Raw genomic sequence first — 114,520 nt, 5'->3', positions numbered from 1 at the left:
GATGATCCCTGCTCCACGGCAGCCTGTCAGTGTGACTTTGTGTGTTAGATAATATGAAAAACTAACTCTACATTTGCATGGGATTACGCTCCTCTTCATATACTCATGTATTTGTATACCTGCTTATCTTGTTGTACATATGAAAATGTATTTGACCTGTTGCCAGAATGCCCTCTTTCAACCTATGACAGGCCACGGAAATATACAGCAACATGGTGCACAAAGACCCCATTTAATGCCGAAAATTACTCCACCACTTATTGTAATTGTCACAATTCTGAGTGCATTGACATTGTAATCTCATAATAAGGTAATGGAGGCTGAAACTGTGTACAGGAGTGCGATTAGAAGGGTGTAGCTCAGAAAAAAGAGGTTAAAGTGTCAGGGCATGACATTTTCTCGTCAGACAGAGGGATTGCATATTGCATGTTTGTATTTTTGTGGTTGTATTGATGAAACCAAGGAGACAAACTTAAAACTGGTACGGCAGCTCTGATTTCTACCTTATCTCTGTGGAATTCTGTAACTACAAGTTATTGGAAGTCACTATTTAGAACAAAAATAACAATTTTCACAAAGACCAGCTCCTCTTTTAAGGCAGGAATCCTCATGCTTCAAATATAACACTGTATTTGGATGCCGTGGTGTCAGAGCGAGATGGTGAAACCCTCTTTTAGAAGGAAAAAAGATTACTTCTAAATAGCCCAAGTTATCTTCAAGACACTGTGGAGCCAAATCAATGTGGACAGGCGTCCATAAAAAGCCAACCTGGTTATGAATGCTGCATTTTACTTGTATCATTTTGACTTTGAGGTTTTTAAGAGAGTAGCATTCCCTGCAGTCAAGCCAGATGGTAACAATTCTTAGACATATTACGAGCTGCTCTCTGCCAAATAGCATACCTTTGGGCTATGTTTTCAGTGGGCTATAAAAGCCAATAATGTAATTTTGATCTATTTTATCAGATATCACCCCGGCCCCAGCTAAGTTTATATAAGACAAAGTTTAAAACAGGACAAGAATTCTCTCTGTTTTGCTTTTCACTCTATAAGTGCACCATTTTCAATATCTGACCCGCTGCGTGGCTTTGCTTGTTTGACTTCTGCGCTGGGCTGAAAAGTGGAGCGGGCCAAAATGGTGAGGTTAGCCTCCATGTTGTCAGGCATATGGCACTAGGTACATGTAAAAATACACTTTACCATAGGTGCGTGGTTGTCCACAAAATGACTTGTGCAGATGGGCACGGAGAGAATAGGGGGATTCTTTGTGGAGGCACTTAAAAAGCCCAACCTTGACATCTCTTAATGTAACGATGACACAGTAGCAAACTATCCCGGCACTGCACCACACTCCCCAGTGGTCTGCCATCAGCTCCATGACTCAACGCTGACCTTGCAATAACTTTCCAGCGCTCCTCCAGACCCATTTAGGAAATCTTAAGGGACTGTCACACGTTCCATGTGAGTTGCTGTAACGCTAAACACACCTGAAATTTAGCATAAGCCTGCATTAACATACACACACACACACACACACACACACACACAGACATACACTCCACAGAGCAACAGAGCCGAGGGATTATACCCCATCTGCGGGCATTTCTCTCCCATAATGTCTAAAGAATGTAATTGCCCCAGAAAACAACCACAACAAGGTGGGACGATCAAGGACATTAGCTCAGGTTTTCCATTGTGAAGCTTGTTGTTTTCCTCTGCTCCGATCACATGCACAACTGGAGGCCTGCTGTGTGGAATTACTCGCGCTAATGGTGCTACACACTTTTGTTGCAGGAAATCGGACAGCCGCACTGTAACTGCTAAAACGGTGATTAAAAAACCCAAATTGCATCATGATGTTGGGCAATTTAGCAGAGGGAGAGAGAGAAAGAGAAAAAAAAGCACTCCAAATGAAGCGAATGGGATTATTGACCAGTTATGGGATGTGTAAAACTTGTCTCATGGAGCTTGAGCCTGGTCTATTGGATCTCTTTGGAAAAATAAGACTTTAAAATAACTTTTCCAAATCTGAAGGCAGCTAGTAAAGTCTAATTAAAGATCGCAATATTAACTCTGTAATTTGCTCGTCTGTGGGGTCATTAAGTGTCTCCCTGGCTTGGTTTAATGGGATACAAACTGCAGTTAATGAGACAAATAGTTAGCTGTAGTTCTGCCTGGCTAACTGTTGGCTGTGGACACTGTGAAGACTAAACAACTCAATTTGAGATTTCTTTGTACTCCAAAGGTGAGAATCACCAGCTGAGTGATGTGTATTACCTATGTTTGTTTTAGATTATTGCGTTTAACGATAATTGAAGGTGGATTATGAATACCTGAGTGATGAGGAAAAAGAGATGATATGCTTGATAAATGAAAAGAGAGAGGAGCCAATATTACATCAGTTAGGTGCCACTGCGAAAGCAGTTTGTGATCAAATAGCTGCACAGGGCTTTTAATCATTTCTGACCTTTTTAAAAAACGTGGTCTTAATTTAACATCAGAGGGAGAGAAGTACTGTGTGCATTATTTTGAGGTTTTATCTCCTTACAGTCATATCCCCTTGTTGCTTGGGGTGCTTGTTAAAAGCCATTGTCGATAACAAACACAATTTTCCCGTGATAAACTGAGTAAGACAGGGGAGCCTTATTGAGCAGTCTGCACAAGACTGTCTTTGTCTCTCATCTCCAGCGGCCAGTCACAAAGCCGAGCTTCCTCCCCCCTGACGACTGAAGTCTGAGTTAACTAAACATTTTTTCTCTTTATCCCCTTTTCTCTCTGTGAATTTGTGGTTGTGTGCAATCCTTTAACGAGCTCCATCTTTGACCTGGGTTGTATGTTTCCAGAGATGTCATGTCTTGTAAGTCAAGGAAAGACTTTAATGTCCACATGATTTAACATTAAAGGGAGGGATTCCAAAAACCGGGGCTCGGTGCCAGAGAAGTAATAATATCCCCATAAATGAGAAATTGTAAATGCTAAATACATCCTACAGATCATGGGAATAGACTGGGAGCAGCACTATGAACCCAGATCCAGAAGGCTTCTGTGTTTTTTTTTTTACATACAGTATAAACTTGAGTATCACTGTAATCAGCGTTGACTCTTCACTTCTCAGTCTTTATTTTCTCACTTTCCTACTGTCAAATGATTTCTAAATCAGAGTTTTTTTAATGTGCATCTAAACACAAAAGATGATGTAATTGCTAAACAGGGATTTCACCAACTCTCCCCAAAATTAAAGCCACTATATTCTGCTTTTTTGTGTGTTTATATTACACACAAATCAGGATCCATGTTTTTCCTCCATGCAGCTCAGCTCTTTTTTTACTGTAAATTTGTTCTGCGTGTTTCCTGTTAAGACACATGACTTATGTCTTTATTCTTAACTTAAGATCATAAGGATGAAAAGAAAGAGACGCAAAGGAAAAATACACACACACACACACACACACACACACACACACAGACGGACTTTGGCTTGTGACCGTAAGTGACATGCTTGCCACGGCATTGTTTGAGGTTTTTGCAGACCTGTAATCAAATTTGGGAAGGTTTGGAAACCTATCGTCATGGTGTGCTCTCCAAGACAGAATGATGTCCAGTAAAAAAAAAAAAAAAGAAAAGAAAAAAAAAGAAAAAGAAGTTAGAAATACTCTCGCACACATTCACCACGCTGTGCTAGACTATGAGAAAAGCTCTTTTTTAAAAAAGAAATATGCCCCACAAAAAGCAATTTCCATGCACCATGAAAAACGTTCCTATTACAAATACAGTTGTTATGTCCTTAAATCTGTTTGTTTTGTCATATTGCTCCAGGGTTGTTTCTTTTTCAGGAAACCCTGCTTCAATTAAGTGTGATGGAACACATGTGTCCCTTATCGGGGGCCAACATCTTCTACTGTTGGCCTTTGAAACGACACCGGCTCCACGGGATAATTGGGTTTTAAAGGGGGATTCTCCCAGGGTGCCGCTTCTTGTGCCTGTCGGCGTGGATCAGCTGACGCCCTCAGTGTCTATAGACTTGTTATAAGTGATCATAAGTGGTTGTGCATGTAGCCGTAGCTGCGGGGATGATAGCGATCCCAGGAACCAGCTCTCTTTTATTTGAGGGCCCCCCCCGGCACGCAGACGGACACACAGACAGGCCCCTTGTATAGGTGCGACAGAGTCTGATCAAATTATATGGTTATGACTAAGTGCAAGTTCATCTCTGAAGCATTACACTTTCTGCAGAGTGGATGATTATGATGGTGACGTTTGTATTTTGATGAAAATGTTGACCTCACATCAAAAAATACACAGTTAGATGAGTGTCACGGCTTTTTGGAAGCTTTAATTATGATGATGATTAAAGCAAAAATTACAGAACAAGAGCACAGCTCTTACTTGTACAGTGTACTCTGTCACACACACGTTAGCTTATGACTCAGCTGCCGCTGCTCCTGCCCTTCACAAAGAGCCTGGTGATCTCCAAACCTCTGTCGACATCCCACAATGGACCAGTGTTTACTGTTATGCTCCGTTTGCGTCACGTCACAAAAACAACAATTTGCAGCCGTACGTGAACAAAAGACTTCACAATAAAAGCTTATGACAGCGAGCACTTTTTTTTTTTTTTTTTTTGCTTTTTGACTCAGAGACACGGGGGAAAAAGATACAAGTTTATCCTCCTCATTGCAGAAGATAGGTTTGCTCTTGGAGGCCATTGTGACAAGGCAGGCAGAGCAGAATGGAAAACTGATTCCCTGCAATCATCTCCCATCGTCTTTTGTCTACACTCAGCACCACTTTGGCCTACACCCCAATCATCCCCGTACAGACTGCTCCTTTGAACAGATAAACTCGTTTTAACCCTTTTTGATTTTGTTTATTTCTTTATATGTTGTGTTTATCTGCTTGCATATGCTTTTCAGTGACTTAAAAAGCTCCAAATAAGACACTCAATCACCGCATAGCACCAAAGAACCCATCTGCAGGCCGCTCACAAATGCACACACTTTGACTTTTTTCAAAGTTATTTCAGCTAACTATGGATACCTCCTAAAGCGCTCTCATAATAGCACAGAACTCAGAATAAGGTTTTGCACCGGCAGAACGAGGAGCTGCCGCGGGCCCAGAATAACTGCATGAGCCGTCAACAGGAAGAGCCTGCTTCATGACTACAGGCCAAGAGCTTTAATTGGCTGTCTGCAGGAATTTCTGCTGTGGCAAAGTAATTGACCCACAACTCCCTGGTGCTTTATCAACACGGGGGAAATGCCACTGGGCCGATAACCAGCCAGCCTTGTAAACCAATCTATAACCAATGGCCAATTTGAAACACGTGTTATTGCCTATTTTACGACAGGTCCCCTCATCTACTTGAATGAGATGTTTTGGTGTGTAACGCAGACCTTTTCAGGTTCACACAGCAAAACTCTTTCTGAGTGACAAGCACAGACATGGAGGCAAGAGTTGAGCCAGTGAAGTATGTTTTATTTTCAGTGCGTCAGAATTTTTGCACTGGAAAAAAAACGATTTTTGTTTTTTAACTAATTACTTTACCTGTTTTAAGGGGCAAAGGATATGTAGGATATGTGTATATAGGCACGATTTATTTTCTTCCTCACCGGTAGTACGGTATCTAGTCGTCTAGACAGTTTTGGCTTTATTTCTCAAGGTTTTGGGATATCTGCCTAAATACTATGGAGATGAATAGAACTTCTATAGTGGTGGACACAGCAATGAACAAATATATTACAAATATACTCTTAAAGTAACATTCTTTCCAGAAACAGTGTCTCTATTACTTTGAATAATCAACAGAACATGCTGTCAACTCTTTTCACAGGGACTATTTCCACTGTAGAGCAGAGTTCCGGTTAATCCACATCACAAGTCAGAAAATACCTTACTTTACCTTCTTGAAATCTGAAGCAGTAGCTTCTGCACCTGGGCAGGGTTGCTGACCATTGTTTGACAGTCTTTTTAAAGTTTTTAAAGGTGCTATATGTAAGTTTTTGCTATTGCTATATAGCTAGCGTTAGCATTAACAGTTGTTTACTTACTTACTACTAAGAGTTTCAGCTATCGTTGCATCTACAAGATGAGGTTAGAATATACTCTCAGAACAGCGCTACTTCCTCATCCTCTCAAGTTGGACTGAGGGCAGACAGGACACTACAGTGACTCACGGTCGCAAAGTGGTATTACGACACAGAACAGGCCAGGGCTAGCTGGTTAGCATGCTAATTTCAGTTGAAGAAAACAAGTGACAGAAATACAAGCGAAACGAGTAAACACTGGCGTTACTCTCCACCTCTGGAGACAGCTCTTGGAGAATAAAGGAATGAAGTTTGATGCTGAACTTACAATATTTCTTCTAGACTGGTGAGTAAACAGCTGTTAATGCTAATGTTGACTGCACAGTGATAGCAGCTTTCTTCAGTACACATATGGGGTGGTCTAAGATGATGCATGATAGAATTGATGTAAATAAACTGCAGTGACTATGTTCATCATAATGACATGATGTCACCCAGTACAATGGTGTGAGTTATCACTACGCATTGTCACATGTCTGTCTATAATTAATCCCTACCCCTAAATAAAATGACAAACAGGACTAAACAGCGTTTAAATTATGCATGCATAAACACAATATGCAAAATGTCACTAAGAGTGGTGTGCTATTTGTATGCTATCCCATGATATCATGTAGATATGGCTCATTGATGTGTTTTTAACAGTTCTGGACAACTGTGGAGGTCTGTGGCACAAAGAAATATAAAATATCAAGCTTTGACTATGTGCCGCTCCTTAGTTAGATCAGTTGGTTTGTTTCAAGGTATATCACAAGTTATTAAACAAGTTTAATAACTAAACTAACACACTAAGTTATAAAAAGCTGTAATTGGCCCATACCTGACCCACTGATCCATGCTACCTGTGCATCAGCAGCAACACTTTGGCACAACACATGCTGCTACCATGACGTGATGAAAAGTCACAACTGAAAGGTCTGGTCCGTCCTCACAGACCTGGGATTCGCTGTGAGACTGAGCTTTCCCAGTTGACTGCAAAAATGATGCCATAAAATCTCTGAGTGAGTGTGACAGGTCGTGATCAAAACCAGCTGCCAATTAACTTAATGACTCGATCTATCACATTCAATTAGAGGGAATCTATGAGCTGTCAATCCACCTCGTTAAACAAAAACACAGGCGGAGAATGATCACTTTAGGAGGCATGTCTCTGTCTTTGTGATCCTTATCTGACGGGCCCTGCGTCGTATTTGAAGCAGTCGGCCCTGACAGGTCCCACGGATAAACTGCTGTATGAAAGGGGTCACCTCAACCTCTGGAATCCATCGTCAGCTTTCTGTCTTGCACAACTGACAAATGGTTTCAAACAGCATTCAGGGAGCTTTAGAGAGGTATTCCCTGATGTGTGTCTGCAGAGGGAACAAGAGAAAGAAACAAAGGGAGCGGGAGAGAGAAGGGAGAAAGAGAAAAAAACGAGATAGAAGAGAGAGATCTAAGTGAGATAAATGAACCAAAACAAAACAAAGAATGAGAACCACTTTCCCTCAATTGGCTCCTTACTTTGGCAAAGGGCCTACTGTAATCCCCCAGAGGAGCTGCTATCTGGCAGGAGTTTGCTCCATGGTCAGTGTCTTTAACCCCAGATGATAACACTTAGCCTGGCCATAAAGAATAGGCCCCTTTAACTGATCCATTAGCGTCCGATCCCCGAGAGTGGACCCACTGGTGTCTAGTGAAACTTACCAGGAAGCCTTGAAGGAAAACAGCATGGCAGACATGCACTGAGATCAAAGACAACCCCCCCCCCACGCTTTCCTCCTCCAGCTCTCTGTCTCTCTATCTCTTTTTCTTCCCCTCTGTCTACTTTATCCTCTATGAGTATGTCCACTTTATATTTAAAAATGCATTTTTTTCTCTCTCTCTTTTGGCCCTCTGTCCACAAAGCTGGTGTTTTCGTAAGTTGACAATTAAGCATTTCTTTAAATGAACTCTCCAATGTGCATAAAACACCAGCTTCTCACTTACACTAGTTAGTGCTTACTAAGTGGAGATTCATGCACCACAGGTTGTACCATTCAAACTCTTTCATAGGGATTGCTACAGTAAGTGCCGACTGTAAGTATTATGTAGAAAACTCAACCAACTGACAAAAGTACAGTTTGCTAATACATGACCTCTGTTTGATAATGTAAATGCAACAACAAACTACATGCAGTTATAAATCACAGTGAAAGTGACAGTTAAGTTTAATAGCTTGCTTGGACACTAAAATTGTTATTATTATTGGAAGTTGTGTTACAATTTGTTATTCTACGGTGACTTCCTGTTTACATAGTTGAGTGCTTTTGACTGGACTGTGCTACAGATGTTTCCTTGCAACTGAGTCGCACATGACTAAGGTCTTTATTAACTAGGACATTTCATCAGTTTTAAAGGTGCCATTTGATTGAGTAAATCTGTAGTTTGAAAACATGCATTTAGTTACTAAGAACTTAAGGAAGACTTAATACAAAAACCTAGATTTAAAAATAGCCCACAAACCCCTCTGCACAGGAGCAAGACCCAATGCTATTTGCAGTTTGTCGTTTTGTGTCTCTGCATGTCTTTGCAGTCATTAGTAATAGTAATTTGGATTTACTTTCCAACAAGAAATGTTGACAGTCACTTAAAACATTTTAAGGTTTTGGCACAGCCCCGACCCCTTGGGCCTCTGGGCCCTTGCCTGATGGCCCTGTTTAGTAATCCATCCATGGATTCAACCCAGTCCTGAAGTTTAGGAAAATTATGCTGTCACCAGTATAGCTGATCAGATGACACAGGTGTACACAGCTGTATTTATGTTAATTTTGCAATCAGAAAATAGTGACAAAAAAAGCATATAGAACTTATACTTGTGTGCACACTGACTAGTGGCTGTGTGATATTTTTTTTTGTCTGTCTGTCAGAAACTATGGCAGACATTGTTTTCTTTTTACCATGACAACAGTCCTGTCTTAACATTAACCAAGTCGTTTTTGTGCCTAAACCTAACCAAACCCAACCACAGCGGTGGCAGATCAGAAAACAGTCACATAAATCATTACTGTAAAGGTTTTATATAACAGTTCTGGAAGGTGACGGTATTTTGTCATTTAATTCAGACGACTTGTTGCTTCATTTGGTCTGCATGTCGCATGTATGAGCTACAATGAAGTAACTTTTTCTTGTAGTGGAGATGGAGTTTTTTCCCATTTTGTTTTGGGATTCTTTTGTTGACAGAAATCTTAAAATGACAGCTCAGATGTAGTTTTCACACACAAACGTCATTGGCCATTGTCTAAACCTCCTCCTATCTTTCTGATACCACCCCTCCTCTCCTCCCTCTCTCTCACTCTATCCCTGCACTTCTGCTTGAAATTCCTCCTCAGCAGCCTTTCCTCCCTTTTCTCCTACTGGCATCCTCTTTCCCCTGTCTTGTCCTCTCCTCCTCCTCCTCCTCTTTTTTTCTCTGTCATCAAAACCCCTTCCTCTCCCTCCCTCTGCCTCCTCCCAACACCCCCCCCCCACCCCGTGCTCCGTCTCCCTCCTCAGAGGCCTTTCCTCCCTCTCTTTACTACCAACATCTCCCTGTCTTCCTCCCCCGGTGTTTTCAATTTAGCGCCACTATGAACCAGTTCAGATTGTAACGCTATCAATTAGTCAGTGACTCCAGCACATTTATTTAATGGGGCCAGGAGTGAGCTTTGGTGATTTACAGGCTGCGAGGGAGATGTAAGGGAGAGATGTGCAGACATGGGCTGATATGGGTTTTGTTTTTTTTTTTTTTAAGTGTGTGGGAACGGAGCCTATGTACTGTGTACCTTGAGGATTTGGTCCTGCGGTTTAAGGTCCCTGTAGTAATGCGGTGAAACCTCTATGAGATGAAAAGGTTTGGAGAGGAAGAAAAGAAATGCAAAGGAAAAAGAAAATGTTGAGATTTTCTGGAAGGCTAAATGCCTCTTTTCATATGTATTGGGTTTCAACCACAGCCTTTTTTTGTGCAAGAGTTGCATTCTTGTGATATACTATGGAAATGCTTTAAGAAAAAAAAACAAAACAAAACAAAAAAAAACATAAGGTATAAATGCTGTGTATTGTTTGTGTGCTTTTAAAGGAAAAAATTAACTTCAATCACCATCACTGTTAAACATTGCTACGAATGTTTCTTTTGTGGTTTGTTGTTGTTGTTTATATGAAATGTGTCTGTTTGGTGTATGGAAATATTTCCTGCAGCTACAAGTGTTTAAGCAGAAAGACACTGATTTAAAACTACAGTAATGATTTTGATGATACTTGGCTACAATAAAAGAAATTCATCATCAGGACAAGATGATTTTAATAACTGATTAAACAATGTAGCTACAACACATGCTGTTTTAATTAAGTGGTACAAGTCTTGTTTTTTTTTATCAGGAAATCTCCACATGTCTACAGTATATCACTACATTAGACATATGGTCGGCAACAGAACACACTCAGGAACATTCTCAGAAGAATTCTGGGAACTGTAGGAGGTCACATACTGAAGTAAAATGTTGCACGAAATTTGTGGAAATTCCTAAAGGTTTTGGTGAAAGAAAATGCTAACCACTGTGTGTGTTTTCAACAACTACTTTTATGTGACTATTCTGAAAAGGGTGCAACAACAGTATGTAGTTTTTAAAAAACAAACAAAATGCTGTTTCTCCCAGTGCAGAACAGATTTACTGCATTGTTTTACTTTCATAAATATTTTCTGTCTGGTTGCAAGAAAGTGGGTGGAGGCAACGTGCTGATGTCAGCACTGCTGGAAATAAGTTAGTTAGTTATTCAACATGTCTTCCCTTTATCAACATGCCAACTGTTTTTCCTCATCTGAACAAAACTCCCTTTTTCCTGGCATTTCCAAAACTATCACATTTGGTTCACGGTCATTTTGTACTTTGTGTATAGAAACCTGTGAATGGATACTTACAGACTGATATGTGTTGGCTGCTAGTTTTTCCCTTTAGATCAGATACTGTGTGTGCATGACACTTTTATGTGTTCAGTGTGTTCACATCTCAACATGCATTAACATATACACACATATTTCCAGAGATAGGGTTTCTTCACATTCACAGGTGTTTCTCATTGCCATCTCGCTGACGGTAATTGTTTAACACTGACGGGTGAGCTTCCACACACACGTCACTGTCGTACCTGGAGATGGGAGATTTATTAAAAAGGTGGGAGTGTATTTCGTGTTAGCCTAACAACACAAGGAGCACGTGGCCTCCTATCAGTTGATATGTAACACATCAGTGCCTCCTCTGTCCTTCATTCAGCTCCCTACAAAGGCCTCAGCCTGGTACTGTCCCACCCACAGACAGGGAGAGAGAAGAAAGGGGAGGCAGTGGGTCCCAGTTCAATGCTATTACTATAAAGTAGACAGTGCGCTATGTAAAAAAAAATAAATAATAAAAAAAAATACAGTGCTGTTCAAAACTAACACACAATGACACTTTTTTAAAAGCTACTGACACAAAGAAATTAACAAGAATTTTTTTTAACCTTTTTTTCTTATGTCACCAATAGTAATACTAACTTCTCTCATAAGAACCACCTCTCAGGATAATGCACTGCAAAACCATGACACCTCTCTGAAACAGCTCCAACAACAGGTGAACACTGTAACCTTTGCAGAGGTTGGATAAATTGAAGGGGTGTTTAATTAGTCTGATAGTTTTATCTATGTGGACCTAATAGTGACAGCTAAGTATCTTTAATTTTTTCCAGAAGCAAATAGCTCTTTCTTTCAGTTGCCTGTTGTGTTATGTGAGAGAAATTTGCTCTGTACTGTACTCAACAAGTTAATTTCTAAACTTTCACAGCAGCAACAGCGCTGAGAAAAAGTCAGATGGGATACTGAATGTGCAGTCAGATAAGTAATAAACAAAGCTTGAGGTTAGTCAAACTAATTGAGAAAACAATGCTACACTGTAAAATTAGTGTCCATAGTGACCATCTGTGCTTGCCGTAGTTGAGCAGGCCCAACATTTCATTCTGTGCAATGACTATTATTATTTAAGCATTTCAAGAGCACTCTGTAATTTAGTGTTTTTCTCCAAATCAAGTAGCGTCACCATGATGTGGTTTGTACAATCTTATTAGAACTGATGGAAAATAAAAAGTTGTAATAAACTGGATTTAAGTATCCTTGATTTCACTTTTTCAGAGAAAACACCACACACAGTTAGTATCAGTATGTGGTATGTACTTGGAACAGCAGGTCAGGTGTGTGTGTGTGTGTGTGTGTGTGTGTGTGTGTGTGTGTGTGTGTATGAAACAGTGCGGGGGACCAGCCTGTTATGGGAGAACCAGGGAAGGGTTTGTTGGCTTGTCGGTACACACAGCCAATGACCTGTCGCCTGTCACCGAGCCCCCGTCGTGTCTCTCAGTGTCTTCCTCTTAATTACCCATCATTCCTCTCACGGCAAGGCCCCTCACAAATTACAGCGCATTGTCCCCCACCGATCGGCCTGTCATCACGCGGCTCCATGTTTCAGAGCGCGGCTCATTGTGAACGGAGAGCAGAGCTGGGGGGCCAGGGAAGGACTCACAAACACACACGCACACAAGACCTTTAATGTGTATCTGCGTGCACACTCGCCAATTAATTTGAATAGACATGCATGTAACAAAACCATTAGTGTGTCACATTCAGACACACACACGCACACACACAGAGGCCAGGCCCATTAGCTCTGGTGCCAGCTGACTCTGTGACCCAGACAGTTTTCTGCCATGTCAGCAGGACCAAATGACAGTGCTATGGTAGTAATACCCCCCCCACACACTCTCTCTCTCTCACACACACACACATACACTAACACACAATACTGCAGAGCAGAGAATTAGACATCTTCTCTGTCGATCAGCTGAATGACTACGTCGCCCCTGGAGATGAGCAGAGAAGAAGTGACCCCCTGTTTACACTGTCGCTCAGTGTTTGCAGCAGGACTCTCCTCAAAAGGACAGTACGCGCAGATGTTGTGCTTGAGGTGAAAATACTAAAGTTTTGACTGATGAAAAGCTAAATCAACATGGTACACTGAGTTTACATTTTCTTTGATTAGAAAATATTTTCTCATAATAAGTAAATGGCATGAGACCAAAACCAAGAGCCTCAAACCTGATGTTCTATTGAATATTCAGATATACTCGCATTTAAAAAAAAAAAAGTTTTAAAATTTTCTTAAACAACTGGGCTCTGTAGTTTTTAGCAAATGTTACTCAAACAGTGGTTAATAGTTTATTTGTGGGTGACTATTTTCAGCTGTGGATTAATTAACATTTGGTTAGGGACTAAAGATAAAATACAATGCCCATGTTCATTACAATGAAGGAATATGTCAGCCTATGCAAACATGTGGTTCACCAGAGGTAATCATCCTTAGTATCACTATTTTTCTGAAATTTTAGTTGATTTGAGTCACTGTACTGCCGTTACAAAGAAGGTGCCTTGGTGAATTCATAGTACAACAGGACAGACACATTATACATAAAACCACACCATAAAATGTCTAAAACCCCAGACAACTTGTTTTTTGTTTGTTTGTTTGAGTACTGAATTGGATCAAGAGTTTTTTTATTGTTACATGTTGAGCTCCTTTGTTTTTACTGACATTTTAACTGACATTTCTTTCACAGTCGTTCCCTCCTCCCGCTCACCTTGACCAGTTCCCCCGCACAGTGAGAGAGACATATGTGGAGATGCCATCCTTCAGCTTCACTCTCCTTCGATCAGACTCGCCGCGGCTCTGTTTATCTTGCAGGAGGAACTTTAGCTGCTCCGAGCCTGTGTCTGCCAAGTCGTTGCATCAGTCGAACGTTAAAAACCTATTGAAAAACAAACACATTGTAAACTTTAATTGTAGGCATTTGCCTTGGGTATGAGGGCTCACAATTTTACTGGTTCTCTCTATTATTACCTAAAATGCAGGCAAAACACTAATTAATAATCACTAGCATATGCTGGGTGAAGTGTGGAATTCTTTTACTGTGGCATTAGGTGCAAATGAGATTAAAAGTGCAGTAATGGCTGAGCAGACCCTCCATCCAACATGTTCACTTTAAACAGCGCCTCTGACAGCTTGTTTCTCTTAGAATAAGCAAAAATGTTGGTAACAGTTTGAAATTGATTTAAAGTTGTATTTAGAGACAATATCAGACCTTGCAGTATTTTGGTCGACTCTTAAGCTTAGCTGTCACACTGTATTCGCACCGGAGACTTTGTCCAACAGTGCTGCTAATATGACAAAAAAGTGCCATGTGTATGAAGAATTTAGCACCCCACAGCTCCCAAACAAATACCTCTTAATTATAAGCAATTGGCCCTCCTTCCCCTCCGACCGCTGACTGGGACACATGAAAGCGTTGGTAATTGTAAGAGTTGCTGCGTTTATGTGGGGAGGGGTGGGGGGGGTGGGGGAGGACTGTATGCGACGCAGTTGTAAAAAATAAAAATGGAAGGCTCTCATTGAATACAATGACTTCCTTCCTCTCTCTCTCACCATATTGCCCAAGCTTTGGGAGGGGGGGGGGATTCTCCATTTGGCACTGATTAGGGAAGACGCAAATTTGAAGGAGGGGGCTTGGAGACCACAGGGGTTACACACATGTATCTGAAGCCACGACACTCCGAGCCCCCTCTAATTTAGATGTCTAAGAATTTGCTGTATGTGCTGCCTCATGCCAGTAAGTCTCAGCCTCACTGTAAATAAATGGCACAGGGCAGTGTGCACTCACCCCCATTTGTAAGTCATTAAAATATTTTCTCTGTGACATATTAATTAGGGTGTTGAGTTTGTGTCTTCTCGCTTGTGCATGAAGAGAGCTCTGCATGCTCGCTGACAAATGTGTGTGTTTGCATGTGCTTGTGGCTTAATTCGTGCAATATTATGTAGTGAGCAGGGACACCATAGCTCTACACCTATCTCAACCATCTGTAACTCTCTGGCTTACTGTTTTAAAACAAGGAATCGGATGTGTTAACATGATTTATACTGGAAGTTTAACTGTAACTGTGACAAACCAAACAAACAGGGCAGGATTAGGATTTTAGAAACACTGAGGTCATGATGCATCCCCTCTCAGCATCCTCAGAAAATGCTGATCAAAGAACCTTTGTGATTATTTTGAATTTTAAATTTAAAATTTATTTAGTTCATGTTCTGTAAATTCAGTCTGCTGTTTGGTGCAGAACAGGTTGTGTACAAGCTGAAACAGCTACTTACTGCTCTCAGCTAGAGTGACAAGAGTGATGAGACTGAACCACAACAGTAAAGCTGTGGGTTGTAAAACCAAAACAATGAGCTGAAAGATGCTAAAACACTCTGCAGAGTTCAGGGGAACTGCAGAACAGTGTAAATGACACATTTCAGATTGGACAGTGAAACAAACTAAATACAGCTTTAAAAACACTAAAGGGGGATAAAAAATAGGACATGGTTCTGTTTTTAGAGCAAATTTTGGAAGCTGGATGTTGCAAAGTGAAACTTCTTCTATGCAATCTATTACTGAGGTCACTCTGGGGAAATATACTGCACATATATTTACCTTTCCCACATAGACTTTTTTGCAGAAAAGAAAAATGTGAAACATTAAAGTGTACCACAGTCAGCATGCTAATTAGAATAGCAAGGGCAAATCTATTTGAGCTTTGCTTATTTTAACTGGAACTAATTGAAATTGGATTTTAGATCTCTGAATCTCTCTCTGTCTCAGATACAAACACAGCATTGATTTCCCTCTAGCGTATCTTCCCTCTCTTCATGTTGATTATCTTTGTATCTCTTGGCCCCGCTGGGAGAATTATGGCTCTAATAACTTTCATTCGAGGCCCCTGTAGCATCAGTAAAATGTTTACTACAGGAACGCAGAGAGGTCCTTTGGTGAAGCCATGCGTTCGTTACAGAGCCTTTGACTCAATTCAGTGTGTATAAATATATCCATTTCATTATGGAGGCCAGTCAAATATTTGTTTCAGCGGTTTTCCCCCCATATAATGTAAATTGCTGCAAGCTGTTGCACTTGGAAAATGTTTTCTCATAATGCTTTTCTGCCTTCACATAAATCACAGCTAAATGTTGCATTCAAATGACTACAGACAGGCAATTTATTCTTGGCTTCCCTCGTTCCCCTCGAGAGAGGCTTGCGGCGAGAGGGTCGCTTGGGTTTTTAATAGCGACTGTCATTATTTGTTGACAGTTGTTCATCATCGTTTCCAAATTTATTGTGTTCTCCTGAAAGTATTTCTTTGTTTTCTTCTGCAGTTATGACCACTGTCAAATGAAGTGAGGGGTGAAAACATGTCAAGAATTAGGCCACTGTGAGGCAATGAGCACATGACATGACATCTTTTTTTTTATAGTGAGGTTAAGGGGAATTCTTATAATAAGCATCCTTGTGTGTTGCTGTGAATCTTGCCCAAGAGATATTCTTATAAATAACATTTTAACAAGAATTTCATGTTCCTCTCCCTTGTCTCACATTTGGCTTCCACACTACACTGTGTAACCAGAACCAGAGACCTGGAACACCACCTCAAATCGACAGTGACATTTTCATTCCCTTTATAAATGAGAATAACTTTAATGATATATCATCTACAGGGCAGTAAGAAGATCCAGTGGTGAAACTGTAGTTGCCTAATAACAGAAAACCACGACTGTCCTGTTCAGTGTGAGTTAGTGCTGCTGCTGAGCCGCTCTCTGTCAGCTTTAACCGGATCTCAGTGGGGTTTGCTGACTGTCGGCTCGCTGTATAAGTGGCCCTGAGTTACCCCGCCGAGGGATTTTGAAGAATCTGTCAGCGGTGGCAAGCAGAGTTAATCCTGCAAAAATCTGTGTCTTTAGCTGCCTGTTAACTGAAGTTCTACATGATAATGACAATGTCGATGGTGTGCTGAGGTAGGGCCTGTGCAAAAGCGTAACCACCTCTGACCGGGTGTAGCGAAGTGGACCCACCTGCTAATGTTTTAATATGAGCTGCAGGTGGGGGAAAGACCTTCATGTCAGGCTCCTTGTGGTAATTACATGCAGGATATGTGGGATTTAAACACACTTCCAATAAAGGCTGAAGACAGCGGATTGCCTTTGAGGTCTTTACTGGAAGTAATTGTGGAAATGGGAAATCAGAATTGGAGTCTAGAGATAGTTACAAATCAGGGAAAAAAAACTGTTATTCCAAAGTTAGGCAAAGTAAAGCCTAGCTGTGATATAATTACATTTTACATTAGTTAGGTTCCCATCCAAATGTAATGCAAATTCCAACCGATTTTTGAGACAATCTGCAAAAGAGAGTGTGAATTAATACATGTTTCTATCTGTTACTGTTAGGCGGATGTTTGGAGTTGGTTGGTGGAGATAAACAGCTGGTGGTGCTAGTTCTGCAGTTAGGTGCCAGTAAAAACAGTGTAGAAAACATGGTGTAAATGTAGTATTTATGTTTGTGTCATGCATTAATTGGAAGAATGAGTCCACATGCACCTAATGTTTTCTTCTGGTGCTATTTTCAGTCTCCTCAGAGGTCCTTAAAGTCACATACTTCATGTATGCAATGATTTAATCAGTATTTGTTTCTGTTTCCATTGCACTCTGTCTCATTTTGTTTTTATCGATACACAACTTTTTTTTACTTTTGAAAATGTGGATAGAAACCCACCTAATATATCTCCAGCAAAAGGTCAACATTAAGTCCCCACAGGAAGTAGAGTACAGTAATTAGTGTAAAAGTAAAACAAGTAAAATGTGTACTCCAGACAGCTAGCTAGATCACAGATAAACTAAATTCTACTAAATCACCAATCATAAAACAGCTATAATAACAGACGTATCTGGATAAGAGGTGGCTGTTGGTATTGGTTTGGTCAGAGATGTGACAAAATGGTGGCTGTAACAATGTCAGTTAAACAACAGCTGCTATTAAAACTTGGAATTGTGCTTTTTCTCCCTTTAACATCTCAAAATTTTTAACATTTCTGAGTTTTACTGAAGAGCAGAGATGTCACTTAGTGGCTACTCCAGGATTACCAATGACATACAAAAATGTTAAATAAATAAATGATTGTTTGGTTTTGGTGCATATGTGATGATTTTCAATGGTTCTTGGGTTGTGTTGCCTTTTTTTTTTTTTTTTTTTTTTTTTTTTTTGGGAAGCCCAGATCCTGGACCAGATCCCTGGAACATGTCAAGGATTAGAAACTCGTTGGGGGTTGTGAGATGTTGTCACAGGTCCCAGAATGTGAAGCCGCACCCTGCCCTGCTCATTGGACCTGGCAAACATGTCATATATTTCAAAAGTGGATATCTGGTCATGAAGAAAAAGCAAGAAAAAATAGATTTGATTAATTTGAAAGATTATGTTGAGGAGTCTTAACTCAGCTTTGTCACGAATGACAAAGAACACACAAACACGCTCAGAGTAAGTTCAGAGTCAGTTTGTAAAGTACATTAAGAGCAAACAAGTGGTCAGCTCAATAACTAAGTATGCATGAATATTGGGAGGGAGACAGACTTATTGTCATTACTTAACATGGCATGCTATATGATTGTTGTGTATTTTCAGTCAGAGACAAGTGGTGTAGAGGCGCATGTCAATGAAGCGCGTTGGTAAAGAGAGAGCAGGTGAAGTTTAGCAGAAACAGCTCAACTGAATTTCTTTTCTTTACAAACTAATGATGATGAAGATTAACATAATTTTCTCTAAACAATGTAAAATCAGTACTTAACTCACACACAACTCACAGCTATAGTGTCCCAAAATTATAATTATTTTTGTTAAATCCATCAAAATCTAAACATTTCTTTGTTTCACTTTTAGCCAGAAATAGTGTACATTCAAATAAAATGGCAGAAAGTAAATATGGTGAATTATATAGCACGAAAGGAGAGTTTTCACATATAGTTTCTAATTTCATGGACTGTAAAGGAAAACTAGAAGAGAGTCAACACTGCATGCTCTGGTACAGTGAATTCAATATGAACACTGTGGTCCTTTAATTAAATGATGGAATTTGAAATATGAATTGTGTGTCAACGCTGACACCAGCAGAGAGAGAGAAAGAGATGTGGACACCCACAGGGAAAAGACAGGTCAGTGAGGACATCCTGAAATAAAGAGAAAGACACTCCCAGAGAGAGAGACTCTATCAATAAATGTGTTTCATGTTGATATTTGAATATTTTATCATACTATTTTGATAATCAGTTAATTGCTGAAGTCATTTTTCAAGCAAATTTCCCAAGCATTTCCTTGGTTCCCGCTTCTTAGCTTCTTTTCTTTGTCTTATCAACTGAATATACTTGGGTTTTATTCTGTTTATCAAACAAAATTAGTCATTTGGTGGAATCACCTTGAGTACAGGAAACTGTAACACCAGTTATATATACAGTGATATAAGTTACAAAAAATATACTAATGGCTTCTGTAGTTGTTTTAAAGGGACATACAGTGGTTTGGAAATGCACTCCCATAAAGGTGAGGGACTTTCAAATGCCCTGAATCTTCACCTGTAGTCTGCTCCAAAAGTAATAGATCCTACATTTCCCATAATGCAGCTCAGTGACATCTTTCACCAGCATCATCAGGGTTATTTTTTCAAACTTTGGAAAACTCCCTTCAGAACCACAGAAAACATCATATCACTGTTTTCACAGGCTAGGCAGTATTCCTCATGATGAATAAACTGAAAATCAGATGAGCTCCTCATTAAGTCAAATTTAGAAAACAAAGTTCACAATGTGACCCAACAAGTTAAACACATGAACACTTCAAAGACGTGGAAATGAGATGTCATTATGTTTTTCCACGCGCTCCACTGTGATGTGAACATGGTATAATTACCAGTGATAATTATAATGAGCGGCGCGTTCACAGACAGTATATTCATCTTCATAAAATACTGATACCACAGCTCTGGTATTACATGACACACAGACCAGACCTCTTGTCTGGATACATTCAGAAACCATGCTGATTGAAAAACAAATGTACTGTTTGGTAAACCCACTTTGGTTTGACATTAAGTTTGTTTTACACTCAGAGTTTCCAATCACTCAATCTGCTGCATCATGTTCTGCATATTTCCCGCAGATGTTCATTTGTTGATAACTCATCCCCTGCTACGTCTTAGCCGGTCGAGTCAACAGATTCAACAGATCACCATTAATCACGCTGTGACCTTCCTCTCAACCAGGCCCATCTAAAGCTCATTCATCCCCATTTGCCATGCAGCTCTGCGGGTCGATAATTGGCAAAGCAAAACACAGATTAAACCCAATTTGGAGGGTTTCAACTTGAAGCTTAGCAGACACAGCCGGGCTCAGGCTGAACCAGGAGTTCACTGTGCTCTGGTCCTCTCTGCCTGTCTGAGGCTGCAACGGGAGGGGACCGCAAAACCTAAATCAAACCAGTCTGTTCTCTGTGTTTGTGTTTGCATGTGTGTGTGTGTGTGTGAGAGAGAGAGAGAGGGAGAAGCAGAGAAAGGAAAAATCTGTGTGTGTGTGTGAGGGAGAGAGAGGGAGATGCAGAGAAAGGGAAAAATCTGTGTGTTTGTGTGTGTGTGTGTGCAAAGCATGCAACAGTGCACTTCTCCCTGCAATGCCATCACTAATAGAAACCAACTTCCAGCATTCAAACTCCATTTGTCTCATTAACCTATTAGCTTAAAGTTTAATTGCAGGATGTCGTAAAATGATTTGGTCTATGAGTAATGACAATATTTCGGCTCCATAATGGCCAGAACAAAGCAAACTAAGGCTAAGCTAAGCAAAGCCGGTTGTTTTTCTTCCTCACGGCATGTCTGGGCTGCAGCTTTGGGCCTTTACCTCGCCGTGTCTGTCAGATAATTGTTTACTGGCGAGGTTTTTGTTGCATGAGGGCAACATCACGGCAGGATAACAAACTAATAACTAATTTCATGGCTTTTGAGTCATTTTAAAAAGACCATTCCGAGGATCGACTTTAAAGAGCAACTGTGACTAATCCGACAGCAGGTATTCAAGGCATGGACGGCAAGGTACAGTTCCCTTGTAAAGTGAAAAAAGGTGGGTATTAAGACAATTCCACGGCATGATTTCAAAGGCTTTTAGGAAAACACAGTCCACTTTAATTCTGTTTATCAAACTAATGGTTCAAAATAAGCAGAGGGGACCACATTCCTCTCTGCAACCATGGGAGATGACCCCTAGGTGGCAGCGTACCTCATGAAACCTCCACCACTGTAACAAGAACATCACTTCAATTACAAAACCTCCTCAATTGTCCCAGCTTTTATTTTGCTCCGCATGGCAACAAAACTGGATGACAGTGCGTCAGAGCGCTCGATAAGTTATGATCAGCTGCCCTGGCTCTCGCTCCGGCCCTTTAAACAGCAGCTTGATAGGATCTATGAGGCGCACTGGGCACGTATAGTGTTACTCCCATCAAAGGGGACTGAATGGGGGTGAATGGAGGATGATGTGTGTACTGCCTCTGCTTAGTGGAGGCATTTCCAGCTGGCGCCAGGGCAGAGGAAACCCACTGAGACACACAACAACACACATAGACACTGGGGTCAGCCTGGATTCACCCTCCTTCTCCTCCTCCACCACCACCACCTCCTCCATGCCTCTTGGCCTCCACCGCCTCCTCTTCTCCTACCCAAGCCCTCACCCCCTGCCTTCACTTCCCAGGCCTGGCCGCCTCTCATCTGCTCTTTCTCTCTTGTTCATCCTTTTTCTTCTGTTTCTCCTTCCATCTCGCTGCTGTCTCTTTTTCCCTTCCTCACTCTCTCTTTTCCTATTTATCAAACCCTTTAATAGATGCACTTAAAATAAAGTCTCAAGAACAATTCTTTGCTGGTAGTAAAGAATAAGACACATTTATTGATATACTTACCATTAACTGTGGGAGTCCCTTTCAAGAGCAACTTGTACGTCTACAACTGAAAAAAATAATAACAATAATAATAAATTAGAAGTTATTTTAACTTTTAAAACATTAATTTTATTTGTGTGAAGTTTTCATATCACCACCAGCTCATATTAACTTGTAGACTTAACAACAATTGAATTATATATTCAGAAAACATGTATGCAAATGTATAAAAAGGGATGAAATAATTGGAAATTGGCTTGTATGGAAACATTAGAAAATGTATATGATAAGTTCAGTTTAATACCATCCTGTACATATACAGTGCATATTGCTTGAGCTAACGTATTATTTTTCATAATGATTAACAACATTTTGCACAGTTACTCCAACACACGCTTGTGTTCACTTCTGTTCCCGTACTTCATTTACAATTTACTTAACTAACTTAAGAAACTTCTGGGGCTTACGAGTATTTTTAAGTCACATGAAATTTGACAAAAATAACATTTATTCTTAAGGCACAAGTTTGACGTTTTTAGTAAATACCCCAAATTTGTTTTCTAGCAGAGAGTTATACGATATGATTCACGTCACTCTGTTAAATATTTTGGCAAAGCAAGCAGCCAGTTAGCTTAGCTTAGCACAAAGAGTTGAAACAAGGGGAAACAGCTAGCCTGATCCTGTCCTAAGCTGCCAAACCCACCCACCAGCATCTCTTAACACATTATATCTTGTTTGTTTACACTGTACAGAAATCAGTGTGTAAAAACAACATTCTGACATCCTGGAAACAAATCCCAGTCATGGAACACCCTAGCTAGCTGTTTCCACGTATTTGCAGTCTTTATGCTAAGCTAACTGACTGCTGGCTGTAGCTTCATATCTATCATACAGAAAGAAGAGTGGTGGTAGTCTTCTCAGTGTGTAAAGTGTATTTACATATGTATGTAAACCTTTTTCACTCAAAAACTTTGAGCCGTTTGAGTACAGGCCCTGCTCTCTGTCACACATTCCTCTCTGTTTTCTTCTCTCTCTTGTCCCTCCCTGCACATCTAACCATCTTTTCATTTTTTTGAAACAATGACACTGCTTCAGAGGGAGCTGCATCTTAACACCTCCTGTCTGATCAGCTTCAGATAATCAAGGAAAAGGAAAGAGAGGAAAACAACACTTACATCACCATGAATCTTCCCTCCTCCTCTCCAACTTTTGAGTGACATCAGGGTTCAGAGGAATCTCATTCCAGTGGGATGTTAACGGCTAAATGACTCTTGGCTTGGCCTTCCTTCCCAATCTTCACGGGGGAACTCTGGGGAAGGGTGGGGGGACTCTGAACGGTCAGGACAAATTAAAAAGCCAACCTGCTATTTTACTGTTTAGATCTGTTGATCCTATAAAGCAGGAAAATGGGGCTTGGCGGCCTTTACGTGACTACTCGGGTGATTTTACATGATTTTCCCCCCAGCCCGGAATATAAGCCTTTTTGGCACAACATGCTGTGCCTTGACCAAGCACGGGATCTGTAAATGCCCTAATAAATAGTTTTTAGCACTTTATTTAGTTCCATGCCCTGGGCCAACAGCGTCTAAAGTATGTCACCCAGTAACAGTGGGGAGAAGAAAAAACCCTTAAGGCTAAACAAGGCGTAATGTAGATTTAATTAACAAGCCAAGCATGGGTTCACACACACACACACACACACACACACACACACACACACACACACACATCACAGCATAAATACACACTCTTGACAGACACAGATGCTCAAACACAAAGACACATACACAAACTTCAATGAACACACACATAACTGTAGGTTAATGATTTCATAGTCACACATGCACTTCTGACAAGGAAACACGCACTTGTGCAAAAACTTCAAGCCACACATCCCTGGGTTTAGAGCAATGGTGTGAAAATATGTGAGTGTAAATGAGATGCAGACAGGCTCACAGCAGTGAACCCAGCAGAGAGAGAGGGAGAGAGAGAGGATGTGGCTTGGCTTTGAATTGCTAAACTAAAGTTTGAGGAGATGGAAGGAATCATATTTTGAATTCTATGCATACTGATCATCTCTGAGCAACAGAGTGTAATAGGAGCTGTACATGTTTCTTCTGCTGGTCATATAGGATTAGATCTTAATCCTATTCATAGAAAATGATCCACAAAAACCTATGAATTGGCGTCTTTCTCTTGTGTATCTCAGAGAGCGGGAATGGTATGCAGTACGAGTATATGTATTCACACCCTTTACACAAATAAAAGCAGCAATTAAAGATTGTAAAATTACTCAATTACATGTTAAAAGTCCTCTTTACCTGAGTAAAAGTATCTAAGTTTTATAAGGAAAACATGCTTTAAATATCAACAGTAAAATTATGCACCACGCAGACCCTGTCATTGTTATATGGGTAACACATACGGTACACAAAAGCAGGCTAACTTTAGAATTAGCGAGGTACAAGTCAACGTAATGAATCCTGCTATCTTTGGTTTGTCATGAAGGGACTAATTATAAATTAGCAGTAAAAACACAGTAGCTACGTGTTAGTTTTACATGAGGCGGCAAAAAAAAGTATAGGATAAGACAAAAGTAATGAAGTATTGCTTGTAATTTCTCAGTATGATGTAATACTTTGTGCTAAGGGCAGAAGAAAGTAACTAAGTTAGGTGATTAGTGATTAATTAGTAGATATTAGTTTGTGCCACTCAGCAGCTGATTCAGAGTTAATGACTCATGAACAGGGTTTTTAGTGGGCAGCAAGATACTATCTCCTGGTCTGTTTTTAAGTAACTTATCAATATAAACAATATAGGTCTCAATTCAGGGTCAATCATCAATTCATCAACATTTGTTCTTCACTCATTCTTTGGTAATTACTCAGTATTTTGTGTACCTTATTGCCAAGTGCTGCTGTTGATCATCACTATTGATTCATTAAAGTGCAAACAGCATTTTACTTTTGCAGGTAGTTGAGGTGGCGATAACTCCAACTATGCTGTCAGTGAGGAATATTTTTCATTGCAAGCTCTGTATCTAATATTCAAAGTATCTAGTAAGTACAGCTGTCAAATAAATGTATTTACATTGCAGTTACACTCAATTTCTCCACAGTTTTTACATCTATAGTTACTGGTTACAGTCCAGTACAGTACAGATTAAAAGTGTTCATACACAATCTAATAAAATATCATGTCCAACATCATAAGGTAGTTAAAATGACCTCTAGTTTGACCAGCTGCATTAAAATGCAAATGGGACTTTCTACAGAATGAGTGCTTTTGATACTTAAAGTATATTTTCCTGCCAATACATGTGTACTTTTAGTAAGTCAATTTTACATAACACAGGACTCTTTCTTTTAATGGCATATTTTCAACTTGTGATTTTCTACTTGTATGTAAGTAAAGGATCTTAGTACATAAAAAGTACATATAAATAAATATTTGTGTCTGAAATGTAGTAGTGTACATAAAGAGTAACACAAAAAGGAAAGTACAAGTATCCTAAAATTGTACACAAGTATAGTACTTGAATATTTTCAACCCCTGCATTTATCTGACAGCTATATTTACAAAACATATGATGAGTTGTTGAAGTACTTGGCTAGATTCAACCACTGATGTATTCTGACTTCTAGGGTTAGCTGTAAGGTTTCTGCAGCAGTACAGTTTCAAAACACCTCATGAGTGCATCTTGTTAAATCCAACTACCAATATTTCATCAGTCTTGGTGAATCATTACCTCTGGTCATTAGAGGCAATGAATCTAAATCAACAGGGCTCATTGTGAGTGGGACAACTCAACACTTCAGTCATTTATTTCTGTCCAGTCAGTGACATCAGAGCAGATGGGTCTGATGTAAATGTTTGGCACTCGAACCCAGGGGACAATCTGTGCTGTGATCTCACATTCGTCCTACTCACATGAGGAGTTCTGTTTCAAAATAAGATATCTGCCATTTGAAAAAATGGCAAGAGAAAGGAGAAAAGGTCTCTCAGCCAAGATGAGTAAATTAATACAAACTATAATACCTGACAGGTAGTTGTGGATTATTTCTGGTTGTTTAAAAAAAAAAATCTGTGTATTTTTGAAAGATAAACTTCACATTATTGTTTCCCTCCCTCTAAATTGATTGTATGACAGGCTTAAAAAGAATACTTCATACTTACATAGCTTACAAGATTTGAAACACAAGTTTTCCATTCAAAAGACACCAAATAGTATACACATAAATTGACTGTTAATGAAATAAATAGAAAAATGTAAAGGCTATAGACTTGTTTAGGTAGTACGTTATAAGCACTAATTATACTGTATCTCTTGCACGATTAAAGCAGCTACTTCATACATTCATATAAGGATCATGATGATTTAACCCTGTGGTTATTACTGTGTACATGGGAATTACAGAATACTTACAGCAACATAAACCAAAAACAAAATCAGCAACAAAATGTGAATTAAGTATAATTGGCTAGTTTTACAATCACCTTACACATATGAGCATACAGCATTACTGAAATGTGGAATTTTTGTAAAACACATTAAGTTCTCAAGTTTCATCCATAATTACACTAAGTAGCACACACATAATATCAAATAACAAGATTCCTGTTCAGTGGCTTTGGGAAATACTCAGGTCCTTTTACTTGTTGCACACTTTATTGTGTTATAGATTTCATTTAACATTGATTAAATTTACTTTTTGGTGATTAATTCCATGCTCAATAACCCAAAAGCAAAGACCTTTTTAGAGATTTTTGATATATTGATATTTTCCAAAGCCACCGCGCAAGCCCGTTTTAAAACGGACAGAATGCTTGTGGATCGTGTAACTCAAGTCACTTGGTGTGTAAGAGCAACACACACTTTCAGCTGACTTTAATTTTACAGAATTGTAATTTTGCAGTCTTGAGATAATAAGATGTAGAGTCAACTCATTTCAGCAAATGGACAATTATAGTTCTTTGTCTTAATGGCCGGAGTGTGAGCACATTCACCGCTGATTTCATACGCTCCCCTCTGAGACTAAAATGAATAGACGGTGAGATAACAGGATGGAGTGATGAGGAGAAACTTGCAGTGATCTCATTAAAAACTTGTTATCTTCACCTCTCGCTCCGAGCTCTCGCCTCGCTTCTCCTGTCTCACCTCCAACTTTCTCAGACAAGTGCACAAATCGTACAGTACATGCACACACACACTGCGCATGAATGTGAATATGCATTTACAATGTATTTACATGAGTGTAAATACACACACACACACATGTACACAGAATGCAGATGGCAGAATTTACTTGTGACTCAGTAACACTGTAAAAGTCAGGCACATTCTCCAACACTTCAATAACATTCCTGCCTCTAACCGCAACAACTCACCACACACACACACGCACACACACACACACACACACACACACACACACACACACACACACACAGCTAGAGTTGGGTATTAGCTTATATTAAATATTAACAGAATATAACTGGATTGAAGCTGAGTAAACTTGTGGTTTACGTTGCTGATTCACAATTTTGGCAGATATTCAGACACTGTTAAGGTTTAGGAGCACCAGTATAGTCAGTGGACTGTCTGGGAAAAGAAAAAAAATCCTGAACACACACCCACATTCTTCCACACACACACGAACACAAACAAACATTTATGAATGGCACTGGCCATCATCATTTCCTCCTCTAACACCTGCATTTCCATCAGACCCTTCACTCCTCTCCCTCCAGCATTCCTTTCAGGGGCTCGCTGCCCTGTTTGGCCACTTCAGCCTCCTTCAGAGCGCTGATGACTGGTAACCATGGCGATGGCAGCTCAGGTCCAGTCCTCTTGATCTGGTTGAGGTGGCTGAGAGCAGCGTACAGCCCGGTGTTGGTGCTGCCGTGTACGCTTGGCTCCTGCTGCTGCTGTTCCTGCTGCTGCTGCTCTGTGTAGTACATCTCCAGAGCTGCTGGGGTGCAGTGCTTCTGCTGTTATAACAGAAAGACAAATTTATCTTCAATTTAGGTGACACAGCTCTGACATTAACAGCATAGAAAGTCTCCACCAGAGGTTCGACACAGACTGTAGATTGGTTCCTGATTGTAATTTATGAACATAATTATCAATAAAACAAACTTTCCTTGGATACAGTCTGAGCACACCATGGAGCTGAATGTATTCATCTATTTTTGTTATGAAAATGACACATTCCATCAAAAAATCTGAATAGCTTGTTTAACTTAGATGAAGCCCTAGAGAAGAGAGGTGAAATCATCAGTTTGTTGATAATGCACATTAATAGTGTCCATAGAGGTTTCTGTCTGCAGACAGACTGTCTTGTACTCTGGTGTATGTCAGGGTCAAAACTTTAAAAAGTCTCGGGATAAAAATACCAAAGTAATTAAAAACGATTCCAAGAGCCGGAGCTTTCCTCTGCATGGTTCATCTTGTATTTGCTGACGTGTCAAATAATCATGCATGAGTGTAGCTGTTCTCTAGAGCATTCTGGTTTTCTATGACAAGAAAGCAGGAGAGATGTAATGTAACATGTAGAGATTGTCTTTGCCTTTGTGCGCTTTGCAAGAGAAATTCCATTAAATACATTTCAGACCTGCTCAGGAGGCGACACACAAGAGAGCCCTAACAATTTGAAGCAATTTTATGTCAAGGTTCATTTACTATGTTTTTCCAGGGCTTTCAACTGTATCTCATCAGTCCTCATTAGTGGATGGAGTTTGCTCAGTTGTCATGGGCCTAGCTCATTTTCAAAGGAGAAAGTAAACCTCAAGTTAAGATTATACCTCCAAGGGCAAGAACGAACTCTCAAACTCAAATTAAAAGGTGCTCCAGAGGATAACGCAAGGTCTTAAAAACATGGGAATGCATCACAAAATGTTGTGAAAATCCTGCACAAACCATTAATTCATATCACCAGAAACCTGTGTCATAAATCATGATGACTATTAAGTCAAGGATGCACATTTTTATATGTAAGGCCTGTTACAACTTTATCAGTGGGAAACAAGTGAGAACAAATGGGTAATGCGAGGTACAAAATGAGGTTTTCTCTAATAAGCTGCCCAGCAAATGTTTCTACAAATCAGATCAGAGGAGTGAAAATGCCTCCTGACAAGGGAGTCTCTCTTCATCCTAGAGCACAGATGAAGTTAAAGACTTAAGTACTAATAAGCCACAGTTGCCATGCAGGCTCAGTCCTGTTTTCACTTAGGGAAAAAGCATCCTTCGCAACATATTTAGAAGGGAACATTTGTTTGTTTTTGAAGATAGGAAAGCTGTGCAACATGAGACAACGTGGGTGAATTACATCAAACAAACTGGATGCCCAGCCTGTTAATTTTACGTTTTGGACAGAGCCCACTGAGTTGCGCTGTCCACACAAGTGTCTCCCTTTGGAGGATCCACTACCTGACCTTCCCTCACAGCGAGGGGCCGGACCTCTAAAAAGCACAGCAGTGGACTACTCCATCCTGACATCCTCCATCCTCACTCCTCTTTTTATGTCTCCAACAACACATTAACAGGAAAAAATGCTGAAAGCAACTGTAACCGGCAAAAACTTCAAAAGCCTTGCCGGAAGGTCCCCCCCCTTCCCCCCTTCCCTTCCTTGCTTCCCCCCTCACTGTTAAGCCTTTAATCACAGTTTAGTCACGCTCAGCCCTAATTAAAGACCCCTCCGATTCACAGGCAGGCGTCCCAGTCTCTGCCTGACCAGAAAGTGGGCTCTGTCGCTCCCTTTCCCTCCTTCTCCCTCCCTCTCTCTGCCTCTCCAGATCTCTCATTTTTCTCTGTGAGACAGGATCTTAAACCAACATGCGTGGCAGCGCTGGCTCGGTACACGATGCCTTCAAGGTGTCATTTGGAGATAATGAGTTTGGGTTTCCAGCTCTAGTTTGGAGAGAAGTGACTGATGTGAGGGTGAGCCAAGGAACAAAGCAGAAGATGAGTTGCATTGTAGACTGTGTAAGTACCCTTCAAGTGGGTGTTGCACTCTACCCACTACTTTGGCATAGATAATGTAATAAGAAGTCTGATGTTTGAAGATGAGGCTCTGATATGAGCTGGTTTTGATAGTCCCTGCTTCACTACAGGAAGACAAAGTAGCGGAAAGTTTCCCTTCCTTTCCGTAAATCATGCAGTTTATTCATCTGTGCACACGAAGACACGAGTCTAAGAAACCGTATGTGTGCTTATGTGCACCCGGTTTTAGAGGACTAGTGAAAACATGAAATCAAAAACCTCACAAAAAGTGCAAAGTGACATATGTTATGTGGTGCTTTAACAGGGCTCCTGAGCAAGAATTGCCCAACTGTCAAATTGATACTGCAAACAAACAGGGGGCAGGGAGGTGTTGTTTGCCACAGTCAGACTGGCCTTTGGGCACACTGGGACAAATCCCAGTGAGGAAATCTACAAGTTTTTACCAGTCCTTTCTGTGTATCTGTCTACCATTTGGGGTGTGCATGAGCACGTGCTGGATGCATGTTCTGGGACTGGGCTTACTAGTGCCAATTTAAGGATTACCAGAAGAAGTAGAGGGAGCAGTCTACCAGTCTACATTGCCACTGCACCATCTGGAGTTTTGAATGGGATTGACTGGGACTGCAGATGAGAGACCTGTGGCGACATTGAGGCGAGTGCATGGGAGGAATGGCTACCAGCAGAGATGTGATGGTGTCACATATGAGAAATTCCTGAGCTTGAAGAAACAGTGGAGGAATGTCTCCAAGAGAGGGTAACTGCAACACAGGTTTATAGCCTAAGTGCAGTTACTACTACTTCATCCTCTCATGTTAGACTAAGGGTACAAAACTGTGCAGTAACTCACTATCGCCTCTTTAGGTACAAATAATAATTTTAGCTCATTTTTGAATGATTTAAACAAAAGTATTTATTTATAGCCCCCTTAATGGCTTGACCTGAGTACGTAAGCTTTTCTGTGTGTGTGTGTGTGTGTGTGTGTGTGTGTGTGTGTGTGTGTGTGTGTGTGTGTGTGTGTGTGTGCCTACCTTAAGGATAAAACCCTCTGGGCAGGTAAGTTGGTCGTACCACATGGCTTTATACATGAGCAAGAGCAGCAGGCTGGTCAAGAAGGCCAAAGTGATGAGGATCAGACCTGTGATCTAGGCAACAACACATATATGCACATGAACGTAGTGGTCAACTAAAACCTATACTTTCTGATTTCCCTTGTCTGCAGCTCTCAACCCCAATCCTAGTATCCTCTACTGATGTTGTAAAAACGTGTAATGAATAGAAAATTGCATTTTTAAAAACAGCTGGGCACTTGGCAAATTATTTAGCAAATTACTCAATCAGGAGAATACTCTCCAATTGTTGGGGACTATTTTCAGCTGCAGATTAATTCACATTTGGTGCTATATAGTAGTATAGATAGCATTTAAGGCTCTGGTAATGGTGTTTGTGGGACAGAATTTGTGCAGATTTCCTGTCATCAGGTTGCTCTTGTACCTTGGCTTTCTCTGAAACATCACTGTAGAAGTTGATATTCAGTTTCTTGATGTTTGGCACATAAAGCTTACTCTTCTTCTGCTGCAGCTGGTACTGTGTCGATGTCTTCACAATGATCTGAAGAAGAAATAATGTTCTGTAACTGTGACTGTCTTAGGAAAAAAACTCTGAACTCCTAATTGGCAATTGTACATTATAGTTAATGCATGGCGTTGTCCCCCAGTGTTCAGCACAGGTTGAGCAAGCCTTTATCCACTGAGAACACTGTTCTGCATGTCTAAAAATACATGCACATCATTTGCAAAAGTAGCCAGTTTTAATCGATGCCTTAAAAAGACATTTAGAAGCTACAAAGTGTTTTTTATGTTAATGTTTTAACACCCTCTAATGAGCGTGTGGAACATCCTGTGCTGTTGAGAACATCATCCAGCCAAAATATGACTGTGAGGGCTTTCTTCGTGTATTATGCATTCAAAGAGGTGCTTACATTGTGTGGGCTGATGCCAAGGTTTTAACCTGTGACGGAAAGTAAGGAAAGGTAAATACAGCAGTGTTGGGGGCTTATGCTGGAAAGGTAAGTACACCCACATTAATTTTAATGTTGTTTGTCCAGACGTATTCTGCAGCAAGTTGTAATCTGTTGGCTATTTCTATAATGCTATAATACATGGTTTTGTTGTGGTCCGTTTGCGACTTAGAAAGAACATATTTCAGAGAAAAACAAACATAAGTGGGCAGAGACACAAACACACACCTAACAGGCTGCACTTACCTTGTCTGCGAATGGCTTCTGGAGCTGGTTAACCTCCAAGGGCGTGATGAGAGGGATGTTATCAAAGCCGTCGTCCACAGATGGCTGCTTCTCCAGTTTCTCAGACAGATTGCTGCCCAGCTTCACCATGGCTGCTCTGCTGCCTGAAAATGCCTGGACCGATCTGGAAAGCAGGGATGAACAGCTCAGGTCAGACTGACTCAGACTGTGTGTGTTGTGACCAAATGTGACAGCACTGCTTGTAACTTGAGCCGTGAATTCTGCCAGGACATGGAGAAAATGACAGTATGATGTGTAAAAAGAGCACACAACAGGAGTAATATAGAGAAGAATAGAAGGAGTTTTTAGCCATGCTAGCAAAATGGCTCCACAGATGGTAATATTGGTCAGTACACCACTTTGATCCAGACTAAAATATCTTAACAATTATTACGTATATACATGTAGAATTGTGCGCAAAGGATGAATCCTTTGACTTTTCATCTGTCACCATGAACAATACATTGGTTCAGGGCCAGATACCTGCAAAACTGGTGACATTTCCATTGGGCTCAGCTAATTAGCAAATGCATGCATGCTATCACACTAAAATAAAGATGGTGAACATGGTAAACATTATATCTGCTAAACATCAGTATGCCACTGTGAGCATGTTAGCATGGCGATTTTAACATTTAGCTCAAAGCAACACTGCCTAGCTCAGTGTCTTAGAGCTGCTAGCATGGCCATAAAGCCGTTAGTCTTGTTAGCTTGTTAAATGAAAAACTACATTATATGTACATAATGAGAAAACATAAATTATGAGTTTATTTGTATGTAATTTGTATCTTGTATTAAAAAACTTAAGCGTAAAAATGTCAGTTTCTCGGCTGGGAGCAGTCTTCACTGGTTGCCTGGCAACTGCACCAACCGAGAAATAACCAGACACGTGCTATATCCAAATCGTCAAACCACATTGTATCATTTTTACCCCTCAATTTTTGTATGGATTAAATGAAGGAGATATAGTGTGTCAATTAGTAATCTTTAGAGGTACTGAGAGGTGGATTGTGTGATCTGGTAGCTGTTTTCCCTTATTTTCAGTCTTAATGCTAAGCTAAGCTAACTGGCCGCAAGCTCCTCCTTCATATTGACTGTAGAGAAATGAGAGCATTATCTAACTCTCAATAAGACATTGACAGGCATATTTTGAGCTCTTCCTTTAATAATTGCCTGGTGAATAATTCAATGAGGTTATGGTAAGTAGAACAGTAATAATGTGGGTGAAAGTGGAGGCGCGTTTAAATAACTACAGACTTCTGTGTTTACCAGCTACTCACAGGGAAGCCTTTTGTCTTTCCTGTTTATCAAACCCATCAGTCTAGCGTAAACATGTTTCATAACTACTGTGTATCGATTCAGCTCAGTCCAATCTCTTCCACCAGTCTCTTATCTTTAATGCTTATAATCGACATGTAAATCTAAACGAGCCACCAGCACGGCTCTGAGCACCTCTGTGCCCTGATAAATATTCTATTTTCTCCCCTCGATCAAGTGATCATCTAAAAGTGGAGGGAAGAGGTGAGGAGCCACTTATCTCATTCACACAGTGCAACACAACACCTTCCCCCAGCCAAGGACCCCACAGGCCCACTGACGCCAGTGACTCACAATGATACACACACCAGGAGGCAAAGTGCTACAGTTTTTATGCTGCAGGAGAAATCCCTGGTGCACAGGAAATGTGTTTTTGATAAAGGAGATACTGGATCATTAACAAAGGCCACTGGACACATTTACTGTGGATGAATGATCTACTAAAGAAGGAAGTATACAATACTGTATACAGTCATCAAGCGGAAGCCTTATATGATAATATATTTATGTTTTAATGTCAGGCTTTTTTGTTGGGTTAGAGATTCCACAACATACTTTCATACATTTAAACACTTAATAAGTTAAAAACCCAGATTAATTAACTTAGATTTCATCAAATCTCTATATTGTGTAAAAGACAAAGATATGTCTTCTTTTGCAGTATCTGTTGATATATTTTTTTAAATTCTTTATTTAATTTGAAGCAGTGAGAAGGCAGTTTTTGTCGGGTAAATGAAAAGGATCTTGAATGAGTATGTTACTCAAGACTACAGTATATTGCCCTCCTTGTCCTTGGTGAGTGGGCGGTTTAAGTGGTCATCTGCCCTGACCACCATTTTTCCTCCCCAGAGTTGGAGTGAAGTGTGGGTACGATGAATCATCCTGAATCTGTGACTAACAAATGAGGCGAGTGTTGCTGTCAAACACCCAGTGCTCCCACACTCTGACAGGAAACACGTCCCGCAACTGAAAGAGCTGCAGATGACATCTTTTTAAATGCACGGCCACTACTTTTAAAATGACATTAAAATCCAAAGAATGTAAAAGAATGTCAACATTATTTATAGTTTAATTCATCGTGATAACTTAACACACACATTCCTCAATAAACAGGGCAGTGAAGACACAGCTTTCTAAAGGTGAATACATGCTGTGTTATGAATAGGTAATAGCAGGCTGTTTGCAGCCTGTGCCTCTCAAGTTCTTTAGGGTTCACTGGCCATGCCTATCTGAACTTGCTGCATTGAAGACTGCTGCGACAAGATATACAGGCTGTGTAACCAGAGGAATCAGAGAGCAGAGATACAGCAGCCACACATGAAACAGATAAAAGGCTGATAAAACCAATTTTCTGTGTAATTATGGTTCTGAACGAGGTGTTATGTCAGCCCACGGAGCCCCTTTTTGCATACTTGGATGATCTTCATTCTCACGCTGTACATTTTCTACATGGGGAGGCTTGTTTTTAATGAGTTGTGGACTTCATTAAAGCAGCCTAAAGCCATAAATTAAAGCATACGTATTTAATTGTAGCCTCTTATATAATGTGGAGGAAGCTTCAGTGCGTATTACAACGCTATTCAGTCTCTCACAAACACATAAAGCTCCATAACACCCAGATAAAGGTAGGATGCTCGTCCACTCATTCCCTAAGGCAGATGAGAAATCATGAACTACCTGCACTAAATCACTTAATCGCATCATGTGAATGAACATCTCTCATACTGTAGAGCCAGATATTCCGCAGCTGTTTTTTTTTTGTTTTTTTTAACCCGCAAACACGTCCGTACAGTACACAAAGACAACACTGCAGTCACAGAGACATTAATGTAGAAAAGAGGATATAAACTTACTGTGGTTTTCTGTGCTCTCCGGTCGCCTGTGGATGGGATCGGACCTCACTGATGCTGACGGGGACTCGGTGTGAGCGCCGGTTGCCGTGGTGATGTGTGATTCACGGCAGGACTGCGCATGTAATTCAGCCTGGAGCGGCTCCGTCCTCCGGGGAGAAACTGGCAACTCAGTGTGAATGCGCATCTCAACGCGGCCAGCGCGGGGGATTGTGGCTGACCAGGAAATTGCGTTTCGTCCGTGGATAAATAATCATATCGGTGTTTATCTGAGTGTTTGTCATCAGTGTGGTACAGGATAGACAGGGCCGTCACGGTTCAGGTTTGTGTTTGAATGGAAACACATTATAAACCGGATAGTTTTTTTAACAGCTGCAAAGTACTGAAGGGTTATTCGCGGAAAAACGGGACTGATATGATCAATAAAATGCAAGACAAAGGCGGAATAATAAATAACTGATCACACCAGTATTCAAATGGCATATGTCAACCGTACTGAAAATACCCTGAGACATGCAACAACTTACTCTGTATATTTTGGCACTCTTTTTTCTGATTAGGTTACTTTTTGTCCAAACCCTTCGACCCCTTCAGGTTTCTCAACATTTCCCCCAAATTTCCTCTTAATTTGTCTCCAACTTTAATAAAAACATTTCCACACTACAGCACACGAGTGAGTGTGTCTATTTAGTCACTGGCTACAGTATACTTTAAGTTATGTTATGTATACTGCCTATAAATACTAGGGGTACTTAAAGTATACTTATGTAAGTGTGTGTGTGTGTGTGTGTGTGTATGTATATATATATATATATATATATATATATATCTTATAAGTATGTATCATTAGAACTGTGTTTTACTATAGTGCCATTAATTATCTGTTCATAATATATATTAGCATTATTTGCTGATAATTACATTAGTAAAAACCGATTTCTTCTTACAAATACACTATAGAGTTGCTACTATGCTACTATGACAAATTAAGATTTTACACACAAAACCCACGATTAACATAATGACATCTTTTAGCTAAAACGTTCCAATGCTTAAGTAGTAGTAGTTAGTAGTTAAAATTAACATTACAATTCTCTTACATATTAATGTGCCAGTAATAATAATCCAATAATATTTCTCCCTACAAGGGGCTATTCCGCACAAAACTCTTGATATTTAAAGCACACTTTGCTGTTAATACCTCTGTTCCTTCTCCAGGTAGGATTATGAATTGCAATGGAGTATTTTTACTTTGAGGTATTGCTATGTTTACTCAAGTGAAAGACGTCACTCTTCCACCATTGGCTGACCTGACAATGGAAATATTATGCAATGGAAATATTCTAAATATCTTGGTGTATTATTTTACATACATTTTCTTGTAATTTAGTATTTTCACTAGAATTTAAAATAAAGTTCTGGAGCTTAAAATGAAAGTGTTTCTAACGATGGACAGGAGGTCAAAGGCCAGTGAATGTGTGAATGACTAACAGATATCCTGTGACCTGGATGACCTGAGGAATCTTCTAAGCTTCAAGCGTTTGTGTGTTTCTGGTTTATTTACTCTTGAATCAGAAGTGTTTGCCTGTGAGGAGGGTTTTTGAGACATGGTAATCCAGTTCACCCCCCTAACTGAAGGTTAGGTGATACATGTTCAGAGGTGTACGTTAGAGAAGAAGTGAAAGACAAACATTTTTGAGTATTTTTTCATATGTGTGTGTACGTGAGTGTGAGACAAGCCTGTGTTTGAGAGAGAAAGGAGAGGGCGATGTGTTGGAGAACGAGTGGGAAGACGGAGCCAGGCTTGTCTGCAGATTTAGACCAACCTTTTCATAGAAAGAGGACACATGCTGTTTTCCTCTTTGGCCGTGCCTGACTGTATGAATTCATTACGCCTTTAGGGGAGCACTCGTCCAAAAATCAGCACTGAACCCCCCTCGCCCCCCTGCCAACCCATCAATTGGGCCTACATTTATTATTTTGACCTTTCCCTTTGCGGGGGAGTGACATCAAAGTGGATCCTCAACTTGTTCCCCTGTGAGGAGACGGAGGTGTCATCCTCACAGTGTGAGAGGCAGACTGCCAGCCTGCGCTGGTTTTGTTGTCAGTTAAGAAGAGAGACGGAGTCTGGGTCAACATAATTAAAATGAGAATCAATTAGGCTGCAGTGTATAGAAGAAGAAGTGAGTGAAACCAGGCGTGTTAATGTGTGTGGGCATGCATGTGTTTACTTATGTGTGTTTGTGTGTTTATGAACCTTTCTGACGTCCTGATCATTTGTTATATTTATGATTCATTCTTTCTTTAAATATTACACATTTTCACACCTGTTGACTTAGAAAAACATGATTATTGCAAATTCAACTTTTCATGATCATTAGCAAACACAATGCTTTTATTTATCCATTAGCTTTCCACACTTCCACACAACCTAAATATATTTTTACTTCCTTAAAATTTTGTGATGATAATTTAATTCTTGTTTATGTTCAAAACTGATAAAAGCACTGAATCCCAGGCTCACATGTGCTCAATACAAAGTGCCAATGAACAAATCAGCCTAAAATCTAAAACCACAGTTGCAATAACGGTAATTTAAGGACCTTCTAGCAAATTCCTCAGAATTTCATAAGGCAAAAAAAAGTTTTCCTAGAATGTACTGATGAGAAGATCTCTGTTCCCATAGTTCCCCACAAGCTCCACAGATATTTTGCATTAAACTGGCTCCAACTGGCAAAGTGATTTTTGACATTTGAAGGTCACAGGAGAGTCCAGATTATCAAAGACAAGAAGCAATTATGTCTCTAAAACACAAAAATTTAAGTAGTTCAAATTTTTTCAATCTGAGTAACTGATCACATTACAATTAATTCCTTTTATATAATATCACTATTTTATAGCATAAGAAATTCTATATGTATCAGTTTAAATGGAGTCAAATTTATAAATGCGATATGGTGAGTAGACTTGCTTGCACTCCATTTCGCTCATGCGTAAGAGGTAACACTTAGCTGTGGATTAAAAGCTTTTGTGTTGTTTTATTTGAGGCAGGAGCAGTGATGATGTGGTTAAAAGAAAAAGAAAAACAGACGTTGGTGTTCACCATAAATAATGGAGGCTCAGTGCTTCCTCGTGTCGCCAGTGTTTTTCTCACAGCTGTGCATGAAAACAATTTTTCATATGATACAAAATAAACAGGCCCCTTTTAAAAAATGTAATAACACTTTTTAAAAAGAAATATTTTACTTTAGTTTGATGGCAAGTTATTTTGGTTATGGTGAAGTTCACGTAACAGGAAAAGCTTAGAGGAAAAAAAGGTAAACAAACCTGAATATTATAGTTAAACTCAGATCATATCTGTAAATGTCAGTGAATTATACTGTAAATGAAGATAACCTAAGGTGCCTATTTTAGCAGTCCCTAACCTTGATATAGGGATATACGAGACACTGGAGGATCAGCAGGATGCAGTAAGAGTAAGACAGAGCCCTTTACACTGCAGCCCCTGTACTGTCCGCTCAGCTCTCCTCCGTCATCCACCCTTCAATCTTCTCCTCTCTGGCCCAAGGAACCACTGACCATCCCTGTCTTCCCTCCTTGACTGAAAACTCATCTTCTAAACAACATCGCCCTCTTCCCACTGAACAATTTAACCTCTCCTTGCTCTCTAAAAATATCCCATCTGTCTCTCTGCTCTGGCTTTAATTCTGTTTCCTCCTCAGCATTCACTCCTCGTCCTCTACTCACACCAGTGTTGTAAGGACGGCCTACTGCTTTTCCTATTTTAGGCTGCTTATTATTTTTGGACAAAGGCGACTTTGGGCCTATTTTGTGGCGGGCAACATAATTATGAATGAAATGCCTAAATGCCTGAAATATAAGATGGATGCTAATACAAAGAAAAGCACTGATGATATTGTCAAAATGTCTAAATCCTCATCATGCATAATGTGATTATCAATTACTGATTTAGCCAGGCCACTCAGTAAATTATACTGAGTACACTGCATCAATAAATTGCTTTGGACAGCTTGGATGACACACAAATAGAACTCGGGGAGGGGAAACTGAAATTAAACATAAAATTACACTAAGTATCCAAATTTTACATTATTCAAATTGAGATGTAAAAACTCACTTATTATGTTCATATAGCAAAATTGCCTTTCTATGCACTTCATGCTTATAAATTGAGTGTCTTCCTAAAGAGATTTCTAGGACCAGAGTGCAAGTAGTTGTCAAAGCTAATTAGATCAGTGTCAACTGCTTTACCAACAGGGCCATCTAGTGTCTGATTATCCAAATAACAACTCCAGTGGAGGCGAAGCCAAACTGACAGATTGAGTTTTTGTTGTGAGAGTCTGATCTGGCTTTCAGATTAAACAGTGAGCAGGTCCACAGTGTGATGAATCACTGGGTCAGTTAGTATTCATCATCAGCAGATGGCAACATTACACTAGTGACAAGAATGATCCAACATGGGAGAGTAAGAAACCATTGTTATTACATTTTAGGTTTACTGTTCAACCATCACTAGTTGAGCACAGCATAGTCTTACTGTGGCTTTAGTTTTGAGCCTCCTAAAATCCTGCTGCATCTTCTCACTTGGCTTTAAAACAGTCAAATGAGGGCAGGTGTTTACTCTTTCAGACACCAGGGAAAATCATCTTTTTGTGAACAGGAGACTCACAGCAAAATATCTAAATGTTCAATTCAAAGAACAGTCACAAAGTAGGTTTTTGAAATGTTTTTGGTGATGTTTCAAGTGTATCACGAAACCTGATGGACATTTTTGACACTTAAATTTGACATATAAGATACAATTCAGTCAAACTGTTAAATTAACCTACATTAAACAGTGATCATTTTATATCCCAATTTAGATTGGTTAGATAAAATTCAAGTTTGATGAGCTAGAGATTGATTTTGATGCACAACATTATTCTGCAAAATAAACCAGTAAAAACATGTAAAACTGCCCTCTGAGATGTGGTGAAGTAGAAAGTCATAAAATCTGACGCTTTCTATCTTGTAACTTCTGTAACAACACACACTCTCCAGTACAATAGTCCACTACCTACATCTGTGACTAAAAACTAACAACCTGGAGAAAGACTACTGAAAGAATCTCAGCTGATTGATCTCAACTAAGTTAAACTGGAATGGCTAAACCAACATTTAAATTAATATCCAAAAACACTGTATAGATATTATTTAGGAGCGACACACACACATAAAGCCATCAAACTCATCAGTACCTCAAAGGACACATTAGTTTCAACACAGAAAAACAAACATTAAAGTTGATGGCTGATGTCGTGCACCAGAGGGCCATGTTCACACCTTGTAATGATGTCTGATAACACATTAAACCACGGGTGAGTTCCAGTCAAAGGTGTTAATAAACACATGATGCAACTATTACTCCGTTTTGCAGATGTGACCACAGCTGGGTCAGAAAACCAGAAAACAATAACGTACTTTACTGTATGTGAAAAGTCGAGAGTCACAACTGCGATGAAAATGGGACAATGTCAAGATACATTAGATACAAATAATTAAGAAAAAATGTGACATTCTTTCGTCCAAATTTATACCACTGATTAATAGTTTCAAATGAGTTCATAACAGAACATGAATTAATCTGCTCAGTGACAAGAAGAGGGTGTACCACACTAAATTACATTTACACTGTTTCTCACTAGCACTAAAGTACAAATAAAACAAACTGAAATTTTTTAAGTGATGGTGGGTGTCTCCAAAGAATAGTTACATTTTCAAATGTGCAGTATATACAAATGATTTCAAACCACTGTGGCACTGACAGGAGTGTTTTATCCCAACTCCATTAAATCAACTCATTGCTTTCAGTTGCAGAAGCACACAAACACCAGGCTGATGGAAAAATATCCATAATCATGCATAAAGTATGTTAATGTGAAACATACACAAATCAGAGTTTGTAAGGTGGTAAAAACTGCCTATGGCTCCAACTCAATAAAAGCCACCAGTTCACAACAGAAGTTATCTCAAGGCACTGTACGTAAAGAACAGGTCTAGACCGTACTCTTTATCATATAAAAGCTACAGAAACAACTGACACCATTATGTGTGTCAAGATCCTGAGGCCACAGACAGAAACAGATAAATCTCCACAAACAGATAATTGTCCTGATTACTAATTACTTGCTGTTGTGACTTGGCAGTGACACTGTTACCTCTCCTGCCCCATAGATATACACAGACTGCACTAATACAAGTACAGAAGTTAACCACTGCCTGGCTGACTGCTCACAGGCCCTCTCTGATCTTTGTACATGAGCTGTGGACCATCTTGAAGCCAGTGTCTGTCAGTACAGTGCTGTAACACTGCTGCTGAGATGTGAACATCCATCTGATGTTGACTATTGAGAAGTAAACTCCCACCAACTCTCAGAACAATGTCTCCCTGTGGCCAAAAGGTTAGGGTTTGTGCTGTCTGTCAGTGGCTCATCACAGAGCTGGTGTTCAGAGTCGCAGATGTCTGCTGAGACTTCTTCATATTTTGGACTGCCTGGCCACAACTATAAAAACACCTTGTGCCTGTTTTCATGGACACCGTGGGCCTTTCTTGGCTAAACACATTCCCTCAGCACAAGCCCTGCACCAACCAACCAAAAATACACAGCTTTCCCAGCTTGGCCCTGAGTCCTGTTTAAGCACACACAGTTATCAGTCTTAATTATGATGCAACCAAAGCAGAAGCATAGTCAAGTCCCAGGTTCTAAAAACTGACTATGACTCTGTAACAATCTTAAGGAAAGTGTGGTGAATTGGCTTAAAACATTTCATTGTAGTTTGTGAGGAAAGTGGACTGTGACTAACAGTTGCCTTTAAACAGGCAAAATAGCAAGCAGAGCCTGGAGTTTCAAATGGACATCAACCTGTGAAGTCTGGGGCTGAGACTAATGATTATTTTGTCCATTACCTTGATTAAATTAATTTATTTAAATTAATTAAATCAACGGTTTCATTTATAAAATGCCTGAAAAGTATGAAAAATGTCCATTTCAGTTCCCCAGAGCCAAAACTGACATGTTCAGATTGGTAGTTTTGTCTGACCAGCAATACAAAATCCATTTGAGAGAATGGAACCAGAAAATCTTTGGTATGATTGATGATTGTATAATTTCAATTATTATTCTAAAAAAAATTATTGGTTAATTTTGTGTCAGGTAGTTAATTAAAAAAAAATCAGATTCATATCTATGCAGATTTTCAGAGCAGCATTTTTGATGTTCTTCAGTTTAATGGAAGTTTTGTTTGCAGGTTGTAGCTGAATTAAACGTCATTCTTCCAGCTTTGCTTTGTCCATTCTCTGGTTCTCTCTAAACAACATCACAACATCCATCTAGGCTGTCTGCAAACAACAAAGGATCTGACAACTGATACAAATGATAGTGTTGTAAAACTGCTGACATTAAAACTTGTATCTATCTATAAAACTACAAAAAAGCTGTGAAGTTCAGAGAAAAGTTTTGCATCAAATGTTGCATCATGAGAAAAGTGGTGAGCAAAAAAAGGGAGGAGGGAAGGTGGAAAAAGCAAGGGAGAGGTGAGGAAGAAAAGGAGAGATAAGGAGACATGTAGGAAACAACAAATAGGCTGACGGTGGGGTGGGCCAGGGGGGAAGTAAAGTAGAGAGACGGGAGAGCAGAGGAAGGAGTGTAGCAGACAGTGATGGAGAGGATGACTGGGGAGTTGAGAAGCGGTGCTGTCAGAGATAAATGAGCTGCACTATGTCTGGCATGATCAGAGAGCTGCTCGAGCTCAGTAGGTCCAGGTCACCACCTCTCCTCTGTACTGGATGATGGACGGTGTGGAGGGAGCTGAGCTCTGCTTCCCCCAGCTCCTGAACTCATCTTGCATGGGTTTAATGCGCCCTCGCACTGAGGCCGTCCTCCTCTACACGCTTTTCTCTTCAGTCGCCGTGCTCACTGTCGCTCTCAACCTGCTGGTTATCATCTCCATCTCCCACTTCAGACAGCTCCACACCCCCACCAACCTGCTCCTGCTCTCCCTGGCCATCTCAGACCTCCTCGTGGGGCTGCTGGTGATGCCGGTGGAGGCGGTAAGGTTTCACAGAGACCTGCTGGCTGCTGGGCGATCTCATGTGCGCTCTGTCTTACATTATCGGCTTCACTCTCACCTCAGCCTCTGTGGGAAACATGGTGCTCATATCCATCGACCGATATGTAGCTATTTGTTACCCTCTGCAGTACCCCAGCAGAATCACTCTCAGCAGAGTTGAGGTGTCTGTGTGTCTGTGCTGGGCCTGCTCACTTCTCTACAACGGGTTGATCTTAAAGGACCACCTCAGGCAGCCAGACAGGTACAGCTCCTGCCACGGGGAGTGCGTGGTGGTGATTAACTACGCCTCCGGTGCCGTCGACCTCGTTTTCACTTTCATCGGCCCCTGCTCAGTCATCGTCATTCTGTACATGAGGGTGTTTGTCGTGGCGGTGTCTCAGGCTCGTGCCATGCAGTCTCACGTTACAGCCATTTCAGGCAGTTCAGTTACAGTCACTGCAAAGAAGTCAGAGAAAAAAGCAGCCAGGACCTTGGGTGTTGTCATACTGGTGTTTTTGATGACTTTCTGTCCGTATTACTACCCTTCTCTTGCAGGACAGGCCACCTCAAACAGTGCTTTAGCTTGGCCCATTGTGTCCTGGGTGTTGTATTTTAACTCATGTTTGAACCCGCTCATATATACTTTTTTCTACCCATGGTTTAGAAAAGCTATCAAATTCATTGTCACCCTGAGGATACTACAGCAGGACTCCTCTCAGGCGAGCATACTTTAAAGTCACTAAACCACATTTCATGACCCACATCAAAAAATCAAACTGCTGATGATCTTATGTGAATGTGATTGTGTGTAAGCAATGCAAATGCAGGATGTGACACATGTTGACCTGTTTGATTTCACTGACATTAATATAAGTCTTATTTTATCTGTCCCTCTATCCCCCCTTCTCTCTCTCTAGAATCTCAGCCTGTCAGAATTAGGTCTCATAAATGTAATCCAGAGATGTTAATTTATCAACAGAAAATTAATCAGCAAGTTTTGATAATCAGTTAATTGTTTCATCTTTTTCAAATACAATTATTTGCTGCTTTTCTTCATCTTGCATTATAGTAAAGTCAACATCTTTGGCTTTTGGACGGTTGGATAAACAAACAAAAAAAAAAGAGAGGGGGGATTTGTAGAAGTCATCTGCAGTGTAAGGAAATTGTACATTTTTTCTGACGTGTTATAGGCAGACAAAGAATGAGGAATGAGGGAAAAAAGTCATCTGATCATTCAATAATTAAAATATTTGCTGCTACCCTGATGTAAAAAAAAAAAAAGCTTGTAAATTCACCTTTTGTTTCATGTGGTTTTAACACTCTGTCTAGCTATGGCTGTTATCTATTATTCAGCATTTTAAGTGGTTCTAAACAGACTGGCTGAACTTGATGGTTTATGTCCATGTCAGAATGTTGATGCATTTAATTTTATAACAAATACGGTTTTTATCAGATAATTCAGTCTGGAATTTAGCCACACGAAAACAGTAATATATAAGATAGTTATCGTCTCTGAGTAGTTGAGTCATGAAGAAAAAAATCTCAGTTAAAAACATGACTCTCCCTCTAACTGCCGGCACAGTTGCCTTTCTGCATCGCCTCACACTCGAGTTGAGTCGAGTATTTAGGGAACAGAAAATATTGAGGAGAAGGCAGTGTCTTAGGCTTTGGGGCGATGTATTTCACCATTATGTCAGCAATGCTATTTAACACAGGATTATCAAGGTAAGAAATGTTTAACAGCAGTTAACAGTTGCTGTGTCTCCCCTGGTTTGGTAAAACTATCAATGTTCTTTTGACAATAAAGCCTGATTTCTGTGATCAAGTCTAGTAGTAAGGTAAAGGAAGTGCAGACATAACATTTACAAAATTAGCACCACAATAACCTGTATTGGTATTGTTTTTTAGCAGACTGTTTGCATATATATTTAATAAAGACATTTCAGTAACATCATCAGTGTCATTTATTTTTGCAAAAATAAAAACTTTATATTAACAGCTTAGTTGTTGAAAATACTACATACTAAACAATTTGCTTGAGTCCTCATCTCCTGGACCGTGACTGGGGCCGTCTGACTTCTGTAATGAACAGAACAAATAGTGAGTCAAACATACAAGGAGGGAGTATGTGCTTTTGTTTTAGTCACTGCCATTCATTCTAATTCACAAATACAAAAGACTACACACAAAGGGGGACGCTGATGGGAGACAGTGCTTTTCATTAATTCTTCTTATATAAATAATTCAGAAAATTCAAGCAGAAACAACAAAATTCCAAACATATAATAACTTTACAAATAGGAAAATACAGCAAAAAGGTGAAATGTCCTGGGTTACTCTGTCAGTTCTTTAGCAAATGTATATTAACAACCGGTGGGACTTAAGAGGGACATAAATTACTGTAGGTGTGATATGTGTGTAAACAACATTCAGAAATAAATATAAATATAAATACCAGGGATTTCATGGGGCCAAAAGTCATCACAAGCCGGACACCGTGGCTCTGATCTTCCTTTAAAGTATCTGGCCACACATGGGTTGTGTATCTTTATTCCACATGCAGGATTTTCACAAATTTGGCACTGAAAAAGATACAAATCAGATTATATTAATCCAGTGAGAAAAAAATTCACTACGTAACCACTGTCAATGGAGGATAAACACAGCTGTAAAGACTAAACATGATACAGAAAGTAAAACCTGAACTGAGTTAAAACTGAAAGAAAAAAGCATCAAGCCTCATCAAAATTACATTTAAATTGTCAATCATATAAAATCATATCATTGAACAAGTACATTTTTAATCATTTCTAGCTATGTAATTAATAGAGAGCAAAAATTAGATACTGATAATGTCACTGCCCTCCAATTACAAACCTTTAACTATATGTCAACATAATAGCCTATATTGTGTTAAAGAAAAAAAAAACTGTAGCTTTATAGTGGCAGTACTTTATTGTAGGGATTTAATTTAATTAGTACATGAAAGCTTATAAATGACAGATCTGATTGTAATACAATTCATTCAAAGCTGATGCACAACAAAGAAACAGGAAACATTTACCTGGAAAGCGATGTTGCGACAGATGTGGCACACTTTGACCTGGTCTTGATACATTGCACGGATGTATGGTTCCATCTCTATAATACATCTGGTGGACAGGGTGTACTCACCCCGTTTCTAAATTAATAAAACAGAAACTGATTTCGATTGGAGTTTTTTTTTTTTTTTTTTTTTTTTAAATGGTTGGGTACAACAGCAAAGAGTCAAATTTCATCTGATTAGTGGACGATTTATCACTGAATCATAAAACCTTTTCAGTGACCTGATTTTTAAAAGGGAGGCAGTAGTTTAATCCTCCAATAAATGCACTACCCTTGTGGCCAGCAGCCTTTACTTTTTATTGCACTTAGTTTATTGTACTATCGTACTTAGAGTGACGAGTGTAACTGTTGTCAAGTCGCTGTTGTCTTGAAGTCACCTGGTTCACCACAGCTGTTCCGTGTGTATGTGTGACGAACAAACTGAGAATGCAGCCCCGACCCGGACAGAGAAGCAATGCAAACATAATCTTGCTTTATATAAGTTGCTGCTGCTGAGATGAGATGCTATGAAAGTGCTGGAAAACTTCCTGAAAACTGTAACTTTCTGTCCATGCAAAAAGTACCAACAGTTTGTAGTAAATGGAACAAAGATATTACAACCTAAATATGAAACTTTGGTGGAGACATGGTATGGTATTTTACCTCATTAAGCCATTTGTCATTCACAAATCGGTTCAAGAGGTGCTCGGTCTCGCTCTTCTTCAGCTTTTTGGCGGTCATGGTGTCAGTGCTGTTCAGGATGTCAGTGGAGGAGGCCTTGCCATTCTCAGAGCCCACAATCAGGTCCATCTGAATTGGAACAACTCAAGTTAGTGATGAAAAAAACAGTCTTATAACTGCTGACACACATTCCATTGTCATAAATATATGATTCATAACAAAAATGTAATAGAAAATACTTTTCCTTATAGCAGTGAAGTTATATTTTAGGTATTATGTGACATGTGAGATATGTGATCCGATATTAACACAATGATAGTATTTTCTTATGAGACTGGATTGCATTTCAATTTACAGGCATTTTTTTTCTTTCAGGTCACTCTGTAAATAACAGGACAACCCAACAGGGATGTGACAGTCAGCTTCATGTTTCAGGGTTTTATACCTGTTATGCTGAGTGTGAACAAAATGTTTCTGTGCAGGATTTTCCTTCAGTGAACTCACCGTTTTCCTGAACAGCTCCAACTCGTTGTCGGCATAATCTGATGACATTCTGGTGACATTGGTCTCAGCCATGTTCACCTGGTCAGGATTGGAGTGAACAATGATGCCTCAGTTAGTTGGTCGCACTTGTGACGCAGACAACTTTCTTCTCACATTATAGGCTTATAAATCAGTTTATCAATTTGCAAATATTTGTTGAATTTCAAAACTTCCCACCCAATGTCAGTCTCCATGAGCACATGCAGGCAGTGTGTGGCCTACTAAAGTTGTGCTTCACATCCCTAAATCTGTATACTGTGACTATACAGGTTCTTGTCCTGTGATGCTCATTATCTTTACAAACCAACCAAAATTTGTGTGACATCAAAACATTTGCTAATTAAAAAATATACCCAGTACAGGAATTAAAGAGACTAACCAAGGCATAGTATTGCTGACCGTTGTCCTCAGACATCCCTTTTCTAATCTGCATGAACATGGGCTGCAGCCTTGAGTTGATGGTATCAATGAAATCATCCAATTTGTCAGGGGTGCACTGTGCTGCAAAAAAGATAAAAAAAGGTCTTGTGAGATCATATTTGCAGGGCAAATGTTTATGTAGAGAAATTCAGAGTTTATTTTGTTTATGTAGAAGCAATGAAAATATCCATTTTAACTTAAAATCATTAAAATAATTAAGATAGTTTACTGAGGGAACTTTTGGTATCTCTACTCTAGTCATTCAGGGATCTGTCGCCTGACACTGATGTGCACTCTGAGTTACTCTGGATTCATTGTATTTATGTAAAAGGACTCACTGCTGTGTGTTTCACAGCAATGCTGATAAAGAGCCCTTGCTCCTTGTTCGTCAACGATGCCATTGGCCATCATGGTTTGTAGAAACCTTCGATGGCTGTCTCCCATCTGTTGTGACATGTCTCTGGACTGAAAAAGACAAACATAGAAATGTTATCTGTATGGTCTTAAAATAAATAGGGAAATGGTTCTTAAGTAAGTACAAGTACAAGAGTCAAACACTCTCACACTCAATAATCACTTGTTGTTTTATAAGGCACAGAGAGGTTCCTACAGAAGCTTTAGAGGAACATTTAGGTTAAACACAGTTGAAGGATAATAAAGAAAAGCATGTTTTAACCAGAATCTTCTTGAATCTAAGGACAGAGAGGACATTTTTCCTTTTTACAAGGAAAACATGAACATTAACTGTAATATCAAAATAATTTGAGTATCTTTGCATTTTAGACTGTTGGTCAGACAAAACACTTAGGGCAACACCTAACAATTATTTCCATTATTGATTAATTTGCTGATTATTTTATTAACTGATTAGTTTTCATAATGTTGCCTATTAGACTACCCAGTGCAATTTCCCAGAGACTTTGCATCTTTATTTGTCTCGTTTGTCTGATGAACAATCAAAACCCAAAGATTTTCAGTCCATTGTTATTCATGACAAAGAAAAACATGAGATTCTCTCATTCAAGAAGCTGAAACCAGATAATGCTTGCTATTTTCAAAAATGACAACAACAATTATTTGATTATCAAAATAGTTGCAGATTCATTTAAACTTGTATTGGACTGCATTAGGATAAGCTTGATGAACCTAATAAACCAGCAACATCCAACGGGTCACAGACTTCAGACATCAGGTAATAATTGTAAATTCAACGTTAGCTAGCTAATTTTAGCTAGCTAACAAAACAGGTAGCCATTTCCATGGCCATAAATGCACATTTAGGACCAATGACCAATACTCGAGTGGCTAAATGAAGATAAAAATAATGTAAAGTTAAGTTCTATCAAGTGTTTCAACAGCCCTGAGGTCAGCTAACTGTCAGCTAATCTGCGCCGGCGGAGAGTTAACGTCGGTTAACGCTTCGCCTCGGTTGTTTCCTGTTTAATTTTATGGTAATATGCATTTTGAACACTTTGTAGAAACGAGTTGTTTAAGTTAACAAAAGTCACAAACAAGCTTACCAGCTCGTCTGAAACACTCCGCGCCTTCCTGCTATTTCCCCCTCCTCTTCCTTCTTCTGCTCTTTTTAGACTTCCGGTAGTTTGTAATGTAGGGTGAATTACCGCCACCTGGAGGAGATCTACATGTGGCGCTGCGGAGGGTACACGGTATTTACAGTCTATGGGAGAGTATAGTAAACAACGATATTTCTTTAAAAACTCAAAGCAGTGTATAGTAACTGATGACATCGTTGATGCCGTGTATAATATCAGTCCTGGGGGAACAGTTTACTACAGAATGAGACCTTTTACTTGTGACATTGAAAGTATATTTGGCTGAAAATACCTCTGATGACACACATCAAGTCAGTGTGGACAGATGGTGACTTGACAGTAATAACGTGATTTTTGTATTTAGTTTTGATATGTTTCAAGGCTTGGCTTCTTGTATTGTGTTGGCTTAAATTTCTATACAACAGCAAAAACCTTACCATGAGTATTTTCCCATCAGCTGTGTGTGTGTGTGTGTGTGTGTGTGCTTTCATGCTGCTGCAAAACTATGAATGTAACTTAAAGCAAACAGTAAACATCCTGTATTTGTTATTTAAAAATATCCTGAATTGACGTCTTGTCACAGAGTGATAGTGGTCATTCAAATTTTAGTCCAACTTTACTGTGTCAACTGTTACTTTGCTTCACAAATGTTTCAGTTCTCTATTTTTGGTTGCATGATGTGTTTAAGCTGGAAGTTGTCTTTTAACACCTTTAACTGGAATGCATCTGTGGTTTGACGTGTTAAGGAGGAGTGTGAATACACTCCTTTGGCAGCATGATGCACAATACAACAACTGTAAGACAACTGTAATAACATCCTCTAAGGTTTTTGGCATCACCTTTCATCTGGAAAAATAAAACTGGACTTTAAGGCCCATTATGAACCCTCACCCTAAAACAAAGCACATTTAGAAGACACCAGAAGACACCTTACCAACATTATACAGGAGATGTGTTGATAATACTAGGATGATACTATTTTGTGGGATACAATGAGAAACTTAAGTTTAAAGGTGATGATGTGCATATTGCTTGTTCTGAGATTTATCAAACAGCATGTACAACAACCCCGATTTATTCTAAATGCTTTATTACTCTAACAAATTAAATAAGAACATATAATACAAGGTGTCTGAGTCTTTGATTACAATATAGCCTATTATTAACATTATTTAAATACAGTATCCAATGTCATCGACTTTTACTGCAGCATTTAACCTAATATTCCTCAACGCAATCGCAAAATTTCTGAGGCTCCTCATCAAACATTTCAAGTTCAAAAGGTGTCATAAAATAGTCAGGTTGTCATTATCAGCAAAAAATGGTCACCAGCATGTTTACATACACAAAAATAATTTGACTATTGTAAAAGCATGGAATTAAGGTAATAGTGTGATTAAACCGTTTATATGGTTTACAGGTTTACAGTACTCTGATTTCCGCTTAAGAAGACTTTTATATATAATCTGTTTACTAAACTCCTGAATGTCTGAAATAATCTGTGGTCACCGGTGTTTGTTTCCTGCACTAATATAACCACTGACAGTAACTCAAAAAACATATAACTGTTACATGTTATTTGGTCTGTTACTTGGTTGTGTCGACTTTGAAGCAAATTTGTAACAAAGTAAATAGATCAGTACGGTGCTATCAGAGTATTGCCTTAATGTGTTTAATCAAGTTATTAATGTATATGCAAACACAGTGATATTTAGAAATTGCTCAAGGGGGAAAACGCAACAACTTCATAAAGAATCAACCTCCTTCCGCAGTTGAAATGCACAGTTTAAATTTTGTTAGTCCGAGTCAGTAACACTGCCCTGTCCTTGCTTCTTCTTTTTTTTTTTTTTTTTTTGTTAAATTACAAAGAGGATTGACCTGGACAGATTGAGAGTGACGCACTGTGGCGACTAGAACAACCTTTCCAATGTAAACAGGAGATTTAACGTGCAAAGGTTGAGCCTTGTGTCTGTCCAGCAGGAATGGGGCCTTTCTGGGATAATACAGCAAGGACAGGACAATGATCTCAGAGTCCGGAAGTACAGACACTGACATGTAGTTGATCATTGCGTGGAAAAATGTAAGACTGGGAATAGTGGCCTAAGCAATTTGTACTTTCTGTCAAATGTGTTCACATTACCGATCACTCTGATCAGGTGCACTTAACGTGACATAAATCCTGGACAGAAACAAAACTCATTGTCATCGCTGTCGAGTCAAAACTGGACAAACAGAATGTGCAATAAAAATTATCCACAATGTGATCAATCCTTAGTAATGTGGTTGAACAGCTAGGCATGTGTGTCATTCTTCCAGTTTTGGCCTCTTGTGATGACTTAACAGCTTCTCCATTTTGCTCTCACACGATCCAACTTCGGCTGTTTATTTTTTAGCCCAGATCTGAGAACAACAGGCTTCTCTTTTATTTAGCCCATCTTCCTACTTCTCCAAAGTGGGCAATTGTTGACTCAGTGTGCTTTTCATCCTCTCTAATGTCTTTTTCCTTTTAGTTGGCAGCAGTTGGCTGAGAAAACACCAAACCTGAGGAACCAAATGTAAAAAATAGAATGAATGACAACAACAAATTGATTTTCCACGAAACAAATTGAGGGAAGTTTAGGTGTAAACAAAAACAACAAGGACTGCCTGTTGCCAAACTGCCCGCTGAGTTCCCTCTGACAGTCTTGTGATTTGATTTGCAACTGATCCTGTAAATTGTCTGTTTGTCTGCTTATATGAGTGTATGTTGTACCTCATGTTCTAGTGGCTGGTAGGAAACTGTCCATGTGTGTTGATGGACTGTTGCAACTTCTCCTCTTTGGCCCTTCTGCTGTGGCAAAGCTGTTGAATAACCCAAGAGCCATCAATCCACATTTCTTCTTCTCATGTTATGTGCTGCACTTCTGATAACATTCAGACAATAAAACCAATATACTACAATTATATTCACCGTTCTCTTTTCCATGAAGCTGGTCAGGAATTCGTCTATGTCGGTGCGGCCCTCCAGGAAGTTTTCAGCCGTCTCCTCCGACTCCTCCTCTGCCTGGTGGGCTGCGACTTTTAACCGAGCCTGTAAAGTACTAAGACTGCAACTCTAGCAGAGGACATGAGACACTTCAGTAAGAAAAAAGAGCAACAGAACTTTTCAGTTTAAAGACATGTTCAAGCATGTTTCGGGTTGGTCTCCTAAAACTCTTTGACACTTCCTCCTTTGGTTTCCTCCATTTTACAAGGTAACAACAATGTGATCTTTCCTAAAGTACAACAATTTGTTTGAGCTCCTACAATTCAAGAAACAACATAATTTGGCCACAATCAAAAATTAAGAGTCAAAAATGAAGATAAAAGTCAAAAATAAACTTGAAAGCATGTCTTTTAACAGGCTATCAGAAGCTTCCATCCAATAATGTCTGCTCTAAAAACCTGTTATCAATCGAACATAGTGTGATGAGTTCAGCCTCTTACCTCACTGAGTTCATGCTGTCTCTGCATCTTTGTCTCAAAGGCTGACTTCATCTGAGTCAGCTGTTCGTACTGTCAACAGAGCAAACAACCCCCACCATGATTAATCTCCTGAACAATGGCATGAATGGGTTTGTTTGTTGTCTATGTGTGTGTGCAGTTAAAAAGACATGACACAGGAACTAACCTTGTAGAGCATTTCTTCTCTTTTTCTTTCCAACTGTGGCTCCATCTGAAGGTTCTTCTCTGTAAATGACAAAAAGAAATGTTCAGGTATTTGTAAAGCTCAGCTCAATTAAAGTGACTGGGACATGGGAGGAACTTACTAGCCATGTCCACTATACTGGTGACCAGCTCTTCTTTATCAGTGGTGATCTGCTTGAGCTGTGGTAAACTCACAAAGAACTCCAGTAGCACATCCTCGTTTTCAGACATATCTGACAACTGGGTCAGACTGTGGAGGTGCAATGGGTGACATCAAGAGAAAAAAAAAGACATCAATGATGAGTAGAGAAGAACATTTTCCCTTACCTCAAACATACATTGTAACTTTATTAAACAATGTCATAATAATAACTTATCAAACAGATTGTAAGATGACAATATTTTGGAATACTTTACTTCATGTCACAGAGTTCAGGAAAAGACTCAGGAATCTCAGGCATCTTGTACATATGTCCATTCAGTCCAGCCTATAAGAAACACCAGTAGTGTTAGCGAGTCAAATTCTTCAATGAACCTGGTTTCTACGTTACCACTAGATTTTTCTAAACCCGACTGATGAGTTGCAGGAAAAGATATTTAAATTGAAAGCCAGGCTCCTCCCTTGAACAGGCTCAAAAATCGCAGGTTGTCTGGGTGTCAGAGTGCTGGCTCTACTGCTTACTTTTATCATAGATATTCTTTATCTGAGTCGGTGAACCTGGTGCTTTGCAAACTGTCAAATGCTTGGTGTGGCATTTGCTTTTCAAAACACTAAAGCTAGAGGGTGTGTTCTGTTGTGTTAAGGCATGACAAAAGCGTGTGCGCAGAATGGATGTTACCACCCCACTTGTGTACATTGTCCATTATCAGTGTACCTGTGAGTCTCCAGTAGGTACAGGCAGCGGCAGGTCAGTAATCAGTCCATATGGAGCTGGAGCACGAGGAGGCCCGTGGGCACTATCGACCCCTGGATGAGGCATGGGAGCTGGAGAGGGAGCTGGGCCCGGACCAGGGGGCGGTGTCTGACTGGGACCCATGTGACGAGGACCGTAGTGGAAAGCCTGAGTGGGGTAAGGAGCCATGCCTGAAGGCTTGTACATACTGCTGTGATACAAAGGGGAGGAAACAAGATCATTTTACCTAAGTACAACACATGTAGAAAATCAGAGCAAGGGATATTTTGTTTGCAAGCTTTACTTTATAAATCGTATTCACCAAGATTTTAATTACCAGCTACAATATTTCAATAAAGCCCAGGTTGCAGAACATGAATTTTCTGTTCTAATGAGAGTGTAATGACAAAGTAGTGGGTCACAAATGTCTGATAATCTCCATGACTGATATTCTCCATGAATTCAAGATTAAACTCACTATGGAAAGCCAGCAGGACCAGTAGACATCAAGGCAGGAGGACTTTTCCAGAACTCATCCAGCAGACTCTGAATAACCTTACCCAGATCTGAGTGCATCCCAAACTGCAACATACACAAAAAGTGAGAATAACATCAGCGAAAAGTATGAACTAACAAAAGAACTTACATAAAATAAGAGCATCCTTGATTGAGAAAAAGCGAGAAAAAAAAAAGTTGATATTTTTACAGTTGACCAACACTATATCTGCATGCACAACAAACCAGGTTATTGGGAGGAGTAAGGAAAAAAGCCCTTTCACTTTTGTTCAGATATAAGAAATAGTGGCTGGGATGTTGAGGGGTCAAATGCTTGACAGACATAGATAAGAAATCTGTGTTGGAATCATGAATACAGGAGATGAAACACTGTATGTTCATTGTAAACATCATATCCTGTATACTTTTTCTCCTGGTAAGATAGTGAGAGCATTTGAACTGAGGATGTAGTAAGAGGACAGGCTCTGTGCTGAGAAATCACACTTTCTCACTGTTCACAGGGGTCTGAGTATTGCAAAGGCCCGTTCGGCTGTGGAAACCACCATACTTTTACTTATTCATTTCAGTTTCAGTTTTAGTCAGTTGTGATTTAATCATCTGGGTTACAACTATGAGTAATGATCTTGCCATTCATGACCTTGCTCCATATTAAGCTTCCACAGTGATCATGTACCTGTGCTGAGTTTTCTTTACTGTTTCTCTTAATCCTTTACATGTACAAAATCAAAGCCATGTTCATGAATTTTACTTATAGTTAACAACATTTATGTACAACAAGAGAGGCTGTGTTGCTCAGTGACAGTAGTCATGTTTCACATCATAGATCTGAAAAAAATACACCCACTCATCTCCTTTTCTTCAACGTTCCTGGAAGCTACACAAGAAACCAAGTTTGGGGACCACCAGCGTCAATTAAAAGCCTAGACAACTACTTACATTAGTGATGAGAGGACTAGTGATCATGGTGCCATTATTGCTGTCGACTAAATGATGACCAACGGGGGGATAGACACTAACCACTGGCTTCTCCTGAGGGAACTGAGGAGGTAGCAGACTGAAAGAAAGACAGAAAATGGCACAGTATGCCAACTTTAGCTCTGAGGATTGACAAGATGATATAACAAGATATACAATATGTAATATATATTAATACTGTAATATGGTTTTATGGCAGTGTAATATTTTTTTCATTTTATTTCAAGCACTACACTCTATGAAGCTTCACTGGTGATAAAAATGGAAGCCTTATTTATTTTTCTTGTCCATCTTCTCTAACGGGTGAAAATGTCCATTTTAATCTAGCTTCTAGTGTAATGCCGCTGGTCCTTTAGCTTTAGTTTCATCAACGGAGCACAGGGTTCACCTCCTCTTCTCACACAGCACATTAGTTATAAATAAAGAACAAATTCAATGACCTGTGTGTCCTGTGGTTAATTAGTTTTCCAACCGTAGTCAGTATTCCAACCACATCAGTGGCTGGGGGACAGACTGACTGCGAAACAGGCCCGCTCCCTGCTTCTGATACTCTCACGCTGTACTCACATGTTAACACTAATGGTGGAGTTGTTGACTGTAAAGGGTATTCTGTATTCAACATCCTTCTGGATCTCTGCAAGGCTGTTGAGAAAGAGAAGCACAGGAATGTCACGGTATGTAATCTTGAATCTGTCGTGATGATTGGCACATATTAGAAAACGTATTATATGTCTACCATGAATGTTTATGATCTGCAAGTTTGGAGAGAGATAGATTCGATAAAAGAGACGTTTAAAGTCTGTTGTCACACAGGATCTCTACCTCTTATCAAAACAATGTAACAGTAAGTGTTACAGCACATATATTGTACTTCATATAATTACATTTCCTAAAAAATGTATTACAGTTTATGAAAGCAAATTAATGTTTAAGCACAACAAATTGAGTATTTTTCTGATATTGTAACTAGTTATATCTGCACTTGTAAGAAAACAAGAAATTTAACTTATATACTTTTCATGCAGATTTATGTCTTTTTTCCTAGTTTAAAATCATTCTGAAATTTTTACCAGTATCTGGCAACTCCCATGATCAGTGTGCCCAAGGCTGATCACAGTGTTTATACTGTATGTCTCATTGCATTACCACTGTATGGCTAGATTTCAGCAGTGACAATCATCTACTATTACTATATGCAAGAACTCTAATGCTGCTACAGCTTACTGTAGTCATCACCACAAAAAGTTTATATCAACTTCAAAGAATGTCAGTGGCTAGCAATGTTGATATTGATCCCAAAGTCAACATCAGATTTTAAAATGACCAGGACCTCTCAAAACATGCCTAACAATCAAGCATTTACTCTTACAAAACGCCAGATATAGCCTGTTTAGTTTATTGCAGGACTAAAACCTTTGGTGAGGCAGTTGTTAGCTCCTATGCTCTGAACCGCTGCAACAGTTTGTCTGCGAACCTAAGAGCAACTGGCAGTGTTGTAATCTTTAAATGTCAACTTAAACCCTACCTCTACAGCCTGGCTTTTGATTAAGTATGGTTTATGGACATTGCTTTTATTTATTTATTGTCCTGCTTATCTAACTTACTTTATTGTTAATATCATGATTATTGTATATTACTGTAATTTCATTGTCAGCATTTCTATTTGTTTTATCTTTTTGACATGTTCTGTCTTAGTATTGGCTTACCAGTCATCTGTAAAGCACTTTGAACTGCTCCAACCTGCATGAAAACTGCTATACAAATAAAGTTGTTGATTAATTGTTGAGAGCTGCATTTCAAGAAGCCCTGGCTTTACCCCCTGTCCTGTACACAGTCTTTGAAAAGTTTGAATTCTCTTTCCCCATCCGCCTACTCCATAAAATCACCACCAGGCCATGATCAGCAGTTCCCACAGCACATTAGCCTTATGGTCTGTACAATCCCATGAACTGCACTTCCGTAAGAAACGCACAGTAACAGTGTAATCCACGCTCAGCATACTTTACAGGAGGGTGATAACTGTGATTTAACGCATCTAACAAGAGTTAACAAGACATGAACTAAAAAATACAGTCTGTTCATGCGGACTGTTAATTTCTAACTGAGTAGAAAGATAAAAACAAGTCACTGAGACAGAGCGCCCTAGTAAACAAAGGCTAATACTTTAATCTCCACATCTAATTAGCAAGCTCCTACTAAAACTACATGCGTGACGAGATGGCTTGACAAACACTGGTGTGATCACAGGACTGACCGGCCTGCCACAACTTGTGTCATCAACCCTAAAAATAGACGCAGTAACTGTCACTGTGTGACTTGATTAGCTAGCCAGCTAACACGGCGCCCTGGCAAAACACATCTAGCTGGTTAGCTTTGAGGAACTGTTAGCAATCACTAGCCACTTCACACTCACAATGAAGGATGTCAAAGCAGTGGCTGTGGGCTCACGTAAAATGGTGTGACTCCTGTGGCATTCTGACATATTTACACAACGAAAAATGAGGCTATTTGTTAGCCTAACGTGTTTGCTGACTTAACGGTGAGCCAAGGTGGCTAGCTACACTAGGTAAACATCAGATGTGTGTGTAAACTGGTTCGACATGTTCGACTAATTAACGATGGTTAAGTGGCCAGGAAACGCTGTGGTGGTAGTATTTTCGGTATGAAAAAGTAACGTTAATGTTAACAAGCTAACGGGCAGCAACAGGGTCTGGTTTTAGGTGACCGGTCGCCGTGCGTATTACCTGGGGTGAGCGGCTTTGAGCGACTCGATCTGCCGCTGTCTTTGTTGCTGTAGGCTGTTCAGAGGAGGGAGAGGTCCGGAGCCTTTGGACAGGGGGAAAAGCCAGTTCATCCTCTCCTGGCGAAACCACGGGCTGAACTTGGTGACAGGGGCTAAAGGCCGACAACAGACGGAGACCAAATGGAAGAGAGAGCATGAAGAGCGCACGGTGAGGAGATTTGTGGTGCTAACTGCCGCTAGCTGTCTGACTAACACTCGGTTTGTTATCCACACGAGGCTTACTTTGTAGTTACGTTACAAAGTCAGATGGCATATCCACGTATGTCGGATAAAATGTCAATTCCGTTTTATCTCCGTGGGTTTCTATGTAATTTTAGTACTGTCATTAACATTAGTGAAGCGAGAGATAATTACAGCTAAAGGAAGACAACAACCTTGCGACTAAAAGCTTGATCAACTTATTTACGTATTACGTCACGCAGCAAGTGTACGTCAAACGCAGCTTCCTGTTTTCAGCATTATAAAAAATTATAAATCTAAAAGTATAGATATGAAATGTTGTAAATGATTGATTTAAAACAAAAAGAACACTGTAGAGAACTCCTTAAAAAGTTAAGAAAATTCTCCGATTTTTTTCCCTAGCAAAAGTTGAATTCATATTTAATATACAGAATCAGAATCTGGAATAACCAGATGCAGTTTTTTTTTCCCCAAAATCTTTGTCAAATCTTTGTCAGTTTGTCAAATCAGTGACACTGAGAATAACTTCTGGTAAAGTTCAGTACATTGAGCTGTGGTCTATTTATGCGATACAAGCAGGACCCTGTGGGGACAGTGTTGGATTGAATGGTAGACCACTCAACCCTGGAAACCACAAGGATATGACAGCACAAGGCAGGACTCAAACATGTTACTAATATCAGCAGCTAGTGACTGGATACATCATTCAGAGATCAAACAATGGCTCAATCTGCTTTTGCCAGTGGCTCAGCTTCTACAACTGAATAATATGGAAGAACACCTACATGTCATGGGACAAGGTGTGACCAGTCAGGTGAGAACACCTGTGTGGGTGTAACATAGACATGTAGGGAGGGGCTTTACAACAATACATTCTGATGTCACACACAGGTGTCATTCATTAAACTATTAAGCTTCAGTTTAAGGGTCCTGGTATTGGTTGCTACAAGTATTCATGTTAATATTTAGCATAGAAATATTTCTTTCTTTCTTTTATTAATTTATTTTTTTATTTTATTATTTCCCACCATTTTACATAACACAGGCTAAGGAATAGCACCACTACTCCTTGTGGTTAGCTTCTCTAATTACCTTGAACTGACATAAACATATGACATAAAAATTCCCAGTCAATGTTGCTTGAAAGTTGTTACATAAATCAGGAATTTAACATCACTAATATGATCAGCAGTATTACAGAACGCCCTTATTTTAATTTTACTTTTGAGCTACTACCAGTTCTAATTTCTCCACAGAGAAGAAAATAAAAGTCATCAATGACAGAGAACATCACTGTACAATGAAAATCTTCAGCAGGACTACAACTACCAGCTGCTTTGATAATATATATATATATATTATTATATTTTAAAATCCACTCATTTCACAGCTGAACGATTATCTGATCATCAAAACTGTGGCTGAGTAAACCTTGGCCATTTTATAATTTCTTAGCAGTATCTAAGAAATGGAAAGTTAGTAAGTAGTTTCACATTTTCAGGAATTGTTTCAGTTGCAAGTAGCTAATTCAACATGTTTTTTTTTTTGTTTTTTTTTGTCATATTAGACATCTCAATTTGTACCACTCTGAACATGCTCCCTTCCTCAATACTTCACAGAGAAGCAAAGAGCAATCATCAATGACAGAGAACATATGACCTGAATCATTATTCTCTGCCCAGTTCATGCTCAGAAAGGAACATCATGACTCATCATCGTGGTTAGCGAGACCATACGCTTTAGAAACACATTTCTCAAGTCAGAAACTATAGAAATGATCCCTGAAAGTATAGTCTTAGTTTGAGTGAGGGTGAAAACAGCATGCCATTCACAAGAGAATCATCTTCACTCAGGGTTCAGAGGTAGAGAAGCCAGTCATTACGAGCCTCTGACTGTACAGCTGTGACACTCAAATGTGACACGTGACATAAAAATTTCCAGTCAATGTTGCTTGAAAGTTGTTATGTAAATCAAGAATTTTACATCACTAATATGATCAGCAGTATTACAGAACGCCTTTATTTTGATTTTACTTTTGAGCCACTACCAGTTCTAATTTCTCCACAGAGAAGAAAATAAAGGTCATCAATGACAGAGAACATCACTGTAGTCAGACACTGCACAATGAAAATCTTCAGCAGGACTACAACTACCAGCTGCTTTGATAATATTTTTTTTTTTTTTAAATCCACTCATTTCACAGCTGAACGATTATCTGATCATCAAAACTGTGGCTGAGTAAACCTTGGCCATTTTATAAATTCTTAGCAGTATCTAAGAAATGGAAAGTTAGTAAGTAGTTTCACATTTTCAGGAATTATTTCAGGTTGCAAGTAGCTAATTTAATGTGTTTTTTTTTTTGTTTTTTTTTTTTTGCTCATATTAGACATCTCAATTTGTACCACTCTGAACATGCTCCCTTCCTCAATACTTCACAGAGAAGCAAAGAGCAATCATCAATGACAGAGAACATATGACCTGAATCATTATTCTCTGCCCAGTTCATGCTCAGAAAGGAACATCATGACTCATCATCGTGGTTAGCGAGACCATACACTTTAGAAACACATTTCTCAACTCAAAAACTATAGAAATGATCCCTGAAAGTATAGTCTTAGTTTGACTGAAGGGTGAAAACAGCATGCCATTCACAAGAGAATCATCTTCACTCAGGGTTCAGAGGTAGAGAAGTCAGTCATTACAAGCCTCTGACTGTACAGCTGTGACACACAGACTGAAGGAGAGCCACATTAAGTGATGATAAGAAAGTTACACTGACCCCATTTAGTCAAACTTTAATGGCGAGTCAAAAGCTTCATTTCTATCACTGTTTAGGAAAGGTAAGACAGACTGTGTTATTAAACTGTTTGGTTTTATTTCTTTTTAAATTTATCATTAGACATCAAGCTGTTTTTGAGAAGAATAAATGTATTGTGGAGTCTGATGTTTAGACTCCAATCTGTCCTCTAAACTCTGTTTCATCCTTCTCATTTCCTGCAACAGGAACTACATTAGTCCTTTTTGACCAGTGATAAAATAGAGCCAACCTCATTCAGAAGCACACTAATATTAAAGATCATGCAAATACTAAAACAGTACAGATTTAAAACAGTGCTTCTTTTAGCAATATATTTATGTTTTACAGGAAACTGTGGCCACTCTGATCATATTCCCTTCCTCTTTGCTCTAAGAAGAAGCATAGAACAATCATCAATGACAGAGAACAGATGATTTAAACCATTTTTCTCTGTCAGCTTCTTGCTCAGAAGGAAATATCACAACTCATCATCGTGGTTAGCGAGACTGAACACTTTAGAAACACATTTCTCAAGTCAAGAACTATAGAAATGATCCCTGAAAGTATAGTCTTAGTTTGATGAGGGGGGTAGACACAGCATGCCATTCACAGGAGAATCACTCTCACTCAGGGTTTCCTCAACACACTCCTCCAGTTGTTGCATCTCGTCCAGTCACTTGGGTGTACGTACATCACACAGTGAAGCCTGTCACTGCATGACTCAGCATGGCTGTATTGCAGATAGCTCACAGACAGGAGAAAAAAGCATTATAGAAACAAGGAAAAAAGGTTGTCAAATGTAAATAAGAAAGTTTATTAGTAAGAGCAGAAAAGACACTGACTACATTTAGTCGGAGCTGAAAACACTTCTTTCACAGAGGAAGAAGTAGTAAGAGATTCAGTTACAATTCTCAGCCCAGAACTCACCAACCACAAGCACATTCTCAGCCTCACACTTAGGTGCTTACTTGTAAACTTCTCGGAGGATGATGGGGAGAGCCTGCAGAGGAAGGGCAGCAGGGAGAGGAGGAGGTAGAGGTAGACATAAAGAGGATGTGGACAAAGAAGACAAGGACCAGATTTATCAGATGAGATTTGAGCAACATTGGTTGACCATGTTGTAAACCACAGGTTGACATTGAGATATGCTGGATAGAGAACTCAGCTCAACCTCAGCAGATAAACTGCTGCAACAGTAATTCAGACATTACAAGAGCACGGGTGAGAAACAACTAATTCTCTTCTGTCTGAAGTAAAATCAGCACAATGTAGCCTATTATATGTACTATGTCAAGATTTTTTGGAACCAATTCACTGCCCTCTGTGTTTGAAACAATGCCTTGGGCCCTATCCTGAGACATTTTTCATGCATTTTATTTGGTCTACATAGCATAAAGGAGGAAGGGGCCCCAGAGAACAACAAACATCCTCAGTGATCACAGTTATGAATGATGCCCATCAGATCTCTCTCTCAAAACATCCAAATACATTTTCTAGGCAGTAATTAGTTTAGATCAGTGTGTGAACTTCATCACTTCCTGTAGAAGAAAACAGTATGGAATATGATTAATTATAAACTACCTACAGAGAAAACACACTATGATGTATTATGACAATGCTAGAAGGAGGAAAAGTGATTCAGGATTTTAAATATTTGAAACAAAATCACAATTTCTATATTAAAGGAAGTGGATTGCTTTTCTTTTTGTTGTTTGTTTCATGTCTTTTCATCTCAGGAAGAAAAACTACCATTTACAAAATGGTAACATTGTTTTTGTCTAACCCCATTCATCTGATTGTTCAAACTTCAACTACGGTCACAGTAAAACAAGAATACATATAAATTCATTCATTTATTCAAACAGTGGAAATCACTAAGTATTTTACAAATATACACTCTTATTTACACAGTTTGTATCATTACCTTTAACAACAAAAGGTAAAAGTGAATCTGTAAATCATTCCATTACAATGAGCTAAGCAGTAAAACAATTTACAATTACAAATAAATACATACGTGTACACGTATGTATGTATTTGTGAAACTGTATATGTGTGTGTGTGTGTGTGCACACACACACACACACACACATATGTATGTATGTATATGTATATATATATTTTTTTCTGCTTAAAACAAGAGAATGATCTCTGTGCATGGCGTTACTCTGAGGATCTCTCTGCGTCGACGTTTCTGCAGGAGTTGGACTCGCTGCTCTCCCCTGAAGACAACAGGTCCTGGTCAGCATCCTGTGCGTTTTCCTCCTCCAGGGGGAGACAGAAGTTAGTAGGCTTGTTCTGAAATATTAAAATATTCTTCTGTCATGCTGGTATTTAAATCTCACCAAATTACATAAGTCTTTTAGGAAGCTTTATATGAAACTGTGCTTCACAACTGTTCCTATCAAAAAATGACTACATGTGCATTTGTACTAACTGTACCTCATTGCTGTCCTCCAGAGCTTGCATGATTGCTGCCACCACCAGGTTTACCAGCACAAACTGGGCCATGATCACAAAGCTGGTGAAGTAGATCGGGGAGGCCCATGACAGGTAGCTCAAACAGCCTTCATCGTCAGGACGACACTCCCTCAGTGTGTCCTGGAAAGAGACAGAGCAAGATTCAGAAAGGAAGAGGGACCGGATTAAAACAGACTGGACACAATGTTACAAAATTTGAAATCTCAGCTGTTGAGTAACCACAGTAATTTGAATAATCTAACCATTAGAAACCTATCATGACCTGGAACAATCTGAGTTAGGACACGTTATTGAAACGCTTTATTTCATGGGTCATTTACATGTAATTTCTCAATAATTTCCTGGAATGTTTCCTACAAAGAACTATGCAATCTGGTACAAGAATGCTGTTGAAACAAATGCTTCATGTAAATACATTAATGGTTAAGGGGATATGTGTATGTACAGAGTGTGTGTGTGTGTGTACGCATGTATGAGTGTATGCATACTTTCATAATCCCATTCCAGTTGTCACCGGTGCACACTTGGTAAAGCGTGAGCAGAGCCATCCCAAAATGTCTGAAGTTGGCATGCCGATGTAAACCCAGGCACGGGTGATCAGTGGTGCATTCTGATGAACACAAACGTGCAGAGCACAGACACACAGAGAATCAAGTGCTCACAGTCTATTTTATCCAAAAAAATGTTGCAAACAACATCAGTTTTAGATTCAGCACCTCATTTTTTAAGCAGAGAATTTTTTAGCTAGAAGATTTCTTGTTTTCCTGGTCAACAATGTGAATACAGGCAAACATGGGTTCGGCTCTGGGTCCATGATTCTTTGCAGTAAGCCTGTGTGTGTGTGTGTGTGTGTGTGTGTGTGTGTGTGTGTGTGTGTGTGTGTGTGTGTTGTGTGTGTGTGTGTGTGTGTGAGAGAGACTGACCTAGGTTGCTAAAGAGCTCCACTCCCAGCGCAGCATAGATGAAAAAGAAGAATGTGAAGAGCAGACAAATATTTCCAACCTGAAAACAAAATGCACACACAAGCACCGGCGCCTTTATTTACCTCAACTAACAGGAAACTTTACTTGAAACGGGCTATCATTACAAATGGGCTTTAATTCCTAATTAACACTGTTTTATGAATTAATCTCTTCTCTTCTTTCTCTGGTAATTTGCTGTTGCAGCTGTTGCCTGTTCAAGCAAACGCAATACTTCCTCCATTTGTTGTTTTATGACAGCCAAAAATTAGGCTCTATATGTTGTGTTTGGTGTTTATTAAAATCCAGATTTATTAATAAAACTGACTGGTGTGTACAACACCACTGTAAAGTTTGTAGTGTGCAAACAGGGCACAGACAGAGATACTTTGTAATACTGTAAATAAAGCAAACATTTAAATACTCATCAACTCAAGCATAAAAAACCATTCACACTCACTTTTACATTTACATTACATTTTACATTTATACTGAATTTAGACAAAAATCAACCCCACAGTGTCTGCGTTTACCTGTGATAGCGTCTTGATAAGGGTTTTTAGGAGAACTCGTATCTTTTTGGCCTTCAGCACTGAAGAGAGACACAGGAGTTGCCATGAATAACTTTGTATATGTGCATACATAACGCTCATAAACACATTACTATATATTTGTCACCTAAAGACATCTTTAGAGCTGATACGATTTCACTTTGTCTAGGATGCGTTGGTACCTTGTGCCAGTCTGAGTACTCTACAGACTCTGAGGATGCTGGGATTAAAGGGAATTGCATCTGTCATTTTTATTTCGTTGTAAATGATGCTGATGATGGAAATCAAGACCACAAAGACGTCCAAGATATTCCAGCTAAACACACACACACACACACACACACACAAATGTCAACACTTAACTCTCTTACAGTACCTAACATGCAAAAGCAAATAAAGAAGTTAAATTCTCACCCATTTCAGAGTGTTACCTGATTTGTATGAACCTCACTATGCCAAAAGCTACAAGCTTCAGCAGTACTTCGATGATCAGAATGGCGGTGAACACATAGTAGGAGTACTCTGTGAGCTTCTCTATATACTGAACACACACACACACACACACACACACACACACACACAGCTTTAGTTTCATCTCCTCACACAGTCGATACAAATTCACTTTGCGTGGCAGTTTTAAACTTGCAAATCCTATACACAGTGACTACATTTGTGCTTGGTGTGTGTGTGTGTGTGTGTGTGTGTGTGTGTGTGTGTGTGTGTGTGTGTGTGTGTGAATTACCAGAGGCTGATCATAATGTTCAAAAGCCATCATCAAGACACTGATGAAAATGATGACAGTCATGAAGATGTCCAGGGAGCTTGCTGGTGCTCAGGGTATGGATAGACCGACGGAGGGGGGAGTAATTGGTGTAATATGGCTGCTCAGGCTCTGGAACACACGTGTCCACACAGAGAGCAAAGGGAGACATCTATGTAATTATGTATGTATGTACGCTCGAAAACATTTCAAGCTGCTCTAATCAACATTTTACATCAACAACAAATCACTTACTTGTAAGTGAAAGAAGTCACTTGTAATAATAAATCCTTATTATTCACACAGTTCTGCAGCAGGTTGAGTGAACCAGTTATTTTTAATACCTAAAATGCAATGATCAGAAACACCCTCCTTTCTCCTTACCCCTGCCCTGGTCTTGCAATACCCCTTTTCCCTCTTCTGCTTCATCCCCTTGTTTCTGCTCCTTGCTGACACTGGTGGAAGGTCTCCACCATCACACCAATGAACATGTCGAGGAGAAAGAAGCTCATAATCATGAAGGAAATGAAGAAGATAAGCATCCATTCGTTGTAGTTCCTCATAGGCTAAAAGAAGAGAAGAGACATCCGATTTTATTTTCTTGTCCAGGAGAAAAATAATTATACTGGTGTCTGAAGTGCACACTTTACAGTTGTGAAAATTTAGCTGAATTTTATGTTCAGCTGTTGCAAACAGTAGTTTCAAATTTATTTCTGTACCATAAATTAATTAGCAGACCCATGAAACTTGCCAGAGTTGTGTAATCCATCACTATGAACATCAAGTGTCCATTATCCATTGTTCCCTAACCATGTACAGAACAGTGTAAAAAGATACATCAGGTTAATCACCAGCAAAATATACCTGTTTGTCTACTCCCACTGCATCCAGCCCATCATACATGATGTTAACCCAGCCGTCCTTAGAGTACATCACAAACAAGGCCATCAGAGCCTGAATGGGAAACACAGAAATAACTGTTAAGTCTAATATTATTAGTTCCCAAGTGTTGTTACAGAGTAGAAATCCCTTACAATAACTAAGAGAGTGCATACGGCATCCAGCACCATTCAATTCTTTTAATTTTTTACTGTAATAATAAAACATGCCTGGATATTTTTAATTTACATCTGCATCTTGTAATATACAAAGTGAAAGTAAATGTGCATGTATCTGTATCATGTAAATTTTGTAACTGCTCAAAGTAATTGAAGGTCTTTGTCAAGACTGGTAACCAATTAGGGAAATGGTATGGAATATTACCAAAAAAAAAAAAAAAAAAAACACTTAAAAATATCACACTGGGTGTTGAAACAGTTTTGCCAAAGATTAAAAGTGGAGATGATGGGGGTGGCATCTTAAACTAAGGAATCTTGGAAAAATTTGCCTCTGCACAATCATAGTTCATTATCAAATTTTGCTGCAATCTGTTAAGCAGTTTTTTGGAAATCACACAAACATACAAACTTATGTAACCAAACACACAACCTTTTACAATGTTAGAGAGCATTTTTCAGTAGCAAATGAATAATTCAATACTGGGTCCTACTCCCTTTCTCATCATCAGTGCATTAGGCTGTACCTGAGGCAGGTTGTCAAAGTTGTACTTCTTCCGTACCCATCGATAGTTGGCCGACAGACAGTCAGTCTTACTGGTGATGTTCCTTGTGTTCTGACCCTCACAGTAGTAGAACTTTCCTTTGAACAACTGTGACAATAATAGTGTTTGTGTGAGATGAAGACGGAAAGATCTATAGGACGGAGTATCTATACAGTTACTTCATTTTCAGGAGTATTTAGGAGGTGTTTACTGTGAGTGCGCAGCTAAAAGCAGGTCATGTTTTTAATTTTAATATCTTCATTGTTAATTCGATTAAGAGAAATCTACTGTGTGTGTGTGTACATGCCCATTTACCTGCACCCCGAGGATACCAAAGAAAAAGAAGAAGGCACAACTTATGAGAACAATGTTCCCAATGGGTTTCACTGAGGCGATCAGAGCTTCCACAGCCAGCTTCAGTTTTGGGGCTCGCTTGATCACTCTGGAGAACAAAAATGTAAACAAACAGATATTGTTTTAAACCAGCACATGCACCTACAGACACAACTAACCCAAAAATGAAATATTAAATAAAATGGGATACTTAATAATATCAACCTACACAACTGGAAAACAGAAATGATGATGTACCTCAGTGGGCGAAGTGTGCGTAGCAGACGTAGAACTTTGAGCATGCCCAGTATGTTATCTTTGCCCGTACTGACCAGAGAGACAACGATGTGGACTAAAGACAGAACCACCAAGGAACCATCCATGATGTTCCAGGAGGACCGGCAGTAGGTCTCCTCCCCAAACACCAAACCAAGAGCCAGAACCTGGTGTGAAAGCAAGAACACATCAATACAAACTTAAACATTGTGGATTATTTAAAAAACTCCTGATAATGACATGACAGTCTATTTCTAAGTGGTCCAAAATCAGAACAAAGTTCAAGAATTGTCAAAATGGCCTCTTTATGTACTCCAGTCTAAACTGAAATGACTGTCAATTCTACTCTCTACTGGATAATACCTTTAATTCTAATATCTGATCTCGAGCCAGCAGGGTCAGACAGGTCATTCACAGTTCAGCATGAAGTAACTGTAATTTTCAGCAATAATATAACTTTTTTGTTAATATGAATTCTATTTCATACTAACTATAGACCTCTGTGGACAAGAAAAGACTGACATTTACCTTAAAAAGCATCTCTACCAGGAAGACAGCAGAGAACACATAGCGGGACATAATTCAGGATCCATCTCTCCTAAAGGGCAGAGTGGAATTCATTTTATCATTTTAACCTGTGTGCATTTATCATTTTAACCTGTGTTTTAACCATTTAATATTATATGTAATCAAACTTGTATTTGCCCTGTCTAATCTCATATTGCATATAGTACAATTATACTATTTGTGCATGAGCATCTTTCTATATTTATTGTACTAGATAAGTAAGTGTGTGTCTTGACTCTGTGAGGGTTTGCATAGCCATCTCTAGTGTGAAAGTAAATGTAGGTCATATGTGTGTCTCTCACTGTGCTTTCAGGGTCTATTCCAGGCCTCTCCATAGCAATGGTGACACAGCTCAGGAGAATAAAGAGTAGGACCACATGGTCGAACATCTTGTGAGAGATCACACGTTGACAAAAGATACGGAACCTAAATGCAAACATGCGCAAATAGCAGTGGTCAGCTAAAAGATGAGCTGAAAACCAAGAAAATGTGTGTGTGTGTGTGTGTGTGTGTGTGTGTGTGTGTGTATGTGTATGAGACTTACCTGTTCTGTGGAGACAACATGTAGAACGACCAGTCCTCACGCTGTTTACACCAGTGCAGCACTTTCTGGATCCAGTTCAAATATCTCTACAGAGGTGAATAGTTACACATCAGTCACCTCTCTTTTGTGAACCACCAGCAACCCTTAAGAGGTGTGGTGCACCAGCAAAATGTTGCTAGGAAGAACAGAGGCAAAATGACTTCTTTTTTTTATATATATATCTGAAGTGCGGTTGATCACATCTCTTACTGCTGCATTATTGTGTATAAAACCTTGTGAAATTCACCCAAGTACTGAAAGCTGGAGTCCCAAACTATCACTCTTAGGAACTTACATTGTCCTTGCCTGTGTCTGTAGGTTTAGAGTCCATCGCTGTGGATTGGCTGGACCCACAGGGAGAGAGAGAGGAGTCGTGACTGGGTCCTGAGGAGCCCTAGAAAAATGTCAAATGGAACTACATGAATTGAGTAAAGGTGTGAAGTGGAGCATGGTTATGTTTGAGCAAGTGCAGCACCTTAACTCTCCAAACTAACTATTATCTCAACAAGGCAGAGGTAAACAAATCACTCGCCACAAGTACTATCTCAGACACCCCTCAGTAGATACGAAAACCAGAATATGGAGGTTATGACTCTGAGGAACTTACATTTGTCTTGCCGCTATCTGTCAGTGACCTGTCATTCTCAGAGCTCAGGCTGGTTGAAGTGAAGCTGGTGGACTCATCAGGACTTAAGCAGCGCTAAAATCGAGACGAAATACAGTTTACCACATGTGTGTATACAAGTGTGTGAGTGTGCCATATCTCAATGCCGTGCTGGGTGTGTTATTCAATAAATTATACAACAGTACAATATCTTGAGGAAAACTACAGCAAAGGTCCTTACCCTGGCCTGGAAGCTCTCAACTACTATCCCCACAAGTACATTGAGAATAACATGTTTTCCAATCACAATGATGGCAACAAAGTAGAAAGCAGCCCATGGGGAGGTGGCAGCCATGGCGTTGTATAGCACCAGATTCCAGTCTTCCTGAGTCAGAATCTAGTTTGATGGATTTCATAAAAGAGAAAAACACAGATGGAAATCATGCACAAAATAATTCATGATGATGGAATACAATGTTAACGGACACAAATTAGAAAGTCAAGAACCAACCTGGAACACAGTGACCATGGACCACAGTAGGGAGTCAAAGTTTTTCCGGTCATCGATGGTGTGACCATTGTGCGACTCAAAGGTAAATGTACAACCGAAAAGTTGCATACCCATTAAACTACAAAGAAACAAGGAAACACAGTCAAAATCATTTCAATGTGACCATATCATGGGTGATAATGATTATTAGTGACATCACAGACATCTACAAACAGACATATGGACAGTAAGGATTCGTGTGTGTGTGCCTGTGTGTACATGCCTAAAAATGAAAGTGACGAACAGCAGTAGCACACAGAGCGAGCCTGCTTCCTCTATCGTCCTCTTCAGCACCAGCAGTTGTCTCTTCAGGTAAGGGAGGAAGTGAACAAGCCGCACAAACCGCAGCAGACGAAACGCACGCAGAACTGACAGCCTGCCATCAGCTTTAGCGATTATCTCCCACAAACTGAAAAACACGAAAACAACATTTTAATCTGCTGTTAGCAATTTGTGTCTGACAACTGTGACCATGTATTTAATATACTGCAAGCTGCTGAGATTCTAGGTTATATGGTGCTAATATTACTGAAGTCTAGCCTGATTTTAATTATACTACTGCTGTTAAGTCACACACTGCTGAATCAGTGTCATCCACCTCCAATGTGAAAGAAACAAAGTAATTAGGTTAAAGTCAGACTGTATGGGATCATATTACCTGATGATGACGATGGCAAAATCAAAGATGTTGTTTCGGTCCCTGAAGTATCCCCAAGAGAGGGCCAGCAGCTTTAAGGCCATCTCCACAAGAAATATGAGGGTGAAGATGATGTTACTGATGTGTAACATATGTGTCAACGCCATAGGCTATAGGAAGAGAAGATGAAGGAGGATGCAAAAGAGAGAGATCAAGAAAGGGCAAAGGGAAGAGAGATACAGATTGAGAGAGATGGAGGTAGGGAGCAACCATAAACAAGAGAAATGGGAAATGCAAAGAGAGGATAGGGAGGAGAGATAACACAAGCAATCAAGAAAAAATGATGAGAAGGAATAAAAGAAAAATAAAGTAGTCAATGTTGCATTCTGCTTTCCTCTTTTGGGCTCTTAAACACTCTGCTCCTCACCTGCCCATGGTGTTCGACGGCAATGGTGACAATACTGAGGAAAACAGCAAACATGATCACTTGGTCGAAGCGTTTGCTTTTGACCGTCCTCTCAAGTTTTCTCTTGAATGGCATCCAGGCCTGACCCTGGAAGACAGGGGAGTCAGTTAGTGGGACAAAAATACTGCTGCTGCTGTTGCCCATGGTACTGAGATGATGACTAGTCCTACCAGCGCAGTGTCGCTGTCACTGGGGTGCACCTTGTTACAAAGTCTGTTGGTAAAGACATGACATGAATGACAATAAATAACTGAAGATGGACCACAAGGGTTTTCAAGTTAAATTAGGACATAATGTCTTGCTCTGGTAGTGTGCATATATGTTGATGTGTGTTTGCTTTTAAATACAAACTTAAACCTTTTTCCTGAAACTAAACAGCAATCCCAATAATCATTTTCTCTACCTGAATGCCTCCATTTACATCTACTTTCATCCTGAGAATCAAACTTTTGGAAGATTTATTCAAATGAAGAATACATCTAACATAATCTTACATAGTTATACCACCAGATATCACTGCAAACTATAAATCTGACATGTACATGTTTTAATTGCATACACAGCCTATAAACTATCTGACCTGATCCTCCTCCACCAGCTGATCAACTTGTTACAGATCTGTGCGATAGCACCAACACGCTTCTTTCCTGTCTCCCTGTCCATGTTCTCTGAAAACTGTGTGGCAATGACGACCGCGCACACGTTCATCATGATGAAGGAGCCCATCTGGTTGGAGAAGTAAAGTGTGGCTATTTAGAGCAAGAGTTCAAAAACTTTGCTTCAAGGAAACTGCACCAGCAACATGGGCATAATTTGAAAATAATTTAAGTATTACTGGCCTCAGTGTAATGTAAGAGAAATTTTGATGGGGTTCTTGGCCCTTGACATAACAAAGTAGAAATGTCTGATTTAGTGATGACAAGCCAGGATTACAGTGAAAATTCAGCTCTTTTGCCACTGGGTTGTCACTGTTGTCAGTGTTGTTAATTAAGCAGCTTTCCAGAACAACAAAAGATCTACCACAGTGGTCAGTTTTGTTGACTATTATGCCAACCACAGCAATTACCTGCATGGAAGAAAACTAAAACATAATTTAGATTTGAGGTTGTTTTTATGAGACTTGGTCAAACATGGTCAAATACTTACACAAAAACAAAGACAAGTTTCTACTTACAATGGTGACAAGTATAAAAAACACCAAACTCCAGAAGGAATGAGCATCCATAACATAGAACATGATCTCTGTCCATCCTTCCAGAGTGACAACCTGCAGGAGGAGGACAGAAAATGATGAAAACAAAATATTACTATGTAGCAACATTTTAAAAACAAGGTGGACAAAATACCAAACTATGTCCTAAAGGACAAGACAGGAAAGTGATAAATCATGGATAGATGATAGAGGATGACAGAGTGGGTAAATGAGGCCTGTCAAAGCTTTTGCTTCCATGTGTCCACATCCAAATGTATTTCTGCAAAGCCTGTCTCACCTGGAATATGGCTATCAGGGCATAGCCGATGTTGTCAAAATTAGTAGCTCCCATGTGAGGGTTGTGGTCCCCAGTGCGACAGACATTGTAGTACATGTTCCAGTTCACACAGCTGTTAGTACCAGCAACAGCCTCATTCACAGCCAGTGAACAAATCTTCCCATCCTTGCTGTAAGGTGGCACATCGTGGCACCGCCGCATCCCGTACTTGTTATCATTTGAACAAATGAATGGGCTTTTTTCACCATACTTGGACACAAAGTACGGACTCAAGGACACGTTGTACTTTCTGGATAGAGAAAGAATAAGCATTTATTTGATGTTCTTATCTAGAGAGATGTGAGTTGGTGTCTTGCTCAGGCAGCTCAGAGAGTATACTGGAAGAGCAGACCATGTAAAATTCCTTACTTGGGGATGTCCTCTCCGAGGAAGCAGCGGTTGCGGAGCTGGCCTGCCCACAGCTGAACTCCCACAACGCTGAAGATGTGGATGACGAAGACGTAGAGGATGAGAACATTTGCAAGCATTGGCATGGTGTCCAGGAGTATTGTCACCAGATTTCGCAGACCTGCACAGATGAACAAATGACAATGCTGTCAGAAATGATAATGATTATTTTGAGAAAAATGTGTGAGCTGAAACAATTCAACTGATTACTTGAATTAAAGAAAATTAATCATCAGTTGGGATCCTGGTTTGAACAGTTTAATCCAATTTAAGTTCAAATCAATTTAAACTTAATATTAACTTTAAGCCACTGCACTAATTGGATGGCTATAATGTGCTAAGAAGTAGACTGAACTGACTGTGTTCTCATTGAGGACTTCACATGTTCAAATTTCAACTTACTTGTGACTCTGCGGATGAGTCTCATTGGTCTGAGCACCTGACAGAGTTGTATGTGGATGCTAAATAATTCCAGAAAATAGTCCAACACCCTGAACGAAAAGGTATGGACAGAAACAGAAACATTTTAAAAAATATATAATATATATATATGTGCACACATTCTAACAGTGAATATGAAAACAGTCTGTTTATAAACAAGCCGTGAGAGGTTCATGGTTCAAAACCTTTTTTGTAGGATGTCTTCACTAAAATATAGTCAAAACTGTTTTGTTTCTTCAATTTGAAACTAGGAGCCCTGCTGTGTTTGTGCCTGAATGATTGAGCATGTTGTCTTTAACCCTGGAGAAACTGAAAAATAAACATGCTGTATTCCTAAGGTGAAACTATATATCTACAGATGAAAGAGAAAACACAGACAACAGATTTGTGGGATACTAACTCTCCAAAGATGATGAAGACATCAAACTTGTTCCAGTTGTTGCTAAAGTAACTTCCTTTACAGCCAAAGACTCCCAGGGCCACCATCCTGATGACCATTTCCAGTGTAAAGTATGCAAAGATAAAACCGTCCAATACCTGGCCACACATGATAAAAAACAATGTATGGTTTAACATACAGTAGAAACAGCAGTAATATGTTGTAAGTGTTTACTAATCAATAAAGAGGAACATTTTGAATTTTAAATGAGCACATCCATAAGCCCAGAATAAAGACTGGTTGGAACAGAAATAGTTACCAAATAGTTAAATTGATGTGTTATCATCAGAAAGCAGAATTTGAAATATAAAATATATATAAAATAAGTATTTTACGTGCAATACATTATCATTAGCCTTTCATGTTGTAATTTATCTGGTCTCAAATTATGGCCTCTTTCTTTGTCAAATATTTGGTGCAGTGTTAATGTTGTCTGTGATACAACCAGGCCACTGAAGTGAAACTTAACTTAAACTTAAAGTCTACTCTTCCAGCTCGACCAATCTGTTTTAACAATTTGACAACTATGTCCCACACCACAATATACCGTACACCCAATGATTCACATCACAGCACAGGTGTCTAGCTGCACTGCAATACTAAACACTGAAATAGACATACTAAACACTGGTGATGTGTTTTCAAAGTGATGAGTGAAACCGTGTTCAAACTAGTTTTTTTATGAAACAGTAAAGGTACTTTTCACAGGCAGTGCTTAACTTATAGGAGAGCAGGGGTCACACTGACCTCAGTGTTAAATCTCTTCTGCCCGCAGGGCACGTACATGCCCAGTGTCACACAGTTCAGCAGGACCATCAGAATGGAAAAATAATCCAACCATGTGGAGGTAGAGGTTAAGGTCAAAACACATAGGATGAGGTCATGTTCAGCAATATAATTCAACAGACTGAATTATATGAAGAGGAATCCATTAGATATACTGACAAATATTCAAATAGGTATGATACTCTATCAAGCTTAAAAGCTGTTTGTGTCATTATTTTTATTACACAGTTGGTCAGACAGACTATACTTCCAGCAGTAAGAAAGGATATGGGCCACAGGTGATTTTCAGACACCATTTACGGAGTCTTCTTGTTTGTTTCAAGCCAAAGCACACCTCAGGAGCCAGCACTGACTGCTGAGGTGTGTGTGACTGCTCCTTCTCCTTGGAGAGACATTTTGATTTGCGATCTCCTCGGTCTGGTATTGTGAGCACCACCTCAAAATCAGTCATGGTGAAGTTCAGGTACTCTGGAGGGTGGACAAAAAGAGAGAGGCAAGAAAACTACATGAAAAAGGAAAGTTTAAAACAATATACAACATTGACAGGTTGTGGATTAGTAACTAGGACATTGTTCCTGCAAAAACATGTTGCTGTTTTGTTTCTTAACTATAACTATACTATGGGACCACAGACCAATTTCCATACATGTTGGCTGAAAGTCTCAACTCAAAAAACAATGTGCATGACGAGACAACACTAGGTGTTTAAGTGGCAGTACTGCAAGATAAAAATGCTGTCACTGCATTGAATATGTCACTAAAGTATAAGTACATAAACACTTTTAGCAAACTGTACCTAAAAGAATCAGAACAAAAAGTACTCATAATACTTAATCATAATGTATTATAAAATGTATTTGGATCATAATTACACATGCATTGATTAACCCAGCGGATTATGTCAACTCAGTGTATGTTTTGCCTGCAGAATCTTAGTCTGTAAAAAAAAGTACAATTTGTCAGATGAAGTGGAGTAAAAAGTTCAATATTTCCCACTAACATTTATCGCTCTGTTGTCACACCGCTCCGTGTTTGACATAAGGGCTGAGTCGGTTCAATGCAGCATCTGAACCGGCTGGCGGTAACCGTAGAGTCCATGTTGGCCAGACAGTTTTTTAGGCGTTTAGTTTGAGGTTAGTCTCAAACCGGTTTGAGATTAGCGGAAAAACGTCCCAACTTTTGGCATCAAAGGCAAACAGCTAATGTGATGCTAGTTAAAGTGCTACTCAAACCCTCCAGCGTCATTCTTCTAGCACTGGAAGCAAGCTGAGTCGATGCTACGCTCTAACGTTAGCTTCCATGGTATCACAGTCAAAATCATGAGGTGTCTTCTGTCTGCTACACAAGTGTAACGCACTTTGACACTCGAATCCGGCTGTTATCCACTTAAGTTTACGAAATGTCACAGGTGACTTTGATGACTGGTAGCGCTGAATTAACTTTAGCATTGGTTAGCTAACCAGCTAACCTGAGTGTTAACCATTTGAAGCATAACTGAAGCTACTGCAGAACGTCAGGTAAACATTTGACAGTAAACAGCAGTAAACAAACTCTACAATTTGTATGGAAATATATTAATACAGTGATTTAAAAACACTTGTGCATGCTATACTTGCCGCTTTCCATTCTAGATATCCTTTAGTCATGCTAATCTGGCACCACACCGGGGTCACAGTAATATTCACGTGTTTAATCTGATAATGCAACAAATCCTATGACTCAGGAATTTCTGCCATAGTGTCACTGATAAAGTTTAATGTTTTGTTGTTGCTAGTTTAATGTGTGACCCATTAGATTCTGTGATGCTAAGTTATAGCAATAGCTAACAGCTAGTTTTAACAAACATGGAAACCACCAAAGGGTCGTTTGTGTAGGTAGAATGCAACTCATAGCTACATTTATGTTAAGTGACATCAGTTAGCCTAACTTCAGTCCATGATCATCGATATAACCTCTGAAGTGTCGGAAAAAATCTGAGAATACACCAACAAGGTCAAGAGCACTTACCAGACAAAAAGCCAGTCAAATTGGTTGCTGTCAAATTGTTGTCCACTTGTAAATGATTGTCAGAGGTCCCATCAAGTTAGTAGCACCTTTGATTTAGCTGGTGTTAACAAGTAAAAAGGTGGTTAACTCAAGTACTGTTACATGTAGAGTAAATATTTGACTGTAAACAGTTTCACATTCTGGAACTTGTGTAGGAAATTAAACAATATCACCACTGCAAAGGCCATGGTAAAAGCTCTAGTTACTGCAATTGCAGGGGGTGTGGGGGTGGGCTGGAGCCTATCTCAGCTGACACTGGGTGAGAGGCAGGGTACACCCTGTATGGATCATCAGTCCATCGCAGGGCCAAAACATGCAGACAACCAACCATTCGCACTGACAGGGCAATTTAGAGTCACCCAGAGTATGCAGAGAGAACCCACAAAGGCACAGGGAGAACATGCAAACTCCACACAGAACTTGAACTCAAACCCAGAACCTTCTTGCTGTGAGGCGACAGTGCTAACCACTGCATCACTGTGCCGCTCTGGTGCAATGTTGGGTGTTGATTCCTGTATATTGTATTGTTATAATATGGACCCAGAGGTTGCCAAAGTAACAGCTAATGAAGATCTAATAACAAAAACTAATATAAACCCTTTACATTTAATTATTTTTATTCCATGAATCCTTCATATGGGAGGTTAAAGGCTTATTTATACAGTATGTTGGTAAACACATATGAGAATAATACAGTTCATTAAAAGACAATCTCAACTCCACTTTAACAGAGCTAATGAGAAAAGTACTGGGGAGCTGCATAGTAAAACTGAATATGTATACACACATGTTACCTTAAAGCCTTCGAGGGTTTTTTGTTTATTCTCAAATTCTTTAGAAAATGTTTTCTTTCCTAACTGTTGAATCAGCTCCTAATGCAAATTTAGTAAACATTTAAGATTTAACAAGTTAAGAAGTTTTCTTATTACATGCTCTGGCCTGCTGGACATATGTTACAATTGGTCACTCCAGCTATAATAATGAATGTTTGAGGTGTTCTGCATGACACTGCCGAGTTTTGATGAAATACATGACAATACATGACCAAAAAACAAACAAACAAAAAAAACTTATTTTACTTGAGTACAATTTTGAAGCATTTGTACCTCTAGATTTCTATTTTATGCTTCAAGAGAAATATTCAATTTTACAAATATTGAGGGAGGTTTAAAGAAGGCTGGACATAAACTCACTGTTGTCTGTGATGTTGATGAGTTTGAACTCCATGCTTTTGCCTTCTTTTCATACTGTTGCTGTGTGAATCTCCCCAGAAATACATACCTTTTGGACCAAGTGACATCGCCATCCAATGTCACACTGCTGAAAAATGCAAGATAAGAAACATCAAACTCTGAATATATTGTACTTTTATATTTCTGTCTTCTGAGGCTGATTCAGGTGGTTAAGTTAATATTTTTTGTTTAAGTTAATTGCTGCATTAAGCAATGTTTAAGCACTAGACAGACAAAAGGACCAGTTCATCAAAGACTATAATATATAATAATCTGTCGGTACAATAAAGGGTACACAATTAAATACACAAGTGACTGACAACCTCTCTACACTACTATGTTTTTAATTTGTGTCTAAAATACTCAAGTTATATTGTTGAATAATTACTGTAACACATAACATTTCAGACAAACAGTTATCTAGTTCAGATATATAGAACAGATCACTATATAACTGTACACACATGTGTTTGAGTGTCTACTTCCCATTACTCATTTCACTTTAACTTTTGAACAGCAATGCCTAACCACTCTGATCATATTCCCTCCCTCTATGCTCCACTAGGAAGCAAAGAACGGTCATCAATGACAAAGAGCATATAAACTGAATCATTACTCTATGTCCGCTTCACGCTCAGAAGGGAATATCACGACTCATCATCGTGGTTAGCGAGACCAAACACTTTAGAAACACATTTCTCAAGTCAGAAACTATAGAAATGATCCCTGAAAGTATAGTCTTAACTTGAAGCCGGGTGAAAAAAGGATGCCATTCACAGGAAAACCATCCTCACTCAGGGTCTCCTCTTAGTCCCACACATGATCGAAACGATCACTTACTGAATCGTAAACAAAGTACAACATTTATAAAACCGTGGTAAACAACTTTAATTTAAACAGCTGTTAAATCTGTTAATTTAATGTTAAAGCTCAATATCATTAAGCCCACAATGCTTTGCGGAATGAGTCACAGACGCTTGTTTTTTTTATAATTTTGATGATTTTTGGAGGAAATATATGAAGTAAAATCTTGGTCATTGATCGGATTTATAGGCAATTCAGGACAAGGCAACAAAGACGACGTTATAAGTATTAAAAATGTTTAAATTTGGCTTCACACGAGAAACACACTGAGCGGTGCGTCGTTTAAAATGGTCCTGACAGAAAGCTAGATGAGAAGTTCAATTCCGCTAACAACTCTAAATCGAGGACTAAATCTGCCACTTTCTGAGGGGTTACTGACACGTCCAACGATATAAATTAAATGCAGACAAAATCTACAGATTTGGTTGACAACATATACATGAACGAAATGGTCTAAGGTCGCTACATACTTTCCATAACAGTCCAACCTGTTTTTAACAGACGGTTTTACCGGGGGTTGGTTTGGTACGACACGCGAGGGCAGCATTTCACCAGGTAACAGTTTACCCCAGTACAACAGGCCAACTAACGACGTCAGATGAAATTGTGCTTAGTTTTCTGCCTCTTAAGTTTAGTAAACAACACACAAACAAAACACAAACAGACAACAAAGCGAATACACATTGCAATAAATAGAACGGGACGAGAAAAGACTAATGCTGCTAAAATATCAACCGCTAATTAGCATTTTGGCTCCATCTCCTTGGTGTCGAATACGCTTCCGTTTTTTTAAAACTACATTAGTTAAGTTTAGTTTAAGTTTTTTTTTTTTTTTAACAAATCCAACTTACCCATGTCACAACCGTGGAAAGGCAGCAAAATTGTTCTTTCTTGGAGGAATAGCCCCAGTTTTAACGCGATGAAGCATGAGTAACATGTCCACCTTCGTCAATTAACAAGTGTTTGTGGTAAAGGTTTCATTGCGCATGCTCAATCGATACCACGGAATTCGCATATCTTCCCAAAATAGTTTATTCATGCATGAAAACTCGTTCAGTAGGTCCACTGATTTGACAAATACATGACTTATTGCAAACATAATGAGAACAATTTACATTATGTTTATAACTTGGCACAGACCCACCATTCCTAACACATCTAGACTTCTTCCTTCATTCAAATATATTCAAATCATATTCCTTATTTAACACCAAGACATCCAAAAATTATATTCAAGAATCCGTTAATATATTACAACAAATAAGAGATGTATGATTTGAATCACCTGTGGTACTAATAATATAACCATTGCACATGTTTTGAGGCTCTCTTGCTGCTAAAAGCTACACAGTGATGAAATAACTGCTGGACAAGTCCGGTTTGCTATGTAATATTTTTCAAATGACAAAGGGCACGAACAAAAGGCACCTATGTTGAAGTCTGTGTCATATGGACAGCTACCTCAAACACAAAACAGGTCCAAACAATGAGGATTCAGTCAGGTGAAATATTGAAATTACTAAAACAAATTTCTGTTCCTTATCTTTCATGTTTTATGCTATAACATCCATCAAAAGACATACCAAAAGCTGTAGTAATATTAGGATAATATATAATTCCTAACTGTAGCAATAGTGTTTTATATATACTTAGGGTGCAATAAAAAGCAAAAAACTACACTGGTTAGATGAAATTAAACATCAAAAAGTTTTTAAAAAGGAAAAAAAAAAGACTGATTCAAATTAGCTGAAAATGCATATTCAAAGTTCATTCCGCAACTTTAGTGTTCTGCAGTATGTTAATACTTTATATTCTGTTATTCGTTTAATATGGATATCACATTAATTTTGTTATTGAATTATTGTTGTGCTCTTTTAGTTGTTACAGTTTGTAGTGCAGTAGTGTAACAAATTGTTCCTTTAAAAAAATAGTTTTGATAAAAAAGAACAGACAAAAAGCAGTTTTGATAAGTGATCACATGAATCATTGAGTAAATACAAGTGTAAGTTGGAAGAACTTCAAAAATGCAACAACTTATAGCTATATAGTCAGAGTAAGTGAGCTAAGTAAAACATTTTTAATTTAAAAAAAGAAAAAATAAATGTATCCAAAATAAAAATAACAATAATGATCTACTCACTGTTGTGGCAGCACCATGCTTGGACAATAAAGATGAATTTGAATTCTATTTTGCCTCAAAACTGTAAATCATACTTGGAATGACTGCGATCAGATTAACATAACTGAGCAAACAGGAAACATAGTTGTGTTGCTTATTATCAGCATATAGAGCATCAGTCAGCTCTGTGCAGTCATGCTTCTTGAGTTATTTTCTGCTTTGGAGATCTGCCTCTGAAAATAAAGTGTTGATAACTCAGGCCACTGACTTTCAAAGTCAGTGGTCAGTTTCTTTATCTTCTTCCTTCATGCTTTTTTTCAGCCTTCTGTCTGTGTCCCCCTCTACGACTTCTCCTTGTACCTCCTCCAGAGCTGGTGCACCTGTCTCCTGGCCTCAGAGCGAACACAGCTGGAGAAGGAAGTGTAGTGTTGGCCCTTCACCTGGTGAACACAGAGCAAAGGAATGCAAAGTCATTACAGGAGCCAGAAGTCAGTACTTTTTAACTGTGATTTATACTATAACTACAGTGAAAACATGTTGTTTCAGTCACTAATAAGTATCATTTCAGGGGTGTGTTTTCTTTAGCTTATCCTGTTTCTGGATGAAAATGTTGAAGTGGGAGAAAACAAGTTTTCAACAGCTCAAAAATATTCATGAAAGCAATTTTGTGCTTTCTGACATTCTGGGTTCTCCAAAATGAAGACATCCTGCGAATCCCGTTTTGAAACTCTGTGCACTTACTGGTACACTATGTTGTGACACTAAAAATATGCCAGTCCCAGCAAATACAAGTGACAAATAATTGTAAAAGACTCTAAAACAAATCATATTCAAGGTCATATTGTTAAAAAAAAAAAAGGAGAGAAAGGATAGCTGAGTAATAATGTGGCTGCTGCTGTTATTACTTATCAAACTGTAGATATAAAGTACAAGAATAAAATGAAAGTAAATTAACTTGATGACCTCCATCTAACTTTTTCTGTTGTCGTTGTTGGTTGGAGATGATACTTATCTGCTAGCCAGCTCCTTCTTCAGGCAGGATCTAAAAGAGGTGGCGCGTGCCACAGCTTTATAGCCCTAAGAGGTCAGTGGATAGACATCATGATAGAGGGAAACACAGGGACAGGAAGAACACAGATGCAGGAGAAGCAGAAGAGAGTGGGGGGAGGGGTGGGTGGGGATTGGAGAAGAAGGTACGAGTGTTGAGATGATGGCAGCACAGGCGAATGTGTGGCAACAAGAGAGGAGGTTGAGCGAGGGAGAGAAGGAGAGAGATGGAAAAAGAGAACATTGTTAATAAGCCAAGACTGTGAGGCCAAGACAGCATCCAAGAAAGCACATAGAACTACTTGTAGGTTTACTGTTTTGAATGTTATTGATGTTTGCAGCAACAGCCAAATTATAGGCTTGTAACTATTCACCTCTGATGAAAGGCTCTGAACTGTAGTACTGCACCAAAACACACCACAAGAGGGCAGTATACCTCTTTGACAACAAAGCCACGACTTCACTTCAGTATCTCACTTTAGTTGTTATTAGCCTCTTCCTAATATTCCTTTTCAATATTGTGCCATTTACAATGTTTTACATCCCTGCCATCTCACTGTTTGGTTTCAGTACTTGTAATTTAAATGCATGGATTGTGTGAAGTCCGGGACAGGTGAGGCAAGGCTGGATGTTGTATTTAAGATAAAGAAGCATGTTTGTCAAGTCCTCCTTGCCGTAAATGGCTGTGATTTAGTCTCCTCTATTTCAAATGGACTTAAGCACTTTTCCAAAACTGGCATTAGTCTTTATGTTTTCTCTGACACACAGCTCCTCACCCTGGCTCCCCTGTGCAGCCGGTCCTTCATGATGCCGATGAACTCCTTGTAGGAGAGCTGATCGTCGTGATCTACATCAAAAATCTTGAAGATGGTGTGTACAAGGTGGCGCGTCAGCTTCAGCCCGGTGGCTACATACACAGCTCTCGCAAACTCATCTGTTTGGAGAGAAAGTAAAATATTTTTGTCTTGGGTCTTGGTTACTTACTGAGCACCACCAGGTCAAAGGCAAAAAACACAGCATCAGTGTGTGTGTACGCAGAAACCCTCGATGCCTGCAGCACCAGTTCCCACTTCTTCCTACCTTGTCCAATGGAGCGTGCAGCAAAATTATACATCTGCATGGCAATGGCAAAGTCCTCAAGGTTGTTGAGAAACTGGAAGAAGGACCTGAACTCATCAAAGGTGATTCCCTGAAACACCAGAAAAAATAAATGAAGCAAAAACACTTTAACCAGCCCAGACATTGACTAAGGGGAGAAATTTAGACAAAATTGTTGTTCTCTTGAGAACTGAAAAATGATGATAATGACTGTTTCAGAGCAGACTGTCATCCAAAGTCACCTTGACAGACGTGCATATGTCATTCCTTGAGTCACATCAGCTATAAGATCTGAAATAATAACTAACCAACATAAAAAAAGAAACAACTCAGAATAGAAAGATTCCATGAAATAGACTTATTAATGACATAAGAAGTCATTAATGACAGGATTGTGTGAGCATGATATGAAAAATTTTAACAGCAGCTTTATTGCAGTGTGTCATAACCCGGTAGTAGCTGCACACAGTAACAAGCTGAAGCCATTCAACACGTAGCTGGCTGTTCAGACGGCACTGTAGATGTGATGGTGAAGATGTTTGGCTTTCAGATACAGGAAATGAGAGCAATTTTCTAGTTTGAAATGACTTTGCAAAACCACCACATGCGAATCAAGAATGTGAATCAAGATTAAACCTATTGTATTGGCAGCTAGATTAATAACAAACATTATAGATTTAAAAGATCCATTAATTAAAGACAGAAAGAGAGGGCTCCAAAAATAATGGTTCACATTAACAGATGCAGATTAAAAAAATACACAGAAAAATGAAAAGTAACAGGCTCGCTATGTGTCTTAACTTAGCCATCCCTTATGTGGAGAAACAAAAAAGATGGCGACCTAAGAAATAGCCAGATAGACTGAGAGATTGTAACTGCAGGTTGTGTGTCGTACGAGGCAGAGACCAACCTCCTGCTTCTTCCACAGCATGAAAAGGAAAGAAGGGAGGGACAGAAATAGAGTTGGGTTGTATAAGGACTATAGGTTAATGTGTAGATAGATAGATAGATAGATAGATAGATAGATAGATAGATAGATAGATAGATAGATAGATAGAGATTCACATTCAGATGTAGCTTGAAGTGCTGTAAAGTGTGTGTGATTGCATGTGTGTGGTCAAGTGAAGCAGTGGAGCGCTGAAGTGTGGAGAGCCACAACAGCCTCAGGCAGAGAAGACAGTGGTGGGAAATTACGGACACTCTAGATGGCTGGAAGGCAGGGGGCACCCATAGAGGAGGAAGAGGAAATTGAACATCTGGTGTTATCTAAAGAAAAACCAATGAATCTTACTGTAAACTGATTTTCAGTAATCACATGTCAGCGTTCTCCTCTGCCAGTAAAGAACTGCAGACATGCTTGCACCGTACCTTCTCATCAGGTATGCACTGGCGGACGTTCTCCAGGTAAGCACTGATGTTCTCCACATTGGTGAAGCGCAGCAGGATTTTGGCAAAGTCTTCTTCGCTGATCGTGGTCATTCCTTTAGAGTAGGTCAGAAACTCAATTTCTAACACCTCTGTCTGCAAGTTATCCATAAACCTGAAGAACAGACACAAAGGGGAAAGGAGAAGATGGAGAGCGCAATCAAAGGTTTGTCAAAAGAAGCATGTTTCTGTTTTATGATTTGGTTCAGATTGTTCATAGCACTTATTTTATGATGTACACTGAATATTTTTAGTACCTGTAGAAGTCATCAAAGGTAAGCTCTGCCTTCCCTTTCTTCCCAAAGAAATGGACCAGTAGGGTGGTGTCGATCGTAATACTCTCATCTGCTCGCTATGAATCATCAGAGAGGGAGGAGTAACAGAGAGGAACAATGAGTGACTAATCGATTAACATCAAACACTGTGATTTGAGGAGAAGTACTGGAAGTCCATCATCAATCCAACATGGCGACTGTGGTGCCAGGCTAGCAGGAAGCGGGTTTCTGCTGCACGTGTGCAGGACGTGCACCAGATGAGCAACAACAAACTGTCAATCAAATGAATCAGCTCAGACAAACAGTCAGCGGCCATTGTGACATCAACATACCAGTCTAGGCAGCAATGACCTTAAAGTTCAACCTCTTAAATCAGATGTGTGTCAATTTCAGTAAAATGAAGACTGTGCAGAAAAGAAATGGACAAGTAAATAAGTAAAGAGGTAAAGTGGACAGAAAGGTTTCTGTCAGCAGTCAAGCAAAGTCAAAGGTATGGAGCTAAGTTTTCTCAATGCAGCCTAGACTGGCGAGGAGTGTTGCTGTAGCAGCATGAAACACAGACCAATATACTGGTGAAGACACAAGGAGTGCTACAGAGACACAGTGAAAAACAGATTCATGCCTAAAGTCACTGAGCCAGGGATGGAGATCAGCAACGATGCAGAAAGAAGGACAAAATGTGAAAAAGGGACAGTACATTTAAACAGAACAACAGAGGAGGCGAGAGAAAGAGAGAGGAGGCAAAGAAGACGCGTGGAGAAACAACTAAGGCCAAGACAGACAAATACAGAACACTAAGCTGGCAAACATACACAGACACATTAAAGCCACCATATCCCATGCATTTCTCTGCAAATGCCAAATTGACACACCTGAACAGAACCTCAAATCACAAACAGCAGAAGTAAAACAAAAACCTCATACAAGCACAGATGCAGAGAATGTCAGCCGATTCCACCTTTTTCCGTCAATCGATGACAATCGTGGGTGCAACTTTTCATCTTTTGTGTTGTTCCGTAATATGTGTTTACATATCCTTCTGTCTTCCTTGCAGTCTCTACGACTGGTCATTTGAAACCCGTTCAGCAGGTTTTGTCCTGTTCATGCTATTTGCTCATGCTATAATCTGTGGGTCAACACCTTCTTAATCCTTTACAAAAACAGGGTGACATGGGTACATTTTATGAGCCTTTAAGTAAAAGTGCGTATTTCACTATTTGCCTGTTAATGCTCGCTAATGTGTCTGTCTCAGAAAAAGGTGACTGTGCTTTTGAGTACTTTCAGAAAAAAAGGTCAGCCAGCATCAGGGCAGAAGGAGAGGACTTCAAAAGCTCATCTTTTTTTTCTCTCTCCCTGCCATGCCCCACCCAGCCAAACCCCCCTGTCCAATCCATGGCCATGCTGAGGAATATGCAGACATCAGATCGGGAGAAATCTCATGTCCGTCTAAGGAGGTAGAGCGATTATGCCATTTCCATCAGCATCATCAGAATTATCATCATCGCCATGATGCCATTCGTGGTTCTACCTCAAGAGTAAAATCCTAAAATCCGATGTGGGACAAGAAGGAAATGTCAAACAAGATAACACAGGTTTACAAAAGAAAAAAGAAAAAAAAATTGTGCTTGTTTGGGGTAATACAGGGTCATTTCTGTCAGAGATGAGCAAACGAATATGACAGGTGCAGGGATAATAACTGAGCGAAAACTTATATATTCATCTGGATGAGACGTAAGCATAATGTAAAGTACAAGTTACATTAAACAGATACTGTAGATTATAATCTTATGTGATTTTTAAAAATCATAATTGGGAAAGCTGCTATCAAAAGATAATGGCTATGTTGCAATGTCAAATACATCAATGGTTCCACTTTTTTGTTATGTAACCCTTAAAGTGATGCACAGATATGAATATGTGTTCAATGCCTAAAGGATTAAAATTGTCCAATGTTTTACAAGAAAAAACAAAGATAGAAAATTAAAATTATCTTATGGGACAGAAAATTGTTTTTTGTTCCTCTTTCGTAACTTGTTGATAAGATCTTCCCCGGTTGGGAACCACTGGGACAGATGATTAGTGACCTAAAAACTCCCCTGGCAGAAGTTCATTATGTAAGAATTCAAAGCACTTAGCTAAATCAGATTGTGGATCTCAGTTTTGGGTACTTGCGTGTGGTAAGTTAAGGCACTAACCAAATTAAAAAAATAAATAAAAAGTAGATCTAGTAGATCTTGCTGTACTGGATGCAGATTGGTAACTCACGGGATAAAAATGTCCTCTGGGAGACAAAAATGAAGTAAACTCTGCTCTCTGACCACCTACATCAATGTGACTCCCAGCATTCTGTCTGTTCCTGATTCACTTTGCAGTCTGGTCTTACAGCCTTTGATTAGGGTAAAGGAAGATCTCCCAAACTGAAACAATTACAGACTTATCATTTCAGTGTCTTGTTTTCTGTGTCTCACTTATTTGAGAGTCTTTGAATTAAGCCTCTGATTATGGACAAACAGAACAAAACAGGTTTTGCTCTTTTATCTTACAACTGACTCATAACTCATCCCTTTATGACACATGACCTGTTCATAACATCTAGACAGTGTCCAGGTGGTGTGCCTTTGCCTCTCTTCCTATATGAATCTCCCTCTTTCACCCTTCCAATTTTCCTTATGTTAAGATGTTTGTTTTGAGTTTACTCTTAATCAGAAATTATTTTGGTAAATGTGTACATTACATTAAGAGATTAAGGATTCACAGTGATCTCTCACTGTATCATTGTTGCAGTGACTTATCAGTTGTTCAGAGAGTTTAAATGCATGAAGCCTGGAGCACTGAGTGGAAGACACTTTAACTGTCATTGAACCAACTTGAGGAAGGAAAGATGTCAAGCTGACTATAAGTACATTCATTGATTTGACCTCTTGGGATATTTTTACTTTACAATGATGCTATAGTGAAGTTAACTTAAATTTGTGGTTGTGTGTCTGACCCCCTGGCAGTTGGTGGTCCAATATTCACAATATTTTGGTCTCCAACTCCTGACACAAATATCTGACTCTTCCGAAGCTAAGCATTTCATGTTCACCAGCTAAACAGCAGCAGCCTGCAGCAGCTGGAAAGATGGTTGCTGATACCCAAACAGTAAAGCTGCAGGCCATAAAACCAAAACAATCAGCTGAAAAATGCTATAATACTGTTGAGCTGAGGGAAACTACAGAGTTGGGTGATTATTTTGTGTGGGTTCGTGACTACAAGGAACACCTTTCATATTACACATACTCATATCAGTCTAACCCTGGGTAGACACGATGCCAAACTGATCATAACAAGCTTATCATTCCTGGAAGTGGGGTAGCACCGGTGTGAGCTCATCAACCCCACGAAGACGTAATGGTTACCACGCCCACAAGGCACGAGCCAACACCTGGTGTATGCATGTGTCTATTTGTCAGTCTACGTGTGTGTGTGTGTGAGTGTGTATGTGTGTGTGAGGTTCAACAGACTTTGATCACAAAGTCAAAGGTAAAAACAGTAATTACTGATGTAAACACTAAACGGTCTTCCTCATCCTCCCTATCTGTGAGTAATACCTCGGAGGAAGAGCTCATTGTTGGTCTTTAGTCAAGTCAGTCAGACTGTCAGTCAGTCCCACCTTCCAGGGTAAAAACAGCCCACCCTCCTTTCCCTTCCCATGACCTGTTCATCTTTCCCCCTGCACCTCCCTCCTGTCTTTATCTCCGACCTTTCTCTTTCTTTTTCTTTCCCTCTCTTATCACTTCTTTTCTTTCTTATCCTTCCCCTGATCTGATTACTCTGATTTCCTTTCTCCTCACACTACCCGTCAGTACCTCCTTCACCTGACAAACACAGAGGTGATTTGCTCTTTCCTTCCCTCCCTCCATCTCTGCCTGTCAGTCAGTCCCTCCTTCTCCAGACAAAAGCAAAGAGGTATAATGGTGACTAATCTGTTGAGTAAACACATCTTTCTCTAAATACAACCTGCTTCTTTCTTTTCCCCTAAATGTGTTTCCCAAACCTCTTCTCTCCCCACCCACTTTGTTCCTGAACATTTGTTCTCCCTGATGTCCTGTGTCATCTTATTTGGGCCTCTCTCACTGGTTTGTTGTCTCTCTGATTTTATCTCTTTTTTTCTTTTCTCTTTTTTCCTTCACCCTGAGGTTTTCTACTTATGTGATCAACTGGTTTTAAAGATTTGTTACAATCCCAGAGTTTTATTTCTCTTTAATATATACCTCACAGCTGTTTCAGCTTTTTTGTCCAATTTTCTTAATTTTATGTATTATGTTTTTTTTCCTCAATCCCCCCCCCCGTCTGATTCGTCTGTTCTGTCCGTCTGACATCCCACCAGATGAAAGGCTGCTCGGTGTAAATACAAGGTCAGCCCCATTACACTCCACTGTCATTACCTCCACCCCAGCTTCCGCTGCCACCACAGTGCACAGTCTGTCATTAGTCAGCTAGCCTGGTAGCGCTGTGTTAGCTGTTATTAATCATTACAAGCACCTTCACCTTGTGTTAGACATACTGGAGAGACTATTTGAGTTGCACATGAACAAGCCAAGGAAAAGGCAAACATTTTATATGAAGCATAAACTGCCATTTGACAGCTTTTAAACCCTTGCAAAAATGTTTTAATGCAGTTTGTTTGTTTTTAGCACATTTTTAGTAATGTCAGAGGAGTGGCTTTAGGGATTGCAATGTCTGTCCATTGGTTGGTCAGTGCATCACTTTGCTCCAGACTGAAATATCTCACCAATTACTGAACTGCCATGAAACATGTAGAGATATTCATGGTCCCCTGAGACTGAATCCCACAGACTTTGGTAATCACCTGACTTTTCCTTTGGTACTATGAAGCTGACATTTTTTTGTTGTCTTGGCAATTACTGCATGGATAGCCATAAAATATGATACAGACAGTCATAATCCCTACAAGGATGAACTGTATTAACTTTGGTCAACTTGCAAAACTTAGGGACATTCCCATCAGGCTCAGCTATACTCTACGTTTAATGCGAATTAAGCAAATGTTAGCATGCTAGCACACTGAACTAAGATGGTGAACATGGTAAACATTGGACACTGCTAAATATCAGCATGTTAGTATTGTATTTGTGGGCATGTTAGTATGGTGACATTAGTATTAGTGCAATGCAATGCAAAGCCTACATAGAGCCTCACAGAGTTGCTAGTGTGGCTCTAGACTCTTAGTCTTGTTTTTCTTTTAATTCTGTCCAAAATTACTTGAATGTGTGATACATAACATTGAAAATATCTAATCTTCGAAGTAGAGGCTTTTGAGGGTTGATTGAAGTATCAATAGCCTGCTAACCACCAGCTGGTGAAGTGTTCAAGTTAGTGATATAATTTTTTTCTAAATGTATACACTTTTGTTATTCAAAGTATAAAAGCAACAGACTACTGTACTCAAAAGCAGTCATATATTCTACGTGGTTCAGTCTTAAGTGTGTGGTGCTATTATGGTCAGGGTTTTTGTATGTGCTCTGCAGTCAGCCATCTTTTTGTTTTATTTGTTGATTTGTATTATATACCAGTGTCATTAAACATGTTATGGAGTAAATTGAGAATGATCTGACACCAAAGCTTCAACACTAGCCACAACGCGGCACAGATAACAAGGCACAGATTCACATACAAAAGCAGAATGAAGAGACCAAATGACGGCAGGTGAGAAACAGAACAGGTTATTAGAATAAGAGAATTACAATATCTGTTGACTAACTAAAATTTCAATATTGTCACACCAGTACACTACACCAAAACAAAAGATCTTTACAAGTGTTAATTATTAGCAAGAACAAATATAAAGAAAATTATGTTGTTATATTTGTTCATCAGGAGTGAGTGACTGACACAATGACGTGGGTTAAGATGGAAAGAAATCTTTTGGAGGAAGCTCAGATTATTATCCCATGCAAATATATAAAGTGAGTCAGGTTAAGAAAGATTTTCCCATAATTTTTTCTCAATATCAATGTGATGGACATACTGTGTTTAATAAAAGAATGAGGTGGGACAAAAAAAGTATGTTGGGAAAGATTAGTAGGGTATATCTGAACTAACATTTAGGAAAGAATGATGACAGGTGAGTCTACGTACATCATCATCATCAGAATCAAGCCAAACCAGAATGAAAGAGTGGGATGAACATAACTTTTTACAATATGAGGTGCGATCAAAAATTTCAGAGACAATGCCGCAGTCTCTGAGCTTTTTGATCACACCTTGTGAGCAAACATTTTTGATTCTTTCTTTTTTTGGCAATGAACATTTTGAATTTTGAAATCCATACTGAGAAACAATTAGGCATAACTGCACCAAAAGTTGGAGATTAAGGTCTTCCATGCTCACTTGTCAAATAAAGCTTTTATTCTGTAGGTGCTGGTAAAATTTGGGGATATTTCTGGCCAAGCTTGATGCAGCTACATTACTCTGAGCCTACAGGGACAGTTGGTGGATCTACAATAACTAGAGGAACCTGAAGAGGAAGAGTGAAGGATGAAGAATGAAGGGATGAAGGGACAGAGGACAGTTGGGTCAGTGTACCTCCGCCAGGTCAGAAAAGAGGACTTGACTGGCACTTCGCCTCAGAACGTCCCAGTAACTCCGCGCCACAAACTCCTGACTGTCTTTTTTTAGCACCTGTAGGAGCGGTCAAGCAGGGCCAGTGTCAGTACACCTCCAACTCAACCACTTCAGGATATAGACTGCAGCTTCTAATATTCACTCTATAAGTTCTTATCATATATGAACAGATTGAGGTAAGATTTTTTTAATGGGTTTTTTGTTTTTTTTTAAATCTGTCTTATTTTTAAGTAGAAACATACATATACATGGTATATTCATTAACAGTATCACATATAGTAGCATTCACAAGTGAAAAATATTTCTTTCTAATAATACTGATAATATCTGGCACTCACTGATCTACTAAACATGAGAAACCCCATCCTTTCTGCTAAGCCAAGCAAGGCAGAACAATCAGCAAACAATGATGAAAATGGATAATACAACTTGGGGAAAAGAAAACTGTGTTCTGTCACCAAATTGCAGCCCTAATATCAATGTCTGATTCAAATGTGATTTCACCCCATTCACTGTAGCAAATAGCAAGCATTAAAAACATGTTCAAAAGGACAATGATGGAGGGAGGGTCAGACCATATACAAAATAAAGATAAAATAAATAAAGCATTTTAAATTATTTAACAGCACTGTTTAACATAGCATATTGATGACGGCTCTGCTGTAAGGCTACTACTATTCAAATCACTAAAGCTACCATTTCATTACTTTGCCTTTGTGCTGAGTCAGCAATGAACACAAGCAAAATTTGAATACAATTTGAATAAAAATCTAGCACATCTGAAGCAAGAGAAAAACTTACACCCTAAAGAAGGACTAAAGAAGGTTTTCCTCTATTAAGCCCATGATACTAAACTAGCTTGACACATTGCTTTCACCTGACATGACAAAAAAAGAGCCGCCCCCCCCAAAAAAATAAATAAATAAAAAAATAAAAACAGCTGACCACCCACCTCGTCTTTTTCTCCAGGGAGAATGCAGCAGCAGCCGTTTTAACATGACCCTGCACCACTCCTAACTTCACAGTGACAATGCAGCTATCCATCACACTGACAGGACAGGGAGTGTGTGTGTGTGTGTGTGTGTGTGTGTGCACGTGTGTGTGTAAAGGAGAGAGACATAGGAGGGAGAGAAAGAAGGAAAGCTCATAGTCCAAATGGAGACTAATGACTGGTAGTCTACACATAGTAGGCAGCATACATCCTCCTAATGTTTTTTCTACACTGTACTCCATCTCCATCGGAAAATCTTCACTTCTACTCATGGTGGGCAGACAGAGGTCATCATTGTATCTCAAGGGAAAATTAGGGGCAAATAAAGGACCCAAGAGTGCGTCCAAATCTCACTTATTCCATTATTTTATGCTGACTGTGTAATGCATTTTTCTTTAATAGAGTAATAATTAATATGTTTTGTGTATTATATTTAAGAGAATTAATTCTTCTCTCAATTGATTTTTTATGTAACCCATTTAATGTTGGATGTCATACCTCTCACAAATAGACAAATGCTTTCTTTATAATGGAAATGTGAATGTGTCTTTCTGTCTGTAGCCAAAACGTCCTTCAATAAAAATCTCCTCTCTCTCTTTGTACAAACAAACCCCCCCAACCACCCCAGCAGGAACACATACACGCACACACATACACAGACGCACTGCCAGACAAACAGCACGAGTCCTAAAACGGTCTAAAATGGACAGTGTCTGATTGTGTTTAGAGCTTTGAGTGTCTCAACTCATTCTAAATCACATCACTCTCTTTTTGTAGGAGTACATCTCTCCTGACCCCTTAAATCTATTACTCCTCCTCTGCCTCCCCTCTCTCCATTCATCCCACCCTGCGCCATCATCCCTCGATCAATCACTGATCAGCTGACCTGACAGATGGACACCCAGTCTTGAATCTTTCTCTACTGCGCTCGCTCTCTTTCCATCCATCCTTTAAAGGAGCCTATGAGCACATTTTACTGACAGCAGAGGATCAGGATGGACTGGGTCAGGGTTAAGGCTGGTTTAAAGACCAGGTCAGGACATAAAAATGGGTGACTGGGGCATTAAACAGTGCTGTAAGGATCCCAGTGTAATTGTCAGTTACGACTAGAAAAGCTACTAGAAAAAAACCCCTGAATTTGTGAAATCAAGTTAAATTGGACTTTCTTAGCCAACCCACCAGGTTGTGAAACTGGTGTTAAATCATCACCTAGATTCACAATTTAGAGAATCTGGGTGTATTCAAACTTACCTCTTATATGAACCTATTTGGTATTTTGGCCATACATTTAAACATACATTTATTTGCTTTCTTGCCAAGACTTAGATGAGAAGGTAACTGGCTTTCTCATGGCTGAGCATTTTACATTTGATGATGAACTTAGTGTAGGCTAAAGACTGGGAGCAGGGGGGAAACAGCAATCCTGGCAACCAGTGGGGACTCCAGGACATCACTGCTAGTCTAGTATATAACTACTCATAAAACCACAATGTGTTTTAAAATTTCTGTCTACCATGGCTGCTTCACTTGTTGTCACCATCATGTTTAACTTCCCCACTGAGGTTTTATTGATAAAATTCTCAAGTATACTGCCCTTATCCTTCAAATGAAAACATGTAGCATGTAGTAAACCCAGCTGGCAGAAACACCTATGTCTGTGTTCCTGTGTTCACCCCTCCATCCATTTCTTTAATATCTAAAGACAAGCAGAAAGGAGGCTAAGGGGTTATGGTTTTGGATACATACGCTGTTCATGGGGGCAACCTGATATCCATACAGCTGCATACTCTAACACACAGAGAGAGACATGAGGAAGAGAAAGAGGAAGACAGAGCATGCAGTCAGAGCGGAGGGAGGAGGAGAGAGGAGGGGGAGAGAAGGTAAAAGACATGTTAGTACATGCAAGGAAAGAGGCTGTGGATACACTCTGCAGAGGGGATGTGTCATTTTCAACACATCTATGACTACATTTTAGAAGAACACTGCACAGCACTTCCCAGAGATCACTGTCAGTGATGTGATGATGATACTTTCTTTATTTAAGTGTGAAGCTTACATATCTATTTCTGTGAAGTAAAAGACAAGACATGGGTAAAACAGTTAATGAAGAAACTGTATCAGGTTATGAGCCCATATTTAAGGGAAGCATGCTTTGAGATGGCGTACAGTGTCAGTGTGTAGTAATTAAGACTGACCTATGCCATGAACAGTTTGATTTGTTACCTGTAGAAAGGCTGCCACGCTGAGCCTGAACCCATTTATTATTGACTTACTAGCAATTTTGAACATAGGCTTGATCACTCATCAAGGTTAAATCTAGACTCTTTACGATTACCCATTAAGCATGCAGTCACAAAAAATTATTGACTTGTACATTCAAATGTATCCATCCTCACACCTACACACTCTCATCCTGCGTCACCAATTTTCTTACCAACTGTGCTGACTTTTCAGCATCCCCTTTCCTCCCTTTCTTCTCATTTTTCTTCCGGAAGATTTCCTGGAGCTGTAATGAGAGAAAGATTCAGGATCTCATTGACGATTCAAAACTAGATCTAAAGCCCTGTTTGAAGTTTAAAATGCTCATATGTACAAACATTCACCAAGTTCACAAGGTCATTCACTCGTTCAGGCTGGTCCTTGATGTCATTCAAGTACTGTTTTTTTGAGGAGATGACTAAGATAGTGTTCATTTTCTAGTGTTGATATTAAACGATAAATCAATGCTGAATCACATATGGCAGGAAACTGAGGCTGCAGAGCATCACATCAGTATTAGGCAAGTAAGCGATCATTGATCTGTATTTCACTTTCAGTGCATCAGCTCAGCAAAGTATCAACTGCAGCTTTTACATTTTATACACTTGGCAATTTTTCATTATTGATTTCTATTATTATTAATTTGAATTAACGATGAAACACAAAACCCAATCACTGATAAATTAAACAAAGGGATATATTTCCAAGAACATTTTAAGATGTGTGATCACAACACACAACAACTACATCTGATGTTATTCATTTGAGGTTTATGCAAGTCAAATATTCCCATCTTTTGACTACAGATGTCACAGTCTAAATTCAAGAAAGCAGAAAAATCAAGAGCCTATCGCCAAACCCTCAGTGTGGGAATTCTTTTTTTTGCCCCCACACCTGTCCGCTCCCACAGGATTTTCCTCCATTACCACCCACTCCCACTGCTGTACCATCCCACTCCCACCAGCCTCCACAAAAAATTCAGATCACTTCCCTCCTGCAGCAGTGCTTCTGAACATAAATCTGACTGTGCCCTCCTGCAAGGAAAATGGGACACATGTACCTCTGATATGTTTATAAGCTAAAGAAATGCTATTACAGTTTGGACACTCGGTTGTTTAATATGCCACCTTTAGAGGATGTGAACTCAAAAATCAGCATCACCTGACAAAATAGGTTACAGCATAAGGCAGTGGTAAGAGAAGGTGGATAACAACACTGATTTTTATCTCTGTTTACCCTTTGTTTTTGTCATTCCCCAAAGAAAATATACAAACCAGATGCCGGAATGTCAAAGATCAGAACAGCAAATTATGAGTGTTTATAGGTCAAATTTAGACTTAAAATTTTAATGTTACTGTTACATAATTGAGTACAAGTCAGAAAAGAGAGAGGGAGAATCTACAAGCGTGCCAGAGTGATAAACTACACTGACACAAAATTTCATTTGGTATCATATTGGTGTTGGCTGTTTCTTGGAAGATAATGTACTTACATCCATAGTTACGGGCAACAATGACACCCCTCATATTTCCAGATTGTAAATGTGTTCATGTGCTAGACCTAACACAATGACGGCGACCCTCCGTATGGAAGTACAACTGTGTCTGATGTAAATGTTTCACCTAGAAACACACATGAATGGAATTTTCAAGCTGAAGCTTTTATCTAAGCTCTATAAGCACAGTTATTCACTTCACACTGATTATCAACTATAATTCAAACCTAGACAGCACTTCTCTGTTGTGATGGGAGGAAAAAGTGATTTGAATATGAACATGTAAATTGAGCAGTGGAAGGATTTTCTCTCACTATCTGCAACTCACCACCAAGAACTCCCTCTTGTCCACCATCTGGTTGCCGTCTGCATCAAACATATTGAAAGCAATCTTAAAGCCAGCATGGGGCTCTAGAGGACAGAGAGGAGAGCACATAGGGTGAGGGTGAGCGTGTGCATGTGTGTGTGTGTGTGTGTGTTAAAGGCAATTTTAAATCCAGAAATAGCATGGAAACAAGTGGCATAGGATAGACAGGAGGGAGGTAAATCTAGAGTACATGGACTGTGAGCTCAACAGTTCACACTTGGACTTTTTCTAAACCACTTGAAACTGTTCTTGCATTCACTGTGAGTTAGTTTCCTTTATCGTCCCCCTTGCAATAATATAAACCCTCACCAGTTCCCTGATTAATGTGGTCATGAATAACGGCTGCTCTCTCATTCTATGTAGGCAAAAAACTGAGACTGTCACTCATTGGAAACGTTCCTCTAATTTCCATTTTATTCGCTTAAAAAACCATTGACAGTTTGATTTGTGGATCATTTACAGAAGAGAAAAAGACTTCGAGGGGAAGAACAAACTTAGTCAACAATTCTGAAGGTGCAATGGGCCAATATTTTAATACATAATGCAGTAAATTGCTGTTCCCAGAGAGTAATAACAAAAATACTGTGTGCAATGAGCCAAGTTTTTTGAGTAACAATCCTCACATTCCTACTTACATTTAAGTTTTGAAAGGTTATAAGTAGAGCTTTTTTTCTTTTCCTTTTTTTTTTTTCTTTTTTTCTCTGTGTCTCTCTTAATTTCTGTCTTAGCCCCAGGGGAAGGGGAAAACCACCAGATTTGTGTCATAACTGTGTCTTGTTAAGTTCTGGGTGGGCCTGAGTATAGTTCACATCACCTTAGCCAACTTTGTTCTCTCAAATTAAGAATAGCATGCTGCTAAAGCAAAGTGAGAGAAAGCTAGAATAAGAAGGTGGAAGATGAGGTTAAGTGAAAGGAGGACGTATAGAAGGACTGAGCTGACTCACTTGTCAGGATGCAGAGCAGGAACAGGTACTCTGTGTATGAGATGATGCCTAGTAATGAGACCAAGACAGAGAGAGTTAAAGAAAAGGTCACATTTAACACACACACAATGTTTACAGATGTTCAAAGACCATGGGCCTCCTGACACACACATACATACACACACACTAACACACATAATCCTTCCTTTCATGAAGATAGCATCTTTAAATGTGTCTTCTTGAAGCTGAGCTGCCAACAGCCATTTGGCCACACACCGTTTCTTTTTCTACACCCCGAGTGTCCAAAGTAAAGACACTGGCTGGCAGGGGTGTGTGCGTGTGTGTGTGTCTGTGTTTGGATAAGCAAGTGAAAAATGTTTCAGGAGGTGATCCTTTCTTGCCTCAGGCCCATTTAGGAATCTCTATAGCTCCATCTCATCTCTCGCTCTCCCTCTTTTTTCGCTTTCTGTCTGATCGTTCAGATAGTTCAGGGTGACTCGCTTGAGTGTTACGGGAGACTGCTTTCCCATGTGTGTGTCTATTCGTGTGTGTGTAGATGAACATGACACTAGCTAGAAGTGAGAAGCAGTGTGTTTTCCTGATGCTTGACTGCTTTGTGTAGAGGAGCTGGTTTGGAACTGAATTCTCTTTCCTCCATGTAGCTTGAGCTGTGCAAAGACTAGGAGATACACTCTGAACCTACTCAGGTTTCTACAATACATTCTGCATGTTTACTTTCAGTGATATACTACTGAATAAAAAGGCTGGTTTAACTTTAATCAAATCACTGTATCCTCACAGGTACATGGGTATTAGTTTATCCTTCCTATGTTGTTCAGCAGTTTAGAGGTAGATCCATCTCACAATAGTTTTACATCAACTGTACACCATCATTCCTTCTAGTAATTAAGTATTGTTGGTAAATCTGATCCCACTGAGAATCAACACCAGCCCTCCAGGTTTCAGCTGATTTTTAATTTTTTTGATTTGCCAGTTGACACAGTTTACAGCCCCAACAGCTCTCACCAACACCCTACAAAAAGTTGACGTTCACTCAGGCAGACAGTGAACTACAGTGTACAATGTTAGAAAAAGGAGAGGTACATTACAAGTTATAAATAATGCTTTTATCACAGGTCAAAGATAAAGCATGAACTCATTATACTATGTAAGATATGTTTATACAATAATTTATATGCCTGACAGCTGACAACATGCATTTGCATTTTTTTTGTAAATGTCTGTCACATAGATTCCCAGAATGCTATGGTATACTAATAACCACCTCACCATAAACTCATCACAGTGCTGAATACACCCAGTGTTTCTAAGGCAAAGTAATAACATAACTGTGCTCAGTTACTGTGTAAACCACTGACAACCAATACTGACGCAGTGTGCAGCCCACCACACACACACACATACAGTCTACAATGTTCAGGCAACACTATGCATTCCTCTGTCTGACACACAGCTCTGTCATTCTCAGAAATCCAAAGCCAACGATCCTCGCTCGTCATGGCATGAATAGGAAAGCATGTTCTGACATCAAAACACACACACACACACACACACACACACACAGATTATTCACACAAAGCTGAACTGAATAAATGTGCAAATGTACAAACAGATGGTTTAGAGGTAATAAAAACAAATTTGTGTACATAGGGAAGTATTGCTGAATGTTGAATGCTGTCATATATATATATATATATGTGTGTGTGTGTGTGTTTATGTGTGTGTGGTCTTGGCAATTTGCCATTGAAAATTTGAATACATATGCACCATAATAACTACAACTCTCATTCCTTATGCCTCATTCTTTTCCTCATTTTCTCTATTCCCCTTTCTCCTCCTTTCTGTCTCTTTTTTTGTTTCTCTCTCTTCTTTTTCTCCCTCCATATCTCAGATTCAAAAAGACGATCAAGGTTTAAAGTTTAAACATAACACACACACACTCATACACACTAGAGACAAGGCGTAAAACATTATCATGATAGAGGAAGAGAGGGGATGCATCACACAAGGTACGTTATATTTAGCATCTCCTAGTGTGTGTGTGTGTGTGTGTGCGCACGCATGTAATTATCACTACGGGGACTGAGTCCCAGACTGTTTGATTCCTGTGTTACACACTCCTGAAACAAATGCTTTAATTAGGGGGAGCTTCTCTCCCTCTCTCTCTTTGGTGCTGTATAATTTGTTCTGCTCCCATATGCAACGAGGAGAGGTTATTTTTAGTTTTTTCAGCAGGTTGTTTAGCTGCAAGGAAGGACAGCATGGCTCCAACCCCGGATTAGAGCCACCTACAGTGAGACACACACACAAAAGCTCACAAGCACATCAAGCAAGTGTACTGAAAAACTGCAAAAATGTATCAAACTGTAATAAACCTAAATCTTGTATTCCTCACTTACTCCGTGTATCAACAGGAAATTAAATCTGTACATAAATTATAAAGGAATTAATTTATTTAATATGTTTATTAGCAAATCAAACTGTACCGGCGAAAACCTAATCTACTGACATTCACTGACCTTGTTGTTATCTGACTGCTGCTTATTTATTCTGATAACAATTGAAACAGTGTTTAAGAGTCTTTAATTTATGTGTGTGTGTGTGTGTGTGTGTGTGTGTGTGTGTGTGCATTTGTATTAGTGAGTACAAAGGTGCTCAAGGTGCCTTTGCGCCTGTTTTTCCTGTTATGTGTGTATGTCTGTGTGTGTGTGTGTGTGTGTGTGTGTGTGTGTGTGTGTGTATATATATGTGTACTCTTCTCAAACCTCGTTCTCTCAGGTTGCGGAACAGTTTGGATGATCCTCTCCATACTGGCGGAGTTTCTAACAGGATCTTCTCCAGCTCCTGACACACACACATACACCAAAACACACATTAAAAAATAGATAACGTGTAAAAATACAGATCTTCACCTTCAACTGTTACATAGACAGAAACAGAGGGAGAGAAAAAGAGGGAAGCATGCGATGGATGAGAAGGAAGGACACACCACAAACTATCCATCTTGACGTGTCATTTACTCTGAAAATATTATTTTTGTGCAATTAAGTAAAAATATATGCCATAACAGTTATTGCTTGTTTCCATATTTCATCATTTTAAGGTTTATGTTGAAACAAGTAAAAGTGTAATGTAAATATATATATGTGATGCATAGTTAGGAAGAATTAGAATGGACAGATGAAGGACAAGACATATTTGAAGGAAGATCTTTGGTGAAAAATAGTGAATGTAAATGTGTGTTAGTTTACATGAAAACTCCACAAGGAACCTTTAAGACTATACTAAGATTAAAGCCTGGCATTTCTACCTTATGTTAGTTTACTCTTTAAACAAATATGACTATGGTCAATACCACTGACCACAACAAAGCTACAGTTTTGTTGAAGCAAAGCACCTGGTTTGTGATGAATGAATGGATCAGATGCTGCACATTTAAGTATACTGTTTAATATACAGTTAGAATTAACAAGAAAAATACATATTTATATTACATTGAAATTAAGGTGTGAGAAATAGGTCTGGATTTCTGAAGCCACTGTATAAACCTCACATGGACTGCCCTGCATAGTCTAATGCCACTACTTTGACTAAAATGAGTGAACAACAACCTGAAGACAGATATCCTTCCAAAAATACTGTCTTTCCTTGTTAATCAGTGTGGCAGCCATTTTCTTGTTTAGTCCACTAAGGTAGTCTAGAAGACTTCAGTCCTGGCACAGCATCCAGTGCTAAATGCAATCGTCTAGTGGTCTCACTTGTTTCCTCCACACATATACTGACAGTGAATAATCTACCCCACATGCACTAATGCTAAATGTAGGACATTTACGTTTACATAAAGAAACTTTTCAACGATCATGGCAAAATCTGGATTTTAACTGCAGTGTATACAAAGCCTGCGACAGATGTAACATGCAACAGATGCCTGCAACATGGAGGAGCAGAAAAAAGAAGCATTAAGAGTGTGTCTCCCACCTGTTTGGTCAGGGACCTCCAGGGCCTCTTGTCTGCCAGGGAACGAGACAAAAGAGGAGAGAAGAAGAAGGGAAAGAGGAGAAGAGAGTTTGGGTGGGCTTGGTCAGATAGTATCTGTATGATCTAGAAATGGGTCTTAATGTGCCGGGTACAGTCACAACACACACACACCAACGCACACAGACACACTCACTATATATACACTGTCATCATCACAGGCCCATTTGTACCGTCTAAAGTGCCCCATGCTTGTCTTTGTAGTATGTGGAATGTCCCCGTAAAAGCATATACTACTTTTGCTCTGTTTTATACAATAAAGTTCATCTAATTCAACTTCAAAGGAGGCATTAGAGGATGTCGGCTGCTGAGAGGGTATGTGCGGCTGTATCGTGTGTCAGTGAGCCACGGTAGATGTAAACACACACATACAGGTGCACAGTTTGCACGCAATACAATCACATGCCTGCTGAAGAAAGGAATGGTAGCTTTTTTGGATGGGTGTTTGTGATAATCTCAACCTGTGAGGTCAGTTTTAAACCAGTGTGTGTGTATATGTGTGTGTGCTGTGTGTATGTGTGTGTGTCTGACTAACATTAACCTCAGACTAAACAATAGCTGTAAAGCCATCTGCTTTGAGGCTGGCTGGCGAGGACTAATCTGTTACGACTGGCAGCAGTCTGACAGAAACAGCAAAGACCTGTTTAAACCCAGGATTTAAAAGGGTTTTAAACTAAAAAAAAGAAAGATCTATTTTACACCTGGCACTCACATCCCTATTGGGAAATCAAATTCAGATCAGTGGTCAAGACCAACAAACTCAAAACACATCAAAATAAAGACATATTTAGGAAAAAAAAAAATGCCAGTCTACGAATGTGGAAATATGCAAGTAAACCTTAAGATCTGGATCAAACCAGCATACAAATGTACAGTAACATGGATATTAAAAGAATAGCAGGATGAAACAGCAGGATATTGTCTGTACTGTCAGTGAAAGAGAAATTTAATTAAATAAGCCACATGAGCCACATGAGGTACTAAAAATAACTGTATATCTATGTCAAACTGAAATGGCTGTAATAATTTATGAAATTTGAGAATGCAACTTCTTAGCAATCCTCTCTAAATGGGGTTAAAATGCTCACTGCACTATATATACATAGCAACAATAATGTTTTCTAATGAACTAGGTCTCAAGTGATTACATAAGAGTAAAAGATGATATGTGAGTGTGTGATACATACTTCTTGGTTCACTCATGGTGACTGACTCGATGAAGTTCTGCGGAGTCATGTACAGCTGGCCTTCATACTCAACGGAGCTGAACATGCGGAAGCGATGCTCATGGGAAGACATGTACACGTCTCCGTCTTCGAAGTCAAATGGACGTGCCTGCTAGACATCAGTAAGGCTATGAGCAAGAGTCGAAGCAAACATATTACTGCATTCTGGTTATTGCAATATTATACTTGTGAAATTCAGAGGATCACATTTAGTGATTTGAAAAGTGTGACTTCTACCAACTGTGACTGCTTTCTGCGAAGAGAGAACTCTGTGCCTTTTATGCAGACAGCAGAATTTAAACTGTATGTGCCTCCATAATGAGAAGATCCATCTATTCTTGGCATCAACTCTCTCCATTTAGCTCTCTGAGATTATAAATAGAGTCAGCACCTCTGGCGCAGTGCAATAACAGGAGAACAGGGACACACACAAACATACACACACACAAATACTTTGTCACTACTTTCTACTTGATTAGCATCTCTCTCTCTGTGAGGAGCCAGGGCTTCAACTTGATTAGCTGCAGTGTAGAGGAGCTGCTACGCCAACAGATTGTGCTGCATGAAGCTGTGTAATTAGCAGAGAGGTTTCCAAATTTAAACCTGTTTGGCCGCAGGGCCCAGCGCACTGAGGTTCCTTCTCAGCTCAGCTAACATGCTAATGAGCACACAGATTCATTCATAAAGCTTTGATGCTGCCTTCACCAAGGGGGCTTTTGAAGGCATGAATAGGAGATGAGTGTTAGGCTTCATAGGAATGCACTGTAATCAAGTGTAAGAGCATAGACACCCATGGCTTTGACTCTCACTAATGAATGAAGTTTACAAAGTTCTGCAAAGGCCGCTGGGTTCATATGCCATGCTGCACAACATGATGTAAAAAGTAATGTAGCTTACATTACTTTGGTAAAAAATAAATTAATAACTGAATGCCAGTTATTTGAAACTGCTCACACTACAGGACACACTGAGGTACACTGTGTTCTTGTGTAGTTATAATGTCATGTAGCCGCAACCAAACCTGTTCCTGTTGCCTAGTCTTGTTCTCCTGGCTGCAAAGCAGATGCTCCAGGTGTTTTCCCCTCAGGCAACAGCAGCTGCAGCTCTTTAGTTCATCTCCTGGGTTTTCAGCTCTACTGTCCTGACTCTGACCCTCCTGTGTTCATTTTCTTAATAGCTAAGTATGATACAGCTACCAAGAGGAAGTAACAGTTTTCTCTGTTGTGATACAACAGGTCTGATGCTGAACCCTAGTCATTCTAGCTTCCCTTTTCACACATCAAAGTCTATTTACAACTGTTGGAAAGTACTAATGCCCATATACAAGCCTTTTGTGGCTCCAGATTTCATTTCAGGGGTCTTGCCTAACCTAAGCTTAGTCTGTGCATCTCATGCTTTTAGGCACCTTTAGGCCTGTTCCACAAGACTTTTGAGTTCCTCAAAAGAAAAAGAAGTGTAAACAAGAGGGACAGAAGCAAGTCTTGAGGGCCACCACATCAACAAATGTAGCTGCACTGGGACCATCATACATAGGGGATAACCATATGCTAAGGCTAAAAAGCGAAGATTATCTTACTGAGCAGAACGTTTAAGTATCATAACTTTTGTTGATTACAGAGCTTATTTTCTGCAACAATCCAAAAATCAATGGAAAATGAATTGCTTTTGTCGAGGGAACCTGGGTGATGCTAACTTCCGGGTTGACCTACAAAAACAGGTCATGTGAACGTGTAGAAGATCAACTGCTTGAGACAGCTATTGATGGTGGCCTTTAAGTAAACTTGAGATATTTCCAACTCTGCTGAAGTTCTGGGTTAAAATCAAAGCGGAATATCCTAAGATCACCACAAAAACACTGAAAACCCTGCTTCCATTTCCAGCATTGTATCTTCATGAAGCAGGTTTTTCTGCAGCAACGCCAACCAACATACATGACTATATCGTGTAGGAAGAAACGCAGGGCTCCCATTGATTCTGTGTTATGTTGAGTTGTATTTCTTATGCACTTTATGTTTGTTTGTCTTAATGCACATTAGGGCTGCACAATATTAGGAAAACATACAATGTCACTGTTGAATATTGAGATAATGATACAATATGACAATAAATGAACAAATACTTCAGTGTACAGTGTTAATGTCTCTCTGCTTTTAATTTAATTGAACAGTGAGTAGGCTTTGCTGACACTGAAAAAATGAAATGCATTACAGGGAATGACTTTAAGTTATATCTTGTCAAGATTACTGGCCCCATCGCTGTAACCACTGACCCAGGAACATTACTTTTAATTTGGCAAATAACAGTAAAAAAATGTACACTCTTAATGAGGAAAATTCTCTTTCGTTCGGTTCTTTTGCTGCTCCCTGCCTCTTCACACACAACTTGTGTGAGGCCGTGTTCTCATGTGGGTCAAAGCCTGTGCAACACTCTGACCCTTGAAGAGTGGAGAACCCCAACATTAAACAAATGCTTAGGAGATTAATTATCATGCATTTTCTGTTTGCCTACCATTATCAGCAGGTAGTATGCTTAGCCAGCCCAGCATTGTGACTGTGCTACCATAGCTACAATAGCAGATCTCCTGAATTATGTACACATCAGAAAAGATGACATGCCATCCCTACACTGTGTGAGCATTTTGCTGTGACACCTCGCTAGCAAAACAACACGTTACCCGGAATATGCCGGCTTTAGGCCCGTATCATGCGTTGTTGACCAAAATGTCCCGTGGAAAATCTGCCAAATCAATAGTCTGTAATAGTCTATAACTTATTTTGGACTTACTGTGATGCGGACAAGTGCACCGTTTGTTTTCGTTGCAGCAGCCATTGACGGTGTCCGGGTTCACTGTTGATCAGTACTGCACCAATTCCAAAGACGTTTGTCCATATCAGTTATTTACACCCTAAAAACATTAACCAAGTTCAAAAATAACGGAGTTATCCCTTTTTTACATATATCATGCAAACGTTTGGTTTTACCTCCGCTGTTTCACTTAGTGTTTGATCATGTGACTCGATACATTAACATTTAGCACGACTGCGCCAGGTCTAAGCAGACATCCCTGTGGGAGTCCAGTCGTGCTGGCTATTTTAAATAAATTACATTGCTGGATCATAACGTTTGTGCTTTATTATTGTCCAAGTGTATGGCTGTTTAACACATGTCCGGTAGTTGTTCCATGTGGCCGCGATTCTACCTCAGGTGATGGCATCTACACAGGGGGCGGGACGTATGGGGCAGAACGGCTCCATCTGATTGGCCAAACATATTGACAAGTGGAGTGTGAATACAGAGCACATGGAAATATACCATTTAAATCGCAGCTCAAGCAGTCTTTGCAATATGCATATCGCGCACGTTGTATAACGATAAATGTATATTCGTGCAGCCATAATACACATTATTAAACATTTTTTGTGGACCATTTTTTACCATAAGTCTCCAATAAGCCACTGGTCTTGGTTCAATTCAGCAGGTTTACAAAAATGAGGCAAGTAAATATTTAATCAACACTGCATGTCCTCTGGTACTCGCCTCTGTAGCCAAATGATGACAGCATATGCACAGAAAAGCAGCATCTCTGACTGGGGTCCAGCTGGTGACCTTTGTTACATGTCATTCCTCTCTCTATCCCCTTGTTTCCTGTATGTCCATTCACTATCAACAACAACAAAGCCTTAAGAAAAGCAACATCTCTGGTACAGTTTCTTTTCCAGGATAAATTAAGTTTTAGCTCATCTTCAAGTCGTAGCTTGAGTGTGCTTATTCAGGTAAATATAAGTATTGGACTGGACTTGGTATCAGATACCCAATACCCTTATCCTACTGATAATAAAGCAAACCATATATGTATAGCCTGGCAGTGGTCCAGCATGGTTCTTTCTGTGTATTTTGCTACTAAAAAAAAGCAAAGTAGATTTTTGAAATGGAGTGTTTTTAATTTGGTGTATTTGCTACTTAATGGATCTAAAGGATCTGAGATGTTTTTGTGTGGTTACTGGTTCACTGAAAGAGTACCTAGTTTTAAAGTTTTAGTCTTGTAATTAAAATGTTGTTGTTTGAAATATCCTTAAATGTATTGGTGGAAAGTGCATCTATTCCAGTATTCTATTCTACTATATATTTCTACTCCACCGCATTTCAGAGGGAAATATAAATACATGTATTTGCTCCACAATATTTATTTGACATCTTTAGTTACTTTTCTGATTAAGATTATTAGATCAAATATAATCAACAAATGCATTTTATGTATCATTATATATGCCACCTGGCAGTATGTGAATTGTCCCCACTAGCTACACGAGTAAAGTGATGATTATAAATGAATTAATCAATCAGTATATCCTAATAATGTAGTATACATTATTGTGCAAACATTTCAAGCATTTTAGATATTTTATTCCTATTCATTACACAGTAACATTAGAGGTGTGTCTTCTCTGTCCTGTACTCACTCTGCAGCATAGCAACAAATCCAAACATACAGGCAGAGTCATAAAAAATGTCATTAGGGACAAAAGGGATAGGGAGTCCTGCAAGAGATTGTGTGGCCCCACAGAGCCTTGATTTCAACATAATGAAGTCAGTGTGCGATTACATGACAGAAGACAAACTACAAACTACAAGCTACAAAAGAGCTGTGGCAAGTTCTCTACAATGCTTGGAACAACCTACCTGACAACTAGCTTGAAAAACTCTGTACAAGTGCACTGAGGAAGACTGGTGCTGTTTTAGAAGCAAAGGGTGGTCGCACCAAATATGTATTTGATTTGCACTGCATGAAATTAACTAATAAATAAGAACTATAAGACATCATTTGAAAGCATACAAGTATGAAAGTATCCTCAGTTTACTATTAGTGCCTAAAACCTGCACCTGCACATATATTATTCTGAAATGGGCCATTCTGCACAATGAGTTCTTCTATTTTTGTTTGGCTACTTAAAGTTTAAGTTCATTTTTCTGCAAAATTTGAATGCATGACTTTTACTATCTGAGTATTTCTACATTCTGGTATTGCTACTTTTACTTGGGTGAGTAAGAGATCTGAGTGCTTTTTCCACCACTTGCATGTACCGTGTTCACATCTGCATGTGAACATCTGCACACAGCTGTCTTAGTGACAGTCAACATCCTGGACCTGTTGTCATTTCAGCACCAGTTCGAGCGGAAAGCACCATCCTTACATCTGCGCGCGCACATCGTCCCGCAGCCAAGCAGTGAACAAACTGTTTCCACTGGGCGTTCTGGGAATGGATGACACAGTCTATCCGCCCGAGAGGAAAACATATTAAAACTGCCAACCACAACATAGCTACAGAACAGAAGTAGGCCCGTCTAACTGGGCCTACCAGTCTAATCTTAGTGGGAGGAAATGCGAAAATATTCAGCGCTCTCCGTCTTTTCTCGCGGTGGTCTGTCGTATTTACCTCCACACCGAGGCCCCTGTGTCAACAACGCTTTTCCTGCCAACGAGCTACTGACTAGCTACGTGTCACTAAAGCCCTGCAGCTTTCGTGTTATCGTTATCAGTCTCAGCCCCGGTTTCAGTCAGCCTCCTACCTTCTCCTTGGCTTCGACGGTCGGGATGGACGGTAGTAAATCGTTGATGCTGCGTCTCTCCATCCTCTTCCTGCCTCTGCCGCTCGTTATATCGTTGTAGAAGTAGAGTGTCACGGCGCCTCCCGTTGCAAGACATATCCCGACTGCCAGACACTTCTGTGCCCTTCTTCCACTGGCCGTCTGACCGCCGACGAGCTCGCTTCTCGCCGCCGTCCAGAGGTTTATCTTACCGGCCAGCGCTGCCACTCTGCGGAAAGCGGCCATCGCTGCTGTTGTTGCTGCTGCTGCCGCTGTGCTGCCGCTATGAGTACAACTTTGCGGGCAGCACAAAGCTATCGCGTTTCCCTAGTTTCATCGCGAGACGTGCGAGCAGCTCTGTTGATGCTGAGGCTGAGAGCACAAAGTCCTGCACAGAGGGGAGAGGATTGATGCTTCAGTGAATGAGGAATGTGGACTAGTCGAAGATAAACCTGAGTGAGCTTAGTATACCTAATTTCCATGAACAGGATTAACAAAATTGAATTAATTTTAACAGGGTATACACCGAATTAAGTAATGTAAAAGTGATATGAAATTACTTTGAAATTCAAAAAGTGCAATTATTTGACTTGAGATCATATTCTCCTGTCCTATTAGCTGCTACCAGTGGTAGAAGAAGTAATGATATCTTAGTCTGATTAAAAATTATAGACTATAAGTATAAAAATCATTTATTCAAAATCTTACCAAAGTAAAAGTATATTATTATCTAGAGCTATAAAGTAACATGAAATAGTCAAGTAAAGAACTACCTCTTAGAAGTAGCCTAAAAACTGTTACATACACATACATACATACATATATAATTGATAATATTTCCACCACTCTAAAGGCCTTCTGCCAAAAAGAAACTGGCAAACTGACTGCACGCTGCTGTGACACACATGCAAAATCTAGCAAATCACATTCAAAACCAGTCAGCAAAGCAACATCTGTTAATGGTCTAGTACCTCAAATATCTCCAAGAGAATCCTGGTCCTCACACTGGAATCAACATGAAAGTCATCTCAGTTTACATGGGGGAAATTATAAGTGACCAGCGATATGAACATTTGTCAATCTTCACTTTTCATTGAGGGTCAGCATGATATCAGATTTCCAGTGGGAAGTGCAGGATAAAAGCAGCCAGTGGAGCCAAAGGTATCAAACGAATATCAAAGATGAACTCTTCATTTAAGTCCTTACATGTAGGACTAATGTTAACCTGATGGGGCTTTTCTTATGACTTTGATGCCGAGAGAATAAAGGAGAGAAGTCTAATAGATGGGCCTGTCACCTGTTCACACATGAAGCACTGTGTGGATCACTCTAACCTATAAGCTCTGTTTAGCCAAAAGTTGAAAACAGATCAAACAATGACTATCAAAACCTCTTGGTGGAAATAAACCCTTTAAAGGGTCAAGTACAACTATTAAGCCCATAATTTGTTCCTTTGATTTCTGTTTTGTTCATTACCCAAATTAGATTAACCTATTACGGTGACTAATCATAACAATAGCTAACTGGTTGACTGATGGAGATGAATTAATTCAGAATCATTAGATGTTGAATGTTCTCAGTTTTGACATCTGATATTAACAACTTTGACAAAGATTCAATCAATATTGACTGATGCATAAAATCCGACCATTTGAAATATTTACATATAACAGAGCTCCAAGTTGAAACACATTCATGTCTAATCACAGTTTGTCCAACAAAGGACAGAAGACTAGGTACATAAAAGAGGTGAGAATAAAATCTCTAATGCATTTTAACTGGCATGTAGCAGTTTAAATTATGATTAGATTAAACATCTCTATAATTTGATATGGTGAATCCTGCTTTCAGGGACCCCTGGAGTTCCCCAGACCTCAGTATGAAAACCACTTGCATTAATAACCTCTAGGCTACTTATTCAGTTATTCCATTATCCAGGCTTTCGATTAGGTTGTAATTTCTTTGTGTGCGTATATACGTGTGTGTAGGTGGGTGCAGGGTGGGGGGTGTAACCCTGGGGGCCTCCTCCTCCTCCTGATTCTCCTCCTCCACGACTGCTGTGGTGGCTACATGGTTGGCTTCACTTTCTGCCCCATGCCACAATCAGAGAAGCAAACCAAGAGAAATTGTATTTTAAAGCAAACCATGTGACCCTGGGAACTGTTCACTTGCAGCGTGTAAGCGTGCGTGGAAATGTGGCATTGTCGTTGACGTCTTCATTGTGGCCAAGTCGATATCCAATACATCAGGATCTGATCAGCCTGGAGGCGATTCCGATCGATCCTGTCTCCTTTAAAAAAAGTTCCTTTCTCTGCTGGTCATAAATACTAATGAACCGAGGGAAAGAGGGAGAAGGACGCACGCCACTCACACTGAGGCCCTCTCATTCGGTCTGCCTCACACACATGCCCACAGCCGGTGAACACCCACGAAACTACAAATATACAAATAGACGGAAAGGAATATAATAAAATATAAACGGGCCATTACTGTTTATGAGCCCCTGTGTCTCTGTCAGGCTGCAGAAATCCACATTAGCACCAAATGACCTGCGTATGGCGACCACACGCGCGCGCGCGCACACACACACACACAAACACCTCTGCACCTTCAACTCATTTATCAACGCGACTCCCATGGGAGGGGGCAGCTGTGTGCGCGCGTGCGTTTGTGCGCGCGAGCGCGAGTCTGCGTAGCTGCCAAAATCAATGCCATGTAGGACTGGAACATGGGCCCCTGTGCCCCTGGTTCAGAGCAAAAACCAGTCTAAATCAGCCGTGCAAGCTGCAGTTTGACCTCACGGCCTCGCAGCTCAAATCTGAATGTGTATGGAAAAGTGGTAAATTAAATATTTTTATTAATGCTACAAGTCAAAACCTCATATTTGGAGAGACGTCCTTAGATTGAGTAGCCGATCTTGCATTATGAATTAGCAATCCGCGGCTGGCTTGCCACCTCTGCTAAGGGGAAATAAAAGGTGGCAAGCTTTGAGTAAGTGACTATAGTAGTTACAGTTTAATATGATCTTATATCTTCATATTTTATATCATTTTGATACGAAAGATTCACAAATTTACTATTTCTGTTTTTGCTGCCAACATACAGTGACCAGTGCACTGTGATTAGTTGGATGGTCAGTGAAATATGTTCAAAGTTATGATAAATGACACACAGCGAATTAACAGCTACGGATTTTTTTTTCTGAAGTCCTTCAAGCTTCAAGTGTCTGGGTATTTTTCTAAGCTTGCAGTTCAAACAGGTATATTCCCCTCTTCTGGTTGTTATTGCCCGATCCCCTTACAAGATCCTCGCACTTTGAAGCCTCTGTGTCTTTGATTCGTCTTTTAAGACCACAATTAAGGATATATGGGCTCCTGTGCTGTTCAAAGCCTCGTGGAAAGATCAATGAAGGGATTGACAGTCAAGTGATGTCGTTTGCACAGGTGTGTGTGGGTGCGTGCGGTGCGACTGCGTAGCCTATGTGTGTTTTTGTGTCTGTGAACGTGCCTGCTGGGTTACATAAAACGGGGGCAATAAATCAACAACCGAGTGCGAAAATTACGCAAATGGGGGCTTTCCTCTCTCTCTCTCTCTCTCTCTCTCTCTCTCTCTCTCTCTCTCTCTCCCGTCGCACCTGAGTCATTTCGAAATGGGGGGGCTGTAGAGCGTTTAGGGTAGTGGCAATATCACTTTCATGCTGTTTGACATATACACACACACTCTCTCTTTCTCCTCATGTCTATAGGCTACTGCGCACCACTTGTTGTGGAGTTGCGCGCTCGCCAACACTCGCACTGTTTCCACTGGCAGGTATACCCGCACTGCTGAAGTGCTCATGAGCAATATGGCATTGCGCCTATGAGAGCGTCAGGACAGCAGTTGTGTATAGCTGGAGGGGAGCAGGGAAAATAAGCCCTGTCAGGCTAATTTTTATGAGTAGTTTTTAATTTCCTCTCCAAGTCCCTGCGCTTCTCTGCACTGAAACTGAACATCAAAGGTGAGGCAGGGGAACGACGAGCAGAGGGATGAAGGGGCTCAGTTTCAAACGGGAACCGAAATGAGCCATAAGGGAAGGAGAGCGGGGCTTCATTTGCATAAAGAGGCAACTTAGGGTGAATTTCTATACGGAGCTCTGCTTTATATATAGATGTGGAGTGCACTGGTCTCACTGCGTTACATCCTGCTGTTGGAGGAGCTGAGAGAGCAGAGGGTACCGCAGAGAAACAAAAGGCTGAAGTGAATTAAGGAGGCTACGAGAGAGAGAGAGAGAGAGAGAGAGAGAGAGAGAGAGGAAAACCCTGATGTGCATCGGAGCAAAGGGGAGTATCCCGAGGTGAAGAGGAGAGAGAGGGAGCGGACAGAGGACAGGAGAGAGGGATAAATAGCAGAAGAGAGGGAGGGAAGGGAGACGGGGCAGCTGCAGCCTGGGATACCTGCATACATCAAGATAACACGGGATTTTAATCTCAGTTAGATGACAGTCTAATTAACGGTGCTGGTGACTGCGCCAAAACGCGCATTCGCTTGGGGATTCTCTCCGCCTTCACGTCCAACTTTTCTCTTTCTCCGTTTCACGGGCTGACCCCCCGCTCGCTGGCTCGCACCGAGGCTCTTTCTGCTGCTCATCACTTGGATCTCGACCTCGGATCTCCCGTCCTACACTGCAAGCCGGATCGGGTGTCTTTATCTGTGATGGGGGCAACGGCCGAGGTTGGGAGCTTCGCCAACGGATTTCTGGACAGCTTTGGTCCCGCGGGTGCCGCTCCGGCTCCCGTTGGCACTCACTTCGTTCTCACCCCAGCCGGGGCGGTGGACTACAACTCGGTAACCGGACTGATGATGGGGGGGCAGGGGCAGCAGCAGGAGCACCTTGTGTCCGCGGAGAGGCTGTCCCGGAGCCTGGCGGACCTCAGCCATCTGAAGGGGATCCTGAGGCGGCGGCAGCTCTACTGCAGGACCGGATTCCACCTGGAGATCCGTCCGGACGGCACGGTGCAGGGCACCAGGAAGGATCACAGCAGATTCGGTACAAACCCTTTTAAAATTAAACCTATAGGCTATTCATTATTATTATTATTATTATTATTATTATTATTGGTAGTAGTAGTTGTAGTACTTCATTATTATAAGATGCATGGTATCCTTATGGTGGAGCCATTGGAACACAAACACACAAACACACAAAGAAAGAGAGAGAAAGATTAAAAACAGATTCAGTGTCTCATTTTGCATTATATCACAAACTGGATTAAATGGCAAATAAATAACTAACTCACAGTACAGGGAGACAGAGCTGCACCACCC

At 39.7% G+C, this 114,520-nt stretch overlaps 8 protein-coding genes and 4 non-coding genes across 21 annotated transcripts in view; 2 read left to right on the top strand and 10 right to left on the bottom strand.

Moving 5' to 3' along the window:
• Positions 1 to 25,709: 25,709 nt before the first annotated feature.
• Positions 25,710 to 35,792, bottom strand: caly (calcyon neuron-specific vesicular protein). The gene is made up of 5 exons (XM_018679714.2): positions 35,394 to 35,792; positions 32,185 to 32,347; positions 31,413 to 31,529; positions 30,950 to 31,063; positions 25,710 to 27,910 (listed from the first exon to the last, which is right to left on the bottom strand). Exons 2-5 carry the CDS (start codon positions 32,311 to 32,313, stop codon positions 27,653 to 27,655), a joined length of 618 nt encoding a protein of 205 aa, XP_018535230.1. The 5' UTR covers positions 32,314 to 32,347; positions 35,394 to 35,792; the 3' UTR covers positions 25,710 to 27,652.
• A 565-nt stretch (positions 35,793 to 36,357) lies between these two features.
• On the top strand, positions 36,358 to 45,536 carry LOC108885379 (trace amine-associated receptor 13c-like). The gene is given in 2 exon segments (XM_018679708.2): positions 36,358 to 43,506; positions 43,508 to 45,536. Coding segments are annotated over 2 exon segments (996 nt in total). The 5' UTR covers positions 36,358 to 43,236; the 3' UTR covers positions 44,234 to 45,536.
• On the bottom strand, positions 43,860 to 50,005 carry nsmce1 (NSE1 homolog, SMC5-SMC6 complex component). Of its 2 annotated transcripts, XM_051070738.1 has the most exons (9): positions 49,748 to 50,005; positions 48,566 to 48,692; positions 48,187 to 48,308; positions 47,769 to 47,846; positions 47,247 to 47,393; positions 46,564 to 46,680; positions 45,955 to 46,081; positions 45,524 to 45,578; positions 43,860 to 43,955 (listed from the first exon to the last, which is right to left on the bottom strand). In XM_051070738.1, the coding sequence occupies exons 1-8, from the start codon at positions 49,973 to 49,975 to the stop codon at positions 45,544 to 45,546; spliced, it is 981 nt and encodes a 326-aa protein (XP_050926695.1). In that variant the 5' UTR covers positions 49,976 to 50,005; the 3' UTR covers positions 43,860 to 43,955; positions 45,524 to 45,543. The 2 variants fall into 2 exon arrangements, with proteins under 2 accessions (XP_050926695.1, XP_018535226.1); XM_018679710.2 differs by lacking the exon at positions 43,860 to 43,955 and having other exon boundaries at positions 45,446 to 45,578.
• An 848-nt stretch (positions 50,006 to 50,853) lies between these two features.
• vps37a (VPS37A subunit of ESCRT-I) lies at positions 50,854 to 59,053 on the bottom strand. Of its 4 annotated transcripts, XM_051070736.1 has the most exons (13): positions 58,856 to 59,052; positions 58,575 to 58,725; positions 56,398 to 56,472; positions 55,792 to 55,909; positions 54,818 to 54,921; positions 54,322 to 54,550; positions 53,864 to 53,934; positions 53,569 to 53,696; positions 53,430 to 53,488; positions 53,246 to 53,314; positions 52,731 to 52,874; positions 52,533 to 52,621; positions 50,854 to 52,321 (listed from the first exon to the last, which is right to left on the bottom strand). In XM_051070736.1, exons 2-12 carry the CDS (start codon positions 58,682 to 58,684, stop codon positions 52,541 to 52,543), a joined length of 1,188 nt encoding a protein of 395 aa, XP_050926693.1. In that variant the 5' UTR covers positions 58,685 to 58,725; positions 58,856 to 59,052; the 3' UTR covers positions 50,854 to 52,321; positions 52,533 to 52,540. The 4 variants fall into 4 exon arrangements, with proteins under 4 accessions (XP_050926693.1, XP_018535223.1, XP_018535222.1 ...); XM_018679707.2 differs by having other exon boundaries at positions 54,322 to 54,547; positions 58,575 to 59,053; XM_018679706.2 differs by having other exon boundaries at positions 58,575 to 59,052.
• Positions 59,054 to 60,394: 1,341 nt separating this feature from the next.
• On the bottom strand, positions 60,395 to 60,610 carry LOC127142536 (small nucleolar RNA U3). Its single transcript, XR_007813351.1, has one exon. It is a non-coding gene; the product is annotated as a small nucleolar RNA U3 (small nucleolar RNA).
• A 603-nt stretch (positions 60,611 to 61,213) lies between these two features.
• LOC127142538 (small nucleolar RNA U3) lies at positions 61,214 to 61,429 on the bottom strand. The gene has a single exon (XR_007813353.1). It is a non-coding gene; the product is annotated as a small nucleolar RNA U3 (small nucleolar RNA).
• Positions 61,430 to 61,967: 538 nt separating this feature from the next.
• LOC127142537 (small nucleolar RNA U3) lies at positions 61,968 to 62,183 on the bottom strand. Its single transcript, XR_007813352.1, has one exon. It is a non-coding gene; the product is annotated as a small nucleolar RNA U3 (small nucleolar RNA).
• Positions 62,184 to 63,773: 1,590 nt separating this feature from the next.
• On the bottom strand, positions 63,774 to 64,780 carry LOC127138959 (voltage-dependent T-type calcium channel subunit alpha-1H). The gene is made up of 3 exons (XM_051070283.1): positions 64,580 to 64,780; positions 64,053 to 64,211; positions 63,774 to 63,908 (listed from the first exon to the last, which is right to left on the bottom strand). Exons 1-3 carry the CDS (start codon positions 64,637 to 64,639, stop codon positions 63,774 to 63,776), a joined length of 354 nt encoding a protein of 117 aa, XP_050926240.1. The 5' UTR covers positions 64,640 to 64,780.
• A 153-nt stretch (positions 64,781 to 64,933) lies between these two features.
• Positions 64,934 to 80,695, bottom strand: LOC108885377 (voltage-dependent T-type calcium channel subunit alpha-1I-like). Its single transcript, XM_051070735.1, is given in 31 exon segments — positions 64,934 to 65,093; positions 65,584 to 65,642; positions 66,344 to 66,493; positions 66,746 to 66,927; positions 67,226 to 67,315; positions 67,944 to 68,069; positions 68,277 to 68,403; positions 68,553 to 68,737; positions 69,099 to 69,149; positions 69,151 to 69,168; positions 69,440 to 69,563; positions 69,682 to 69,767; positions 70,016 to 70,114; positions 70,328 to 70,420; positions 70,566 to 70,721; positions 70,836 to 70,953; positions 71,098 to 71,283; positions 71,533 to 71,681; positions 71,939 to 72,064; positions 72,148 to 72,190; positions 72,558 to 72,703; positions 73,152 to 73,244; positions 73,468 to 73,756; positions 73,876 to 74,035; positions 74,317 to 74,405; positions 74,756 to 74,892; positions 75,542 to 75,636; positions 75,851 to 76,048; positions 77,588 to 77,684; positions 78,820 to 78,946; positions 80,574 to 80,695. Coding segments are annotated over 25 exon segments (3,108 nt in total). The 5' UTR covers positions 76,032 to 76,048; positions 77,588 to 77,684; positions 78,820 to 78,946; positions 80,574 to 80,695; the 3' UTR covers positions 64,934 to 65,093; positions 65,584 to 65,642; positions 66,344 to 66,493; positions 66,746 to 66,786.
• Positions 79,385 to 79,600, bottom strand: LOC127142527 (small nucleolar RNA U3). The gene has a single exon (XR_007813342.1). It is a non-coding gene; the product is annotated as a small nucleolar RNA U3 (small nucleolar RNA).
• A 43-nt stretch (positions 80,696 to 80,738) lies between the features above and the next one.
• Positions 80,739 to 109,585, bottom strand: micu3a (mitochondrial calcium uptake family, member 3a). 6 transcript variants are annotated; one of them, XM_051070731.1, is made up of 15 exons: positions 109,199 to 109,585; positions 103,592 to 103,739; positions 102,348 to 102,379; positions 101,135 to 101,213; positions 98,370 to 98,417; positions 97,387 to 97,469; positions 95,739 to 95,810; positions 95,051 to 95,092; positions 92,275 to 92,370; positions 85,669 to 85,763; positions 85,355 to 85,526; positions 83,969 to 84,077; positions 83,665 to 83,822; positions 82,854 to 82,918; positions 80,739 to 82,284 (listed from the first exon to the last, which is right to left on the bottom strand). In XM_051070731.1, exons 1-15 carry the CDS (start codon positions 109,460 to 109,462, stop codon positions 82,278 to 82,280), a joined length of 1,470 nt encoding a protein of 489 aa, XP_050926688.1. In that variant the 5' UTR covers positions 109,463 to 109,585; the 3' UTR covers positions 80,739 to 82,277. The 6 variants fall into 6 exon arrangements, with proteins under 6 accessions (XP_050926688.1, XP_050926687.1, XP_050926690.1 ...); XM_051070730.1 differs by lacking the exon at positions 82,854 to 82,918 and having other exon boundaries at positions 80,739 to 82,281; XM_051070733.1 differs by lacking the exons at positions 82,854 to 82,918; positions 92,275 to 92,370 and having other exon boundaries at positions 80,739 to 82,281.
• Positions 109,586 to 112,363: 2,778 nt separating this feature from the next.
• The window catches only part of LOC108885463 (fibroblast growth factor 20), a 4,496-nt gene continuing 2,339 nt past the window's right edge, over positions 112,364 to 114,520 (top strand). The window contains exon 1 of the mRNA XM_018679827.2: positions 112,364 to 114,242. Within this exon, the coding sequence (XP_018535343.1) occupies positions 113,909 to 114,242 (334 nt within the window). The 5' untranslated portion in view covers positions 112,364 to 113,908. The remainder of the gene's footprint in view (positions 114,243 to 114,520) is intronic.

This window comes from Lates calcarifer, linkage group LG5 (genome assembly GCF_001640805.2).
Source record: "Lates calcarifer isolate ASB-BC8 linkage group LG5, TLL_Latcal_v3, whole genome shotgun sequence".
NCBI classification, from domain to species: Eukaryota; Metazoa; Chordata; class Actinopteri; family Centropomidae; genus Lates; species Lates calcarifer.
This window is presented reverse-complemented; position numbering and strand designations above follow the sequence as displayed.

Excerpts from the sequence above, each read along its gene's own strand:
- caly (XM_018679714.2), bottom strand. The coding sequence starts at position 32,313 with ATGGTGAAGCTGGGCAGCAATCTGTCTGAGAAACTGGAGAAGCAGCCA. Across the intron at positions 31,530-32,184 it reads AGAAGCCATTCGCAGACAAG|ATCATTGTGAAGACATCGAC; the intron begins GTAAGTGCAGCC and ends TTTCTTCTTCAG. Across the intron at positions 31,064-31,412 it reads ATGTTTCAGAGAAAGCCAAG|ATCACAGGTCTGATCCTCAT; the intron begins GTACAAGAGCAA and ends GTTGTTGCCTAG.
- nsmce1 (XM_051070738.1), bottom strand. The coding sequence starts at position 49,975 with ATGTCATCAGTTACTATACACTGCTTTGAGTTTTTAAAGAAATATCGT. Across the intron at positions 48,693-49,747 it reads GGAGTGTTTCAGACGAGCTG|TCCAGAGACATGTCACAACA; the intron begins GTAAGCTTGTTT and ends TGTCTTTTTCAG. Across the intron at positions 48,309-48,565 it reads TTGCTGTGAAACACACAGCA|CACAGTGCACCCCTGACAAA; the intron begins GTGAGTCCTTTT and ends TCTTTTTTGCAG.
- vps37a (XM_018679706.2), bottom strand. The coding sequence starts at position 58,684 with ATGAACTGGCTTTTCCCCCTGTCCAAAGGCTCCGGACCTCTCCCTCCT. Across the intron at positions 54,922-55,791 it reads CTAGTCCTCTCATCACTAAT|TTTGGGATGCACTCAGATCT; the intron begins GTAAGTAGTTGT and ends TGTATGTTGCAG. Across the intron at positions 54,551-54,817 it reads GGTCCTGCTGGCTTTCCATA|CAGTATGTACAAGCCTTCAG; the intron begins GTGAGTTTAATC and ends TTTGTATCACAG.
- LOC127138959 (XM_051070283.1), bottom strand. The coding sequence starts at position 64,639 with ATGGCTCTGCTCACGCTTTACCAAGTGTGCACCGGTGACAACTGGAAT. Across the intron at positions 64,212-64,579 it reads ACTGGAATGGGATTATGAAA|GACACACTGAGGGAGTGTCG; the intron begins GTATGCATACAC and ends GTCTCTTTCCAG. Across the intron at positions 63,909-64,052 it reads CTCTGGAGGACAGCAATGAG|AACAAGCCTACTAACTTCTG; the intron begins GTACAGTTAGTA and ends TTAATATTTCAG.
- micu3a (XM_051070730.1), bottom strand. The coding sequence starts at position 109,462 with ATGGCCGCTTTCCGCAGAGTGGCAGCGCTGGCCGGTAAGATAAACCTC. Across the intron at positions 97,470-98,369 it reads CCTGCTCTGCATCCTGACAA|AGCCCCATGCTGGCTTTAAG; the intron begins GTGAGTCAGCTC and ends TCTGTCCTCTAG. Across the intron at positions 82,282-83,664 it reads GGCTGCACAGGGGAGCCAGG|GTGAAGGGCCAACACTACAC; the intron begins GTGAGGAGCTGT and ends TGTGTTCACCAG.